Genomic DNA, 144,179 nt, shown 5'->3' on the forward strand with positions numbered 1-144,179 from the left:
TGTGAGAAGTGAAACATTTATGTGTTATAAATTGAGAATGAATATGTAGATTTTTTTAGGTATATATGGAGAGCTGTGATTTGTTAATCATGGTCTCCCCCAAAAAGGCATACTTAAAAAATCTTTCTTCAATTGCTCTCTGTAGTAAACTTCTATAACATCATAGTTTCTATTGATCCTTAAAATAATTTAAAACATTATTAAAATGCTTGCATAGACAGTTTTAAACTTAGAAATTAAGCTTGACCAGGGTGGGGACAAAATGGCAGAGTAGGAAGATCCTGAGCTCACCTCCTCCCATGGGCACACCAAAATTACAACTATTTACAGAGCAACTGTTGATAATGAACTGAAGGTTAGTGGAAAAGATTTTCCAAAACCAAAGATATAAAGAAGAATCCATAATAAGACAGGTAGAAGGGACATACACAAAGTATAATTTAGACACACACCTGGGCATGGGCAACCCACAAATGGGAGGCAAATCACAACTGCAGAGGTTCATCCCAAGGAACGAGGTGTCTGAGCCCCAGATCTGGCTCCCTAGTCCAGGGGCTCTGTATCAGGAAGACAACTCCCAGAACACCTGGCACTGAAGATCAGTGGGGCTTGCATACAGGAGAGCCAGAGGGCTATAGGAAACAGAGACTCCACTCTAAAAGGGTGTGCACAAAATTTCACACACTCCATGACCCAGCACAGAGGCAGTAATTTGAAAGAAGCCTAAATCAGAGATACTTGCTGATCTTGGAGAGCCTCCTGGAGAGGCAGGAGGTAACCGAGACTCCCCCGGGGACATAGATGCTGGCAGCAGTCATTTTTTTGGAACTCATTCTACTACAAGGACACTGGTGCTGGCAAGCACCATTTTTGAGTCCTCCCTCTAGCCTACTAGAGCCAGCACTTGCCAGCACACCAGCCAGTCAGCACCAGTCCTAGCACTCCCCAGGATGAGTATCCAGGTGTGGGGAACCAACCCTGCCCACCAGTGGGCCAGCACCAGCCCTGGGCTGCACAGCCAGCTTTCCTGATACCTGGCCCTGGCATATAGCTCTGATGACCAGTGGGGAAGGTGCTGCTGGGCCCTATATAACCTCCTATATTAGGCCACTTCAGAAAGACTGTGAAAAGTAACTGACCTACTTAACATATAGGAATAAAAACAAAGAATTAGGCAAAATGAGGTGACAGAGGAATATGATTCAAATGAAGGAACAAGAGAAAACCCCAGAAGAAGAACTAAGCAAAGTGGAGATAAGCAATTTATCCTACAAAGAGTTCAAGGTTAAGATCATAATGATGCTCAACAAACTCAAAGAACAGATGAACACAGTGGGAAGTTTAACAAAAAGAAAATGTAAAGAAGAATCAAACAGAGCTGAAGAACATAATAAATGAAATTTAAAAATACTCCAGAGGGAATCAACAGTAGATTAGATGATAAAGAGGAATGGAGCAGCACACTGGAAAACAGAGTAATGGAAATCATCCAAGATGAACAGAAAAAAAGAAAAAAGAATTTTTAAAAAATTGAGTATATTCACAAGCAGGAAGTGGATTGTGGCCATGGAGGATGATGCATAAAGAAGAACTTCCCAGAGACTACAGCCACAGAGAAGAGTGCTCATAAGACCTTCTTCCACCACATTCTCTTTTCCCTTACTTCTTTCAACTCAGCTTTAACCACACAGATGTGGACAGTGTCTTAAGGCTGGTGGAGAAAAAAGATAGAAAAACCTGAGTTCCAGAATGACTACACAGAACAGAGAAGCCAGCTAACTTGGAATGCTGACTTCATGTTATTCATAGGAGAAAAAAATTAATTCTATGTTCATTAAGCCCTACTGATTTTTTTAAATGAGGATAGTTGAAAAGACCTATTGAAAAACATTGAGCATATCAACACTTGCATTATAGAGGGGCCAGAAGAAGAAGAGAGAAAATGGAGCAGATAACTTATTTGAAGAAATAATAGCTAAAAACGTCACTAACCCAGGAAAAGAAATAGACATCCAGGTCCACGAAGCACATAGAGTCCCAAACAAAATGAACCCAATGAGGTCCATGCCTAGACACATTATAATTAAAATGGAAAAATTAAAAATAAAGAAATAATCTTAAAAGCAGTAGACAAAAAAAATAACTAGTTATGTACAAGGGAACTCCCATAAAACTAAGACTGTCAGCTGACTTTTCAGCAGAAACTTTGAAGATGAAAGGGAAATGGCATGATATATTCAAAATGATGAAAGGAAAAAAACTACAACCAAGAATAATTTATCCAGCAAGGCTATCATTCAGATTTGAAGGAGAGGTAAAGAGTTTTAAAGACAATTTACTGTCTGCTAAAAGAGTTCAATGCCACTAAAATAGCTTTACAAGAAATGTTAAAAGAACTTCTCTAAGGAGAAAAGACAAGACCACAATAAGAAATATGAATATTACAAAAGGAAAAATCTCATTGATAAAGACAAACATACAGTAAAGGTAGTAGATCAACCACTTGTAAAGCTAGTAGGAAGTTTAAAAGACAAAAGTAGTAAAATCATCCATACCTACAGTAGGTAAAGGATACACACACACACAAATGATGTAAAATATGCTGTCCATAATATTAAATGTGGTGGGTGGGGGAGTAAAAATACAGGGTAGTTAGAATATATTTAAACTTAAGAGATCATCAACTTAAAATAATCTTTACTTATTTAATTATTTATGTTGTTGTTGTTGTTTTATATATAAACCTCATGGTAACCATAAGCCAAAAATCTCAAATAGGTACACACACAAAAAAAGAGAAAGGAATCGAAACGTAACACTAAAGACAGTCATCAAATCACAAAAGAAGAAATAACAATAGAAGAAATAAACAAAAAAGAACTTCAAAAACAGTTAACAAAATGGCAGTAAGTATACACATATCAATAATCACTTTAAATGTAAATGGAGTAAATGCTCCAATCAAAAGACATAAAGTAGCTAAATGGATAAAAGAAAGCAAGACCCACATATGTACAGCCTACAAGGGACTTATTTCAGATCTAAAGACATACACAGACTGAAAGTGAGGAGATGGAAAAAGGTATTTATGCAAATGGAAATGAAAAGGAAACTGGGGTAGCAATACTTTCATCAGACCAAATAGACCTTAAAACAAAGACCATAAAAGAGACAAAGAAGCACATTACATAATGATCAAGAGATCAATTCAACAAGGAGATATAACAATTAAATACATACATGCACCTTATGTAGATGAACCTAAATACATACAGCAAATATTAATAGACATAAAGGAAGAAACTGATAGTAACACAATAATAGTAGAAAACAATAACAGCCCATTTATATCAATGGACAGATCATCCAGACAGAAAATCAATAATAAAACACTGGCCTTAAATGACACATTAGACAAGATGAACTTAATAGATATATCTAGAACATTCCATCCAGAAGCAGTAGAATACATTCTTTTCACATGAACATGGAACATTCTGTAGGAGAGATCACATGCTAGGCCACAAAATAAGTCTCAGTAAATTTAAGAAGATTGAAGTCATATCAAGCACCTTTTCTGACCGCAGTGCTATGAGACTATAAATCAACTACAAGAAAAAAACTGCAAAAGACACAAACACGTGAAGGCTAAATGATATGCTAGTAAACAACAAATGAGCTACTGAAAAAATCAAAGAAGAAATCAAAAAATACCTGGAGACAAATGAAAGTGGAAACAATGATATAAAACCTATAAAATGCAGCAAAAGCAGTTAAAAGAGGGAAGTTTATAGTGATACAAGCCCACCTCAGGAAACAAGAAAAATCTCAAATAAACAACCTAACCTTGCACATAAAGGAACTACAAAAGAAGGAAAAACAAAGCTCCGAGTTAGTTGAAGGAAAGAACTCTTAAAGATCAGAGCAGAGATAAGCAAAATAGAAACTAAAAAACAATAGAAAAAAGAATCAATGAAACTAAGATCTGATTTTTTGAGAAGATAAAATTGATAAACCTTTAGCCAGTAGCATCAAGAGAAAAAGAGAGGGCTCAAGTAAATCAAATTACAAATGAAAAAGAAAAGTTAAAGCGACACCACAGAAATATAAGGGAGCATAAAGATTACTGCTAACAATTATATACCAATAAAATGGATAACCTAGAAGAAATGGATAATTCCCTAGAAATGTACAATCTCCTAAGACTGAATCAGGAAGAAATAGAAAATATGAACAGACTGAATAACAGTAATAAAATTGAATCAGTAATCAAAAAACTCCCAACAAACAAAAGTCCAGGACCAGATGGCTTCATAAGTGAATGCTACCAAACATTTAAAGTACAGTTAACACTTATCCTTCTCAAGCTATTACAAAACATTGAGAAGGAAGAAACACTTTTGAACTCATTTTATAAGGCCAACATTATCCTGATACCAAAACAAGACAAAGATATCACATAAAAAGGAAACTACAGGCCAATATCACTGATGAACATAGGTACAAAAATACTCAATAAAATATTAGCAAACCTAATCCAATAATACTTTAAAAGGATCATACACCATTATCAAGTGATTTATTCCAGGGATGCAAGGATGGTTCAATATCCACAAATCAATCAATGTGATACACCCCATTAACAAAATGAAGCGTAAAAATCATATGATCATCTCAATAGATGCAGGAAAAGCTTTGGACAAAATTCAGCATCCATTATGATAAAAACTCTCAACAAAGTTAGTATAGAGAGAACATACCTCAGTGTAATAAAGGCCACATATGACACACCCATAACTAACATCATACCCAATGGTAAAAAGCTGAAAGCATTTCCTCTATTATCAGGAACAAGACAAGGATCCCCACTTGTACCACTTTTATTCAACAATTTTATTTTTATAGTATTGAAAGTCCTAGCCACAGCAATTAGAAAAGAAAAAGAAGTAAAAGAATACAAATTAAAAAGGAGAAAAACCATCATTGTTTGCAGACGACATACTATACAGTGAAAATCCTAAAAATGCCACTAAAAAGCCATTAGACCTCGTCAATGAATTCAGTAAAGTTGCAAGATACAAAATTAATATGCAGAAATCTGTTGTGTTTCTATACACTAACAACAAACTATAAGAAAGAAAAATTAAGACAATAATTCCATTTATAATTGCATTAAAAAGAATAAAATACCTAGGAATAAATCTAACCAAGGAGCTAAAAGACCTGTACTTGGAATACTATAGAACACTGATGAAAGAAATTGAAGATGATACAAACAAATGGAAAGATATATCATGCTCATGGATTGGAAAAATTAATATTGTTAAAATGCCATACTTCCCAAGGCAATCTACACATTCAATTCAATCCTTATCAAAATACTAATGGCTAGAACAAAGAATTCTAAAATTTGTATGAAAACACAAAAGACCCTGGATAGCCAGAACAATCTTGAGAAAGAAGAATGAAGTGAGAAGCAACACACTTTCTGATTTCAAAGCATACTAACAAGGCTACAGTAATCAAAACAGTATGGTAGGGCTTCCCTGGTGGCACAGTGGTTAAGAATCCACCTGCCAATGCAGGGGACACGGGTTCGAGCCCTGGTCCGGGAAGATCGCACATGCCATGAAGCAACTAAACCCATGCCCCACAACTACTGAGCCTGCACTCTAGAGCCCATGAGCCACAACTACTGAAGCCTGCATACTAGAGCCCGTGCTCCACAACAAGAGAAGCCACCCCAATGAGAAGTCCACACACCACAATGAAGAGTAGCTCCAGCTTGCCACAACTACAGAAAGCTTGCACACAGCAATGAAGACCCAACACAGCCATAAATAAATAAATTAAATAAATAAATAAAAAGAAAACAAAACTTAAAAAAAACAAAAAACAGTATGGTACTAGTACAAAAGTAGACACATGGATCAGTGGAACACAACAGAGTGCCCAGAAATAAACCTAAGCTTATATGGCCAATTAATGTATAACAAAGAGTGAAGAATATACAATGAGGAAAAGATAGCCTCTTAAAAAATGGTTTGGGAAACCTGAACAGCTTCATGCAAAAGAACCAAACTGGACTACTTTCTCATACCATATACAAAAATAAACTCAAAATTAATTAAAGACTTAAATGTAAGACCTGAAACCATAAAATTCCTAGATGAAAACTTAGTACACCTTTTGACATTGGTTTTTGCAATATTTTTTTTTTAGATCTCTCTCCTCAGGCAAGGGAGACAAAAGCAAGAATAAACAAATGGGACTATGTCAAACTGAAAAGCTTTTGCACAGTGAAGGAAACCATGAACAAAATGAAAAGGCAGCCTACGGAATGGGAGAAAATATTTGCAACCAACATATCTGATAAGAAGTTAATATCCAAAACATACAGAGAATTCATATTACTCAATATCAAAAAAACAACCAGATTAATAAATGGGCAGAGGACCTGAAGAGAAATTTTTCCAAAGAAGACATACAGATGACCAATAGACACATGAATAGATTACTCAACATCACTAATCATCAGGAAAATGCAAATCAAAATGACAATGAGATAAATGAGATATCACCTCACATCTGTCAGAATGGCTGTTATCAAAAAGACAATGAATTGCAAGTGTTGGTGAGGATACGGAAAAAAGGGAACCCTCATGCACTGTTGGTGGGAATGTAAATTGATACAGTCACTATGGAAAACATATGGAGGTTTCCCAAAAAATAAAAATAGAATTATCATACAATGCAATTCCACTTCTAGGTATTTTTCTGCATAAAACAAAAACACTAATTTGAAAATATATCTGCATTCCTATATTCATTGCAGCATTGTTTACAATAGCCAAGATATGGTAGCAACGTAAGTGCCCGTTGACAGCTGAATGGATAAAGACGATGTGGTATATATACACACAAGAGAATATTAGCCATAAAAAAGAATGAAATCTTGACATTTGTGACAACATGGATGGACCCAGATATTATGCTAAATGAAATAATTCAGAAAGAGAAAGACAAATCCCATGTGATTTCATTTATATTTGGAATCTAAAAAGCAAATGAATAAACATCATGAAACAGAAACAGACTCATAGATACAAAAAACATGTAGTTGTTTGCCAGAGAGGAGAGTGTGGAAGATTGAGTGAAATAGGTGAGGGCGATTAAGAGGTACAAACTTCCAGTTATAAAATAAACGAGCCACAGGGATGAAATGTACAGCATAAAGAATATAGTCAATAATATTGTGTTAACTTTGGTGACAGATGGTAACCAGACTTATTGTGGTGATCATTTCGTAATGTATAGAAACATCAAATCACTATGCTGTGCTCCTGGAATTAACATAGTGTTGTAGATTAATTATGCTTTAATTTAAAAAAGAAAGAAAGAAAAGAAATTAAGCTTGGACAAAATACATAAATATAGATAATTTAAATGCTTTAAAGATTTTATTCAACTGTTCTTTGATTCCTCTTATGATTGGAAATGTAGAATTAAAAAATGGATAATTTTTAAAAACTACTATAACTTTTTAAAAATTATGAATAATTTCATTTAGGTTTTCTGGAAGAGGAAAACTAAAACCATATACAGAAAAATAATTACAGTGTTACATGATACACTTCATATAATGTATATATTTTCATGTTTCTTGCTCTTGCACATAAATGTTTGTACATGCCAGCATATGCACCTTGGTAATTTTAGTACAATTGTCCTTCATACAAAAGATTATCCAGTAAATATACATGATGTTGAAATCTACTCCCAGCAATTAGTGTTGTTTTGTGTATTATTAATCTGGGAATTACACCAGCTTCAGTATTCTCTGACAATGATAATATGTTTTGTTTTGGTATTTAATATGTGTCTATTATCCATTTCTATAGTTTAATACATTGTGTTTTGAAATTGAAGGGATTTTTTTTTCCTCTTTCACCTTTTTTATTTTCAGATAAAAACTGTAAAGGATACTTTTATAGATACTCAAACCAGTCAGTTCAAACAGATTTCCTGGAAAAATTTTGATGTGATCATAATTGATGTTGTGTGAACTCCATGGAAAGAAACTTCCATTCTTTCTAAAGTGATCTAACAATACATGTGATAGTGCACTCTGAGCTAGCACTGTGCTTCTGTGTATTAGCAGTTGTCCAACTTTATCTTCTAGAGATATTTTCATTGTGTATTCTTTACTTGTCTAGCATTTTTTTTTAAGTTTCTAATTTCTCCAAATGTGAAAAGAAGACTATGAGACTACGTTGACAGAAATAATGTTAAAAGACCAGAGGAATATGTCTCTATGAATAGATTCCTAGTAATGTGACACATTGCTCTTCATCCTGTGTGAGAGACCAACATAAATCCAACATGACTTATCACAAATATCTTCCTGTTCTTGCATAATTAGAGCCTTATTAGAAAACACAGGTTCTGATAGCAAATATTTACATATCAGTTATCTCTCTGGAAATACAGTGACTCTCAATGAGCTTTTTCTCACAGCAATTGTTTATTCAAATTACTAATGATGAATCTGAAAAGTTAAGGGTGATAGTAAATAAATTACCACAAACTTTGTATTTTAAAGCCACAAAGTTATTATCCTACATTTCTGTATGTATAAGTCTGACACAGGTCTCACTGGCTAAAATCAAGGTGCTATCAGGACTGGAGATTTTAAGAGAGCATCCGTTTCCTTGCTCCTTCAGATTGTTGGCAGATTCAGTCCCTTAAAGTTATAATGTTGAGATCCTTGTTTTTAGAGGTCCCAGTTTTTAGAGGTCACCTGCATTACATGGCTTGTGTCTCCCTCCTTATATCTTCAAAGCCAGCAACTGTGGGTCAAGTTCTTCTCATGCTTCAAATCACTCCTTTTATCTCATCTCTCTGTCTCACTCCTTTGCCCCTCTCTTTTGCTTTTAAGAGCCCATGTAACTAGATTGGGCCCACCAAGATAGTCCAGGATAATCACCCCATCTCAAGGTTTGCAACCTTAATCACATCCGTCAAGTCCCTGCTGCAATGTAAAATAACATATTCCCAGGTTCCAGGCATTAAGATATGAACATCTTTGGGGGAACCATAATTCTGCCTACAACAGTAATAATAATAGTAAACAGTAATACTGTACACAAACACTTTTTAAGTGTTTTACATATATGAACTGATTTAAATCTTACAGCAACTCTATGAAGAAGATATTATTAGAAACTCCATCTTAAGGATGAGGAAAATGAAGCAGAGAGATAACGTAACTTGCCAAAAGTCCCTCAGGTTGAAAGTTAAATAATCTTCCTAGAGTCATACAGTTGTAAATCTAGAATTCAAATCTATGAGTATATAGATAGTCAGATCAGGGTTTTTTGTTTGTTTTTTCCCTGCTCTGTCTTACAGGGAGTCAAGTCATAGCTTTGAGCAGAAACAATTAAGGTAAAAAGTTTAAAGTACTTCTCTAATAATTCATCCTAGGATCTTGTCTGAAATCAATATGGGACTTATTAGCTGAGAATATGTAAACATACTGTCTCCACTTAAAAAAGAAAAAGGATTAGGTTTTTTCCACATCAAGTTTTCAGGCAGATTCGCCCTCTCCATTATTTCCTAAAAACCATCATGCTGTCTCTGTTTGAAACTCCTTCAAAATCAAGATATTTAATCATGTAGGATCCTGAGTGTGGAGACTTGAATATATTTCAACAACTAGATGCCCTCTTGAAGTTGTAGAATCTTCCTAATAAAATGATCATTCTTTTTCAAGAGGCTATAACCACAAAAACAAGACTGGTGGAACAAACAGCATTTGCTGGAATTTTGCAGTCAGAGTGTGTGCCTGCGCATTTGTGGATGCATGTACATGTATGTTAGACCCGTAGAGAATTATAGCTGGCCATCTTTCAGGGAAGAACTTAAGTAGCATAGTCATTATTAAAACACATTAAGAGTATTTTCTTCTATTTCACTAAAAAAAAAAAAAGCCTTTTAAAATAAATCCTGAAATATAGAACTCATTAAATATAAGGACATTAACCTTGAAATATAGAAATTGTTCTCTATGTGTCCTATATGTCTTTGTAAATAAATATAACCACACCACACATACTTAAATAATAGATGGTTAAAACACAATAGCTAAAACTCAATAGTTTTAAGTTTAGCGGTGACATATTGTACCTTTAGCTTCTGTCACTACAGTAAGAAAAACATACCCAAACGTACTTCAACTGTTTAACTGCAAATTGCAATAAAAACTCCATTACATAGAACAGACTATACCCTTATGAAAATCAATGAAGTCAATATGACTTTTAAAAGTAATCTTGTTAAAAAAAATAAATTAATTAAATTAAATTAAAAAATAATAATCTTGTTTGTAAATCCACTTACATTACAGTATATGAATCCTATATTCTCAGTTGTATGTAACTAGATTTTATGTAACTAGCTATTATGTTACCAACAGAATAAAGTAAAGAGTTTACAGATGAATATGCTTACAGCCATGAAATAGTTCATTATTTTCTTAGCTAAAATAATGACTGTTTCTTGATCCCCTTCTTTCATTTATTCTGGAAACATACTGGTAGCAACAAGCATCGTTCTTGAGCAAGTAAAGAACAAAGAGAATAGCAAAGAGGTTGGGTTAAAGGAGGAAGAGAGCAAAAAAGGAAAGTGAATCACAAATATTTTGTTTTAAGAATGGCAGATTGGGGGGGGCTTCCCTGGTGGCGCAGTGGTTGAGAATCTGCCTGCTAATGCAGGGGACACGGGTTCGAGCCCTGGCCTGGGAAGATCCCACATGCCGCGGAGCAGCTAGGCCCGTGAGCCACAACTACTGAGCCTGCACGTCTGGAGCCTGTGCTCCGCAACAAGAGAGGCAGCGATAGTAAGAGGCCCACACACTGCGATGAAGAGTAGCCCCCGCTTGCCACAACTAGAGAAACCCTTCGCACAGAAACGAAGACCCAACACAGCCAAAAATAAATTAATTAATAAATTTTAAAAAAAAAAGAATGGCAGACTGTACATCCTGTTGGCAAATGTTAAGTGTCCATTTCTTTTAAACATACTACCTTCTATTCTGTTTCTCAAAAGGGAACAAAACCATATATTATCAACTATGTTCTATTCCTAAGTAACTCCCTTTCCAGGACTTAGACAAATAATTTAAAGGTTAGGATGATGTATGTGCAAGAAATTATTCATTATTTTAAATTTATTTCATCATGAATTGCTTTGAGGTCTGTAAACATCAGAATCATGTTTGCATAAATAACAACTCTCTTTGTTTCTATTACACTTACTAAGACTACTCCAGACATCTCTACTTTATACCACTATTTCAAAAGCCTGCTTGCTTTTAGTAAGAATTTAATTTTTTTTAATTTGGTCACGATTTGCCTAAAATAAACAGAAAATTCTTTGTAATTCTGTATACAAAAAGAAAAATGGAGGTTATTAGTCTTTCTGCCTGTATACCATGGTAGTTAATTGGCCAGAATTCCTAACTAACAGAAAAATATAAACCTCTTGATATTTTCTTTTTCCTTTTTTTTTCCCCTTTTCTTAAAAAAATCTCACATGTTACTAGTATGAGCCTCACTGAATTGAAAGGTCAAGTTATTAGCAAAAGCTGATCTCTGTAATGTTACTTTGTCTCCGAAGAAAACTGAAATGACTCCTGGTGATACTCTGAGAGGGATATGCTCATCCCAGAGAGTTAAGAAACTGAAATTAAAAGGTCAGAACGTCTTTGGGGATGCTGAAAAAGCAATGTGGTAGAAGGGGTAATCTTCTTCCCATGCTCAGGCCTGTCTATAAATGCAGTTCTCTAAAGGCAAGGCTAATTCATCAGAATTAAAATCAAAAAGAATCTTTTAAAAAATGCTTCATGTCCTGGGTACTAGTTATAAGAATACTTGTTTGGGATTCAAGATAAAAGGGCTAATCCCAATTCTGTCACTGAATTGATGTATGACCATGGACAATTTGCTTTATTCCTAGGCCTCAATTTCTTTATATATTATAAAGTGAGGGTTTGGGATCATTGAGTGAGTAAATACAGACATTTCTACCTTCTATCCTTAGTGTTTAAAATGTAGAATTTTGAATAAGCATTTTCAGAACTTTAATGGAAAACTGATGAATTCATAAAACTGCTAACAAAAGATCAAGATAAAAAAAATTAATTACATGGGACTGAGTGAACTGATGAGGATGATTATAATTTTTGTGACTTTCTGTTTGAATAAAATAAAAAAAAAAATAAAAAAAAAATGTAGAATTTAGGTGGATTACTCAACCAGGGTGTAATTTGTTTAGAAACCCTAAAGCACCTAGCTGATCTCTAAAATCCTTTCTGGTTTTCACATTATGGTGTTAAGCCACATAAATGTCTCCCCATTTAACATCCTCTATGATTATTTTAATTTTCAATAATTGTGAGTCAGATACCTCCTATGTATAAGAGAATTATGCAGCAGAATTGTTAGAAATACAAAGCCATATAAGACATATAACCACCCTTAAGAAGTATAAAGTCTGGCAATTGGAGGAAGATATGTAAATAGGTAAGTGCGATAAAGAATTGCAGGTGTGCTGAGAGAGCTATTAAGTTAGAATTAGGGAACTATGGAAGAAAACCAGTTTTACCTGGGGCATTTTGAGGTGATTAGTCCAGAAAGACTTTATATAAAAAGTGATATTTGATATTTTTGGAAAGACGACAAGAGGTGGGTCAGGTGCTTAAAAGGCACACTCAGACAAAAATAATACAATAGCTAAAGCATAATGACTCCATGAAACAGCTAGCCATGTTTAGAGTAACTATTAACAACTCAATAGGGTTGGGGTGTAGAATTTCAGGGTAGGTACAGCAAGAGAAAATGCTGGAGAGGTAGGCAGAAGTTAAATTTTGTGGACTAGAATTCTTTCTTAAACAGTTTGAGTTATATCCTGAAGACAAAGGGATTTGAAGGAAGCAACAACATGAATAAAGCACCAGATTTGTATTAGAGAAAGCTGTTTAAGGAGTAGAACATTAAGAAGGTATTACTGATTTCATGTACGGATTTACTGCAAAGTATAATTTTCCAAAGGCAAAACTGTGAAACTCATGAAAGCAGAAAATGAATACAAGCAAATATTTTGTTCAGTAAGTATTGTTAATTAGTGAGGAAAACATTAACATTTGAGAAACTAGTTATTTACAAGCAACTTAAACAATGAATGTTAGGTTAAAATTTTTGGATTAATTTTTCGTTAATGCTCAAAAAGGCAATCAACTACAACCTTTGAGTTATTTGTTCCATCAAATGGAAATCATTTGCATTTCTACTGGGCAAAAATCAACAAGCTAACATTTAACTCTACTAAATCTGAGACCTTTAATCAACAGCATACAGTGAATTGAAAAGTATATTTCCCTAAACTTTGGGTGAGTCCATGTTCCTGTATGAAAATACATGCTATCCACCTTCTTGCCCTATTTCCAACTTTTGGATAATTTTTTCTTATTTAGGGAAACTATATTATCAGTATTTTAGTATGTATTATCCCTTCCACTAAGTTTGTGTACCATGTAATTAAACAATTTAAAATATGCATACATAAATGCTACTATACCCTATCATACTGTATAACTCATTTTGAAATTTCAAGCTAAATATACCACTTGAGAAAAATTTCTCTAAGAATATTTATGAACAGCATTAAGTGGTGGACTCTCTTTAACATTTTTGAAAACTGTTTTAGGTATATCTGTTTTGCCCAGCACAGTCATCTATTATACTTTTTAAAAGGTAACTCTTTGTTCTTCCATCATATAACCAATTAGCTCACTATGCGAGTTTTCCTCCGGATAAATTGCAATCCTGGGCTTCTGAGGCCAATGTTCAAAAAGAGAAGCAGGTGGGACTTAGGCACGGCTATTCCATCACTGACATTGTTCTGCTCATCAGTAACTCTTAGATTATACTGAAGGAAACAGAGAGGATTTGTGACTTTTATTGGGTTTCCCTTGAATGTGGACTCTGTGGTCAGGAATCCAGTATGTGCCATGTTGAATAAACATGCTAGTATCCCTGCCTGTGGATGCTCATCCTGAATTTGTTTCAAAAAAACCCAATTCTGTGAAATCAGCATCTTAACAATGTCTTACAGGATAATGACAATATTTTTTACAGGAAAAACTAAACACTTGATACCCTTCATTCACTCCCACATTCCTCAGTAGGAAAGATGAGGATAAGTAACAATTTGCTTTATATACTGATATGGTTTTATTACTACAAATTAGGACTAGGTGCCCTTGGTGCAAAATATGAAAAGTCCATTAAATACCATACGAAGAAAGTCCAGAGATCAACTAGTCTGAACTCTATGTAATTGTATTTTGGGCAAATGTCTTTCAATAGTTAACTGCTTTATATCTAAAGACCTTGTGCAACAAGTCAATAAACTCGTCTTCCTGGTTGTTTATTTTATAACTAATCTGTCTTGGAGAATGGACTTGTGTTACATAGCTGAAAGTTAATTTCATTCACTCATACAACAAATATTTATCGAATTTTTCTAAGTTCCAGGAAACTGACAATCAAAAGCCCATGCTTTCAACCATCTTACATGGAAGTGGGAAAAGTCAGATGATAAGTAAATACATACATGCATAAATAAAAAAGAAAATTTTGGGCTTCCCTGGTGGCACAGTGGTTGGGAGTCTGCCTGCCAATGCAGGGGACACGGGTTCGAGCCCTGGTCTGGGAGGATCCCACATGCTGCGGAGCAACTAGGCCCCTGAGCCACGGCTACTGAGCCTGCGCGTCTGTAGCCTGTGCTCCCAACAAGAGAGGCCGCGACGGTGAGAGGCCCGCGCACCGCGATGAGGAGTGGCCCCCGCTTGCCGCAACTAGAGAAAGCCCTTGCACAGAAACGAAGACCCAGCACAGCCAAAAATAAATAAATAAATAAATAAATTTAAAAAAAAAAAAAGAAAATTTCCTGTAGTGGCAAGTTCTTTGCAGAGAAATAAAAGAGATTTGTATAATACTGATTAAGCAGCTCTCTAGGTTAAGAGCTCAGGCTAAGATTTCTCTAAGGAAGTTACATTTAACATGAAGTTGAGTGACAAAAGAAAGGTCGCCATGAGATGATAAAGAGGAAAAGCACACAAGTCCAAGGGAAGAGAAAAGGAAGAGAGGAGAATAGATGTGCCCATTTTAAAAACTAGAACACCAGTCTGCATGGAACACAGGGGCAAAGGAAAGAGGAGCCTGAGATGCTATGGGTCATAAATGCTCCAGGGAGATTTTGGTTAAGGGCTAAAATGAGCACTCTCTGTCATGCCATTTGAGAACTTAATTTGCCCATTTCTGTTATATTAAGTTCCAAATTTATTCATGAAAAAAATCATGAAGCTGCTTATGATAGTATATTTCTGCAGAGAAGCTGGTTTACCTTTTATCTAAGCAAGTATTATCCAATGACTCCATTTTGGTCAAAGGGACAATAGCACTGCTAGTTCTTGTTGCAAGAGTCATTGAGAGAAATAGTCCTTATAGGAGCTTGCTTGAAGGATGTGGTTTCTATCTATCATTCTACACAAAAAGATGTGATTGGACCCAACCTTTTTTTTCAGAGCTGAGCACCTGATCTTCATCCTACATCTTACCATTTTTCTTCCTATTATCAATTTGTATATGTTTCAATTTCATTGATCCAAAATTGAAGGTCATTATAAAAATACCTCTGGTGGATAACCTGTTGAGAAGTGCTTTACTGTCTTGTTCTTGACAGTGTCAGAGAGACAAGTTAGTGGAGGGAGGACCAAGCTGAGGAAAAACGCCATCCCAGGTCTTGCTATGTGAACCATTTGCCCCACAAAGAAATAAGAAGTTAATCTCCAGAGATGGAGAAAGAAGAGAATTGACCCTTTGAGGGAACAGTTCTGAACTCAGTGAGATGGCTCTCCTGAGACTGGCAGGGGAAAGGAGGGTGGGGCTATGGATTATTCAGTGTTCTGGGCTGCAAGAAACAAACACAACTCTAGTTAATTGAAGCAAGGGGAAACTTTGAAACAACTGTGAGGGCTCACAGCATTTATAAGAAGTTTGCACACCAGGCTTGAGATCAATAGGAAACAAGAAAGATCCAGAAAGACAAGAGGCAAAAAGAAGGGAGTAACAGCGACTGTGCCATAACAGAAACTACGTGTCAGGAGGCAACTGCTGGTCCTCCCGATGTGGCTGGATCTCCTCAGCTGCAATGAGAATGCGTCATGCTTTTGTGTGTGATTCCTGTTATGTGAAGATCACGTGCACTGTGTTGTGCTCAGATGCAAATAATACCAACTGATTTACAAAGGTAGGTAGTGGAAGTCACGTAAGCTCCAAATTGAAAAGAACATCAATAAATATGAATCTATTTGCTGAGATTTCGTGGGCCACAAAGAAAACACTCTTATCTAAAAATACCTATAAGGTAAACTACCTTTACCTACTGTCACCGGCAAAGCCCATTAACAATTCCTGGGAAATAAAAATAGAATCTGGATAATAAAGTCTAACTATTTTTCTCCTTTGTGCTTAGTTTAGTCTCACTTGCTCCCGGGATACCACATACAGAGGCCTTGCCCCCGGCACTGCAGACCAGAGCTCCTAGTGTGAAACTGCCTGACCCTGACTGCAGAAACGCTGCACCCGGCACCTGGATCCGGAGTGCCGGAAGCAGCGCAGGTGCACCCAACCCGCAAGAACTCTGCTCCCCACCCCGCTGACAAGAGCCCTATGAAGCAGCACCCACCCATGGCCTTCTGGGGGGAGCGTGTACTCTGGTGACGGTGGCCAATGAGTCTGGCCTTGACTTCAAGCTATTACAAAAGTCCATTGAGTCACTGGCCGATATGGTCCTGGGTAAGGGAATTGCCCTAGATTATCTGTCAAATGACCAGGGAGGGGCCTGTGTACCGGCCAATACGTCGTGCTGTTTTTATGTTGACGCAAGTAGCCCAACTGAAGAAAGTGCAGACAGACTACTAGAAAAAGCCGCTTGACTGGCGGAAACCAGTCAGCCTCGTTTGGCCAAACAAATGTGGACCGAGCCGAGCAACACAGGCCCTCCCTAGCGTCGCTCAGTTTGCACCTTTCCTGGGCCCCTTAAGGACCATTATTCTCTTGCTAATACTTGAGCCATGCATCCTATATTGTCTGGTGTCCTTTGTCTCCAGCAGGTTAGAATCTATAAAACTCCAAGTGGTGGTCGCTCAGGGACAGGACCATTTAGGGCCAAGCCCTGGTGACGATCAAACATACTTAAAGGCAACTGCTGAGCAGTTTTCTGCTCCTCTTCCCAAGGTTTGGCGCCCAAACTCAACAGGGAGCAGTTCCGGAAGATGGACTGTCACCCCTCAGCACCCCTCAGGAATGAGGAGCGGGACAAGGGACAGGAGGGATGTGTCACCGGCAAAGCCCATTAACAATTCCTGGAGAATAAAAATAGAATCTGGGTAATGAAATAAAGTCTAACCTTTTTATTTCTTTTCCTTTGTGCTTCGTCTAGTTTCACTTGCTCACAGGGGGCCGCGTGCAGAGGCCTCGCATGCCTCGCTTCAGATCGTGAAAAGGCAGCACCGGTACTTCAAGATGGCGGCGGCGGGCCGCCTGCGGAGACGCTGCGTGGGACACGGGCTCTGAGATCCGGAGCGTGACAGCACAGCCCCGCCCCGCAGTCCAGAACCCCGCCCTCTCCCCTCTGAGGAGATCCCTGTGAAGCAGCCCCGCCTACCGCCTTCCAGAGAGAGCGCTCAGACTACAGAGCTGGAACTTGTATCTCTCCGTTCTTTGATGAAAGAATAAAGCTTTCCTTTGCTTCTTTTCTTTTTGTTTAAAATCTTCATTGGAGTATAGTTGATTTACAATGTTGTGTTAATGTCAGGTGTACAGCAAAGTGAATCTGTTTCATTTGCTTCTGAACTGAGCTAGGTCTCATTCCATCGATGCGGGCAACACTGGGCAGAAAAAAACTTGTTGGGGACCATCGACTCGGGAGGGTAGGTAACACTACCTAATATGAGATATTAGATGCATAGTAATTGGCATAGGCCTAGGTAATAATAAACATACATTCTATATTACCGATTATTATTATTAATCATTTTATAAAATTACTGGATACTCATTTTAGACAAACTTCTTTTTGTTTGTTTTATCAGAGTGATGCAAAGATATGTAAGTAATCCAATGGTACAAAAATCTATAATTAAAAACTATAGTCCGAGGCCTTTTTTTTTACATTTTTGTATAAAGAAATAAAACTAATACAGTCTCACACTCATTATAAAGAATGTAAGCAATTCAGAATCCTGGCACTTAAAATGATATCGTTCTGATCATCTTTTTCTTCACGCCTACAGAGAGAAGACAAGATATAGTTCTATACTTTTTTAGAATAAAAAAATTATTAGATATTTTTACATAATAAGGATGAAGAGAAACTGAAGCAACTGCCAATATTTAAATAAATATTTCTTCACCAAAAGATGTATTTCTTAAAAGAGCCTTATAAAATTGAGAAAATTGATTTTGTATTAAGGGGTCTTTAGTTTTTAACTATAAATTTCAATTATAGAAAGTTGTGTTGACTTCCCTATATGAAAAACTGGACAATAGCCTTGTATTTGTTGTCAGTTATACTACAGTTTTGTAGAATCTAAGTTGATAGTATTTGTATATATTGTGCAATAATCAAAATTTCTTCAACGTTCCACAATATTCAGTGGTGTACATAAATCTTTTTAACACAGTATTTCTTTTCTTTCTTGTTAATTGTTATTGTTTTAATTTTTAAATGGTTCCTAGTTTTTTTGGATTTTTCTCTAACCAGGTAATTTCTACTAGTAGTGAGAGGAATGTTTTCTTTATAATCAAACTGTAACCTACCAGCTATGGTAATTGGATCACTCATTGTTTCAGGGTTTAGTAGCTATTATTCTAATGCATCAGGCATTGAATGTTGCTGGGAAGTGTCTCAGGGCAATGTGTTTTGACTTTTTCTCTTGAAAGATTTCCTTTCTCTCCATGGATGCCCAAAATATTCTTTCTTTATGAACAGACTTTAATAAATCAATTAGACTTAACATTTGTGTCACATGTTCTATATGGAATTTTTCTAGAACTAGATATGCTTTTTCATACTGCAGATTAGTCCTTTATTTTAGAGAATGTTGCTCATATTATATTTCTGAAAACTTTTTGATTTTTGATAAATGTGTTATGCTCTCTATTCTAGGGAAATCAATAATGCTTCAACGGGTTCCATTTTGTTTCTTCAATATGATTTTGCTTCTCACTGATAGCATTAATCTCTGTCTTTTTCATATATGTTTGCTGCAGTTATCTGAAATCTTTACTCAATGTTAGTAATTTTAATTTCAGATGTCTATACATTTCTTGTCACTCTAATTTCTTTTCAGCATTTTTGGGGTGTGTCTTGGTCCTAACTTTTTTTTTTCACATCTTTAGTTTGCCCTTACTTCTCTTTCTGTTTTATCAACATATCTATGTATTTGGTTCTATTGTGTTCATATTCATATTGTTGTTTTACAGCACAAAGCATTTCTGGAGAATTTATTTCTATTTCCCATGTTTTTCTTTCTCCAAGCTGGAGTAATTTTTTAACTGTCTTTTACAAAATATAGATTTTTCTCTGATCATTTTAAAAAACCTTCCCATTAAAAAAATTCTTGCTCATGGTATTTCTCTGTGCTCTGACATGGTGAGTGAATTCTTCTTTCCCTTGTCCCAGAATTACAGACTAGGTCTCCCTCACCAAGACAAAGTTTGAGGGCCTGTCATTTTCCCTCTCCTTTCTTTCCCCTCCATTTTCTAAAGACAGTGCCATAGAAGGAGGAAGAGAGCCCAGTCAAGGCAGGCTCTTGCATATCTTTTCTCATCTTGTACCATTACTGTGGAAAGACATTTTTGGATTTCAGATTTTAGAGCTAGGAAACAGTCCTTACACAAGAGAGCAAAATACTGTCCATTTATTTATTTTTTTTTCTGTTTCTGCCCCATAACTCTTTTCACCTCAACTTCATCACAAAAGGTAAAAAAAATAAAAAATAAAAGGAAATATTTGCTCAATTTGCTTCACATATTTATAAAAATAAGAATTATTACTGTTTTGTGAACTTATCAGCATGGCTTCTGAGGGATGTAGGTAGATTTAGGGATATTGCTACCCCTCAAAAATGTTTTTCTTTCTTCAAAATCTATGGACTGGCTCTGTGAATCCTCTGTTAAATGTTTCTGTGGTAAATACCTTGTTAAACAGTGGACAAATGTTTCCCAATGGAAATTAATTGTTAATGAAAAGAAATAAGAAAGGTGACTATGAGACTGGAAAATTGCACAGTACCTTGTTTTACCAAGGGAGCATCTCTTAAAAATCATTTTCCATTGCCAGGATTCAGGGAGTGTTCTTAGTTCATCCCTTTGATTTTAATCTGAACCAGTAGTTCTCAACTCTGCCTGCACATTTGAATTACCTGGGGACCTTTAAAGAAAAGTGTCTCTACTCAGGCCCAAACCTAAACCAAAGGAAAAAAAAAAAATTTCTGTGGTGAGACTCCGGCATTCACATGTGATTCTGATGAACAGTGAGTGTTAGAAGCCACCAGTGCACACCAGCATTAAAGCTGTTGACTTGATTTGTTAAATATACCTTTGAACATTACTTTGTTCTACCCAAACTAATGTTTTATTAAACATTAATAACTTTCCATTACTAGCATGTAAGCTTTTCTTCTAAGAGACGAAAAAATACATATTACGTAAGCTTAGCAGAACTTCTAAGTAAAGTTAATATTATGTGGCAGAACTAACAATTCTTTCATTGACTGAACATGTTCTATTGGACTTCTCATATATAGTTATGCCGTTAGCTATCTAATGTCATATACTATTCAGAATGTTACAACTGGGAGCCACTGGGATTGGTCTCCCATCTCACCAAAATCAAATCAATGTTATGTGAGAATATCCATGAAGCAAACTGTTAAGCGAGATGTTAAAGTCCTTACTCCACCAATTCTTTTTTAAAAAATCTAGTAAATCAATCTGTATTTAATAGATTCCACAAATTTTTTTTTTCTGTTAGACTTTTACTTAATAAAAAAAGAGAAAAACCTTTGATGTGCTTCACAGAGTATCTATCAATGCAATATTTTACTGCACAGTTTAAATCAGAATATTGTGCACTGAAGCAATTTAAAATTTCAGTAGGGAACATATTCTATTTGTTGCTTCTGTTGTATCACTTGGAGCTTGGAAACTGTGTAACAAAATGATCTAATGTAGGTTCACCCCAAGAGACTTACTGATGAACAAGGATGTAGTAATAAGTAATAGAACAAGCTGAACACCGTGGTCAAAAGTTTATGTTTGTCATCTGAAGAGTAATAAATGATTGTATTTGCTGTTTGGATCAATGGCCAGTACATTTCCTATTCTAAGGTATACTTCCAAACATCCCTTTCCAGATAGCCAAATTTAAGGGCTTAAATTTTAAACCAGAGCATTCATAAAACACACGGCTGGGAGTAAACCAGTGAAATATCATAGTTTAGCTCTGTGAGACCGCTCAGAATCACAATTTCAAATTTATTAAGGGATTTTGACAATTATATTTTGTGAATCCTATAGACCTACATACCATTTCTGAAATGGAAAGTAAAGAATTTGCTTCCTGACATTTGTTTCATGAATTCCCTAGATGTTAGTAGCTATTCTAGTATTGAAATCTCTTCCTGAGATTTTATAGCTCTCCAATTACTGGTAAGGTCAGTCTTACCCAGAACTAGATCTTGGATGAGATACTTACTCATAGTTCAATACTGGATAACTTACTTCTTCTTTTGAGCCTCAGTGACCCTATCTGTACAATTATAAAGATTAAAAATACCTTCCTCACAGGTGTGTTTTAGGTACCTATGTTTAAGGTAATGTTTATATGTATGGAAGATATTATCTGTCACATAGCAGTTGCAGAGTACCTTAATAAATTTAAAGTAACAACATTATTATTAATAATAATAATTACAATGATATTGTTCTCAGAAGCCACCAGCCTTAGAGTTCAAGGTCATTCTAATCACTTCCAAATTGGTCTGCTGGAAAAAGAACTTCATAGCTAAAAAGGGAACTTATTTATTTAGAAAGTAGGCATGGTTTTGTGAAATGTTACATTCAAACAAGTGCAGTATTTGGAATTTTGTCTGGTTATACTTCTTGTTGGGATCCTACGTTTATTTCCATTTGCTTTTCACCATTTCATATGGTTGGTTCAGAAAATTCTTACCTTTGTAGATCAAGTTTAGGGAGAAGATAAGCCAATATTTTGATTGTGGTCAATTTTAGTGTGGATTGAGAAATCCATATGGATTCCTTTGCCACCTGCTGTAAGAGTTCCTTAGTAGACTCCATGATTTAAAAATATTGCTGTCATAAAGTCTTCCAAAATATCTGAGTAAAATAAGCCAATATTGATCTTGTTCTGCAGGAATCTAAAGTTTATCTGAACAGAAAATCTCATTAAAGCTCTAGCAGCTGCCCTTTGCTGCTATTGTTATTTTAAAATGTCTTTTATACAATACTTTTCTTCCTGATTAAATGGCCTCAAGTGTGGAGGAATCAATGCAGTTATCTGAGACTTACATTTGGTAAATAAAAATTATTGTGTGGCAGCAAAATGAACCTCATTGCCATACTTTTAGTGACTGGCAGGAAGGAATCTTTAATTTGTACTAAAGCCTCAGAAAATCTATAAAATACAAACTGTACTTAGGTTCTTTTTTTTTTTTCTAAGTGGCAATTTTTCTGTTCTAACTGTATATATATATTTTCTGCTCAATATAGATTCATTTAACGGCCATGAAGCATATTCAAAGTAAAGACAATGAATTTTGATGATTGGAACTTATTTTAAGAAATCATGTAAGCCTAACTTTTTATGCCAAATGTGCTTTTAAGAGATCCATTATTATAAGAAATAGCCAAAGCCCCAAGCAGCTACAGAGGCTTAATTAATTTCTTTCCTTTATGGATATAACTGGAATTATAGTCCTCTATGCATTCAAATACTGTCTTTAACTGTCATCGTTAAGACTATCTAGCTTTTTTTTTTAATTTTTGGGATATAAGGTAGCCCTCGGAATAACTCATTTGAAAGAGAGACCCTATTTGAGAGCCCAAAGGAACAGCTTACCATATGGGGTAGGTTAGGAGGAGGCTTAGGTCTTTCTTGAGCCTGGGGCTGCTGTTAAAAACAAACAAATAAAATCAAACAAACAAACAAACAAAAAGACATTATAACCGTACCTTTCCAGGCAGAGCAACAATTCATCCACACTGAGTAAATACCAGAAAGCATCACCTGGGACCTCACAGAGGCAGCTATGGATATGCCAACACCTGCTGAGTGCCAGGTGGATAGGATGCTCTGCAACCCAGCAGCTCCCATCACTTGGTGCTCTGGAGCTGCACATGCACCAATCACTGTCATGTGATGAGGCACTCAGGAAGTGACAAGGGAATGACTGTCAATGTTTCTGCCTTTCCAGAGTATATGTTCTTTGGATTAGGGATTGCTTATTATAAATATTTATATCCACAGAGCCTGTGTCAGTAGACATATAACTTCATTAATCTATTTAATAACTGAGTATTAAACATGAATGAGAATTTTGTTGCAGGCAAAAATGGACATTTGTGTGTTGTGTGTATGCATGTGTATACATGCATGTGTATGTCTGTATACATGTAGGCTCCTACATAAGACAGACAAAATGACTGACCAAGTGATTGAGAAAATCAAGTTCATACTTGTAGACTTGCTTGTTCTTATTTTGAACCATTCTTTCATATAATTTTCTTCAGAACAATATATAAGACCTTATCAGTGGAAAGTAAATGTGAAAAATGTCACTAAGACATTTTTTTCAACTGTTATAAAGCAGTAGTCTTCAAAATATGGAACCTAAACACCCAAAGATGCACAAAGATTTTCTAGCAGGTATGTGAGCAGGACATAGATAGATTCTAAAAAAAAAATCAATTTCCAGACCCTTAACTTTAACATGTGTCCTTTCCAGAAATCAATCTGCCAGAGAAAATCTGTGATTTGCCAACTTTTTTTTCACTTCCCCTTTCAAAATTACCCTTTACCACTATACAAAGGAAAAGGGCACATCTCAGCCACCCCACATAATGTGGTACATTGCCACAGGATGAAAATTCATGTAGGCACAAAAGGAGTATTCTAGATACACTGCTTTTGTAGGGAGCACCATGAGGGCAAAATAAAGGGAAAGATATTGAAGGAAAGCACCTTATCTCATCCAGGTAACAAAGTAAGGGTATGGCTTTCTATACACTTTATCTAACCTATTTATCTTAGAATTAAGTAGAGATTTCTGTCATGGTAACAAAAAATTGATTATATTTAAATTAAAATTAAAATGATGGCAGATGTTTTCATGGAAATTCAGTCTGATTTTAGCTAAGAACTACCTTTGCCATTTAGGTTATATGATGACTTTTTCCCAAATTTGAAAAGACTAAATCTGAAGCTTTATGGTTTTGATGACAAACAGAGTGAAATCCCACCCTACCATTATAAGTGAAGTTCAAATATTTAAGTTGCACTAAATGCAGGGTTGAATTACTGCAAGCTTAACTAAATGACCAGAGTGAAGCTACTCTGAAGGATGGAAACCAATAGCATTCTCTCTGAGTTGTTGGTAGTGGTGGGTGTCATTGTCTGTTTAAAGGAGGATACAATCAACAAAATGTCAGAACATTTTACAGTGCATGAAATTATGATAATAAATTATTGACAAGTTTAAAATGTGCAAGGGTATACAGAGTTGTTTTCAAAATTCTTTTAGTAGGTATAAAATGAAAAAGTTTGAATATCACAGCATTGTGTGCAGGCTGGTTTCTAACTTTATTCTTAATTTGTATGATAGTCTTGTGAGCAGTTATAATTGCATGGAAATTCTTGATTTAAGTAAAACATGACCTTCACCTCCCCCTTTCCATTCCTCTCCATCTTTTAGAATTCAAGTAAGTAGGGAGTAAGGTAGGGAGATTTAAAAGATGATCTCTAAGTTTCAAAATGTTAGACAGAGCACATCAGTTGACCTACCTACTCCTCTGACTCCATTAATTCATTTACATCCTATATAATTATTTATATAGTAGGGTTTAAGTCTACCATCTTGCTGTTTGCTTTCTAGTTGCCACATTTTTCCCCCTTCCTTTATTCTCCCTTTCATGTCTTCTTTTGAGTTAGTTAAATTTTTTTTCATATACTAATTTAATACCTCTATTGGCATTTTAGCCATACTTCTTTGTGTAACTATTTAAATAGTTGCTTTAGGGTAGGGTTTCTCAACATAAGCACTATTGACATCTAAGACTGGATAATTCTGTATTATGAGGGGCTGTCCTGCATATTGTACTATATTTAGAAGCATCCTTGGCCTCTACCCTCTAGATGTCAGTAGCACCGCTTTTTCAGAGAACAAATAGTATTTCCAGATATTCCTAAAAGTCCTATGAGGGAAAAAATTTACAACTTGTTTAGAACTAGTCCTCTACGGGGTACAAAATGTAATGACAAGTTGTCACCATCAACTCAAAGATAATATTATACCACCTGTATTGACTACATTGATCTCTATAAGAACTCTATGAAATAAATATGATCTTTATCCCCATTCTCAAGATGAGTAAAGCAAGCACTGAGAGGTTCAATAATTTGCCCAAAGTTACAAAGCTAGAATCACTATAAAGTTTTGATTCTTATAAAAATAACATACTTTTATTTTTAAATTTTCTATTCTCTTGAATTTCTTATAATTTAAGAATCTGTGGACTAATTCCCCAACTCCACTTTTTATTGTTTTTACAATTAACACCTTATTAACTGTGGACAGGTGTTTCCCAATGGGGGATTGAGTTCCAACCAGGTGTTAATGAAAAGAAACAAGAAAGTTAGGTTAATAAAACATGGGGAAATTGCCATGTATCTAAAATAGGAATGTAAATTAGCTTGTTCTATCAAGGGAGAGATGTATTTTCTTTCAAAATCACTTCTTGCTTTCTGCCAAATTTCAGGAACCTTTAGAAATTCTTTGATTTTGACTTTAGTTAAGGTAACATAAGATCTGCTGATTTGATTTACATAAACATAGCCTTGATCGTTGATCTTGTATCAAAATGAACGCTTTGTAAACCCTCTTTGAATATACATTGCTAAATAATATATTTTACAATGAAAAAAACCAGAATGGGAGTAACAATGGAGGATGAAGTAACATATATTAATAATGTTTTGTGACAGAACTAACAACTTTTTCACGAGATAAACATGTTCTTTCAATCCTTTGCTATATGCAGTCATAGCATTATGTAATATATTATGACCCTCAGTGAAACCAAGTTCTTATAACATTCAAGATTTTATAAAGAAGTTGTATTGGAATTTGATTTGTCCAAGTACAATTATATATGTTAAGGGAAAATTGTTAGGTGTCTTTTCACAAAGATGGTTACAGCAAGTAGGTAGAATATTTCTCAGAAACCACGTTGATCAATTTAGATATAATGGCCAGAATATCTGATTTAAAATGGAAATAATAGGACATGGAAGCAACCTAAGTGTCCACCGACAGATGAATGGATAAAGAAGATGTGGCACATACATGCAATGGAATATTACTCAGTCATAAAAAGAAACAAAATTGAGTTATTTGTAGTGAGGTGGATGGACCTAGAGTCTGTCATACAGAGTGAAGTAAGTCAGAAAGAGAAAAACAAGTACCGTATGCTAACACACATATATGGAATCTAAAAAAAAAAAAAAAATGGTTCTGAAGAACCTAGGGGCAGGACAGGAATAAAGACGCTGACTTACAGAATGGACTTGAGGACACGAGGAGTGGGAAGGGTAAGCTGGGACGAAGTGAGAGAGTGGCACTGACATATATACACTACCAAATGTAAAATAGATAGCTAGTGGGAAGCAGCCACGTAGCACAGGGAGGTCAGCTCAGTGCTTTGTGACCAGCTAGAGGGGTGGGATAAGGAGGGTGGGAGGGAGAGGCAAGAGGGGGGGAATGTGGGGATATATGTATATGTATAGCTGATTCACTTTGTTATACAGCAGAAACTAACACAACAATGTAAAGCAATTATAGTCCAATGAAGATGTTAAAAAAAATTGGAAATAATAAGATAGCATTTTATGCCTCTATGCTTAATAAACATGAAAAATATCTACCAATTCTAGAGAGGATAAAGTGAGTTGTGTACTTCTATATACATCTGGTGGAAAATAAATTGGTAAAATACACCAAGGGATGTATAGGGTATGATAGTGAAGAAAAGGAAGGGCAGGGTAATGCCTTAATATGTATCAAGAGATAAATAAAATCACACATGGATGTATTTTATACATCCATGAATATATGCTACTAAAGTAATCACAGATGTTACCAAGTTTATATTTTAATGTAAATGGTGGGGTCAGTACTGTAAAAGTGAAGGGGGGGGTATTTGCAATTTAAAGTAGGGTGGTCGTGGTAGATCTCACTGAAAAGATAACATTCAAGTGAAGATGTGAATGAAGTAAATATTTTTTCAGAACGCTCAGACTTTTAATCCATTTGAAATATGAAAAACCAGGAGGTAGGATTCTTTTTCTCTACTCAAAAATGGATAGACAATACTGTTAAACCCCAAATTAAATTTCATCCATTGTGTTGCTATGCCAACATTATCATATACCAAATACCCATATATTCATGAGCCTATTTCTGGGATTCTTTCAAAATGTCATTGATGTATTTTTTTTTATCTATTGCTGACTTAATAACACATGGTTTTAATTATAATATGTAATTTTTAATTTACATGTAAATGTGATTTATAACTTACAGATTTGTATTATAATGTACACTATAATTATATTTTGAGGCCTGATAAGTTGTCTCCTTCTTTATGTGCTTTTGTTTATATATGGCTTGGTTTAGGTTCATACTTCCCTATGCTTATCAGAAATATCTGTGTTAGGAATAACCTGTGTTAGGAATATTCTATAAGCATGGAGATTTTTGTTATACTGAACTTATAGATGATTTGGGGAGAATTGACATCTTATACTTCAAATATATGATATACCACTCCATTTAATCTGATTTTCTTTAATGTTAGTATCTTCATCAAAGTTTTATTCATTTATTTTTAGGTTTATTCTTTGCTAGTTAAAAATTTTTTTGCTATTATAAATGCAATCTTTTCTATTATTTCTTAATTCATTATTGCAGGTTTATTAGTTATGTATACTGACACGTGTCCAGCCATGTTGCTAAAACCTCTTCTTAGTTATAATAATTTGTCAATTAGTTTATTTTCAGTTCTCTGGAGAGACATTTTTATTGCCCGTAAATAATGATAGCTTTCTGTCTTTTCTTTCTTTTGAAATATTGTAGGACTGACTAGAAACTCTATAACCATGGTAGAATTTTGTCCTGTTCTTGATTTGAATGCGAATATTTATACTGTTTAACTGTTATATATGATAATGGCTGTGTTTATAGTTTAATGCTCTTATCACATAAATGCCCATTTATACATGGTTTATTAAGATATTTTACCAAAAATGTGTGTAGAATTTCATCAAATGTTTTCCCTGAAATTGTGTTGATTTTGTAATTTTGATCTGTTAATGTAAAGGAAATGAATAGATTTTTAAAGTGTTGCACAATCTTTTAATTCCTAGTTGGTTGTGATTTCTTTTTATGCAATGCTGGATAAATTTGGTAATACTTACAAAAAACCTTTTTGCTTTCATATTTACAAGATTTTCCCCCTGTTTTTTCCTAGTAGTAAAATACATTAATCTCTTTAAAATGAATTCAGTCATTTTTCAGCTTTTCAATAGTCTATAACTTTATAATTTAAGAAATATCTACTTCTTGAAAGTTCATTATAACTTATCAGTGCAGTTATCCAAGGCTGGTGTCTAATTTTGAAATTAAATATCAATTTTTATATGTATGGTTATTGATAATTTCAGGTTTTCTAATTGGGATGTATTTGCTAATTATAGTTTTTTCTGTAAGTCGATCCAATTTACCTTGTTTTCAAAGGTATTGTGTTAAATATATATATATACATTTTAAATATATATATGTATGTATATATATATATACACATATATGTGTGTGTGTGTATATACATACAGCTGACCCTTGAACAACTCTGGGTTCAGGGACCCAGTTGAAAATCCAAGTATAACTTATAGTCAGCCTTCTGTATGGGCAGTTTATCCATATCCTCAGTTCCTCCATATCTGTGGTTCTGCATCCCTGGATTCAGCCAATCATAGATTGTGTAGTACTACAGTATTTACTATTGAAAAAAATCCACATTTAAGTGGACCCATGCAGTTCAAACCCATGTTGTTCAAGAATCAATTGTATATTCATAAATTTTAATTTCATCTGTATCTCTAATTCAACTCAATTCTCAGATTTGTATGTGGCTTATTTGAGCATTCTAACCTTTGTTTTTTTCCATATTTGCAAAAATGTTGTCTACTTTGATAATATTTTGGTATTTTGGAATAATCAGATTTGTAATTGATCAACTGTATTACTATGTTCACTTTAAAAAATGATGTCTGCTTTATTAACTTCTTTTAGTTATTAGAGAAATTCAAAGAGATGAAAAGAGAGATTCTGGCCAGAGATATAGGATTCAGGTGGTTCACAGAACGAAAAGAAATTGCCTAAGTCTCAAAGGGAGTCATAGGGACCAGACATTCCTATGTCAACTCATGATGAAACATGAGTATAGTGATTAATAAAAGCCAGGATTCATGTTTCATCCAGTAGGCACTGGGGAGTTGGAACCAATGGTTTTTGGCCACTGACCATCCTGTTTGGTCAGTTGTCTCTCATGCCTATGCCAGAAGGATTTGATCGTTATTTGCATTATCACTCCCACTCACAAAACTGACAGTGAAAACTGGGGTATAATAAGGCAGTATAATGAATGTAGGAATTATATTTTTAAATCATAAAAAAAATTAAGTTTAAATATATTCAAATGTATGTCTTGTAACTTTCACTTAATCTGAACACAGGCTTGTGAGTGGGTCTTTGATGTCTCCAGAAAAGTAAACTATGTGAATCCATTATCATATTGAAAATATTTCTCCAAAGTTTTAATTCCCTATCATTTCTCCTCCATTTGTCTGAAGATGCTATTCAGAATTTTAAATAATTCATTTCCATAAGAATCCTTTTCTTAGCTCCAGACAGTGTGAATATTTTTATGCAGATTAAAAGTGTACTCATATGAAAATTTTAGGGGGAAGAAAACCCAGAAAACAACAACAAAAAAAACAATTCCCAGAAACCAAAATCAGATTATAGAACTAATAAGCTGCAGTGAATTCATATGTGCTACAGCTGCTGCAGAAATGTGAAAACATCATCATGTAAAATCCAATTTAGATAAAATGTTCTACTGTCTATGTGTTTATTATTTATATTTATTCTGGGATAGGAATTTAATATTTTACATATCTCACAAAATTATTATGCACTGTATAAAACTTCAAAGATCAGATTGCCCAAAGATCATCATATAAAAATATGGATTATCAAGTATAGAAAAATGCAAGATGATTTCCCTCCTGCCTAATGTTCCACTAGCCAGATATAAGAAAAAAGTATAATGAATTTGAAAACAAGAAGCTAACATATTCTACTCCCTTAAGCACTTTAAATTTTCTAATGAAAGAAACATCTCCTGCAGAGTTTCTTGTCAGAAAATCCAATAAAGTTTTTATTAAAATGAACAGTCACAGAAAAGGAAAGTTTAAAGTAAATTCTCTGTGTGGTTTAATAGACCTTTTCCTCATAAACAGCACTTAAGTCCTTCATTAAAAAGATCAATAAGACACTCAAAGATATAGTTTAGTGCAGCAGCCATTAATTAGGTTTTGAAGAATATTGTATGGCTGGAAGAAATCATCAATATAAAAGCAAAATGAAAACGGATGTCACTTGAGAATAACTTTAAAATGAAGGTTTCATTGTGCACTTAAAGCACATAAGACTTCGGATTGAATATATAGGACCAATAAATTATCAAGCAACCATGTATGAAAGACTCCTTCAGATACTCTTTAGCAAGGAACTATTTTTTCGTTAACTAGTGAAGACTCTTCCACTATGACAAACATTAAGAACCAACACTGATTTTGAACAAACCAAATATTGTTAGTATGAAGCAGAAGGATCATGTCTTCGACTGATGCAATGAATTCAAAGCCCCAACTCACACCATCCTATAGGTAAGAATTTGGAGAACACTTTCACATACTCATTTGAGAAAAACAAAAGAACTCTGTAACTGTACACAAAACTATTAGCAATGATTAGCATTTTGCCTGAAAAATAAATATGAAACAGGTAAACTAGTGATAAACAAACATGCACATTTTACTTCTTTCTTTTATTTATTTTTTATACAGCAGGTACTTCTTTCTTTTATTAATGTTGGGGATTTTTCAGCAAAAAATATAATCTTTCAGTTAATTGTTATTTTGTGTATTATAATTTTAACAATATATAAACATTTTATATGAGGTCTGGGGGAAAGAAGGATGAGTATGCTCTTAATCTTTACACATGACTTACCATATAATTCAATTTTTTAATTTAGGCTTTGGGTTTTGAATTTTAAAAGTCATTTACCAAAAGTAAAATATATACCGCATATACCTGCAATGGGACCATGTCTCACACTTCCCTGTTCCTAAAGTGTTTCATAAAATGTCCTGACATGAGCATTACTGGGTATAGTGATCATACCTTAAACTGATTAAATGTTGACAAGGTCTCTTTTTTGATATAGTTTCCTGTAATCGCTTTCTTAAAACTAAGGGAAGATACACAGATAATATCAACACAATGTGAAGCTCACAGTCACAAAAGGACACAGTGAGAAATCAGTAGCTCTTCCCTTTTCACAGAAGAGAATCAATTATTTTGTCTTAAGAGCTATAAATCTAAGAAATGTTCAGTGCACACCCGGACCACTTCCCATGCTTGCCCCTCCTTCTGCCTTAGCCATGTTTGTATGGCATGATGACTCTCAACTGCAGGCAAAGAACCAAAAAACCCCATATTTTCTTCTCCCTCCTCTACATTAAGAGCCTCCTCTTGGAATTTCCTTTGTTTCTTCTTGGCATAGGACAACTTTTTGACTACAAAGTCCTACTCCTATCATCTTCTCTTTCTTTAGGAAAGTCAAGGTGAATTTCTTGTTTGATTTAACATACCTGAGCAGAACAGAGTTGAGATTCAACCCTCTGATAAATTGATTGGAAAAACTTGGACATTAATTGCTGGGAGGAACAGTAGACATTCTCAATCCAGATTCCTTCATTTGTCAAGGAAGAATTCCAAAGTTCAACATTGTTAGAAGGTCTCACAGCTCTTCAGGGCAGAAAGGACTTAGGATCTAGGTGGGATATGAAACTCAGAGCTTTTTACACAGTGCAATTTTATAAAGCAAGTAAAGGATTAATGAGGGCTTCCCTGGTGGCGCAGTGGTTGAGAGTCTGCCTGCCAATGCAGGGGACACGGGTTCGAGCCCTTGTCTGGGAGGATCCCACGTGCCGCGGAGCAACTGGGCCTGTGAGCCACAGTTGCTGGGCCTGCGCGTCTGGAGCTTGTGCTCCGCAGCAGGAGAGGCCGCGATGGTGGGAGGCCAGCGCACCGTGATGAAGGGTGGCCCCCACTTGCCGTAACTAGAGAAAGCCCTCGCACAGAAACGAAGACCCAACACAGCCAAAAATAAAAATAAATAAATAAATAAATAAATGGATCATCACATTTAAAAAAAAAAAAAAAAAAAAAAGGATTAATGAAAGCACATATTTATAGAAAATTTTAAAGTCTCTATAACAAATAGGGTCCATGTTTTTGTTTTTGTTTATATTAAATCATTTATTGGTAGATAAAATTCATCCTCAGAGAATTTGATGACTTGGCAAATCTACCCACTTTTCTTCACACCATTTTGGAATTCTCCATGCCACCAATCATAAATTTGAACTCATTTTATTTCAATTCTATTGTGTAAAAAGAAATGTCAAAATTCTGAGTCTTGGCTGGGTGAAGATTAAAAGTAAAGGTAGTGAAGCCAAAAGATTAGGCTACTGATGAACACACAGCACAAGACAAAAGGAGCATGTGCTGGAAAACCACCAACTCCCTGTCCTCAGCATTGTGGCTAACAAATACTTAATGATTAAATTAAAAGGAAGACAAATCCCCTTGCTACTAGGAAGACAAGCATTGCTATCACATCTGTATCCTCAGTAAGTTTTAAAGATTTTATGATGAAAGATTATAACCTGACATGTTTAAATGGATCAAAATGTAATTGCATTTAGATTGAAATGAATATTTTTTTTTTCTGTTCTACACAATTGTATTCTTAAAGCTGTTAGCTTTCTAATGAAATCAGTTTGGTAATTAAAATAGAATACTTCTATCATGTTATGGACTGAATGCTTGTGTCCTGCCAAAATTTATATGTTGAAGCTCTAACCTCCAATGTAATGGTTATTGGAGATGGGGTATTTGAGAAGTAATTAGGGTTACATGAGGTCATGAAGGTGGGACCGTCATAAGAAGAAAGGTGGGGCCCTTATAAGCGACACCAGAGAACTCCCTCTCTCTCCCTGTATACACACAAAGAAATCAGTGAGTACACAGTGGAATGGTAGCCACCCACAAGCCAAGAGAAGAGGCCTCATAATGAAACCTACCTTACAGGCACTTTGATTTTGAGCTTCCCAGCCTCCAGAATCCTGAGAAATAAATTTCTGTTGTTTAAGCCACCCAGTCTATGATATTTTGTTATGGCAACCCAAGCTGACTAACACATATTATAGCATCAATTGCCAAGCATATGTAAAATGTGACTATTCTTGGTTTGCTTCCAGAGAAAACAATTTAAAAAGTAAATTAGCAAGCTTTAGGGTTTTTTTAATCTATATTAAGTTTTCCATGTTTAATTTTTCTATTAATTCTGTACTTATATTCACAGTTACAGGTTCTTTAACTTTCCCCTCTCGTGTCTTTAGTGAGTCCATATTCAATATTTTCATTATTACGTTGCATAAATTATAATAATTTAAATGGGTAGAGAATTCTGCTGTTCTTTACAATTTCATTTACTCTTTCAATTGTAAACACATCCCATGTATTATAATTTTTCCATTGTGATCTTACATCATGCATTTGGGGTAATTTCACAAGTGTTTTCTATTTAAAACAAACAAGGAAACAGATAGATAAAAAATAGGGAAATAAATAGACTTACTGGAAAGATGATGCCATTTTTTTACACCTGATAGATTTACATGTACTTTATCTTCTGCTATTTATATGCATATATACTTTAAAATACAGACTAAAGTTTAACACAGTCAACTTTTTTGGAGGGGGAGGGAATACGCACTAAAAGGAATATTAATTCACTGGTTTCATAGAGATTGGTTCCAAAATTTTAAATGGAACAAGCTATCGATTTCTTCTCATCTGTGTCAACAGAAGGTGAATTTGGAAATTTTCATCAATAGTCACTTTTACTTTTCTTTCCACAATTAATATATCTAAATATTTAGAGAAATTCAATAAATTCTAATCCTAAATTTCAGATTTTCTGAGTCTTTTACATAAAAAAAAAAAACTCACAAAACCTTGAGGTCAATTATTGCATTTACACTTTCTTTTCATTATATAGTGTCCCAGGACAAGAACAGAGTTGTGTTAATCAGTATGGATCTTTCTCCACTTACCATGGGGTTACATTCTGATAAACCCATTTTAAGTTGAAAATATTCTAAGTCAAAAATGCATTTAAATACACCCAACCTCCTGAACATCATAGCTTACTAAGCCTAACTTAACTTAAACATGTTCTGAACAGTTACATCATCCTACAGTTGGGCAAAATCATCTAACACAAAGCCTTTTCTATAATAAAGTATTGAATATCTCATGTAATTTATTGACTACTGTACTGAAGGTGAAAAACATAATGGTTTCTGGGTACAGAATGGTTGTAAGTGTATCAGTTGTTCACCCTTGTGATTGTGTGACTGACTGGGAGCTGCGGCTGCTGCCCTGCCCAGCATCACGAGAGAGTTCCTACCGCGTATGGCTAGCCCAGGAAAAGATCAAAATTCAAAACTTAATGTACAGTTTCTACTGAACATGTATCACTTTCACACCATCACAAAGTCAAAAAATCTTAAATTGAAACATCGTATACAGAGGAAAGTCATTGTGTTCTGCCTGTTTTAAGTTATACAACAGTATTCTCTATATATGTTATACAACAGTATTCTCTACAACAGTTAGAAATGTACATAACAAAGAATAAATAAAATTAGTATTGATTTAGCCTTATAATAGAGCTTTGTCTTTTTCATGCAGTAAGTAGCTCATAGTAAGTATTGGTTTGGTGTAGCAAAAACATCAAAACCTAGGGATCTGTGATTCTTTAGACCTTCTTTAGTAGATACAGGATGGCTGACTCAGTTTCAAAGATCACAAATAATGTCCTGGCAGGAGGAAATAAAAAGGTGAACACAAAGAAAGGTACCAGCTGAGTTCGTCCTCTTTCCTAGGGGCTTTCATGTAAATAATACTACCTAAGTTCTAACTGTAGTAAATTTACCAGAACTGTGTCTAATACTAGTCATCTCTTGGCATTAACGGAGGTCGAGAAAAATAGTTTTGTAGCTGGGGACTTTGCTGTTACCAATAAAATTGAGATTCTGTCAGTAAAGGAGAAGAGTAGATTGGCAGTTGGAGAGGCAACTCATATCAAGTCTTTTTTCCAACAACGGTGGTATGAAACTAGAAATCTATAACAGGAAGAAAACTGAAAACTATGACTATGTGGAAATTAAACAACACATTCCTGAACAACTAATGGGTCAAAAAAAATCAAAATGGAAATCAAAAAAATAGATTCAGATAAATGTAATGGAAACACAACATACCAAAACTTACAAGATGCAGAAGAAGCAGTTCTAAGAGGAAAGTTTATAGCAATAAACACTTACATTAAGAAAAAGGAAAGATCTCTAAAAAGCAACCTAACCTAACATTTTAATGAACTAAATGTAAATGAGCAAACTATACCTGACGTTAGCAGAAGAAAGGGAATAATTAAGATCAGAGTAGAAATACATGAAATACAGACAAGAAAAACAATAAAAAATATCAATGAAACTAAGAGTTGGTTTTTGAAAAGATTTTAAAAAAATTGACAAACCCACAGTTAGGTTAACTAATTCAAAAAAAAGAAGACTGAAATAAATAAAATACAAAAAGGATTATAAGAAACAATTATGAACACTCATATGCCAACAAATTGGCTAAGCTAGAAGAAATGGATAAATCCCTAGAAATATATACAGCCATTCTAACAGGTGTAAGGAGGAATTTCCCGTTTATATGCTATTTTTCCAGAATTTGTTATAATTTCCTTACCACTTTTCCAGCTTCTTCAAGGTAATGCTACATGTTCAAGGTTTTTGTTATGGCAGCCTTCTCACTCTGTGGATCAATTTCTGTATCAGATTTTTCTGCATAACAGACCATCCCATAATTTAGTGGCTTATGACAACAGCCATTTATTTGGCTCATGATTTTGTGGACCTGCCATTTGGTCTGGACTCAGCAATTCTTCTGCTAGTATCATCCATATATCTGTAGTCTGCTGTCAATCACCTAAAAGACTCTCCTTTGGAGGGTTTGGATGGGTATCAGCTAAGCCGCTGGATGATTCTTCTGGCCTGGAGAAGACTAGTCTCAACTAGGTTCACCAATCCATCGGCTATCAAGTTGGCTGTGACTAGCTGACTTATGATGGCTTTGCCTGGGACAGGGGATTTACTCTGTGTAGTATCTTTTACACCAGACGTGTCTATATGGCAATTATGAAGTACCCAAACCAACAAGAGTGGAAGCTACAGGATCTTTTTTATGAATAAGCTTGAAACAGTCACAACGGCACTTCTGCTAAGTCCCATTAGTCAAAACAGGTTAGAAAGCTAGCCTAGAGTCAAGGATTTGGAAAACAGATTCCACGTCTTAAAAAAAGGAAATGAAAAGCAATTTCCTTGGTCATTTTGGAAAGTCAAATGGTCTAAAAAGAAAATAGTTGACTTAGCCTGAATTTTTTCCAAAATGCAGAGCCTAAGGAAAGGGTTTTGCTGCAGACAGTTTTTTCTCAAAATGTTCATAAGAAATAGTAATTTGAAAGATTTTATGAGGGGAAAACAGAAAGCTAATTCAATGGTGCATTAGCAAACTGGTCACTGCTGGGTATCTAGTGCTAACTCTTGGGTAAGTTTACAACAATGTGCCATCATCTGCCATGGCCAATCTGAATTTTCCAGGGGCTACACAGGTAAAGTCAAAGGAGATGTGGATACCACAACTTTTGTATCCTGTAAGTTTCAGAAGTGTGCTGTGAATCTCTCTAATCCCTCTGAGATGCACATTTTCTTCCAATTTACTATTTGGAATTTGTGGGAGATTCACTTGGACATTTCTATAATAATGGCTCTGACACTCCTGACGGGGGAACCAATGTGAGACTTATGGCAATTGTACTTGCCAATCAGGGAAATCACCCCAGAGTGAGTCTCGGAACCCACTGAACTCATTGGCTGGGACTCCGTGTTTCACATGGCCTCCAAAAACCTCTACTTTTACTAGGACCATAATGGCATATGGGGTTCCCTGGGAATAACATCAACTCATATCCCCTATTCAACAGCTCTAGAAAAGTCTGAGTATCCCCCTTTTCCCCAATGTACAGTTAGACTGGCAATTGGCCATTGATCACTTTGGGAACAGATTAGGGTAATAATTGTCTTATGTATATATCTTATATATCTACTGCAGGGTTCTTCCTTAAGGGGGTCATTATCAAAGTTAAATTGATGTATTTGAGAATGAGAATTGGGTAAAATCTGGAGATTGAAGAAAGAATGGAACATTTTCTATTGTAATGGCTGCCATCAGCCTTCTGCTAGCCAGTTCCTTTTCTGGTTATACAGTTAAATAGCCTAGCCTGGCATCTTATTTCTGAGAATACAGTGATACATTAGCCATGATACAGACCCCTGCATGTTAAAGAAACTTGGTTGCAACACTGACTTGGCTACCCACTAGTACAACTATAACCTCCTTGTCACTGATATTTAAGTAATTCCACTTGGCTTCTAATAGTCTGGAATTCCAACATTCTCACTGGTGCTAAGGAGCCTAGTTACTCTCAACACTGGTCTATAGAGCACCACCTTCATGAACCTTCTTAAAAATGTAGTTCATTTTTTATTGCCTTATTGAATGGAATTTATTCTGAGTTCTTCTGGGGAACCCATCCGGGGTGTGGATTCTCTGGTCTGAAATAAGAAACCTATTATAACATCTCTGCCTCCATGAATCTATAGACTTCTTCTCAATTCTGGATCAGGGCAATCCTGGCATCTCTTCTATAGGCTATTGACATGTCCAAGCTTCAAGGAGTTATCCCAGCAGCATGTTAGGGCTTGTTCCAAGAGTCCTTGCAAGGACTTTAAACTTTGACTCATGAGAGAGTGCTCCCATATAAAAAATTTTTTTTTCACTTTTAGCCTCGTAGTAAGGTCTCCCTGATCTAATACCCACAAGAACCACTCCCACTTGTATTCCCAGGTTATTAGCATACCTGCAGTGAGGTCCTATAATTCTCTCTGGGTATAAGCTGTTTACTTCTTGGGTAGAGACTACATTTCCCTTGCTCAAGTTGCGCTGTAACTTCTCTCTGGTTATTCGTTTGGAGGCAATGAGGGGTGAGAGGCACCCCCTTTGAAGAGGAAAAGCATAACTTTATGAGACACTTTCTTGAGATGAAGGTTCTGTAGTGTCTCTGGTCAAGAGGGAACTTCTCTTCTCTCGCTGGGGGAGGAAGATGTTCCTATTGGCCTGGAGTGTTCAGGAATTGGAGATTCTCAAACTTGTCCACTCAGAGGCCCAGAAGGACTTAGGGTGTCACTCTTTCTCTGTCAGATCCATAATTTTGGAATAGGGAACCCACAGAGGTAGTTCATAAGTCTCTTTTGTGACTATAGTTAATAACACTGCATTGCATTTTTGAAAGTTGCTAAGAGAGTAGATCTTCAAAGTTCTTATCACAAGAAAAAAATGTAACTATGTATAGAGACGAATGTTAACTAGATTTTTGTGATCATTTTGCAATATGTACAAATATTGAATCATTTTGTTGTACACCTGAAACTAATGTAATGCTATATGTCAATTATGCCTCAACAAAAACAAACATTGATTTAACCAGTGATTCAAACATTTAATTTCCATTTATCCATTCTCAGGAAGATGCTGTAGAACATGTTTCACAAAATGAAAAAGTTAAAAAAAAAAAAATTCCATGAGATCCTGGAAATGGGAGAACCAACATGGATGAGAGAGGAAGAGAGCTCTTTAAAGTGATGGTAAAGGGGCTCTGCAGCAGGCCAAGAAGCCAAGTCCAGTTTGAGGAAGGATGGAGGTTTCTGTTTGATCAGATTAGTTTGATCGGACATATTAATAGTGCCAAACAATTGGAGGACCATATGTAATGGGTAGGGTTATATATAAAATTAACAAAATATTAGCAACTATTGACTGCAAGAAAACAAACACTGTTACTAGAAATGAAACTCAATTATAGTACACAGGTGACTGAATTGTGAACAATATTTACCTAGTTACACTAATGCAAACACTGAATATTTATAAAGGCAAAAATTATGTCATAACTATGTTGGGAATATAGAGGACAAGTGTATGTGTTTGAGGTGATCACTGAGGAGAGTCAAGTTCTCACATTTTTCCATAGGAAATCAATAAACAATATTGAAAATTAAAAATAAAATGTAAGTAGTAGAATAATCATGTTATTTAGAAATATGTAAGTAAATACCAGAAGTACTAAGACTATATATAGTGAAAGAATCATTAAAAGGAGTTTAAATGTTCCACTAGAAAATAGTTAATTAATGCAAAATAAAGGAGTAAAGGAGGACAGAAGAATGAAAAAAACATTTTTTTAAATAATAAAAAAAAAGAAGTATCAGCTAACAATAAAAATATATTTACCTCTGAAAGGCAGGAATCTGATGAGGAAGCTTGAGGCAAGGGACTGCTCTTTACATTTGTTATAAGACATACAGAAATATTATGAAGTTATGCACATTATTATTGTGATAAATTAAAATTATTTAAAAATCAAAAAAGAAATAACAAGAGGAAAAGGTAAGGGAAGAGCACATCTTTTGATACAGTATGGCTACAGTTCAGAGAACAACTCTTCTATAATTAACAAGATTGCCAAAATAACATGTGTCTTGGTCATGGAACCCATAAAAAATGGTAGTGTAGAAGAATCAGTGTCCCATCTATGAAATACAACATGGGTTTTATTCTCAACTATGACACTTAGTAGCTGTGTGGCCTTGGATGAGTTACCTAGACTCACAAAACCCAGTTTCCTCACCTATAAAAAGGGTCACAGAACTGGTGTGAGGGTTTAATCAAATAATCTATTTAAAACATCCTCCATTCTTCCTGACACTTAATAGCTACCTGAGAAAATATAGCTGGTTATTATTCTCTAGGAATCCGTTTTTTAAATTGTCAAAATAATATAATCTATTAGTGAAGTTTCTATGCTCATTGTATTAATGGAATTATAGTTAATTTAAAAAATCACACATAAATGAACCCATCTATAAAACAGAAATAGAGTCACAGATATAGAAAACAAACTTATGGTTAATAAGGGGGAAGTGGCGGGGGGAGGGATAAATTGGGAGACAGGGATTGACACATACACATTACTATATGTAAAATAGATAACTAATAAGAACCTACTGTATAGCACAGGGAACTTTATTCAATACTCTGTAATGACCTATATGGGAATACAATCTAAAAAAGAGTGGATATATGTATATGTATAACTGATTCACTTGGCTGTACAGCAGAAACTAATGCAACACTGTAGATCAACTATGCTCCAATAAAAATTAATTAAAAAATCACACATACAAATAATTACATTGAAATTTTCTGTTCTCATGATTTCTCAAACTGACATCAATCACTGCATTAGTCATTTTGATACTTTTAATTAAGTAAGGCATTCCCCATACATGAGACTAACAATAACAAATGCAATTATTTGGGGGTAATTCTTCTAAATATAATGAAAAACCTAGTAAAATCCTTCAATTCATAGAAGAGACAGAATATCTAAAGATTTCCCTAAACAAATTGACGTTTCCTTTGTGCCTCATTGTCACTCTATATGGGTATCATATGTCAATGTTCAGCACGTGTCAAATAGAAATGTAGTCTTGTGCTTTGGACTTCTTCAGTGCGAGCAGGATAAGCAGGAAAAATGCATTCAATGTCAGTGCTCCAATGTAAGTTAGAAACTAGAAACATAAAAACTAGTGGGAAATGTAATATATGGAAATTGGTTTGTCTAAACCTACTTTCTGACAGAGAATGATGGCTCCCCTCTATTTATCTATTTGATATCATAAACTGCTTATCTCAGCTGCAGGGCTGTTACCGCTTTCCATGAAGCAGATGGTGAATCACAGCTAAATCAAAAACTGCAACTGTTTTAAATGTAGGGAAGCGCAGTTTGTTTGTCCCCCAATGAGGACACTCCAGCAAACATGAATTTTCCTTTCCAGTAACATCTGAGTGAAGATATTTTAAAATGCGTCTAGTCAAGGACAGATTTTCATTATTTCTTCATCAAAGTGTTTTCTATTACTCAATTCAAAGAGAAAAATGGATCTCAGCTATACAAAGCAAATAATTGGCCATTTATACTTTGCATCTATCAAATATGCCAATTTTATAAGCCTAATGGGTATGTTTTAATAGTGTTTTTATTGATAGCTCTTTAAAGGAATACACAGTGTTTTGAGAAAAGCTATTTCTCTTGTTATATATCTTCTAAATAATTTTTCCAACATTATAAATATCATCTTGAGAGATATTACAGGATTAAGAAGAGTACTGTAAACAATGATTTTTAGTTTAGAACATTTATTATTTTAAAGAATGGATACAGTAAATACTTGGTCAAGTAAAATAAATTACTGCAAGTCAATGAGAAGCAAGATTTTTAGTAGGTGATATAAGCAATATAAATGAATACTGAAGAAATCAAAGTGAGAAGATGACAACCATCAGGTAGAATTAGCTAGTTCTTAAAAGGAAGTTGTTCAACAGGGCAATAGATGGGCTGAGTATATTCAAATGTATTTTTCCATATATTTATTTATGAAGAGATTAAAAATCACTAAGAATGTGGCACTATTAGTGCAAAATTTTTTTTCTAAATTTGAATCACAAGTCCATCACTGACAATCTGTTTGTATGGGTCACGTATTTACTATATTACTTGTAAAATATTAATGATTTAACTCATAGTCATAGACTTGTTTAGTTATAAAAGACCTAATTTATTTAAGTAAAAATGTGACAAATCTTACACAAAGCAGAAACTCAACAATCATATTTTGCTTATTTTCTGCACTTTTATCATCTTCTCAATTGCCTTCAGAAAGTGGCATATTCTGACTCTATGTGTAAAGATGTTTTAAAGATATTTTATATACGAGAAAGGAACCCTATGCTAGCAAACAGGTCTATAAATGTTAGCCTTCTGTCTATGTCCATGAATGGTTCTCCACTCAGGGAGGTTTATCCCAGGGAAATTTGGAAATTATTGGAGGCAGTTTTGGTTAACACAACTGTGGAGGTGACCTAGTAAGTAGAGGATAGCAATCATGCTAAACATCCCAAAAGACACCAAATACATAGGAGAGCCCTCTCGCACAAAGAATTATGGAGCTCAAAAAGTCAACAATGTTGAGGTTGAGAAACCCTGGTCTATGTAATGAGAATGGTCCCTCAGGTTTAATCAAATGTTTTAAATGAGTGTAGAAATAATCCAGTTTTCTTTCAGAATTAGAGTTGCCTGGTAAATTTTAGGACAGAAGAAGATGAGAATGGCAGAAATACAGCATGAGGGAATAAAAAAAGAGCTCAGATTTTTCCAACTGAGAGACAGATTTACATAACTAATTCCAGTGAGTTCAATCTATGACGAAAGTGAACATGTTATCTCAATGTCCCAGAGCTTCCATTTCCTCAGCTAAAAAACAGGGATAATGATACCTTCCTTTTATATCTGTAAAAATTGAATGGAAAACATATATAAAATTTCTATTAGAATGTATGACAAAAATAGATTCTCAAAGAATAAAGACTCATTATATAGAGATAAGGCCAAGAATTAACTATACTCTAGAATAAATTCTTACTCTTGACCAAAATGATTTGATTTTAAATCATTGTAGAAGCTTGCATTCTGACCTCAGAAACTAAGTGATTGAACATTTTTATGATAGGTCAAAGGGCAATGCAATCATATTGCTACACACTCTGAATCTCTCCTTGTCAATCACCCAACAGTGCTGGCATTTTTCTATGACTATTTTTAGTTCCTGTAACCAACCTTCAAATCTTTAAGATTAATGCTGTGTAAAAATTTTAGCATTATTGACTTTCTTCATTCTGACTTTCAGTTACTATATTCATCTAAAATAAACTGTCTCTTTTTAATTGATATACTGATTTAAAAGAGCCGACAAGGAGAATAGGAGAATTCACTAGGGAACACCAATCCACAGTAAAGAAAATTGCTAAAACCTCAACTTCCAACAAACAAGAGCTGATTACAAGAAGCTCAGGCCATCTTTTCTTCTAAAGAAATCTAATGCGAAAATTAAAATCTGTGAAGTATTTCAGTGCCTTTAAAGTTTCAAATTGTTCCCATAGTATATGAGCCAGAGAAATGTAATCAATCCAAAGAATGCAATGTAATTGGGGGCCCTATGGTATATTACAGGGAATTTTCAATGATAGCTGATCACTAATAAATACGAAATATGGACAATTGCTATTTCAGAATACAAATAGTAGTCAAAATCCTGTATTATTATTATGTTTTCTTATATTAATAATGTATTATATGCCCAGTAATGGACACATTATAAAACATTAAAAATCTACTTAAGCAACATAGAATAAAATTGGAATTTTTTCCCCCTGTGTCTTGGTTGTAACTTTAGAAATTATATTTAAAATGAATACACAATCATATCTAGTTATTGGGAGCCTACTGGCATATATGAATGTGTATAGAGTGGAATACACTTTTTGAAAATGCCTTAAAATTGGCCTTTAAATAAATGAAACCTCAGTGAAATTGTGAGGTACAAATAACATGGAATTCTTATAATCCTTGCAACAATAAAAATAAGACTTACGTCTACCTTAAAAACAGCTATAACCTAGAGTGAAAAATGTAACACGTGTCAATACCTAATATTGCTTTAATAAAATATTGCTTTGATAAGTACTGAATGCTATAGAAGTTCTAAAAAGAGGAAAACATCTCTACTAGATAAACTAAGTAGAAATATTCTTTAAATTTTAAATTTTGGTCTCATAAATGAGACTAGGGGCAGACAATGATTTACTCTTCTATCTGACAATACCATTCATAGATAATCCAGAAAAGATGGGTTCAAATTTTTGCAGAGTTTAGCAATTGAAAATTGAAAATTCCAAAGAAGTGAAAAATACAGTCATGAGATTTTTTTTTTTTTAAGGGAATCAGAAATATCAAACTTTGCTATCTTCAAGTATACATGTTGCTGGTAAACAGTGCAGTATATAAAGTTCTGAGAGATTGTTCTGCATGTAAAATTACTTACTCTGACAAAGCATCAATTTCATTTAAAAGCAAATAAATAGCATCAATTACATTTAAAAGCAAATAAATACTGGCTTATAAGTTCAAGAACTCAGAAAATTCAATTCCCAGACGTTCTTTCAGGGAAAAAAAATATTTGAGGGTATATTGTAGCAAAGCAAAAATACCAAAAATAATTGAATCTGAAAAAGAAGATGTGAGATAAAAGAAATAGAGATAAAGAAAAAATAAATATTGATGATTTGAATTTCCTAAACTTTGAATTAAAGATTAATGATTATTTCACATAGAGCACAACAAATGTTACATCACAGCATGATGCAAGACAAAACAAAATAAAACCAACAAATAAAAATAGGCAACAAAAAATAACCCTCCAAAGTCCATTGGATATATGATTTATCATCAGTACAAAAGAGATGGGGCTTCTAGCTTCTGCCTAACAATATGGGGAGCTAGAAGGAGTACTGCTCCCCACCTTATAATGAAAAAGAGCTGAGTTAATTTCAAATGTAAAACTTGTTTATACAAATTGCTGAGGTCAAATTGCTGAGGTCACAGAACAACCAATTTGCACCAAATCTCAGAAGAGATAATGCATGCAGGGAAGGACACATAAGGACTCAGACAGCACTGACCTTGGATTGATGGAACTGGACACTGGTAAACAGAGTTCAGCTAGAATAGGTGGCATTCGTTAAGACTGAGTGCAGACTGGGAGGCAAGAAACTGGGGAGTCCACACCTTTTCATAGGCTCTTATTCCTTTAAGGGCATAAAGTGCTCCCAGAAAAGACTGGAAACAGACCCAAGAAGTTAGGCACCCCTGATGGAAGAGAAGAACAGCAACGTGAAAGGGCAAACAATTCCTCAACGACTCGTCTCCTCTGTATTAGTTTGCTAGGACTGTCATAGTAAAGCAGCAAACACTAGAAGGCTTAAATGACAGTTTTTTTTTTTTTAACATCTTTATTGGAGTATAATTGCTTTACAATGGTGTGTTAGTTTCTGCTCTATAACAAAGTTAATCAGCTATACATATACATATATCGGCATATCTCCTCCCTCTTGCATCTCCTTCCCACCCTCCCTAACGCACCTCTCTAGGTGAACACAAAGCACTGAGCTGATCTCCCCGTGCTATGCGGCTGCTTCCCACTAGCTATTTTACATTTGGTAGTGTATATATGTCCATGCCAATCTCTCACTTCATCCCAGTTTAGCCTTCCCCCTCCCCGTGTCCTCAAGTCCATTCTCGACCTCTGCGTCTTTATTCCTGTCCTGCCCCTGGGTTCTTCAGAACCAATTTTTTTATTTTTAGATTCCATATATATCTGTTAGTATACTGTATTTGTTTTTCTCTTTCTGAATTACTTCATTTACTTCTCTAGGTCCACCTACCTCACTACAAATAACTCACTTTCGTTTCTTTTTATGGCTGAGTAATATTCCATTGTATATATGTGCCATATCTTCTTTATCCATTCATCTGTCGATGGACACTTAGGTTGCTTCCATGTCCTGGCTATTTTAAATACAGCTGCAATGAACATTGTGGTACATGACTCTTTTTGAATAATGGTTTTCTCAGGGTATATGCCCAGTAGTGGGATTGCTGGGTTATATGGTAGTTCTATTTTTAGCTTTTTAAGGAACATCCATACTGTTCTCCATAGTGGCTGTATCAATGTACATTCCTACCAACAGGGCAAGAGGGTTCCCTTTTCTCCACACCCTCTCCAGCATTTACTGTTTCTAGGTTTTTTGATGATGGCCATTCTGACTGATGTGAGGTGATACCTCATAGTAGTTTTCATTTGCATTTCTCTAATGATTAGTGATGTTGAGCATCCTTTCCTTTTGCTTGTTGGTAATCTGTATATCTTCTTTGGAGAAATGTCTATTTAGATCTTCTGCCCATTTGTAGATTGGGTTGTTTGTTTTTTTGATATTGAGCTGCATGAGCTGCTTGTATATTTTGGAGATTAATCCTTTGTCAGTTGCTTCATTTGCAAATATTTTCTCCCATTCTGAGGGTTGTCTTTTCATCTTGTTTATAGTTTCCTTTGCTGTGCAAAGGCTTTGAAGTTTCATTAGGTCCCATTTGTTTTTTTTGGTTTTATTTCCATTTCTCCAGGAGGTGGGTCAAAAAAGATCTTGCTGTGATTTGTCATAGAGTGTTCTGCCTATGTTTTCCTCTAAGTGTTTTATAGTGTCTGGCCTTACATTTAGATCTTTAATCCATTTTGAGTTTATTTTTGTATATGGTGTTAGAGAGGGTTCTATTATCATTCTTTGACATGTAGCTGTCCAGTTTATTGAAGAGGCTGTCTTTTCTCCATTGTATATTCTTGCCTCCTTTATCAAAGATAAGGTGACCATATGTGTGTGGGTTTATCTCTGGGCTTTCTATCCTGTTCTATTGATCTATATTTCTGTTTTTGTGCCAGGACCATACTGTCTTGATTACTGTAGCTTTGTAGTATAGTCTGAGGCCAGGGAGCCTGATTCCTCCAGTTCCGTTTTTCTTTCTCAAGATTGCTTTGGCTATTCGGTGTCTTTCGTGTTTCCAAACAAATCGTGAAATTCTTGTTCTAGTTCTGTTTAAAATGCCATTGGTAGTTTGATAGGAATTGCATTGAATCTGTAGATTGCTTTGGGTAATATAGTCATTTTCACAATGTTCCTTCTTCCAATCCAAAAACATGGTATTTCTCTCCATCTTCTTGTATCATCTTTAATTTCTTTCTTCAGTGTCTTATAGTTTTCTGCATACAGGTCTTTTGTCTCGTTAGGTAGGTTTATTCCTAGGTATTTTATTCTTTTTTTTCAGGGTTAAATGGGAGTGTTTCCTTAATTTCTCTTTCAGATTTTTCATCATTAGTGTATAGGAAGACAAGAGATTTCTGCACATTAACTTTGTATCCTGCTACTTTACCAAATTCACTGATTAGTCCTAGTAGTTTTCTGGAAGAATCTTTAGGATTCTCGATGTATAGTATCATGTCATCTGCAAACAGTGAGAGTTTTACTTCTTCTTTTCCAATCTGGATTCCTTTTATTGCTTTTTCTTCTCTGATTGCTGTGCAAAACTATGTTGAATAACAGTAGTGAGAGTGGGCAACCTTGTCTTTTTCCTGATCTTAGTGGAAAAGATTTTAGATTTCCACCATTGAGAACGATGTTGGCTGTGGGTTTGTCATATATGGCCTTTATTATGTTGAGGAAAGTTCCCTCTATAACTACTTTCTGGAGAGTTTTTATCATAAATGGGTGTTGAATTTTGTCAAAAGCTTTTTCTGCATCTATTGAGATGACCATATGGTTTTTCTCCTTCAGTTTGTTAATATGGTATATCACATTGATGTGCATATATTGAAGAATCCTTACATTCCTGGGATAAACCCCACTTGATCATGGTGTATGATCCTTTTAATGTGCTGTTGGATTCTGTTTGTTACTATTTTGTTGAGGATTTTTGCATCTATGTTCATCAGTGATGCTTGTCTGTAGTTTTTTTTTTTTTGTGACATCTTTGGTTTTGGTATCAGGATGATGGTGGCCTCGTAGAATGAGTTTGGGAGTGTTCCTCTCTCTGCTATATTTTGGAAGAGTTTGAGAAGGATAGGTGTTAGCTCTTCTCTAAAGGTTTGATAGAATTCACCTGTGAAGACATCTGGTCCTTGGCTTTTGTTGTTGGAAGAATTTTAATCACAGTTTCAATTTCAGTGCTTGTGATTGGCCGGTTTATATTTTCTCTCTGCCTGGCTCAGTCTCAGAAGGTTGTGCTTTTCTACGAATTTATCCATTTCTTCCAAGTTTTCCATTTTATTGACATACAGTTGCTTGTAGTAATTTCTCATGATCATTTGTATTTCTACAGTGTCAGTTGTTACTTCTCCTTTTTTATTTCTAATTCTATGGATTTGAGACTTCTCTCTTTTTTTCTTGATGAGTCTGGCTAATGGTTTATCAATTTTTTTTATCTTCTCAAAGAACCAGCTTTTAGTTTTATGATCTTTGCTATCATTTCCTTCATTTCTTTTTCATTTATTTCTGATCTGATCTTTATGATTTCTTTCCTTCTGCTAACTTTGGGATTTTTTTGTTCTTCTTTCTCTAATCGCTTTAGGTGTAAGGTTAGGTTGTTTATTTGAGATGTTTCTTGTTTCTTGAGGTACGATTGTACTGCTATGAACTTGCCTCTTAGAACTGCTTTTGCTGCATCCCATAGTTTTGGGTTGTTGTGTTTTCATTGTCATTTGTTTCTTGGTATTTTTTTATTTCCTCTGTGATTTCTTCAGTGATAACTTGGTTATTTAGTAGTGTATTGTTTAGCCTCTATGTGTTTGTATTTTTTACAGATTTTTTTCCTGTAATTGATATCTAGTCTCACAGTGTTGTGGTCGGAAAAGATACTTGATACGATTTCAATCTTTTAAATTTACCAAGTCTTGATTTGTGACACAAGATATGATCTATCCTGGAGAATGTTCCATGAGCACTTGAGAAGAAAGTGCATTCTGTTGTTTTTGGATGGAATGTCCTATAAATATCAATTAAGTCCATCTTGTTTAATGTATCATTTAAAGCTTGAGTTTCCTTATTTATTTTCATTTTGGATGATCTGTCCATTGAGGAAAGTGGTGTGTTAAAGTCTCATATTTTTATTGTGTTACTGTTGATTTCCCCTTTTATGGCTGTTAGCATTTGCCTTATGTATTGATGTGCTCCTATGTTGGGTTCATCAATATTAACAACTGTTATATCTTCTTCTTGGATTGATCCCTTGATCATTATGTAACATCCTTCTTTGTCTCTTGTAATAGTCTTTATTTTAAAGTCTATTTTGTCTGATATGAGAATTGCTACTCCAGCTTTCTTTTGGTTTCCATTTGCATGGAATATCTTTTACATCCCCTCACTTTCAGTCTGTATGTGTCCCTAGGTCTGAAGTGGGTCTCTTGTAGACAGCATATATATGGGTCTTGTTTTTGTATCCATTCAGCCAGTCTATGTCTTTTGGTTGGAGCATTTAATCCATTTACATTTAAGGTAATTATCAACCTGTATATTCCTATTACCATTTTCTTAATTGTTTTGGGTTTGTTGTTGTGTGTCTTTTCCTTCTCTGGTGTTTCCTGCCTAGAGAGGTTCCTTTAGCATTTGTTGTAAAGCTGCTTTGGTGGTGCTGAATTCTCTTAACTTTTGCTTGTTTGTAAAGGTTTTATTCTCTCCATTGAATCTGAATGTGATCCTTGTTGGGTAGAGTAATCTTGGTGTTGGTTTTTCCCTGTCATCACTTTAAATATGTCCTGCCACACCCTTCTGGCTTGCAGAATTTCTGATGAAAGATCAGCTCTTAACCTTATGGGGATTCCCTTGTATGCTATTTGTTGCTTTTCCCTTGCTGTTTTTAATATTTTTTCTTTGTATCTAATTTTTGATAGTTTGATTAATATGTGTCTTGGCATGTTTCTCCTTGGATTTATCCTGTATGGGACTCTGTGCTTCCTGGACTTGATTGACCATTTCCTTTTCCATATTAGAGAATTTTCAACTATAATCTCTTCAAATATTTTCTCAGTCCTTTTCTTTTTTTCTTCTTCTTCTGGGACCCTTATAATTCGAATGTTGGTGTGTTTAATGTTGTCCCAGAGGTCTCTGAGACTGCCCTCAATTCTTTTCATTCTTTTGTCTTTATTCTGCTCTGTGGTAGTTATTTCCACTATTTTATCTTCCACATCACTTTTCTGTTCTTCTGCCTCAGTTGTTCTGCTATTGATTCCTTCTAGAGAATTTTTAATTTCATTTATTTTGTTGTTCATCTTTGTTTGTTTGCTCTTTAGTTCTTCTAGGTCCTTGTTACACTTTTCTTGTATTTTCTCCATTCTATTTCTAAGATTTTGGATCACCTTTACTATCATTACTCTGAATTCTTTTTCAGGTAGACTGCCTATTTCCTCTTCATTTGTTTGGTCTGGTGGGGTTTTACCTTGCTCCTTCATCTGCTGTGTATTTCTCTGTCTTCTCATTTTCCTTAACTTACTGTGTTTGGGGTCTCCTTTTTGCAAGCTGCAGTTTTGTAGTTCCCATGGTTTTGGGTGTCTTCCCCCAGTGGGTAAGGTTGGTTCAGTGGGTTATGTAGGTTTCCTGGTGGAGGGGACTGGTGCCTGTGTTCTGGTGAATGAGGCTGGAGCTTGTCTTTCTGGCGGGCAGGACCACATCCGTTGGTGTGTTTTGGGGTGTCTGTGAACTTATTATGATTTTAGGCAGCCTCTCTGGTAATGGGTGGGGTTGTGTTCCTGTCTTGCTAGTTGTTTGGCATGGGGCGTCCAGCACTGGAGCTTGCTGGTCGTTGAGTGGAACTGGGTCTTAGCGTTGAAATGGAGATCTGTGGGAGAGCTCTTGCTGATTGATATTACTTGGGTCCGGGAGGTCTCTGGTGGTCCAATGTCCTGAACTCAGCTCTCCCACCTCAGAGGCTCAGGCCTGACACCCGGCTGGAACACCAAGACCCTGTCAGCCACACAGCTCAGAAGAAAAGGGAGATATAAAAAGAAAGAAAGAAAGAAAAAATAAATAAAATGAAAAAAAAATTAAAATAAAAATATTAAAATAAAAAAATTAAAAAGTAATAAAAAAAAGGAAAGAAGAGAGCAACCAAACCAATAAACAAATCCACCAATGATAACAAACACTAAAAACCATACTAAAAACAAAACAAAAAATGGACAGACAGAACCCTAGGACAAATGGTAAAAGCAAACCTATACAGACAAAATCACACAAAGAAGCATTCACATACACACTCACAAAAAGAGAAAAAGGAAAAAAAAATTATATATATATATTTAAAAAAAGGAAGAGAGCAACCAAATCAATAAACAAATCTATCAATGATAATAATCTCTAAATACTAAACTAAGATAAACCTAAAACCAGAAACCAATTGGATGCAGAATGCAAACCCGAAGTCTACCGATGCACCCAATGTCCACCACCTCAATTTTGGTATGATTCCTTGTCTATTGAGGTATTCCACAGATGCAGGGTACATTAAGTTGATTGTGGAGATTTGATCCTCTGCTCCTGAGGCTGCTGGGAGAAATTTCCCTTTCTCTTCTTTGTTCGCACAGCTCCCTTGGGTTCAGCTTTGGATTTGGACCCGCCTCTGCGTGTAGGTCGCCTGAGGGCATCTGTTCTTTGCTCAGACAGGACGGGGTTAAAGGAGCAGCTGCTTCCGGGGCTCTGGCTCACTCAGGCTGGGGGGAGGGAGGGGTACAGATGCGGGGTGAGCCTGCAGCGGCAGAGGCCAGCGTGATGTTCCAACAGCCTGAGGCGCTCCGTGCGTTCTCCTGGGGAAGTTGTCCCTGGATCAAGGGACCCTGGCAGTGGCGGGCTGCACAGGCTCCCAGGAAGGGAGGTCTGGAGAGTGATCTGTGCTTACACACAGGCTTCTTGGTGGCTGCAGTAGCAGGCTTAGCGTTTCATGCCCATCTCTGGGGTCCATGCTGATAGCCATGGCTCGCGCCCATCTCTGAAGCTTGTTTAAGCAGTGTTCTGAATCCCCTCTCCTTGTGCACCCCGAAACAATGGTCTCTTGCCTCTTAGGCAGGTCCAGACTTTTTCCCGGACTCCCTCCCCGCTAGCCGTGGTGCACTAGCCCCTTCAGGCTGTGTTCATGCTGAAAACCCCAGTCTTCTCCCTGTGATCCGACCTCCGAAGCCCGAGCCTCAGCTCCCAGCCCCCGCCCGCCCCGGCGGGTGAGCAGACAAGCCTCTCGGGCTGGTGAGTGCTGCTCGGCACGGATCCTCCGTGCGGGAATCTCTGGGCTTTGCCCTCCGCACCCCTGTTGCTGCGCTCTCCTCCGTGGCTCCGAAGCTTCCCCCTCTGCCACCCGCAGTCTCCGCCCGCGAAGGGGCTTCCTAGTGTGTGGAAACCTTTCCTCCTTCACAGCTCCCTTCCAGAGGTGCAGGTCCCGTCCCTATTCTTTTGTCTCTGTTTTTTCTTTTTTCTTTTGCCCTACCCAGGTACGTGGGGAGTTTCTTGCCTTTTGGGGGGTCTGAGGTCTTCTGTCAGCGTTCAGTGGGTGTTCTGTAGGAGTTGTTCCACGTGTAGATTTATTTCTGATGTATTTGTGGGGAGGAAGGTGATCTCCGCGTCTTACTCCTCCACCATCTTGAAGCTCCCCCACAATAGAAGTTTTTTCTCACAGTTCTGGAGGCTAGAAGTCTAAGATCTAAGTATCAGTAAGGTTGGTGCCTTCTGCTGACTGTGAGGGAGAATACCTTTATGCCTCTCGTTTAGCTTCTAGTGGTTTGCTGGCAACTTTGGCTTAGGAACGCCAAAGTTGTAGCTACGACAGATACAACACCTCACTCTCTGTCTTCATGTTCACATGGGGTTCTCCCTTTGTGAATCTTGGTTTTTGTGTCTAAAGTTTTTCCTTTTTAAAAGGACGTGAGTCATATTGAATTAGGGCATGCTCAGATAACCCCATTTTAACTTTTTTACCTCAGTAAGATCCTATGTCCAAACAAGGTCACATTCTGACCTACGGAAGTTAGGACTCCAGCATATATTTTCTGAGGGACAAAATTCAACGCACAGCATTCTCTATCTGCAGTATAGAACACAGCCTTGATGGGTGGGAATGGCAAGAATTGCAGTCCTTAGGTCACTAGTAAAAATTCATTACAGATGGGAAAGGGAACAGGAAAAAAATCCTACTCTGAATGAGAGATAGTATTATAGGCTGAATCCACAACTGTAGCTGAGAGAGGGGCAAGAGAACTGAAAATGTCACACCTCTTAGACACAGTGACACAGAGCATGCCCAAATCTGAGGCTTAGTCAGAAAAATAATGAACGCACCCTCCCACTGCAAGCTAACAAGCTACAAATAACAAGTAGAAGCAGAATATTGCTGAAAGGGGAGCAGGAGAGGAATAAGAATTTGTACAGAGACTCTAAGGCACAGCACAAACAGAAGATCTAAACCTCAGAATCAGGCATTTCTTTGGTAAACCATCCTCCACCCTACATACACGCTATCTCTATAGAAATTTGAAATCTAATGTGAAATCTGAAGGTAACCATAGCAACAACAATATCAAACCTAACCCAGGTCCTAAGTCTATTAAATGAAATCCTGCTATAAAGATGTAGCAGAAGGAAAAGTGTACACATATCCTGACATGAAAACTATCTCAGTCTCTGCTGCCCCACATAAAATGTCTGCCTCTCATCAAAATATTCTGAAGCATAGAAAAAACAAGACAAAACAGAGTCTGAAGAGACAAAATGATCATAAGAATGAGACTCAGATATGACACAGATGTAAAAGAATCGGTAGGAAATGAAATTTCTAATAATTATGGTTAATAAGTTTAAGGCACTAATGGAAAAGGTAGACAATATACCATTTGGTATGCAAAGTGTCATAAAAATTAAATGGTGCTTCTGTATACTAGCAATGAACAACTGGAAATTAAATCTTTTAAAGAAAACAATACCATTTACAATAGCACCAAAGAAAAAAAGAAAGGAAGGCAAGCAGGCAGGCAGGCAGGCAGGAAGTTTTCCTGGCTGAATTGCGTCACTCTAAAAATCCATATGTTGCCGGCCTAACTCCCAGCTCCTCAGAATGTGACTGTACTTGGAGAAAGGGCCTTTTAAAGAGGTTACTAAGTTAAAATGAGGTTCTTAGGTTGGGCCCTAATCCAAGCTGACTGGTGTCCTTATAAAAAGAGGAGATGAGGATACAGGGATAGACACCAGGGATGCAAGCTCACAGAGAAAAGACCATGTGAGGATACAGCCAGGGGGCAGCCATCTGCAAGCCAAGGAGAGAAGCCTCAGAAGAAACCAAACCTGCTGATAGTTTGATTTTGGACTTCTAGCCTCCAGAACTATGAATGAATAAATTTATGTTATTTTAAGCCATCTAGTTTGTGGTATTTTTTTTTTTAATGGCAGCCCTAAAAACTAACACAAAGAGAAGGAAGAAAAGTGAAAACAAAAGAAATGCTGAGATATAACTCCAAAAAATTATCTATAAAATATGTGTGCTAAAAATGACAAAACATTAAGGAATAAATTAAAGAATACGTAAATTTATGGAGAAAGATATTGTGTTCATGGAATAGGAGGCTCAGTATTATCAAGAGGCCAATTCTACCCGATGTGATTTATAGATTCAACATAATCCCAATCAAAATTCCAAGGGGCAGAGAAAAATTCCCTCACTGAATGAGTTGAAAAGTTCAGTGGAGATGAAAATATATTTTATTATTAATCCTGTCAGGAGTGCTTGTTTAAATAATCAGTTATTTAGTCATTTAGTATTTATATTGATACAAATATTATTTATGAAATCCAAACAAAGAAAAAATAAATAATAGCCACTACCTGTAATAGAAAATTAAAAATAATAATTTAAATGAATTCCATCAAAAACATAGGATTTTTAAAAAATATGTTAAATGGAAAATTCTATAGCAATGAAAATTAAGTTTAATTTAAAATACCCCTAAAACTGGCTAGACACATAATAGAAGTTGATTAAGACATTGCTCATTAAGTGAGCGTGCTGCTTTCAGAAATACGAGGAGTCAAAGAAATCCTCAGAAAGGTAACCTGCCTCTACCTAGGAAATATTACTTTGGTTCCCTCCTTTGTACCCCTTGTGTAACTCGTAAGAAGGAAGATTCTACTTGGTAGAGAAAAGAGTGAAGTTCCAGGACAAGGTAACAGTTCTCTAAGGATGAAGCACATAAACACATGTTTGGGGAATGGAAAATAATCCAGTAAATTAGGGCTTGGGGTTTAGGAAGTGAAGTAAAAAGAGTTGATCTTCAAAAAGCGGGCTATTTGAAAAGACATGGGGGCTAAAAGAATTATATCTATCTAGAACGCAACTGAATACTAAGGGCATATTGAATTAGAGTGAAAATAGGGACTGAATTCTAGTCAAGGTTAATAAGCTGTCAAATTTTCCAAAGTGATACAATCATGAAGAAAAGCAAAATCTACAGATAAAAAAATGAAAATGTGGATTTGAGGTTCAGGTTAAAGAACTTAGGCTAGGAAAGTAGGTATCAGTTATAACTGAAGCAATAAAAATAGCTGTCATCTGCCAGCACATTTTATAGATGTAAAAGGAGAGGCACATAAAGCAGACCTTTGGGACATACCAGCATATGAATTACTGTCAGGAAAAGGGAAGACAGAGAGAAAGATTAAGAAAGGGAACTAAAAAAAAAGCAGTCAGCACAAGCCAAATGTCAGAATAGCACAAGCCAAATGTGAGAATGTCAAAGAAGGTCAGATTCAAGCAGAGGGAAGATAGAACAGGTCATTGAACTTGGGAATTCAAAGCTTAAGCATAATTATAAAGGGAACATTTTCAGGGACATAATTTCCTCAATTTAAACACTGGGACTAGTTGAACTTTAATGTTCCTTCCAGCAATAACAATTCTGTTATTTTGGATCTAGATTCTGAATCTGGAGTGTCTTAATTATATTGTTTTCCTTCAGTTGCAGAAGTGATTTATTTGAATATTCTTTCATTATAACTACAATAATTGGCCATATATGCATGTCTATATGTATGTACCCTCAAAAAGTTTAGCTTATATAAAATTATTTGGGGGAGTCTTGAAGGTAAAGAAAATCACATCATCACTGTTTTTATTAAAAAGATCTCATTCAATAATCTACTTAGAATTCACTATTTGTCTTTTTTTTTTTGAAAACAGAGATTGGTAAGGGATAAGAAATATGGTTAGTTTTACTTAAGATAATCTTTAGTAACTTTTTATAAAGTTCTTCCTTCCTAATAATATCTGATTGTAGAGAAAAAACTTCATCTAAAAAAAAAATTCACTTTATTTCCCAAATTATATCTATGTGGTTATCATGATTTTGAAGACACTGAAACTATTTATTATTTAAGCAGTAATTCACTCCGTTGTGTCAGGAATAGGTTATGCCATTCTGTATTAATAATCTGATGCTTTCTATTCAATTCATTTCAACAATAAATAGTCATTTTCCATTATGAACAGCTAACTATAATTAGTTATTAGTTCCCTTTGTTACTCTCATAAACATATTTGTGATACTCTGTATAGCCATTTAGCATATTTAGCAAATGCAAGATGAATTTTAAATATTCTACATAGAAAAACTCCGAGAATTGGAAGGTCTCTTTATTCTTGGAATGATTTATTATAGAGTTTACTCTGGTGGAATTTCTTTTGGCATTTTCTAATACATTGCTTTTTCATATGTGTAGATTTTTAATAGGTTATCCTACTATAAATAAATAAATGTTTTAACAAATTATAAAACCTAATGGATGTATGAGAACTATGGTTTTATCTCCTGTTGTCATCACAATTGAAGGATTAAGAAATTCACAGTATTTTTCTAACTTCTTTGAAGTATGGCAGATTTTCATAATTGTATCTCTAATAAGTATAGTGCCTTGCTAAGGCTTAATATAGAAAAATCCCTTGCAACATTTTAGCTAAAATTATTATGGACATATCAATTTCTTGGAAAACAAGATTAAAATGGAAATTTAGTTTACTGAGATAACAGAAGTAAACATGTAATGGTTCTTCAAACACAAGTACAAACAAAGAATAAAGGTTTAAAAATAAGTTTTGAAATTTCATCTAAACCAACAGTATCACTTAATAGCCCTGATTTTCAAGAAATAATATATTCCTAGATGTAACATGATACATCCCTCTTTTATATTCAAGTTTGATCTACAAAAATCTGTTAAAATTGTACAAATAAACCCCAAAGGTAAAGGTTTGCTACTAAAATATGATCAGTTTTTAGCACTAAGGCTATTTTTCCTTTAGTTTAAATTTTAAATCAGTTGAGTTCTTTTGTACATCTGAAGATAAAGCTTTTAAATATTATTTTAATGTGTTTACACATAGACAAACATTGAAGAGTTTTAGAACATATTTGAGGCTCTGTTGTTTGCTGGAAAGAATGTAAGATTGGTTTGAAGAACTTCTGCCTCTACAGCTAAATGACTGTGTGATCTCTAGGAATGTACTCACACTGTCTGAAAGTTTCTGTGTTATTAAATAAAGTGTGGATAACATAAAAGGATCAAAATGAGATAGTATTTAAACATGCTTCACAAAGTACAAAGTGCCATATAAGTACTAATAATTTTTATTATCCCAGCCTCACTTTTAATCCAAGTCCAGCATGAGATCTTTTAAATAAATAAATAAATAAATGTAACTGATAATTTGGAATTTTCAGGATTATATAGCTATAAATTGGTGAGTTAACAGGAACCTATTCAGGAGTCAGACCAATAATTAAACAAACAAAAAAATACTTCAGAATGAAAGGATTGCACTTAATTATGGATACTTAATTTTTATATGGTAAGATGTAGTTGTCTTTAGGCTTCATCAAAAATTGATGAGGAAAAATAGTATAGGAAGCCATCTACAATCCTCACTCAGTAATCAAGATAAAACAACCTGGGAAATGTATGTCCATGAACAGTCATAATCAAGAACATTTCAAACAAAGCCTAATGGCTATGCCTAGATTCAAAACGGGATCAGACCTTGATTCTGTATTGTCTGTCAAGGAAGAGGTAGAATTTGACTAGTGGCCATTTTTTTAACCCACACTGTGTTTTTAAAATGTTTTAATTGGCAACATGAAAAAACTGACACCTTTCATACAAACATGTCAGTTCATAATTTATCTGAAAAATCGTAAGGTCTGGTGTGGCCACACTGAGGCTACTCTCCTGGCAGCTGGAGTTGAGAAGTCAGTGGTCTCAAGTTCAAAGATACCCACCTAGCCCAATCTGTTTATTTTACCCATGTAAACTGCCCAGTGTAGACATTTAAGTTTTACGTTTGTAAACGTTGGTCAAAATTTGTTTACATTTACTTTCAATCCAGCTTTATCCTTGAAAATTTACTTTTATTTTAACTTGAGTGACAATTTGTAGTTTAAAAGTCTCTGAGACAATATATAAGTCTAATATATGCTGCTACATGTAAATTTTACCCTTCTTACAAACCCTGTAATAAATGTGTCTTCCTTTGTTTCAGGAGATGTCCCTGAGTTCTTCTGGTGTGCAGTTTGTTTTTTCTTTTTTTTGCTGCCTCATTTTAATAGATCTATATTTAGTTTGCTTTCAAAGGTATTCATTATGAACCTACTGAACAAGTGCATGATGAAGTGTTGGAAGAACATTACTGGGCTGTAATCAAGTCAAATAATTTTACTGTTAGAGTATATCAACATATGGAGAAAAAAGTGCTTGAAGACAGCAGCAAAAGAAACAGATTCTATTCATATATTAAAATTTTCTGCAGTGCAACAGTATTTAATCTATTCGCCAGTTCCTATCTATAGCTTATAGGTTGGTGAAAAAGTTCCATTTGAAATTTTCATAAAGCATTCTGCTGCAATGCCAGCATAAAAACTAAATAATCATCACCATAATAATAAATTTCCAGTTGTTGAAGAGTTTCTTACATTATCTTAAAGTTTTACTACAAATCTTAATTTCCTGTGATTCAATGGACACATGTATTTAAAGGGTTTCAATCAAAGTCGGCATATCTCCCAGGGGGGCATTTGGAAATGTATAGAACATTTAGGAATGCTGCTGAGTGAGCAAGTGACACAGAGACATAATACATGCAATGAATAGGACAGTGCCCTAAAGAAAGAACTATCACACTCAAATGCCAAAATGCTTGCCTATATAAAACACTGAACTGACAAGGCGTGGGTTTAGCTTCGGATACCAGCTTTGCAACTTGGCAAGTCACTTTCTCTCTGAGTCTTAGCTTTCTTATGTGTTCCAAGGAGACTGGAGTTAAGAGAATCATCTCTAAGACTTCTTCCTGCTCTTACATTCCTTGGTTGGTTTATCTAGCAAATACTGATCTCCTCCCTTTCTAAAGGCCTATAACAGAGTTGTAGCAACACAGTTTAGCATTCATATATATATATATACACACACATATACATATATAATATTTTGTGCTATATTTTCTTTTCCATAAGTTATAAATCCCAAATTAGATTTTCAACTTCTTGTAGACATAAACTTGGGTATATAGATATAGATAGCCATATATATATACATATATATATATATATATATATATTTTTTTTTTTTTTTTTTAAATAATACCTTAGGGGCAAAAATTGTTGGCAATTACTAAGTCCATAAATACTCAAGTAATCTTCTATTTATACATTCTCATACTTCATGTCATATGAGTACAGTCTGTTCTTTCAATGGAGAAAATCTTATAATTTTATACAACGTCACATTTTCATTATTTCCTCATAGTTTTTCTATATGTTAAAATAATTATTACTTGGAAAATGATCTATGTTTACAAATCTATGATTTCCATAAAATGATAATGTATTGATAATGGGAATTCATTGTTCCAAAATTGGTAAGAAAAAACAATTTTCATAATGTATAATTAATTATTATTTTACTGAAGTAAAGTTTTGAAAATTATTTTAGTCCATGAATCATATAAATACAAAATCCATTTAGTTAATCTTTGAAACCAACTATATCATTATGGTATTCTCATTTTGTAAAGACACCCCAATATCCTAAGAGATTAGGTCAGTTGATATAAGCGTCTTCTAAACTTCTACCATCTGATTAAATTCCACTTGAAATTTTCTCTTTTCGTAACTCAGACATACTCAACTTATATAAACTACATTAATTTTAGATATCTGTGAGAAAGTGGGAATAAAATATAGCTTAGATGTGTTAATATTTTTAAAAAATACCTTTTTTGGCAAACTCCTAACATTGATTCTTATTCATTTCTTTGGGGTTTTTTGTTTGGTTTCATTTGGTTTGGTTTGGCTTGTTTTTTGTTTGCTTTTTGTCCGTTAGGATCTTCTAGTCCTAAAGATTAACAGCATTCTCAAACTATTCTAGACTGTTCCTAATGAACCTATTAAAATATCTCTTCATCCAAGAAGCACTAAACAATTATTACCCAGTCATTTTGTTTTTGACTTCTTATTCAGAAGAATGTTAAAGCTGTTTAAAATAACATTTGTTTGAGTTATCATTTAGCCTTCTACTAAATTTGAGCAATGAACTGTGTAACAACACTGTAGGAATAAATAGAGAACAAATATATAATTTCTGATAAAGCCTATTTCGACACATCCTTTAATTGTCAATTGGACTTTCCTGGGCAACATGGATAATTATGTCATTATTACTTTTTTTCCTTTTCATAGCATGCCATCTTTCTTGAATGACCTGCCTGAGAGAACATACTATTCAAGACAAGGAAAGAGAAGTGTAGAGATTAGGGGTGGCTGCAATATTGAATTATGAATCATTTCAAGAGCATTAAGAGGTACCGAATGCAGAGGTCCCTCTAGAAGCAACTCACCAATGATTAACCTGGAGGAAAATGCCTTTAGTGGAATTTTTTTTTTCCTTAAGAAATAAGTTTAAAAGAAGAAAATCCTGGAAGTATTACTTTAACTGAATTGTTGGTACAATAAAAATTCACTTCAGATAGACCACCATGTAGGCAAAGTAATTACTATTCTTTTAGCTAGTACACAGTAAATAGAAAAGAAAATACTTCATTAACACCTATGTCTTTAAAGTATGCCATTTTACCTTGAAGTGTAAATCCAGGGGTAAAAACAGGACTGAGAGTAAAGACCTTCATATTAGAAACACAATAGAAGTTTTCATTTCAATTTTATTGCAACATCCTGTTATATCTGATACATTTGATAAAGCCCATCTTGATAAAGCACACCAGGCCCTAACCTGTAAGATCTTATAATGTTAAGCTAATATGTACTGAAGTTGTTCTAAATGCCAAGGAGCTCATTGTAGACTGACAACAACCATGAAATAGACACTGTTCCTACTTTATAAGTGAGAAGGCCATATCACAGACTATGTGATATTAATTAAACCAACCAAGCATTTCTTGTTGTTGAATTGACGTTCATTTGCTTTGTGAAGGCAGGCACAGCTGAACTGGCCAGTAAGGTGAGCAAAACTGCCTATCACTGTACATTAGTGCAGTGCAAATTGGCTGTCTAATCTCCAGGTTTGGGTTTACAAATGGTGCCTTACTCAGGTGAACTAAACGACTAAACGGTGACATATCCTTACTGAAGTCTAATGACTCAAACAATATTCTACTTTAATATCCAATTATACAGTTGTCCATGAAGTGAAGAATTATAAGGAAAAATGTTAAGGATGAACTTCTTAAAATTTGAGGAGTAAAAACTTGAATTTGTGATTATAAAAATCACTCATGTTGGAAATTTAGTATTTAACAGGACATTCTTTGCACATCTTATAATTTTACATGACACCAGAATAATAATCAGAAGACAAATGGGATAATTTAATATCACTCTGAAGTGTCTTGATAATGAACTAATAACAGATTTTTACAGTCCATTGAGAATTGCATTACTAGATTTATTTCACAAAGTCTGCTATGGGTAACTTATTCAACAACTCTAATCAGTCTAGATGGAACTGGATTAATCTGCATTTTCAGAAGCAAAAGGAAAAAATGGGAGAAAAAGTATCAAGAACCAGCTAAAGCTTCAACCCAAGCACATTGAGAAGATGTCATCATTAAACACCCCCAAAATATGCAATCATTAAACACCCCCAAAATATGCAATCATGTGCAAATGTTTAGCATTATGCTCTGGTTTGTGAAAATCTCTCCCTCAGGGAAAGCACTTTAATTTTCTAAGGTTCAAATACAAGAAGGAATAAACAAGAATTAAAGCATTATTATAAAACTCAACAACAAAATGGAGAAAGCTTTATGTATTATTTATCCCCATTTCCCTCTCTTTTCTCTGTCCTCCATAAATTATTTTTTTAAAGATTATTTAACATTATTTATTGAGAGTAATATTTTCTTCTTTGGTACTTTTACCGACTACTGCTCCCTCCTTCTTTATACAAGTTTAAAGCATCTCAAATTTTCATTGTCTATTGAAAGTATTTAATTTTGCTTTTGATGAATCATCTACTATGTTAGGCAACATTGCATAAGTTGTCACAAAGTGGCAATGTGCTCGGCTAGTTCAGGAGTAGAATGTAAGCCCATGGTATAGGAATTTTGTTCTGTTTACCTCTGTATAACATCTAGAAAAATGCCTAACACATAACATGAGTTCAATGAGTATTTGTGGGTTAGGTAAATGGTGAGAAAGGAGGTAAATGGTGCTGGAGATTAGGGAAACAAGGAGAGTTATATAATTGCAGAAAATTGGGTAGGGTACAGTCATGGGAAGCTACATAGATCATGATAAAAAATTTGGATTTTATTAAAAATTCACTGGTAGATTGTGGGAAAACAATGACAGCCAGACTGGCCAAAAACAAATAGCAAGAGGGAGGTTGAAATTAAACAAGAAAATAAAATTTTATGATGTTCAAATTGGCCAATATTTTTAATGCTAACACAATTGGCAAGTATATGTGGTTACAAGCTTATTTGTAAAGTTCTGATGCACTTAAAAAAAAAAAAAACTTATTTCCAACTCTGCGACATTCAGGAAAAGTCAAAACTACAGAGACAGTAAAAAGATCAGTGGTTGCCAGAGGCTTTCAGGGAAGGAGAGGTGAATACGTGAAGCACACTGGATGGACTTTTAGCTCAGTGAAATTATTCTGTATGATACTATAATGGTAGTTCCATAACATTACATATTTGCCAAAACTCATAGAAAGTTCCACACCAAGAGGGAACCCTAATGGAAACTATGCACTTTGGGTGATAGTGATGTGTTAATGTTAGTTCATTGATTGTAACAAATGTACCACTTTGGTGGGAGATTCGCTGGTGGGAAAGCTGTACCTGTGTGTGGGGAGGAGTATATGGGAACTCTGTGTACCTTTTGCTCATTTTTGTTGTGAACCCAAAACTCTTCTAAAAAAAAAGCCTCTACAAAATGAAATTGTTGTAACATTTTTATTGTTGCCAATTTGGCATTAGGTATCTAAAGCCATTAAAGTATTCATACATTTTTATTTGGGAAATTTACTTCTACATTACCCTCCCACAAAATAGTCAAAGATGTACACAGAGTTTTTGTTAAAAGTTTTTATCTTATAACATTTTATAATAAAGAGACTCTGGAAATATCCGCAGTTTCCTGTACTAACAGAATGGGGAAACTAATTATAGAGTATCTATATATATTTTGCCATCATTATAATGTTTTAAAGAATGCTTGATAATTAAGGATATACTTATTAAAAAAGTCAAATAAAATACTGCTACAGTGTAACATATACAAAACAAAATTAATGATGAAAAGTGCAAGATAGATACATATACCTAGGAGAGTGAGGGGAATAATGGAAAGACATCAAAATGCTGTAGTCATGGTCTCTAGTGGGTGGGATTTCTAATAAATTGTTTTCTTTATAAATAGCTGTGCTTTCAGAAATAATAAGTCAAAGATTAAAATTTAAAAAGTTTTTGCTAAACATTTTATTTTATTAAGTAAACAAAATAATTTAATTGTCGGGGTAGGTAATGAGGTCGAGAATTGAGAAAGGAGCAAGTTACAACAGTTTTGTGTACTTGCCTGAGGAGCATTTATTTATACATTAGCATTTACCAAAGTGTGTTTTCTGCAGACTCAAGCCTATGAAATTCTCACCGGGAGGCAAAAAAAAAAAAAAAAGGAAAAAGTAGATATTATTTCACCTTCTTTGAGGTTAGCAACATATGTATTATGGTTAAGGCTCTAAGAAGCCCTGCATTTAAGAAACTTGTTTAACTTTATTTAACCAATGTTTCCCAAATGTATTTGGCTTGAAGCATTTTAAATGCAATTGGAATCAACGTCCTGAGGAATATACTTTAGGAAATGCTACTGTAGGCAATCTGAACAATCAACAGTTTGATTTAAATCAATTATTCATTTTTTTACATTGCAATATCCCCAAAGTAAAAGCCCAAAAGAAAAGTTGCAAATATAATGACAAATAATTATTTTCTAAATAATTTGGGAGTAAATTGCCAACCTCATGTCCTGCTTTCCAGGATAACTCCTGAGAACATTAGTGCTTATGTTCGACAAACAAGGACATTCTTCAACAAAACTATAATAGCAACATCAAAATCAGTAAACTAGCATGGATACAATACTTCAATACAGTTTTCAGATCCCTTTGAAGTTTTGCCTTTTAGCCTAATAATGTCCTTTGTAGCTGTGGTTTTCAGCTAAGAATTGTGTGTTTCATTTAGTCATCTGTAGTCTGGAACAATTACCTGGACATTCACGATCTTGACACATTTGAAGATTACGGGCCAGGTATTTTGTAGAATATCCTTCAGTTTGGGCTTGTCTGATGACTCCTCATGATTAAACTCAGATTATATATTTTTGTCAGGAAAATATTATAGAAGTGATACTGTGTTCTTTTCACTGTATTCTACAAAGTGTCACACAATTTCAGTTTATTGCATTACAAGTTAATTTGATCAATGGAGCTTGTGCCAGACTTCTCTCACTGTAATGTTATTCATTTTTTCTCTTTTTAATTAAGAAGTTATTTGTGGGATGACACTTTGAGCTATGTAAATATTCTGTTCCTCACTATGGCAAACACTCCCTAAGGATTCCCACCTTTTGATATGCGTGCCCTTGTACAATCTCCTCTATAGGCAGGAACTAGGACTTTCTTCTAACCAGTAGAATATGACAAAGGCAATGGAATGTCATTCCCCAGATCATGTTTTGTTATATATAAGAGTTTGTCTTGCTGGCTGACTCATTCTAGAATCATGCTCTCCATGGCTGACCTCAAGGAAAACTAAGCCAACATGGGTTTTACAGCCATCAGGAAATGGATTCTTCCAACCACCTGAGTGACTTTAGAAGCAAAATCTTCCCCAGTCAAACCTCCAGATGAGAACCCAGCCCTGGCCAACTCTGATTGCTGTCTTACAGAGGACCCTGGATAACTCTGTGATTGTAGCCTCACAGAGAACTCAGTCATTCTGTGCGGAACTCTGGATCCACAAAAACTGTGAGATAATAATTCAGGTTGTTTAAAAGCTGTTATGTTTGTGGTAATTTGTTACACAGCATAGAAAAGTAATATACTTGCCAAACTTTCCATTAATTAATTAATCGGTTAATTCCAGTATAGACTCATAGATTTTATTTATTCCTAATTTATTCAATGAGTTATAGTCTAATACTATCAATATTGATTTTGATGCTCAAATGGTGATAGATTTGGCCAGTGGCATTCACTGCCACTTTAATATATCCCCATTCATCTTTGAGAACTTCCTTACTTTCTGGTAGAGCATCATATTCTAGACTTAGCTTGTATGATCTTGCCCCAGCCCTAGGAATGAGCCATTTTCCCACTGAGCACTGATTTATTTTAGTGGAGAATATTTAGAAAACAAGATCTATTTTCTAGATGTGATTATTGCTATAGGGTGTCCCCACTACAAAGCATAGCTAGGGACACACATACATACCTTCATAAAATATGCACATATATATTTTTTTATTCATATACATAAATATATGTATGCTTATTTCATTCTATATCTATTGAAAGGCATGACTTTGCTCACATGCTTCCAATTCAGTCCAACACCACAGAGTTCATGCTAATTTAATCCCTTTTTACATTTCTAGTTCCCTTCTTAGACAATTAGAAAACTAGTGCCCATTATTCTTCATGTGTTTACTTATTTGTTCAATTTCCTGGAAGAGAAGAATGTCCAGTCTCTATTAAACTCCTCCTCCTTCAGACAGGTGCCCTCTTCCTCTATTTTGGGCTAAGAAATTTCACGACAAGTCACTGTCATTACCCCACCATTCAAGGGACCCTCTCCTCATCTTGCTCAGCCTTCAGTACCCCGTGCCAGGCAGCTCTCCCATGCAGACACTCTCCTCTTTCTGCTGGGGCTCTGACACTACACACTGCTGGGCTTCCTATAAAGACCCCTGTTCAATCCTCTTGGAATTGACACCACATGGTGAATGACCCCCATCATAGACATCCTCTTCAACCTGCTTGAGCTCTGCTGTCCTGCACTGAGCTGTATTTCCAGGGGGACATCCATCTTATTCCACTCTGGCTCTCCTGTGAGGGATGCCTTTCAGTGTGGTTACCTTCTTGACCACACTCAGGCCCTGACACCCCCATGCTGGTCTGCATACAGTCTCTAAATCTCAAGGCAATGTAGCCCGCTATTCAAACTGAATTATACTAGCTCTACCCTTCTGAAATAAATAAGAGACAGAGAGACTAAAAGAGACAGAGAGACAGAAAAAAAAAAGAAAAAAAGAAAACACACACTAACATTTCTTAAATGTACTGATGGAAATCAGTACATTGTACAGTACAATGTACAGGAGGAAAAATGATCATAGCTTCAAAATGTAAAGTCACATAACTTGCCTTAGCAAAGTAATGATTTTTAATGCAGCATGTTGTAAATTTTCTGTTGTCATATCTTTCACATTTGTAATTATAACATTTTATATGTATGTGTGTATATATAAAGAGATATACATGCTCAGTTCTCCCCATGTTAACAGCTTAAACTCTTGATTAAATATTAAATGATTAATTACTTAAATATTAAATTTAAATTTATTTTTTGCTGACTAGGGTTTAAGAATGTACACTTGACTGACATTCTAAAGAGAAAAACCAACCAAAAGGCACATGTGCACAACAATCATTTTATGTAAAAGAAGGTAGCTGTGCATAAGGTTACAAATATGAGCAGAGCCTTTTTAGAAAGCATATCATAACTTCAAACAACATGTGGTCTTACTCTGTTATGCTAATATATATATTAATTTGGTAAATACTTATAAATTTGTGCTTTATAAGTGTAAATTACGTATTTAAATCATTAAGAAAACCAAAAAATACATTTTAAGTAATTTTAAAGCTGCAGATGAGCTTACAATTCACTAATATGTGTGACAGAAAGATAAATAAGTTAAGACCGTGCTCTCCAGGAATTCACATTTTGCTCAGTGAGGCAGAAAGTAAACAGTAGATCATTACAGAACAACACAAGACTTTGAAAAATTGTGATAAAATAAGGTGTTGAGAAGAAAATACGAAAGGAATAGTCATGACTTCGGAAACAATCTTTCAGTGAATCTAAGGATGAGAAAATCTAAATGACTTCCCCATAATCCCAAATATTCAATGCTAGACCTGAGACTGGAATAAATTATTTCCTCATATGTCCTGGGTTCTTTTTCCTTACTTTCCAATATATCATAGGAAGTTTAATAGCAGACACTTTTAGGTATGAAATATCTTGGAACATAGTTATGTTTATACTAGATTAAAGCACTTCACAAACAAAATCATCAAATGTTCAGTAAATCATTCCATACCTAATAGTTTTATTATTTTTATTGTGGCTCATGTAAACTATGGAGATATAAACTACGTGGATATGTGTAAAACTTTTTATATAGCGCACACACACACAGAAACACACACACACACAGACTGAGGACAATGAAGAACAGGTTTGCAGCGAAGCATTTAATAATAAAGGAGTATAACTTCTGCACAGTCAGCATATCCACATCTGAGATGCTAATGATGTGGAAAATTAAAAGAAATAACAGCACATGGGTCTTGCCATGTTTTCTAACCCCTTTAGTCCTTTGGTGCTTTCTTTCTCAGATTTTTGCTTGACAATGTTTACTGTGGTGTTGATATAAACATTTATCATTGTGCAAGTGAGAAAGTATAAAGTCCTACTGATTCCTTGACTCAACTGATACCCACCTGGGAAGATTAATAGAGATTGATTTTTCCTTTTTCTTTTTATAAATGTCTTTTATTTGAGATTTCAAATCTGATAAAAAACTCTAATAACCTTCTATAAGTTTTTAAATTAATTAAAGTGTTTATTTTTCTTTGCCTCCAGTGAGTACTGTATCAGCTTTTAGCTCAATGTCAACTAGATAAAGAAAAATGGGGCAAGAAAGAAGCCAAATTGAGAACAAAGAAATGTTGATAAATGGGGTTAGAGGACTTAAGTATTTTCTACTAAATTCAGCCTTTCTAAAACAACTATGTTGCAATAAATTCCAAGGCCAAGTTCAAAAGTGAAGCACTGTAAGTGGTTAGATTTAACAAATAGAAACATAAATATCTGCTGCAAAGCTATGGTTACTGACCACTATATTGAGCAGAGGATGATGACGCATATAGATTAGCATCATTCAGAATCAGATTTTAGATTTATTAAAGCAAGTGCTATGTTTTTATTGCTTAGTTGGCTACCTTTTCAACATCGCAATTGCCTAAGTAGTGCATGTAACCTAAAAGAGGCAATCATAAAAATATAAGTCAAATAGAGTAGCAACATTCGAAGGATAAATAAGGTTTCCTTCAAACAACAAAAACAGAAAAAGATTAATTTTCTTTAAAATTTTAACAGTTTGTTTCTTAATTTCCATTGCAGAGTGAAATAAGAAAACAGAAACTACATATTTTCAATTTAATGTATGACTCCAGATCCCACACACACTAAACAGTAAAGTATTATACATAATAGCCAATGTTTTTTATGAAGAGTGTGCACACAGCGCCCTGAGTATGAGTGTATGGATAATATGTAAGTGTATGAAAAATATGTAACTGTATCTATAATTTGTGATGGTGTGGATAACATATATAAGTTGGCTATAAATCTAGGAAAACTAAAGTTGACCATTTTGTTGTTGTTGTTGTTTAATTTACTGCTGATTTTGAAATGGTCTTAAGCTAAAATGGTATTTATTTCTCCCTTCATTCCTCACTTGGAACTCAGGGAGGTTAATCATGTTCTTTTTTTATGATACACTCTCATTCCTACAGGACAATCATCCCATCTCCCTACCTTCCCTGCCCAAGATGATCATTATCCCAAATTCTGTTTTTATTGTTTTCTGTATTCCTTTTTATATAGTACATATTTCAATATTTTTTTGGTAATCTTATTTATTTTTTATTTTACAAAATGAGTATTATGCTATATGTTATCTTTTAGGACTTAACTTTTGTCACTTAAACACATATTACTGATGAGAAATGCTCTGTAATGGCAAAATAAGGACCTCTGAAAACTGACTCTTCCATAAAAGCAACGAGAACACTAAAATTTGTCCAAAATTATTATTTTCAGAATTCTGGAACTCAACCAAAAAGGTTTGCAATAATCCACGAAGTGTTTATTCAAGGAAAGAAACTGAATGTTTGTAAAAACAGTGAAGTCCCTGGCATTTTTAACTAGTCTTGTTCCCATTGCCCTCACCCCAACTTTTCAGCAGCCTTGAAAACAACCTTATAACCATGGTAGCTATGGGCAAAAGCAGCCTAGTAACATTGGAGGGGGAATAATGGGTTTGGAGCTCCCCAAAACCCAATCCTCACAGAATTGTCATTATTATACCTGTCTGGCAGCTCCCTGGAAAAAAAATCTCATTCACAGAGCATGTCTTTATTTCTTTTGCTTCAGAGCACACTTGGTGAAAAGTGACCAGTCCCTAAGGCATTTGCCAAAGCAATCAGCAGCAATTGTTTGCCATCACAGATACAATACCAGAGGAGGCAAACAAGAGGCTGGCCTAAAAATTTAAAAATACCTCTGGGAAATAAGATGTCTTTAGAGGACTTCCAGTTTCTGGTCTGGCATGTAAGAAGCTTGGAAGTTGCCGCTCCATCCTAATAACAAGTAAAAAGTTGAACAAACTGAAAAGTCAACAACTTTTTTTAGATCTGTCAGAGACGTGAGGTTACAGAACAAACTACTGACCCCCAAACTGGAGAAACCAACAGGCAAATACAGAGAATCACAACTCTTCAGAGCAGAAACTCTCTGGCTGAAACCTCCGTGAGAACCAGTGCCGGGGTAGGGAAACCTGAATTGTAATTGATGAACTGCTGGAGACAAGACTTGTCTCGGCCTGAGACAAGTTTGAGAGATAAAAAACTCAGGGGGACTCAGTCATTAGGAAGCCCCACACTTTTGTGAGTTTTACTTCCTGGAGCTCTAGCTGGTTTTCACAATGAATGTCTAAAAAAAAAAAAAAAAAAATCCTCTTGCCTCCAGGAGGGAGAAAGGCAAAAGAACAATTCTGAAATACACTGGAGCATTTTGTTTTTCTTAACAAGGTCTGACCTCCAGCCTAACATATTGGGATTTTATTAGAGCCTAAGTGACCTAAGGGAAGGGAAATACCCCCCTCAAGCCCACTCTATCCATCCTGTCTCACCTGAGTGAAAGAGAAGATGGGAACGAGAAATACATGTGAAGTTCACAGTCCGGGGGTATAAAAACTCACTAAAAGACTGAGACTTACAGAAAGAGAAAAAGAAATACAGTATGCTAACACATATATATGGAATCTAAGGAAAAAAAAAAAAAAAAGGTCATGAAGAACCTAGTGGCAAGACGGGAATAAAGACACAGACCTACTAGAGAATGCACTTGAGGATATGGGGAGGGGGAGGGGTGAGATGTGACAGGGTGAGAGAGTGTCATGGACATATATACACTACCAAATGTAAAATAGATAGCTAGTGGGAAGCAGCAGCATAGCACAGGGAGATCAGCTCGGTGCTTTGTGACCACTTAGAGGGGTGGGATAGGGAGGGTGGGAGGGAGGGAGATGCAAGAGGGAAGAGATATGGGAACATATGTATATGTATAACTGATTCACTTTGTTATAAAGCAGAAACTAACGCACCATTGTAAAGCAACTATACTTCAATAAAGATGTTTAAAAAAAAAAAAAAGACTGAGACTTAAACATAAGACTAGAGAATGTTTGCCGTTCCCCCACACCTTACCACCACATTACTAATGGCCTATTTATAGCAGTTTCTTTTACCTAGTACATCATGTCTGACTATCAATGAAGAATTACAAGGCATAATAAAAGGCAAACAGCACAGTTTGAAGAGACAGAACAAATATCAGAATCAGACTCACATATGGCAGCGATGTTAGAATTTTTTATTTTTTTAATTTTTTTAATTTTTTTAATTTTTTTTGTTTTTTTTTTTAGAATTTTTTAAAATGATGCTGATATGATAAGGGCTCTAATGGATAAAGCTGACAATATGCAAGAACAGATGGAGAATGTAAGCAAAAAGATGGAAATTCTTAGAAAGAACCAATAAGAAATAATAAAGATCAAAATACTTCAACAGAAAGGAAAAATGTTTTTGAGGGGCTTATTAGAACACTAGACAGGACTGAGGAAAGAAATCTCTAAGCTTGAGGATATCTCAGTAGAAACCTCCAAAACTGAAAAACAAACAAAAAATAGAAAAATAGAGCCAAATATCCAAGATCTGTGAGACAACTACAAAAAGTGTATCATATATGTAATGGGAATATCAGAAAGAGAAGAAAAATAGTAATAGAAAATATATTTGAAATGATCATGACCAAATTAATGCCATACACCAAATCACAAATCCAAGAAGCTCAGATAACACCAAGCAGAATTCCAAATAAAGCCACTACACCATGGCATATCATTTTCAAACTATAAAAAAATCAAAGATAAAGATAAATTATGAAAGAAGCCACAGGGAGAGGGAGGAAAACATCTCTATTGAGGAGTAAAGATGAGAATTACATCTGACTTCTCTGAAGAAAACACATAAGCAAGATGAGAGTGGAATGGAGTGAAATATTTAAAGTGTGAAAAGGGGGAAAAAAACCCCACCAACCTAGAACCTGTAACCTGGAAATTATCCTTCAAAAGTAAAGAAGAAATAAAGATTTTCTCAGACCAAAAAAAAAAAAAAAAAATTGAGGAATTTGTTGCTAGTATACCTGTTTTGCAAGAATGTTAAAACAAGTTGTTTAGAGATAAGAAAAATGACATAGATCAGAAATTTGAATCTACATAATGAAAAGAAGAACATAGAAGAAGGAACATAAAGATAAATTTTTTTTATTTTTCTTATTCTTAATTGATCTAACGAAAGAGTCTCTTCAAATAATAATAGCAATAATGTATTTGATTATATATTCTTATGTGTAATTGAAATGAACATCAGCAGTGTTACAACTGACAGAAGAGAGGAATTTGTATTATTGTCTGATTATAAGGTACTTGCAATACCTGTGAAGTGGTGTAGTGTTATTTGAAAGTGCATTTGGATTGGTTCAAATGTATATTGCAAACTCTAGGTCAACCATTAAAAAAAGTAAAAAGTATAATTGATGTTTAGAAAGGAGAGAAATGGAATAATACACTCAATTAAAACCAAAAACAAAGATAAAATAAGAATGAAAGATAAAAATAGGAACAAAGAGAATTAGCAACAAATAAAAAAACAGTAACAAACATGGTAGATATTAATCCAACATTATCAATAATAACTTTGCATGTCAATAATTTAAAAGTATCAATTAAAACAGAAATTATTAGAGTGGATCAAAAAACAAGATCCAATGATATGTGGTCTATAAGAAACCCACTTTATATATAAAGACACATATAGATTAAAAGTAAATGGATGGAGAAAGATATACCATGATAACACAAATCAAAAGAGAGTGTGAGTAGCTATATTAATTTTGGACAGGGTAGACTTGAGAGCTACCTGGAGCCCATGCTCACTGTGCCACTAAGCCTGTTCTTGTGAAGACTTAGTTGCCTAAGAAAGAATTTAGGAGCTCACATTCACTGGATGCTGCTGTTTTCTCAACTGCCACCAGGATGCTGTCACAGTTACTATTACCACCACTGTTTCTATTACTATGCTATTAATAATGCTATTGCCATGTCTTGTTAGCACCCTGCCAGAGGGGAAGGCAGCAATCATTAAAAAGTGGCATTTTCCTTTTATTCTTGCCTTCCATTGGCCAAACTGAGCAGGAAGTCAGCTGGCAAGGGTATCTGGGAAATGTAGTTTGTAGAACTCCTACATGGCGGGAGAGAGGAAGACACATAAAAGCAGATGTAGATGTGAGAGGTGATAGATGCTTTCCAGCATATTGCAAACTCTCCAACACTTGGCATACTTACACATCTTTCTATCCATATCTACTCTTTTCTGTAACAACAGTAAAAACTACATCATGCTTTTGTATAACAGAGCAAGTAGTCTTTATACAAAGATGCACTCTCCCAAAACTGGCCCAAGTGTCCATGTTTCATCTCTCAAAATGCTAATTCATTTACTAATGCAGTCACAATCATATCTAAATAGTCTGCAACATAAAAACAAAAGTGTAAATTAGCCACTAGCAACTTAATTTAAAATAATAGGGAAAGGGGAGAGAAATAAAATGCCTAATATGCAAAAAAATATGTATATAGTATGCAAAGAAGGAAATATCTATAGCTACTAAAGTCCTTGTTTCTGTAACTGGTCACAAGGACACAGTTTTTATTTAACACTTCCATCTTTTAATCCCTATTTTAGAAAGTGTCAGTAAAGTAATATATGGATCCATGAAAGTCTCGCTGGCACGTAAAATCTAAAATTCAGGATATGCTTCTTTTCAATTTTTCATTGCAAACAACAGAAATTAGAAAATTGAACATATGAGACATTTCCACTGAAGTCATTTGCATCAAAAAGCCTGGCAGATAAAGTAAGAATAATGATCCTATTTCTATTTTCTCCTTTGAACCATTATGATCACAGTGGAAGTGACACTAAAAGACATTTCCATTGAATTCATGCCTATTGAGCTAGAGCCTTAATGGTACTAGGGCTTTTCTACCTTTTGACATTTGAGTATATTATTAAAAGTCAGTGAAGTTCACTAAATTTTGCACTGTTACCCTCTTCACAATAAGCCATTCATTCTTGATGTGCTTTCATATATAAGACAGGGATTCATAAAGCTGTCATTAAAAAAGCATACTGCAAAGATGCCAAATGAAACAAGTTGGAAGGACAAAGTGCAAAACTGCTTGCTTCCTACAAAATGCCTTGGACAAATAAATGTAATGATTGAATATAAATTATATAATTGTGTCAAAATAGATAAAGAATGTAAATAATAAATTATCAAGTAAATTTTGCGAGATTGGTTCAAGATGGCAGAGTAGGAGGATGGGTGCTCACTGCCTGTTGCGAGAGCACTGAAATCACAACTGCTGAAAAATCATTGACAGGAAGACACTGGAACTCAACAAAAAAGATACCCCACATCCAAAGACAAAGGAGAAGGTGCAATTAGATGGTAGGAAGGGCACAATCACAATAAAATCAAATCCCATCACTGCTGGGTGGGTGACTCACAAACTGGAGAACAATTATACCACAGAATTCCACCCACTAGAGTGAAGGTTCTGAGCCCCACGTAAGGCTTCCTAAGCTGGAGGTCCGGCAATGGGAGGAGGAATTCCCAGAGAATGAGACTTTGAAGGCTAGTGGGATTTGATTGCAGGACTTCAACAGGACTGGGGGAAACAGAGACTCCACTCTTAGGGGGCACACAAAAGGTAGTGTGTGCATCAGGACCCAGGGGAAGGAGCAGTGACCCCATGGGAGACTGAACCAGACATACCTGCTAGTGTTGGAGGGTCTCCTGCAGAGGCAGGGGGTGGCTGTGGCTCACTGGAGGGACAAAGACACCAGCAGCATAAGTTCTGGGAAGTAATCCTTGGGTGAGCCTTCCCGGAGTCCACCATTAGCCACACCAAAGAGCCTGTAGGCTCCAGTGCTGAATCGCCTCAGGCCGTAAAACCAACAGGGAGGGAATTCAGCCCCACCTACAAGCAGACAAGTGGATTAAAGTTTTACTGAGCTCGGCCCACCAGAGCAACACCCAGCTCTACCCACCACCAGTCCCTCCCATCATGAAGCTTGCACAAGCCTCTTAGATAGCCTCATCCACCAGAGGGCAGACAGCAGAAGCAAGAAGAACTACAATCCTGCAGCCTGTGGAACAAAAACCACATTCACAGAAAGACAGACAAAATGAAAAGGCAGAGGGGTATGTCCCAGATGAAGGAACAAGATAAAACCCCAGAAAAACAACTAAATGAAGTGGAGATAGGCAATCTTCCAGAAAAAGTATTCAGAATAATGATAGCGATGATGATCCAGGACCTGGAAAAAGAATGGAGGCAAAGATCGAGAAGATGCAAGAAATGTTTAACACAGACCTAGAAGAATTAAAGAACAGAGATGAACAACACAATAACTGAAATGAAAAATACACTAGAAGAAATCAATAGCAGATAACTGAGGCAGAAGAACAGATAAGTGACCTGGAAGACAGAATGGTGGAAATCACTGCCGTGGAACAGAATAAAGAAAAAAGAATTAAAAGAAATGACGACAGCCTAAGAGACCTCTGGGACAACATTAAATGCACCAATATTTGCATTATAGGGGTCCCAAAAGGAGAAGAGAGAGAGAAAGGACCCAAGAAAATATTTGAAGAGATTATAGTCAAAAATTTCCCTGACATGGGAAAGGAAATAGCCACCCAAGTCCAGGAAGTTCAGAGATTCCTAGGCAGGATACACCCAAGGAGAAACACGCCGAGACACATAGTAATCAAATTGGCAAAAATTAAAGACAAAGAAAAATTATTAAAAGCAACAAGGGAAAAATGACAACAGACAAGGGAACTCCCATAAGGTTAACAGCTGATTTCTCAGCAGAAACACTACAAGCCAGAAGGGAGTGGTGTGATATACTTAAAGTGATGAAAGGAAAGAAGCTACAACCAAGATTACTCTACCCAGCAAGGATTTCATTCAGATTCGATGGAGAAATCAAAAGCTTTACAGACAAGCAAAAACTAAGAATTCAATGCCACCAAACCAGCTCTACAACAAATGCTAAAGGAAATTCTCTAAGTGGGAAACACAAGGGAAGAAAAGGACCTACAAAAACAAACTCAAAACAATTGAGAAAATGGTAATTGGAACACACATATCAATAATTACCTTAAATGTGAATGGATTAAATGCTCCAACCAAAAGACACAGGCTCGCTGAATGGATACATAAACAAGACCCCTATATATGCTGTCTACAAGAGATCCATTACAGACCTAGGGAAACATACAGACTGAAAGTGAGGGGATGGAAAAAGATATTCCATGCAAATGGAAATCAAAAGAAAGCTGGAGTAGCAATTCTCATATGAGAAAAAAATAGACTTTAAAATAAAGAATGTTACAAGAGACAAGTAAGGAAACTATATAATGATCAAAGGATCAATCCAAGAAGAAGATACAACAATTATAAATATATATGCACCCAACATGGGAGCACCTCAATACATAAGGCAAATGCTAATAGCTATAAAAGAGGAAATCGACAGTAACACGATAATAGTGGGGTAATTTAACACCTCACTTATACCAATGGACAGATCATCCAGAGAGAAAATTAATAAGGAACCACAAGATTTAAATGACACAATAGACCAGATAGATTTAATTGATATTTATAGGACATTCCATCCAAAAACAGCAGATTACACTTTCTTCTCAAGTGCACATGGAACATTCTCCAGGATAGATCACATCTTGGGGCACAAGTCAAGCCTTGGTAAATTTAAGAAAATTGAAATTATGTCAAGCATCTTTTCTGACCACAACGCTATGAGATTAGAAATCAATTACAAGGAAAAAACGTAAAAAACACAAACACATGGAAGTTAAACAATACGTTACTAAATAATCAAGAGATCACTGAGGAAATAAAAAAATACCTAGAGACAAATGACAATGAAAACACAATGATCCCTTGGGCTTCCCTGGTGGTGCAGTGGTTACGAATCTGCCTGCCAATGCAGGGGACACGGGTTCGAGCCCTGGTCTGGGAAGATCCCACATGCAGTGGAGCAACGTGGCCCATGAGCCACAACTGCTGAGCCTGCGTGATTGGAACCTGTGCTCAGCAACATGAGAGGCCACGATAGTGAGAGGCCCACGCACCGCGATGAAGAGTGGCCCCCACTTGCCACAACTAGAGAAAGCCCTCGCACAGAAACGAAGACCCAACACAGCCAAAAATAAATAAATAAATAAATAAAAATTGTATTTAAAAAAACAGTAGCCAACACACCCTATGGCCCAAAATCGAAGGAAAAAAAACCAAAAAGAAAAACACACAATGATCCAAAACCTATGGGATGCAGAAAAGCAGTTCTAAGAGGGAAGTTTATAGCAATACAACCTTACCTCAAGAAACAAGATAAATCTCAAATAAACAATCTTACCTTACACTTAATGGAGCTAGAGAAAGAAGAACAAACAAAGCCTAATGTTATTAGAAGGAAAGAAATCATGAAGATCATAGCAGAAATAAATGAAATGAAAACAATAACAAAGATCAATAAAACTAAAAGCTGGTTCTTTCAGAAGATAAACAAAATTGATAAAACTTTAGCCAGACCTATCAAGAAAAAGAGGGAGAGGACTCAAATCAATAAAATTAGAAATGAAAAAGACGAAGTTACAACAGACACCACAGAAATAAAAAGCATCATAAGAGACTACTACAAGCAACTCTATGCCAATAAAATGGGCAGCCTGGAAGAAATGGAAAAATTCTTAGAAAGGTATAACCTTCCAAGACTGAACTAGGAAGAAATAGAAAATATGAACAGACCAATTACAAGTAATGAAATTGAAGCTGAGATTAAAAGTCTTCCAAAAAACAAAAGTCCAGGACCAGATGGCTTCACTGGTAAATTCTATTAAACATTTAGAGAAGAATTAACACCCATCCTTCTCAAACTCTTCCCAAAAATTGCAGAGGAAGGAACACTCCCAAACTCATTCTATAAGCCACCATCACCCTGATTCCAAAACCAGGCAAAGACACTACAAAAAAAAAAAAAAAATTAAAGACCACTATCACTGATAAATACAGATGCAAAAATCATCAACAAAAAACTAACAAACAGAAGCCAACAACACATTAAAAGGATCATACCCCATGAACAAGTCAGATTTATCCCAGGGATGCAAGGATTCTTCAATATATGCAAATCAATCAATGTGATACACCATATTAACAAATTGAAGGATAAAAACCATATGATCATCTCAGTAGATGCAGAAAAAGCTTTTGACAAAATTCAATGCCCATTTACGATAAAAACTCTCCAGAAAGTGGGCATAGAGGGAACCTACCTCAACATAATAAAGGCCATATACAACAAACCCACAGGAAACATCATTCTCAATGGTGAAAAACTGAAAGCCTTTCCTCTAAGATCAGGAGCAAGAGAAGGATGTCCACTCTCACCACTACTATTCAACATAATTTTGGAAGTCCTAGCCATTGCAATCAGAGAAGAAAAGAAATAAAAGGAATATAAATTGGAAAAGAAGAAGTAAAACAGTCACTGTTTGCAGATGACATGATACTATACATAGAGAATCCTAAAGATGCCACCAGAAAACTACTAGAGATAATCAGTGAATCTGGTAAAGTTGCAGGATACAAAATTAATGCACAGAAATCTCTTGCATTCCTATACACTAACAACGAAAGATTGGAAAGAGAAATTAAGGAAACAATCCCACTCACCCTTGCAACAAAAAGAATAAAATACCTAGGAATAAACCTACCTAAGGAGGTAAAAGACTTGTACTCAGAAAACTATAAGACACTGATGAAAGAAATCAAAGATGACAAACAGATGGAGAGATATACCATGTTCTTGGATTGGAAGAATGAACATTGTGAAAATGACTATACTACCCAAAGCAATCTACAGATTCAATGCAATCCCTATCAAATTACCAATGGCGTTTTTTACAGAAGTAGACCAAAAATCTTAAAATTTGTATGGAGACACAAAAGACTCCGAATAGCCAAAGCATTCTTGAGGGAAAAAAACGGAGCTGGAGGCATCAGACTCCCTGATTTCAGACTATACCACAAATCTACAGTAAACAAGACAATATGGTACTGGCACAGAAACAGAATTATAGATCAATGGAACAGGATAGAAAGCCCAGAGATAAACCCACACATCTATGGTCAAATAATCTATGACAAAGGAGGCAAGGATATACAATGGAAAAGACGGTCTCTTCAATAAGTGGTGCTGGGAAAACTGGACAGCTACATGTAAAAGAATGAAATTAGAACACTGTCTAACACCATACACAAAAATAAACTCAAAATGGATTAAAGACCTAAATGTAAGACTGGACACTATAAAAAAACTCTTATATGAAAACATAGGAAGAACAAACTTAGACATAAATCACAGCAAGACCTTTTTTGACCCGCCTCCTAGAGAAATGGAAATAAAAACAAAAATAAACAAATGGGACCTAATGAAACTTCAAAGCTTTTGCACAACAAAGGAAACCATAAACAAGACAAAAAGACAACCCTCAGAATGGGAGAAAATATTTGCAAATGAAGCAACTGACAAAGGATTAATCTCCAAAATTTACCAGCAGCTCATGAAGCTCAATATCAAAAAAACAAACAACACAAACCAAAAATGGGCAGAAGACCTAAATCGACATTTCTCCAAAGAAGATATACAGATTGCCAACAAACTCATGAAAGAATGCTCAACATCATTAATCATTAGAGAAATGCAAATCAAAACTACAATGAGATATCATCTCACACCAGTCAGAATGGCCATCATCAAAAAATCTACAAACAATAAATGCTGGAGAGGGTGTGGAGAAAAGGGAACACTCTTGAACTGTTGGTGGGAATGTAAATTGATACAGCCACTATGGAGAACAGTATGGAGGTTCCTTTAAATACTAAAAATAGAATTACTGTATGACCCAGCAATCTCACTACTGGATATATACCCAGAGAAAACCACAATTCAGAAAGACACATGCACCCCATGTTCATTGCAGCACTATTTACAATAGCCAGGTCATGGAAGCAACCTAAATGCCCATCGACAGACGAATGAATAAAGAAGATGTGGTACATATATAGAATGGAATGTTACTCAGCCATAAAAAGGAATGAAACTGGGTTATTTGTAGAGACGTGAATGGACCTAGAGACTGTCATACAGAGTGAAGTAAGTCAGAAAGAGAAAAACAAATATCGTATATTAATGCATATATGTGGAATCTAGAAAAAATGGTACAGATGAACCGGTGTGCAAGACAGAAATAGAGACACAGATGTAGAGAACAAACGTATGGACACCAAGGGGGGAAAGCAGGGGGGACGAGTGGTGGTGGTGGGATGAATTGGGAGATTGGGATTGACATATATACACTAATATGTATAAAATAGATAACTAATAAAAAAATAAAAAGAGGATTAGCAAAAATGAAAAAAAACGTATAAATTTTGCTATGTGGTAATTCAATGGTTAGGCAGAGAGGGTGGCGAAAGAGATGTGGACTGACCCTGAAAAGAGAAAGCCAGTGTCCCAAAACAACCCCTCCCTAGAATATGAAGTTGGAAGACTCTTCATTACTTAAAAAATTTAAGTAACACTTAAAGGATATTTCAGAATGGGAAAGAAGAAAGAAAATGACAGCAGACACGAACAACTGTCCAAAAAAAGGGAAGTTAAAAGAAAGAGTTTAAAGCAATAATAACAAGTATTTCCATGAATATATGGTACAGAGTAAAACTAAACACTAATTTTACTCTTTGCCATTTTGGCTCTTTGCCAGAAAAAAAATAGTTAATTACATGTAAAATAGTTTTAACATAATATCTACTACATTGTAAGAGCTTAATAATTTCAGTAATTATTTGAAAGAAAGCATCTGATTGAAGTTTCTTAAAATTTCAACCAGTAGATCTGCAAACCTAATCTGTCATCTTCCTTCCTTTCAAATAAATGAAATGTAACAATGGTGGTGCCTTCCCTCCTGTCTTGTAACGGAAGAGTTACTTCATTCCTTCATTCCCCAGCCCTAACCTTAACCCAAGTTCAAACCCTAGTTCTTTTCCTTCATAATCAATCACTCATGCACTACTGGATTTTTGGCATCGTGTGAGACATGCTCTTCTAATCTCCCATCTTATAATTTAGCCTTTAAAACTCACACCTCTAGATACCAACAAGTCAGAAAACTTGTCCAACCACTTTCTTATTACCACTCAACTTCAAACTAAATCAAAATTTGCTTCTCTTTCCATGTTCCATTGAAACTGATCTTACGTGTTTCTAAATCAACTGGGTAATTTTTCACATATTAGCCTTTCAAATGATTGCAATTTCCTCATCATAGAGTTGTCTGATGTCAGACCACTTCTGCAGCACGGTTTTTATCATTATTCCTGAAGTCAAGCCTCCAGCCTACTTCTCCAGAACTCCCAACAATTCTCCTTGGAGAAGAATGGTCTAAAGTGAGAACAGGGACCTAGGTCTCCAAAGAGAATTCACAGATCCTTTAGCTGGGATGGTTAAATCAAGAATGAAGGGGAGGGCTTCCCTGGTGGTGCAGTGGTTAAGAATCCGCCTGCCAATGCAGGGGACATGGGTTCGAGCCCTGGTCCAGGAAGACCCCACATGCCGCGGAGCAACTAAGCCCTTGCGCCACAACTACTGAGCCCGCGCACCTAGAGCTGATACTTCGCAACAAGAGAAGCCACTGCAATGAGAAGCCTGCACACCACAAAGAAGAGTAGCCCCCGCTTGCCACAACTAGAGAAAGCCTGCACGCAGCAACGAAAGACCCAACACAGCCAAAATTTTTTTAAAAAATTTAGAAATTAAAAAAAAAAGAATGAAGGGGATCCTGAGGACTCCTGGGGCCTAGTACAAACTGGAAGACTGACTCTGTAGGTGTAAATAGATTATAGGCAAAGTTTTAAGATGTGGTAAGGTAGCTGATAAATTTTGGAACTCTCACATAGTAGCTTCCTCAGGAAAAAAAATTAGTATTTCACAAGGAAAAAAAGATAAAGTTTTTTATTTTTAACAGTTAATAACTCTTCTCCAACATGAGAAAATTAATCTTTGTTCTTACAGACCTCTCTTTAGAAAAGGAGTTGTTACCTTGGAGATTTATGATTTCTGCAAGACAACTGAGTGAAAAAAATATGATGCTTAGAGGACAAGAGCATAGAAATTATTTTCTACGTGGAATAATCACCCTGGAAGTACAAAAGGTAAAAATGCTAAAGTGAAATTTCCATTGGTAAAAATATTAAAAGGAAATTTCGTTTTGAAACCTCCTTTTTGTAGCAGATTTACTGAAGTATAATTTACATAATATAAAATGTAGCTATTGTAAATGCACACCATACAATGAATTTCAGTAGATTAATAGTGTTGTGCATTGATCACCATTGTTCAGCTTTAGAATAGTTTTATTATCCCCAAAACGTTTCTGAATGCCATAGGTTATGGTCAAGCAATGATTGGGCAAAAATTGTACTCAATCACTAGAGCCCATAATGCTTCCCGCTGGAGACATCTGTATGTGTGTTGGGGAGATTGGGGAGCATATCCAAAGTTCAGGAAATTTTAATGTGTCTGCTTCAGATTTTACTTTCTGTCTGGCTTCTCTGGTCCCCCATCACACATTTACAGTTTCCCAGTCAGCCAGGGATGCATGGAGACCTTGTCGAGCCCTTATATGAATCCTTCATTTCTAGGATTTCCATATTAAATTTCCATCTGGTCCTCCACTTGCCTCAAATCGCAACCTCAAACTAGTTGAGCTATAGTTCTCCCCATTTGTTTTCTACCAAAGTTATCACTCTTAATGAAAATTTTACTAGATGGATGTTTGCCCTCTACTCCATAGCACGTCAGTTCCCTTTGAAAGCAAGTCCACTGGAATTCACGGTCAGCTCTGCCTTGATTAAATCCCCTCACCCACAGAGCTGCGAAACTGATCCGAGCAAGATGACTGCCACTCCTGTTGTTCTTACCTGGAGTTTATGAATAAGCACTTCTCAATTTGTTAGCCTTTGGTCAACTTCCAAAACCCTGAAATGGTCGTTTGTAACAATTTTGTCCAGTCTTACGCTTGTTTGTTTGGGAGAGGTCTGCCAACCTCTTAATTCCTCCATAAATTCCCCAAATTTCTCCTTTTAAGAAATTGAGATTACATATGTGATCTTACCTAAAGAATAAATGTATAATCTAAAATCTAAAAAGGTATGAATATGAATAATTCCAGAATAACAAAGCGTTTGTGCATTCTATGCTGAAATGATCACAACAATTTTAGAACAATATTAATCAATTTCTATATTGTAGACATGTTGTTAGGGAAGAGATGTTCATGCTGGACTGGAGCCAACAGGGATAAAGAGAAAGGAAAAACACTTTATTTTTCCTAATTTAAAAATCTTCTGAAAAAATATATTTTCCCTGTAGCGTTACTTTAGGGAATGAATAATGAGACCTTACTGAATAGTGAGACTCAGCCGACGTCCCACAGCTTAGCTCTAAATAAGTGCAACCAATCTTCTATTCCCCAGGCTAAAGTTTGGAGGATACTCTACAGGGAAACTGAGCAGCCTCAAATAAACATCCTATAGATTCTGACATTTCGGTGTCCCCATGAAGTTGTCAAGTCATCTGTAGAATAGTTCAGTTAAGAAAAAAAAAAAACTTCCCATCAGCATCTTAACATTTCAGTCTTAAATATTCAGCTTTAAATACTGCATGAAATAAACAAATGGAGAAAAAGAATAGTAGATTATTTAAGTCTCTAAGCATACAATTTTAAAAACAAAATGAGAAACTAAAAAACCCACACACACAAAAAAAACAACTAAAAAAATAATTGGGAACATGTGGGCACATTACGTTGAAAGCAGAAGAAAACTTGAAAAATCAATAATTATGATTAATAGCTTCAGAGAGATGAAAAAGAAAACATTGTGTCCATGTAACTAGAAAGAAAGTTCTATAAAAGGAGAGAAAAAAAAACCTCTTGGAAATACAAAAGTATGATAGAATAAATTAACAATTCAATAGACCAGCTGAAAGATAAAGCTAAGAAACATCCTGGCAGGAGAAAAAAAGGAGACAGAAAACATGAGAGCAAAGATAAGAAGTCTAGAGAATTAATACAGATGATTCAATATCCAACTATAAACAAAATTCCAGAGAGAAAAAAATATATATATATATATAAAATTGTCAAGAATATCAAGGATTGAGGGTGGGAGGGAGCAATAGGCAATGAAAGAATGGGGTGGGGAAACATTCCAGGCAAAAGAGGAGAGAAGTATGTGGGAAGGGAAATGACATGTGACATGGTACCTAGAGAAAGTGGCAAATAGTTTGTAGGACTGAAATAAAGGCTGTGCTTCAGAAGGAGCAGGAGATAAGGCTGAAGGTTTTCAGGAAAACAAGCGGAATGAACCTTGTTTGCTAACGAAGGAGTTTGAAATTTACTCCAAAGTACCTGTGAGTTGTGGTTTGGATGAAGTTAGAAGACTAGCCGTTCGCTTTTTATAAAAGTTTCCTCCCTTTTCATAAAGTTACAAAGTTACTCTTTCTATCAAGGAGAAACTCTCAACATACCAGCTGACCATGGGTTCACACCTGCCTTACGAAGGTGGACTGAGGCTTGAGGCAGAGGTGGTAGCAGCAGGTAAGAGGCAGGTGAGGATGAAACGACTCCAGAGAAGAGCAGGAAACTGAGTCCTCGCAGGAAACGTCAGAAACCTCCAAACCTCTGATTTCACAAACTTCAGCAGTGGGAGTTTCCTCAGATTAGGTGAAAGGACTAGGAGACGTGGGGAACGACTCTAACTTGCTGAACACATATGAAGTTGAGTTACACTTTCTGTTTAAATGTATATTTCTAGTTACTAGAAATAAATTGGAAATAAATTTAACTCATGCAATGAATTGTTTGTAACTGAATTGTGAAATATAGAGGAAAGGCATTGGGGCTTCAAATAGTGGCACCAGTAATTGGATGAGAAAGGTGTTGGCCTTGACTGCATCCATGAGCTGGTGCTCCCGTAGGGCTTTTTGTGGATGCCCATCTGACACCTAGTTGTTCTGTAGAAGCCTCCACAGGCCTTTTCAAGCGGGATCATTACCGAGACCAAGCTAACTCTTGCTAATCTGAAGGCTGTGTGAAAACAAGATATGCTATTAGTCTGTGCTAGTGGGTGACTCATTATGTTTCTTCAATCCGCCCCCCTTGGTTCCAGCTCTTAGGAGGCTCTATCATTTTTTTTCCTCATAGTTATTGCCTTTCACTTTTTTCTTCTGTTCTGCTGTGTTTTGAAGTTATTTTAGTCAAGAGGAAAATGCAAGTTAATATTACTAGAATCAAAGGGACGGTCTCCTTAGTACTAATATACCTCTCACTAAACTACATACAATCTGAGGTTTAGAGGAGATCGTTTTGTTGTCGTTTTGTTGTAAGCTTTACCTATGAACACAAATCAAAATAGGTCAGTACGATGTGCTGGCCTACTTTGTTGAGATGTCACCATTAAGTTTTTGAGCTATGTTATGCCTTAATATACTATACTTATATATACATACTGTATCTTAAAAGTTTGTAGTAATATACAAAAAATTTCTTGAGTTCTCCATGCAACAAAACATCCTGTTGCATCTACAATATTGCCAATCACAGAATAGTTAATAATATAGGAACTAGGAAACATTTCAAAAAAAGTTGATATAATTTAAACTGTAAGTCTAAAACAGAATGGTAATAACCAAAAAGTAGATACTACTTTTTAGTTTAGAATTTGTTTTCAAACATATTAAATGAAAAATATCAATGAATGTCATCTCAACAAGTATAAAACCTAATTATGATAGATATTATTATTCTTATCTGAAAAATTAAGAAACTAGATGCCAAAAGTTTGAGTAAAGCACCAATGTATGTACAATTGAAATTAGCAGATATGAGACAATCCAGGTTTTCTAAAGTCAATTATGTATTTTTTCTACTGCAAGACATTATTTCCCCATTTGGGTCCACATTATAAAATTACAACAATGCCATATTCATACAAACACACAATGCTGGATAAACAAAACTCCAGCTATATTGGGAAATGAATTTTCATGTGTTCAACAATTTCATATGTTCATTAGAGACTAATGTTAACTCAAAGCAGTAGCAGAAAAGATACTTTTCTCTCAGTCTCTTAGCTGATAACATTCATTAATATTGAGACTTCAACACATCACACCGCACTCACCAATGCAGTGAAATATCTGCTTTCAGTATTCCGATGCATAAAGCATGTTAAATGCTACTGGGTTTAAAGTTTACCTACAGTTACATATATTAAAATGTTTTACAATGTAGTTGAATGTTGCGGAAAGTGTAATTATTTTACTATTTACTTCATCTCATAAGGGTTTTTCTTACTATGAATTCATTATAAATAAGCGAAAGTCCTGTTACCAAGACAACTTGAGAGATGCTCACAATTTATACTGAGAGCTCAGCTTTTAGTCTAACTCGGCTGTGCTCTATTTCTGTAACTGCAGCAATACACAATGTGATATAGCCCTAATGCCCTGTTTACTTCCGACTTTCTTTCCTTCCTTCCTTCCTTCACTCCCTCCTTTTCTTTCTTTTCCTTTCTTTCTTTCTTCCTTTCTACAATTTCTTATTGAGACCTTCCTTGAATCTTTACTTTCCTTATAATTAACCTTGACACCTTTTCCTCACTCCCCCTAAATGGATTCCTCAAATATCAACGCAGATAACTGTGTGTAGCACAGAATTAGTAAGAAGAGGAGATTTAAGCTTTTCAGTCCATCTCAGTGTAATCTTTGATACTTCAGCATAGCGTTACCCATTATACTCCTGTACTTCTAGGTAAAAATAGCACAGTCATGATTACACCAGTGTTCTAATTCCACTTACCACTGAACACAGCATTCATACGTGGCTACAGACCAGTGGTCATAGCACTCTGTAACAAAAGGAAATTTTCTAATCCTTTGTAGCTTGTTATTTATATATTTTTCTTATTGCTTTTTCCTGAAGCAATAAGCTTCAGGCCTATTGCTTGGTTATTATTCAGTTTTCAAATCTAAATATCACATTGTGGTCAAAGACTGACAATTCTTAGATACTTCATCATTGCCTTCTTTGGCTGACTTTAAAGAGCAGATCATGGAAAGTCTCAGAATATACTTTTTAAACTAATTCAAATAGACTGTCAGCAAATGGCTGCTTTGGTACTTAACTTTATCAATAACATCTTAGCAAAAAATTGCTTGCTGAAAGGAAGCATGCATTTGGACGTTGCTTTTCAGTTACATTAACATCGTTTAAACTCTTCAAATTTTTTCTTGCCAATAAACAACTTTAAATCTAAGTGCCTTTTTCTTCTAGTTTATGTCTTTCTTTTAAATTTTTTTTCTTTAATGGGACTCTAGTACAGTGTGTGTGTGTGTGTGTGTGTGTGTGTGTTTGAGACCTTTCCAAAATTCTTCAGAAGACTGTGGTTCAAATTGTTTGTTGGCATTGTTTCTTTTAGAAATCAAGATAAAGGAATCAGAAGGACCAAGACTCTGAACACTTGTTAAGAAATCTTCTTCATTTTCTTAAATTGGAAATCCATTTGGGATTTCATACAAACACATTATTTATGTAAAAAATACACTAGGGAACATAGAAAATATGTAGTAATAAAATTGCCTATCATTTTAGAATCAAATTAATAACAGCATTTCTGGAACTCAAATAATACTTTGATTTCTAGCTTCAAGATTTCTGTCATTGAAACAAAATTTGTAGAGATTTAGGAAAAGAAATGTTAGGACCTGAAAGATCTGTATTTTATGACATTATTGTATTTGGCTAGAGAAGACAAATGCCTTCAGAGTGAAACTATTCTTAAGAGAGAGCAAAAAAGACTATAAATTCAGAATAAAAACAAATGTTGGTGACAATAAGTCAGATATTATAATGATATATTATTGAATGAAAACTTTTCAATGCTTCTTCCTAAATTCCTAAAAGTTTTAGACATGAAATAGAAATTCCGGGAAAAACAGTTGTCTAGTTAAATCACAATGAGTTTTGTATTTTACTTTCTTTACATGTTAAGATATCTTTCAACATATCTTTCTAGTATTCATCCTCGGATTTTTATTCAAAATATAAAGTTTATAAAAATGGCTTCAAATCCATCCTCTTCCTGAGTTCAGAATTTTGTACCTAAAGGCAACAGCATAGGAGCATTTTTTTAACAAGATTCCTTATTGGTTTTGTACCTGTCTTTTGAAGCGAAGGGACAAGGAAACTTCTGCCGTCAAAGAAAGGCCATGTTGCCACACAGGCCCTTGGTTGAGGGCAAAGTAAAGAGTGAGTGAATAACTAAAAAGTGGGTAAAGAGCATTGGATAATTGGGCTTTGGGTCAAATACCAGGCTTCAAATCCTAACATCCTTAGATACTGGTGTTGGAAATGTTAACTCTTCTGGACTCGTTTACTTATAGTAAAGAGAGATAATGCTAACAGAGTATTGTGACAAATAAAATGACTATGTAAAATATTTAACCTATATTTTTAATTCTATTGTAGTACACGAAGACTAGAAATCAGGTAGCAAAAATCACTGTACTGTATTTCTCCTGAGATTTTAGTTTATTTCATTACATTAAATACGGAAGAATGAATGATCTGGGGAAGACATTAGATAGAATGCTCTCTATATTGGCTTAGCACACAGCCACTGGAGTCAAACATCTCAGTTTTACCATATATTGCCTGAATTTGGACAAAAGATACATTGTCTAAGCTTCAGTTTCCCATTTGTAAAATAAGAATAATAATAGCCTCTGCATTATGGTGATTTATAGATTAAGGATGATCATCTATATCTGACATGTACTTACTTGGGATCTGCATGTACAGAGCATCCTATAGGTGCTAAAGATGATACCTGCCATCAAGGATGCTCCATTTCATTCCCATATGGAAACAACAGATTTATAAGTAAAACAAGGGTTTGTAAGAGGCAATGGAGAGGGCTAAGTGGAAGACAGGGGAAATGTAGGGAATGGAGAAAGTCAATTTAAATTGTGCCCAAACAGGATATCTGATGACAGGACAGGAGGACAGCCTCGATGGAGCTGCCATGCAGAAGTCATGTTCTGCTGTAGCCACAGCCTCACCTTTCTTGTGTCTCTAGCTCAAAGGCCTGGCAGCATTTGGGCTGGTTCTAACTCACAGATTTCTTTCCCCACACTTCCACAAAATTTTATAAATTAGTCACCTCACTTAAACATTCTGATTTGTGGCTTCTATTGAAAAATAAGAAGATCTGGCATCTCTGGGCTTATATTTCAACATGGCGACCACCATTTGAAGTTGCATGATTGTGATACCTTTAGACTGTGTTTTTGTGCTGTTTTTGATCACAGCCCCCTCTACTCCCCACTCTAACCCAAGAGAGGGAATCTGTTGGGAGCTGGTGTCTCTGAAAATTGGAGTGAACTTGAGTGGGGCATGTGGAACCTTGTGCTGGTCCCCAAATCTCAAGTTATCACAAAGCGCTGCTCCAGCCACACCTGGGAGTCTAGGGAAAAAACCCCAAAAGCTTGTTCAAATCTATTTGGGAATGAAGAGGTAAGTTTTGCAAGGTCTGTAATTTTCTAGGGGTTCAGGAAGGCATTTGTTTTGTTGTGTTATGTTTTGTTTTTTTTAACCTAAGCTCACTTATGAGGACCTCATTAATTTTCACCTTGTAAAATTATCTGAGAAAAAGTATTTTCAGACTCTTGCAGTAGCTTGAGTAATTATCATAAAACACTATCTGGCATCTCCTTTCTAACAATTTTGCCAGCTGCCATGCTTCAGAGCTCCATTTTCACCTACAACTGAAACAGCCTCTTGCTTCTTTCCCTGCTCTTCTCATTCAATCTGTCCTACACACCAGTGCCAGAGCTACATCCTCAAACAGATCAGGGTGAGGCAGGAGCTGGTGGGCCGTTTGATTCCTCTATGTTTTGCCTGTGTTTGGAGACAGCAGGAAAGAATTTAATATGGACTTGCATGGATATTTGCTTATGAGACTTTTAAGTCAAGATGTTACAAGTAATTTCAGAATAGGACCTCCAAAACTTCACGTTTTAAATATTGGATTGCTTAATTTTTTTAGTTCCCAATCTCTGTTCCAATTTACAGCGATGTGTTCAAACCAGTTTGCATGATCATATCACCTGGGGAAATTTGCAAAAATACAATGCATGGGTCCTATTCTAGATTGATTAAGCCTTTCAAGAGTTGAGGCCCTAAAATCAATTTTTCTAAAATGATACCAAGGTGATTGTAATGTGAAGAAAGGGCTGAAAACCACTGGTGTAGAAAAAGATTTTATTACTGTATTTGGTAAAAATTATTTAATTTGCTTTAAAATGCACTATGGTAACAAGTTGGTGAACCAGGATGTGCCATAAAAAAGGAAGGGGCAGGGGGCTTGGGATGGCCAATCAGCATGGAAAGTGATAAAGTAACCATTGCTTTCTGCCTTTCAAAACATTTAAGAAAAGCTTTGTGTTTTTTCTGTTTTTTTTCCACTCCTAGCCACCCCTTAGTCTGACTGCAGGAAGAGGGATAAGTTATTTCATTGTGAATTTTGGAAATGGTTCACTATGTATATGTGGCCTAAGCTCTTTTGGGCTCTTTCTTTCAGAGATGCCCTCAAATTGAGCACCTTCTCCTCTCTCTCCTGAGTCAATATGATAAAGGTACCCAACTCAAGGCCCAAGACAGTAATAGAGGCTACCAAATACATCCCAGGGCCTCTGCACTGGAGTTCAAGCCAGAGTGTGAGGCTTCCTGGAAATCTCCTTGAAGCTGTGTGGAGACCATGCGTGTCAGCTGGCTCCTCTCTCTTCAGTGCATCCGAAGGATGTGACATGGGATGGAGGAGACAATTATAAAAACCTTAGATTATTCTCTATTTCACTGCTAATATTTTTATTTCTTTTTTTAAATAAATTTATTTATTCTATGTATTTATTTTTGGCTGCACTGGGTCTTCGTTGCGGAGAGCGGGGGCTACTCTTCGTTGCAGTGCGCGTGCTTCTCACTGTGGTGGCTTCTCTTGTTGCAGAACAAGGGGTCTAGGCACACGGGCTGCAGTAGTTGTGGCACACAGGCTCAGTAGTTGTGGCTCGCGGGCTCTAGAACACAGGCTCAGAAGTTGTGGTGCACGGGCTTAGCTGCTCTGCGGCATGTGGGATCTTCCCGGACCAGGGATCGAACCCGTGTCCCCTGCATTGGCAGGTGGATTCTCAACCACTGAACCACCAGGGAAGCCCCAATATTTTTATTTCTATCGGATTCCTGTGTCCAATTCATCGCAGACAAATAAAAAGTTTTATTACCTTTTGAAATTCCAGTAAAAATATTCTTCCAGGTAAGGAAAAGAAAGGAATTGGAAGAAAATGAAGGAGGGAGAGTTGAAGGGAAGGAAGGAGCAAAGGAAGGAAAGAATATAAGCCCTTTGGCTGTGGGAGTCACCCCTTTATCACTCTCCTCCTCCATAGGATTCAATAATCCTTAACGAACTGCATATGAGTAAGTATGCAACACATGGTTTAAATTATCATTAAACCCTCAACTAGTTTAAAAAATAAGAATGGAAGCACCTATCACAAAGCCATTATTATTTTTCCCCTGGAGTTTAAACATAGTGGATTTTTAAAAAATCAGATGAGTTCCCCAACTATAAATGGATTCCCTTTTCCAAAAAATGTTCCTAATGTAAAAACTTTCTTAACTGTGACGGTCTTTTATCCAAGGTCTCCAAAGCTTTTAACCAGGACCTAGGTTAAAATTTAGAAATATCAACCTCCCTTCTTAACCTATATGTCCAAATGAAATTGATGCCATGGTAAACAGATTTCTTCCTCGTTTATTACGCATTGTATAATTAAAAATAAAACAGGGAGTTCCCTGGCAGTCCAGTTCTTAGGACGCTATGCTTCCACTGCAGGGGGCCCGGGTTCCATCCCTCATCAGGGAACTAGGATTCCATAAGCCACATGGCACAGCCAAAAACATAAAATAAAATAAAAAAATAAAACAAATCCTTGTAATGGTGAATATGGAGAATTGACCTGTGTGCATGCCTACACACACATACAAATACACACACACACACCACACACACTTTACTTGTATGAACTGTTGACAATAATTCAAATACTCTGCTAGTAACAAGATGTGTTTAGATCCATGTCCTGAATTTAATAAGTATAATCTATCATTTGCTCTTCATTTTAATTCTGCCTGCCACTGCCTTCATAGATGACCCTGGGAAAAAGCATTTAACCTCCTCTCACCTTAGTTTTCCTTATATTTAAAATAAGGTTCATAGACTTTGCTGACACCACGGAGACATTTCCATTTCATTCAAGAAGTAGTTTAGTCTTAATGAAAATTTCTCTGCTCTGAATTTTCCTTTTGACTACAATAAAAACGTAGAGAGAACTTACCACAGTTCCCTATCACAATGGATTTTAAAATAATAATCAGTGAAAATAATTGAAAACAATTCAATATTATCCAATTCATTTATAAGTATGCTTTATTTTTGATGGAGAATTAAGTCTTTTTTGTCTGTAAAATATGTTTCTCCAGAGTCTCCACATTTCACTGGGGTTCACCATATATTATGCCAGCTTGAAATTTTTACTAGTCAGCATTCTGTTTTGACATAATGGACTAAATCACAGATGAAATTTATTGTGCACTTTGAGACCCTCTGATTGTGTACCAGTTCCTTAAAATTGGTCATAGCCTTCTAAATTTCTTGTGAAATAGACAAGTACAAATATTAATGTAGAACCTGACTACTTGTCATCAAATCCCTTACACTTCTCAAAGCTGCCTATTTTATCTACTGGGATAAAGGAATCTGTCCTGTGATTTCCTCATTACCCATTGCTGGAGTAATTCTCATAGGTATTCCTTCAATTAAAGTCAACAGGGGCACTGGTCCACCAGTAGTGTATTGGGAATCTCAAAATTTGCTATGATTCCTCTAGGTGTGAGGTTTTCCTCATTTAGCTATACTCAGGAATTTTGGTAGCAGTACATACTTTTGCATCTCAAAACTTTGGGAAAATGGTAACTACTTTTTCCAGAAATGCAGCTGCTATTGAATATCCACCTGGTTAGCCTGGTAACCTTTCACCACTTTGACACTTTTTCCCCAAATGAATGGTAATATTTTTCTACTCTGATCAGAAAGAAGTGAAATGCATCCCTAAATCCTTACCCACACCATATTTTTTCCCAAAAGAAAGTTAGAGAATATAATAATACCGCAGTATATCTCAAACAATCCAACCCATGTTTTATAAAATTTCCACTAAACATATCTTTAGAATTTTTACTTACAAACACTAAATTATTGTTGAACATAAACTTTTGCAGAAAACACTAATTTTTAAATATTTCAAATGGTTTTATAACATTAAGAACAGTAAGGACAATGTTATTAAGACCTTTGAAAGTAAAATAATTTTCTACACAATGTAGCTCTAGCATTGGAAATATAAGTAAAAATAACTTCTTTAACAATAAGAGAAATATATTGCACTTTTGTAACATTACAAATCTGATCAAGTTCATTTGTGAAAATGAGTTACAATTTACCATTGGCTTCAAATGGAAAAAGAGACTGGAGGATTTCAAATGTACGTTTAATTTATTACAAGAAGTATGAGTTTGTTCAAGATTTTTAAGCCTAGTTGCATGGTCAGTTTATTCTTTATTAATCAAGATTATAACAGCATTCTTCCTCTTTCTATTTATGACTTCTATCTTAGGGCTTGGACAGCTGTTCTGAAATATAGGCTAAATGAAATTGTGACTTTTCATAAAATATTCTTTACATAAAACCTTCTCTGATTTATGTAAGGCAACTTATCATCTACTTTTACATTAATTTTGGAGCAATGTGTTCATTTATGGAAAAGGAGAGAAATATATAAAAACTGATAACTTACGAAAAGATGTCATAAATAACCAGACTATAAATAAATCAGAAGACAACTAGGGTAGTGAAACAGTTTTACAATATAAAATATTACTTTATAATAAAGGAAAAAGGGTAACTTATGACTTTGAAAAATTCCCCTTTACAAGCAAGGTGGCAAAATCAGTAATATTGATCTGAAAAGTTGCTTTTATTTAGTGAATGAAAGACATATCAAAAGTACTTCAAATCATATACAAAAAACATCCTGAGAAGCTTAAAAACATATGTGCAATATAAAAAATTTAGGCAACTTACTGCTAGCCAAATGTTATCAAATTCTTAACTCCCATTGGAAAATGACAGCACATATAAACCTCTTTTCTATGTCTTCTTGAAAATCTTCCTCAGAATTAGCACTAAAATATGTTGTTATGATGACTGTTTCATAGTCAGTCTTACCTATGAGCTGGCTTAGTCTTACAAACAGTGTAGAAGCCTTAAAGATCACTTTTTAGTCATTACTGAATTATCTTAGATATGAAAACAGAATTTGGTGTTTTTCAAAAGTATGAATCAACTATACAGTGTATACAACATAGCTATTTGTAATTATATGATGAATCAAAGCACAGAAACTAGTTTAAGTGGGAAAAGGTGGAGAATTTTAAAACTAATTCAGAAAAAAATAGATCAACGATATTCGAAGTGGTTTTTAGATGGGGATCCTCCCTCTGCACAGCCTAATTCACTTGCTAAAGAGTTCTTTCAGATCTGCTCTGGAGACTGAGTGTGAGTTCCTCTGAGGATGTGGATGGTACCTCACCATCACCATAGTCCTCACCTTCTCACCATCACGATCAAAAGTCACATTATTAAGAACTTAGTCTGTGCCTGACACAAGGGTAAGCATTTTATATGCATTGTTTCATTGTTAATGAAAGGCAGATACTCACTATGACTGGTATTCTCTCTGTTTTATAACTTCAGAAACCGAGGCCATAAATGGTTGAGTAAGTTGTCTAAGGTCAGAAGCTGGTTGAGTGAAAAAACAAAACCTGAACCAGACTGAGATGCTAAAACATGGTGCTATTTCGTTAGAGCAATGTAAGACCCACATTACCTTCTGTTGTCATTACTGCTCTTCTCAGTTTATGAGATGCTCTCATGCGCAGGTATGTATGTTAGTCATTATTTCAAAAGGGCAATGAGATTCAGAAGACTAGGTGACTTGCCAAGGGTTGTCTAACTGGCAAGTACTGCCCTTTAACTATGGCTCAGGGCTCCTTCACAGAGCTTCACTGTTCAGACACTTGTGACTTCCTCTCCAGACCGTGGTTCTCCTTCACTGTCACGACTGGCAAAAGTGTTCAGCCTGAGATGTCACCCAATTTAATATCTCAAGCCCCTAGCACATGACTCACTGCTAGTTCCCTTAATAATGGTAAGGTAAAGAACAGTACACTGTGTAATAGAATCATAAAACTTGCAGACACAGAAAAACAATCCCATGCATATTATCTATTATTGTTAAACAAGGATAATGCTACTTACTAGGATGAGATAAAATATTTTTTTAACATCTTTATTGGAGTATAATTGCTTTACAATGTCGTGTTAGTTTCTGCTGTATAACAAAGTGAATCAGCTATACGTATACATATATCCCCATATCCCCTCCCTATTGTGTCTCCCTCCCACCCTCCCTATCCCACCCCTCTAGGTGGTCACAAAGCACCGAGCTGATCTCCCTGTGCTATGCGGCTCCTTCCCACTAGCTATCTATTTTACATTTGGTAGCGTATATATGTCCATGCCACTCTCTCACTTCATCCCAGCTTACCCTTTCCCCTTCCTGTGTCCTCAAATTCATTCTCTACGTCTGCGTCTTTATTCCTGTCCTGCCCCTAGGTTCTTCAGAACCTTTTTTTTTTTTAGATTCCATATATATGTGTTAGCATAAGGTATTTGTTTCTCTTTCTGACTTACTTCACTCTGTATGACAGACTCTAGGTCCATCCACCTCACTACAAATAGTTCAATTTCTTTTTATGGCCGAGTAATATTCCATTGTATATATGTGCCACATCTTCTTTATCCATTCATCTGTCAATGGACACTTAGGTTGCTTCCATGTCCTGGCTAGTGTAAATAGTGCTGCAATGAACATTGTGGTACATGACTCTTTTTGAATTATGGTTTTCTCAGGGTATATGCCCAGTAGTGGGATTGCTGGGTCATATGGTAGTTCTATTTTTAGTTTTTAAAGGAACCTCCATACTGTTCTCCATAGTAGCTGTATCAATTTACATTCCCACCAACAGTGCAAGAGGTTTCCCTTTTCTCCACACCCTCTCCAACATTTGTTATTTGTAGATTTTCTTATGATGCCCATTCTAACTGGTGTGAGGTGATACCTCATTGTAGTTTTGATTTACATTTCTCTAATGATTAGTGATGTTGAACATAAGATGAGATAAAATCTTCAAGGAACCATTTTTGTTTTCAGAATATCTTCTATTTATTATGTTGTGTGTTTCTGTGCTTAAATGAATCATTCTACTTCAGAGAGCATCCCTTCCATAATAAGCACAATTTTTCTTCTTCCATTTTTGCCATTGAATTTGAAATATGGAGAGGTAAATTGTATTAACACCCACCGCATGATGCAAAATTTAAAATTATACGCAGAAAAATGCTAAATGCATATATGTCGGAAATTTTCACGATGTGTATGCATTTAACAAAGTTCTCTCTGCTGTTAAACAAGTTTATGTGTCAACTACTTTTGATATTTTTAAAGCTTATTTGTCTGTTTACTTAGAAAATAAAGTAAGTCTCTTCTTTTCCTCTTGAAGGAATCTTTCTCTTTGTATTTTAATTTGTTCTCATGTGACTTCATACATGAGCAATGTGATAACCCAAACTACCCAGAGTGGCTCGAGAATTTTAATGATAGCTCATCAATTTTTAAACTGTTTTTAAAATTATCTTTCCACTTTTCTTATTTCTGTTGACTCTGTCTCTCTCGGAATAAGTCATAGCCCTAGGTCTATTACCTTCTAAGTTGTTAACTTCATTTTTTTAAAAATCAATTTCCTGACACACATTGCCCCACTAAATGCACCCAAGCAGTCATCTTTACAATTCTGCTGTGTCTCAAGAGGGCATGGCAAATGTGTGACTGTATCAGCTAAACACATTAATATCCTTAGGGGTTGTTGAATTACAGTATATTTTTGTATAGTACAAATAGATCTTTTCAAACATACTTTTGTATTCCACTCTCCTCCCTCCAGTTCTCTGTACCTTTAATGTATTATAATATACTTATATCATTCTTTATCTGCAATTCTAAAACCAAAAGCTCTGGAAAAAATTTTGTTTTTGTTAAGTATGTCACAAACTCACTTGGCAGCAAAACCTAATTTGATGTGAAGCTATTTATCCCAGCTAAAATGGACATTTTTTTTGCTACAGAAATTATTTATTTGATCATGGAGTTCTGCTTTAAGCATCTCTGAGATGATCCATAATATAGAGTATATGCAAAAATCAACATTCTAAAATATAAAATAGTTTGAATTATCAAACCCAAGAGCTTTCCATAAGGGATTCTAGACCCTGTATAAGATTTTTAAGAAGTCTAGAGAAACTTTGATATGTGTATTTTGTTAGGTGGATGAACATTTAAAATCTCTACCACCTTGCGTTCTCAGAGTTTAAATCTTCTCTTCAAAATAAATTCAGCAAACAATACACAACTAACATGAGCTCAATATTATGATAGGTACTGAAGATACAAACGTGATTTGCACTTGATTCTTGCCTTCAGTTGTACTCATGCTAATGTTTCTGAGTCCTCTTGATCCTTTGAAAACATGATATCTCTAAATTAGGAGGGTCTATTTCAAGGCTTCAACTATAAAACAAAATAAAGAATTCTGTATACACTTGACACTAAATTAATTATCAAAAAATGGTAATCACTGTATAATTCCCTAAATTTCTAAAATGTTTCTGTTTCTGTAAGAAGAAAACCAAATTCTTGAAATGGTTTTCCCTTGCCTTTTTTGAAAGTGAGTACACATTTGTCAACTTCCCTCTATACCCATAAAAACAAGGCACTGAATGGAAGACCTTATGAAATATGCTGGTATTATCACTCTGCTTATTTGAGTTCCATGCACTCTTTATATGTTCAAGGCTAAAATAAAAACTAAGCATTTGATTAAAGTAATTTTCAAACTTGAAAATTGAAAACACAATCTTGTACTTTTCAATTGCCCAGATGAAATATTCTTTTCCAAAAAAGGGGGGAAAAAAAAAAGAACTCTTCAGAAATTGAACTATTGTGTGACTACGGCTATTTTCTTTTCTGTCATGATTTACTTTTCTACCTCTGCATGAATGCCGGTTATTTTTCTTTGTAAATCCAAATGCCTCATTTGGAATCTACTCCCTTTATAGCTTCTACAAAAATTGCTTCTATTCTAATTAAAGCAATTTGCAAACGTTGGACATCATTTCAGAAGCATAACATCAATTAGAATGTCAGGATCATATATATTAAAGCCAGAAAAAAAAATCTTTGAAATTCTGTAATCCAACACTTTAATTTTACAAATGAGGAAACAAAGGTTTTAAAGAATCTTCAGAGAAGGTTTAGATCCTTTTAACCTCTGGCAAAGTCCAGAGTAGATACCCATCTCCTACCCCAGAACCCAGTGTTCTCCACATTCCACACTGTCACCCCATTATTCTTTGCCTTACTATGTAAAATGCCCGCATTTCCTTATATAATATATGTATATAATACTTCAGTTATTATTACTTTCATAAGTACCTTAAGTCACATCTTAGGTCAAATGCCTTCACTTTACCCTCCACATACAAAATAAAGAATGTGAGAAACTATAACTCCAAATCTGCAAGAAATTAATTTTTTATATTGAAAACTTAAAATTTATAAAACATTTTGACAGCTGAAATTTTCCCAAAGTGTTGCTAAATAATAATGAGCACATGGACAAATATCCATAACATTGGTAACAAAAAGAGACAAGGAAGTCCTATGGTGACTCAAAAGTCAACTTAAATAGTCAGAAAGAATTTCAGTTAAAATGGCAAAGTGAGCCCATACTTTAATGTGAATCAAGCACACATCAAGAGATAAGATGAAAAATAGAAAACCCAAACAAAATTGCCATGCATAAAAATAAAACAAACATCTCCAATACTCCAGAATTGGAATAGAAATGTTGAACAATGATTAAGGCTATGACTTTGGAGACAAAGAATCCAGAAGTCATTATAATATCTGATTCTGGACAAAGGCCCTGAGTAGATACAGATGGAGGCAACTCAAAAAGATGGGTAATCAAATAAATTAGAGAAAAAAATAAATGAATAAATGAATAAATAAACCAATTGCAATGAGCTAGCCAACACAAATTATAAATCACATGGAATAAGTAAGGCTAAAAAAGATACTCAACCTATATTAACTGCATCTGGAATATACTTATTTCAGATGCAGTTAATTTTATAGAACAAGTGACAAATTATTTTACACAAATACTTGTAAAATGAATGAATAGTGAAAACCTAAAGCATGAAATTTTGTAACAAAATTAGCAAAAATGAAATAAGAACAGGTGGTATGAAAATAACTAATTAGAAATCTTAGAAATGAAAAATGTACTAATTTAATAAAATGTCATTAGAATAGCCACAGTCTCTTGGAAAACTGCTGAACTGGAAGATACTGATAATTCACAGTGCAGTAATAATTTAAAGAACCTCTATCATATATCTTCAAATAGGCTTTGCAGAAGTCAATTGAGCAATGGTTGAGTTTTCGGTTTGAAAGTATATTCCTAGCCCTAAGCAGGATAAAGATAAACTCACATCTAGACGCAACACAGTGAACTGTACAACATCAAGAAGGAAGAGGAAATTATTTTTAAAAATCAACAAAAATAAAAATATCTTTACAAAAAATAATTATGATGAGCGCATAAGTTCATCAGCAAAAGTGATGAACAATGATAAAAAATAATAAAGAAGTATTTTCCCATTGATTAGGAAAAGTAACTGTCAACCCAAAATATTATAACCTGTCAAACTACCATTCAAGTGTGATGACAAAGTAAAGATACTATTTTCTAACATCTCAAGAGATAGTGATATTATCACACATGAATTCTCATGAAAAAAATTCCTAATGGGCATATTTCTTCTAGATGAAATAAGAAAACAGAAAGAAAGTATAGGACAAAAGGGAAATTAATAAAATATGTTGATAAATATATTTGGCTATTGACTACAAAACAACTGTGTTTTATGTTTAAAAAACTCACTAAATTTCTAAGCAATGATGGCAAGATGCTATGAGATGATATGCAGTGGATGGTTAGAGTACAATAAGAGATTTGTCATGCTTAGGATGAGATAGTCATGAAGAATAAATTTAGATTTAATGGAAAATTAACATTACTTATATGGGTAAAATTTAAACTATTACAAAATAAGTTACACATAGTTTGTAGCTTCTAAATTATCAGAACAAAATGGAAGAGAGGAAGAAAAGAAGAAAGGAAAGAAAGGAAGAAAAAAATGAAGGAAGTAATAGAAATCCTAAACAATCTCATAGAAGTTATAAAAGGATGGTAAAGAATATAAGAAAAATGATGGTACTCAATAAACAATGAAAAATACGATTTAGAAATAAGTCCAAATATTTCAGCAATATAGATGAATGCCCTTAACAAATGACACCAGTATTTAGATTGTATTTTTTTAAATCAAGCTATACACTGCTTTCAAAAGACACATCTAAAAGAAAACCATATATTTAGATAAAAAATAAAGTAGTACAAACAGATATGGCACAAAGCTATGACAATATTATCAACCAAAATAAAATTAAGACAAAAAAGCAATAAACATAAAGCAGGACACTACATAATATACTATGTAATATAACAATAATATAATAATACAAATAAATGTTTTTAATATAAATATTTACAATATAAAATAATAAATATCTAATTTATACAAATATAGAAAATATAATAAAATAATTACAAAAATAATGAAGAATATAATAATTATCTACCAAGAACACATAAAAATGACATATAATAACAATAATGAATTTGTAAAGAGCTAAAATAATAACACAAATAACTAAAGAAAATTACACAAAGAAATAAGCAAATTGTGAACTTGATGATTTTCATATGCATACTTCTATCACATGAGGTTAAATCAAGTAGGGCAAGAAATTTAGTTAAGAGTAAGAAAACTTTAAATATATATACACATGTATGTTACACACACACACATTGCACCAATCATAGAAAGAATATATTTTTCTAGTACATATGTTACATTTACCAAAAAAAAAAGAAAGAAAATGAGCATGTACAGAGATTCAAAGTCTCATCAGATTTCAAAGAATTGCTATCCCACTAACAAAAAGCTTGAACCAAAATAAAATTCAATGTCATCAACAATAAAATTATAGCTAAAACTCACAGCCCATTTACAAATATGCTGTAAAAACTCTATGCTTAGAAATTTAACATGTAATCTTAAATAATTTGTGGATTAAAGAGGAAAGCGCTAGAGAAATTATATACTAAACAAGAATGAAAAAATCACATGTCAAAACTTACAAAATGGCACTTCCCTGGCTGTCCAGTGGTTAAGACGTCTCCTTCCAATGCAGGGGGTGCAGGTTTGATCCCTGGTCGGGGAGCTGAGATCCCACATGCCTCAGAGCCAAAAAACTAAAAAACATAAAACAGAAGCAATATTGTAACAAATTCAATAAAGAATTTAAAAATGGTCCACATCAAAAAAATTAAAAAAAAAAACAACTTACAAAATGCAGTTAGAATAATGCCTAGAAGTAAATTTTTCCACTTGAGAGAAATTTTTAAAAGCAAGAAAGACCGAAACTAGATGAAAAGAAGCTGGAAAAACGAGAAAGGGAGAGAGGGAGGTGGAGAAAGAGAGGGAGGGGGAAATGGAGAAGGGGAAAATTAGACAAACATTACTAAAATATGAATATGTAATCAAAATCTCTCCTTCAAAAATCCACCAGTTCTAATCAGTGGTTTTATCAAACTAAGAAATGGATTTTTGTATCTTTTCTAAATTATTCCAGGGAATAGAAGAATAGGTTTAGTTAATTAATTCACTTCATAACACTAATAATAATTTTATATCAAAAACCAAATGATATATACAAATATTCTAAGTTGTTAAAAAATAGAGAGAAACTAGCATATTAATGACAGCAGAGAATAAAAAGAAAGTGCACCATGGCTAAGTATGGTTCTTGAAAGCAAGTCAAAGCTATTTCAACATTAGAAAATTTATTAAAATATACACCACAGTGACAGCTTAAAGGGGAAACTATATGATCATCACAATAGATTCAGGAATATATTTAAGAAAAATCACTGACTACAAAATAAATCACACTAAGAAAACTTTCTTAACCTGATAAACAATCACAGTATCACTTTAATGGGGAAACCTTAGACACATGCCTTTCAAAAGTAATAACCAGATTCTCCCATCTCCAGGTTTACCAACTTTATACAGTTTATCACAGCCAAGGCAGTATGACAAGCAAAATAAAGTTATAAGAAATGGAAGAAACATAATAAAAATTTCTCTTTATTGGCAGATACTATGAATGTCTCCAAAGAAAATCTAAAATGTTATAGAAATGTATAGGGCCACTAGAGATTTAAGCAAAAATCTTTGCTAGAAAATGATCATCTAAAACTTGATATAATTCTGTATATGCATAATAATTAAAGAGAAATGATTATCAGATTCAGAGAAACAAAATAGAACAGTATATAAATTCTCTGATTGTGCCTAATAATATTTACCGGAATTTTAAAAAAATTAACATCTCTGAAGGACAAAAATAATATATGAATAAATGAAGAGATGTATCACATTCATGAATTGGAAAACTTAGTTTTGTCTGAAGGTCATTTTGTTTCAAATTATTTCATAAATTAAAGACATTTCATTAAAATTTCAAATGGTTCATTAATGGAGACTGTCAAGCTGGTTTTATAATTCATATAAAAAGACAAAGGGCCAAGAGCAGTTAAAATAATTTGAAGAGCAAATGTAAGAATTGTCTTATCAGATATTTAAATTTTACAAGAAAATGTAGTTTTTATGTCAGAGTAGGAAAGATTTCTTAAACATCCCATAAATAAATATTTCATAAACAAGAAACTGCAGCTCATCAAAAGTTACTAAAACAAAGGAGATTGACAAACCACCAACAGGGATAAAATATTTTTATATCGTATAATTCATAAAAGACTAGTATGTATAATTTTTAAGAACTCCAACATATAAATCAGAAAAAGACAAACAACTCATTAGAAAACAGGCAAAACATATAAACTGAAAACTAATAAAAGTGGAAACCCAAGAGACCAAGAAACATGAATAGATATTCAATCTCAATATTAATCAAGGAAAGGCAAAAATAATAATAATCCATGAGATACATTTTCATGTACATCAGTTTGTAAATAATTCAAATCTGACTATCTAAATATTGCTAAGGAGAAGAAATGGAAAATCTCATGCACAGATAGTGAAAGGTAATGAGTACAGTCTTTTGGAGAAGAATTGGAGATATCTAGTAAAGGTAAAATCTGCCTTCCTTTTGCTCCACAATCCCCTGACTTCTTTCTACATACTGAGAAATAAAGGAAGAAAAAGAAAGAAAGAAAGAAAGAAAGAAAGAAAGAAAGAAAGAAAGAAAGAAAGAAAGAAAGAAAGAAAGAAAGAAAGGAAAGAGAGAAAGAAAGAAAGAAAGAAAGAGAAAGAAAGAAAGAGAAAGAAAGAAAGAAAGAAAAGAGGAAGGAAGGAAGAAAGAAAGAAAGGAAGGAAGAGAGGAGAGAGAGAGAAAGAAAGAAAGAAAAGAAGGAAGGAAGGAAGAACAGAAGAAAGAAAGGAAGGAAGGAAGAAAGAAAGAAAGAAAGGAAGGAAGAGAGGAGAGAGAGAGAAAGAAAGAAAGAAAGGAAGGAAGGAAGGAAGAGAGAGAGAAAGAAAGAAAGGAAGAAAGAAAGAAAGAAAAGAAGGAAGGAAGGAAGAACAGAAGAAAGAAAGGAAGGAAGAAAGAAAGAAAGGAAGGAAGGAAGGAAGGAAGAGAGAGAGAGAAAGAAAGAAAGAGAAAGAGAGAAAGAAAGGAAGGAAGAAAGAGAGGGAGGGAGAGAGAAAGGAAAGCAGAAAGAAAGAGAGAGAGGGAGGGAGGGAGAGAGAAAGGAAGGAAGGAAGGAGGAAGGAAGAGAGAGAGAGAAAGAAAGAAAGAAAGAAAAGAAGGAAGGGAGAGAGAAAGGAAGAAAGAAAGAAAGAAAGAAAGAAAGAAAGAAAGAGAAAGAAAGAGGAGGAGAGAAAGAGAGGAGGAGAGACAGTAAGGAGGAGAGAAAGAAAGAAAAACTTCTGAAAAAGGTAATGTCTACAGTAATGGTCACTGTGGCATGACTTGCAATAGTGAAAACTTGACTATCTAAATGTTCTTCAATAGAAGTAGATAGATGATATATGATACATTCAAACAGTGAAATACAGAATGGCCATTAAAATGAAGTATATATATACACACACACACACACATATGATGTTATATGTCATATGAATTTTATATATTTATAAAGCATCATATTATATATCATAATGAGCAAAATAAGCAAGCAAGCAAGATGCAGAATAATACATACAATATCACATTGACAATATAGTTTAAATATATTCAAAACAATGCTACCTATTATTTACAAATACTATAGTAATATTACAAGTATTTTCATAGAAATGATAATCACATAATTTAGGCTTTACCAAGAAAGGAGAATGGAAGATGGAATTTTAAAAGTATACTCAAATATCTGTATTGTACAATTTACTTTAAAAGTCTGAAACGGATATGCCAAAATGGTAAGATCTGATAAGGCTGGATAATGAATACGTCAGTTTTGTTATATTTCTCTTTATATGCTATTTTGTATTTGAAATATTTCATAGGAAAAAGCAATTGCACAGCAGTATCTGAAAGATCAGTCACTTGAACACAATGAAAATAATGCCTTACCATTAGTAGAGGAGAAGAGGCTTAATGAAATGGGACAGCTGGCACAATTCCAGTCGTTGCAGACAAAAGAATTTCTCACTGAAAAAAGCAGTATTTGTCCAGCATGCCATGTGGACAGGTTAATTGCACATTGTCCAAGAATAGCTATTTTCAGGTTACACAGTATTCCCATTTAAGAGTTGCGTTTACATTTCTTCGAGGCTTTGCAGCCTTTTCATTATTTAATTTTTCGTAGTATCAGAACTTTCACTGATATTACATCTCCCTAGACTGTTAGTTCCAAGAACAAAAAAATGATATCTGTATTTTCACTGTGCTTACTTTAGCACCTATTAGACTTCTTGGAACATAGCAAGAATGTTTTGAAAAATAAATAACAAGAAGGAAGGAAAAGAAGAAAAGGAGAGAAGAAGGGAGGGAAGGAGGGAAGGGGGAAGGAAAGAAGGAAGAAAGGAAAGAAGGAAAGGATGGAAAAGTTTAAGTTTATAAAAGAGCAGGAAAAACAGTATTATCCTGATTTGATACATATGAATGTTAAGAGAAAGTAAAGACATTAAGCCCAGGGTTTTAACTCAGGTCCAGTGACTCATGGCACAATGTTCATTCTACTACAATTTACCAGAGAGCCAAAATGTTTTATTCTCTTGAAGGAAGTTTTACATGTCTTATACATTTTTCCAAAAGTTAGTATTAGAATTACCTTCTCTGCTTTTGTACTTAGAGTCACATATTAAAATTTGTTTTTATGTAGTTATTTTTGTGAAATTACTGCTAATCAAATAGTTAATTACTGGATTGCTCTAGAGGTGGAAAGGGCTAGTTGAATCATTGCAAATTATTTGCAGTATTCTGACTACTTTTGCACAGTGTAGAATAAAGATGTGATTCTTCAATAAATCACCAGTGTAAGCCAGTTATATGCTTTATACTCTACATGAATTGTCTCATTTACTATACAAAATCTAGAGGAAAGGGCTGCTGTTTTTGTCATTTAGTAAACAAAGAAATTGAAACAAAAACTGTTAAATATTTTGTTTAGTTAGGAAATCACACAGTTAGCATGAACACCCAGGTGATCTAACATTGGAGCCCACATTCTACAATATATGCTTTCAATAAGAGATTTTAAAGTGACAAAACAAACCCCAAAGTTTGCAGACTGACTCTATTTTAAACAGATTCTTGATGTATTATTCTATTTTTTATTATCACTTTAAAATTATAAAATATTTTTCTCTAACTTATCATAGATTTGTTTTCTTTTATTCATTCATTCATTCATGTGTTTAAAACATCCCTGCTATATTACAGGAAATATGATAGGCACTGACCAACCAATACAAAGACAAAGTCAACCAACACAATGAAAGATAAATGTTAAAAAATAATTACAGTAATGCAGTAATGTTTTATCACAGGAAATATAATGATTGGTAATTTTATTTTAAAATGTAATTTTCCTAGAAATATATATTGGAAATAAATTATTAGTTTTGGGCAAAATTTTTCTTCTCTAATATTCTTGGCAGCATAAATTTCTTAATTAAAAAAATTTTTATTTGTCACTCCTCAAGATGAGGAACTGGAACCTGGAGTTAAAGCCATCAATAAGCTGATACTGCCCTAGTCCTTATGGAAATTATGATTCTCATTACCTTATTCATTCATTAACCCATAAACTTGTGAAATATTTGTTAATAACTATTGAGTGAAGACCAGGAAGGACTGGGCAGTAGGTTTAGTGGCCCTTGCCTCCAGGAAGCTTATGTTCTAGTAAAAGTGATCAGACATATATGTCATTAATTCACCACACATGATAATTTGTTTTAAATGACATAAGATGGTTTGCAATGGCATGAGTTGTCAGAAAGGTCATTTTATAATAGGGTGATCCTGCAAAGTTATAGAACTGCAATTGAAGACTCTATTATAAAGGATGAAGGGAAAGAGGTGACAGAGAAAAGGGGGAAGGCAGTGTCATATTCCAGGGAGAGAGGAAAATAGACTATTATATAAGCAAAGCATGGCACTGAAGCTGTAGTAGGCAATATGAGAGAAAAAAGACAATAGTGCACAATGTTTGCTAAACTATGTTAAGAAGAATGCTTTCATGAGTATTTGACAGTTTTTCTACCAGCTATTTTAAAAATTCACATTTTAATAGTGGTCAAAAACTGTATGATTTTAGAAATCATGGAAAAGAATGAAAAAAAATTTCTATATTCCATGAACATAGTGGTAGATTTGCAACATGGCAAAGTTGACTAAGGCTGTATGATTCTTTCTCCTGGTTCCCACCATTGCCCATATCTTCAAGAGTGGGAAATTCTCTATGCTGCACATGCATGAGCTCTACCTGCCTAAGATGCTGTTCTGTGATAGCCTTTTGTCATCAGTGTGTGAGCATATGAAGGGTATGATTTCTAGAATATTTCATTTCCACTAGTAAGAATATTTTATATTAATTCATTTTTAAGAAAAAGATGATAAATGAGAGTAAAAATATGGCTAGTAAGTGATTCAGAAAAATTAAACATTTCTACTTTTTCACAATGTGGCAAATATTTTTGAGAAAAAGTAAAAGAACCATGGTATTTAAAAATATCTTCTCAACCATCATTAACTTAAACACAAAAATGATTGCCTGACATGGTGATATTTGATTAAAATTTTTGTCAAATTTTATATATATATTCTTTTTCAGATTCTTTTCCATTATAGGTTATTACAAGGTATTGAATATAGTTCCCTGTGTTATACACTAGGTCTTTGTTGTTTATCTATTTTATATATAGAAGTGTGTATCTGTTAATCCCAAATTACCAATTTATCCCTTTCCCTTTTGGTAGCCATAAGTTTGTTCTGTATGACTGTGAGTCTACTGACTTTTTTTTTAGCACTATGTACTAATAGTATATATTAGCTGTCAAATTATTTAAGTCCAGAATGTTCTCATTGTTGTAAAACTGATTAAATCAATTTATTTTTTTATTTCTCATAGATGCTTTAAGGCATTTTTTCTGCCCTTCAGAACATTTAATAACATTTCTTTGTTTAGTGTTAAAATAATTAAATAAAAAACAAACAACAACAATAAAAAAACAAAAACTCATGGGCTGCCACTGAGATGAATACACAAAATAATAGACAAAAGATATAAAGATGATGTTATAATCTACAATCTTATTTGTATATATCTTTCAGCAAACCTTTCAACATATTTGAACACTTTATAGGCATTTTCCTTTGTAATCTTTACAATTCTATTAGTAATTACTGTTTGTGTGTTATTTATACCAAAGAAAGCAAAGCGTGGAAGAATTTGTATAAGATCAAACAACCAGTAAGTGGCATGATCAGAATTTCAACTCAGGAAAAATTTAACACTGTTACATAGTCCCTCTGTTCGCCAGGTATCTGAATTTAGCTTGGAAATCTATGCTGTTTCAGAATGCCTTCTTCAGTTCAGACTTTGAGGACCAGCATAATCTATGTCCTCCTGTCACTAAGGATGTTTAGGGGAACATTGCAGAAAGGATTCCCTCCACTCTATTTTCTTTTTATTTTATTTTTTATACAGAAGGTTCTTATTAGTTATCTATTTTATACATATTAGTGTATATATGCCAATCCCAATCTCCCAAACATCCCACCACCGTCACACCCTGCCCCCCGCTTTCCCCGTTTGCTGTCCATACGTTTGTTCTCTACATCTGTTTTTCTATTTCTGCCTTGCAAACCAGTTCATCTGTACCATTTTTCTAGATTCCACATATATGCGTTAATATACGATATTTGTTTTTCTTTTCTGACTTACTTCACTCTGTATGACAGTCTCTAAGTCTATCCGCGTCTCTACAAATGACCCAGTTTCTTTCTTTTATGCCTGAGTAATATTCCACTGTGTATATGCACCACATCTTCTTTATCCATTTGTCTGTCAATGGGCATTTAGGTTGCTTCCATGACCTGGCTATTGTAAATAGTACTGCAATGAACATTGGGGGCATATGTCTTTTTGAATTATGGTTTTCTCTGGGTATATGCCCAGTAGTGGGATTGCTGGGTCATAAAGTAATTCTATTTTTAGTTTTTTAAGGGACCTCCATACTGTTCTCCATAGTGGCTGTATCAATTTACATTCCTACCAACAGTGCAAGAGGGTTCCCTTTTCTCCACACCCTCTCCAGCACTTGTTGTTTGTAGATTTTCTGATGATGCCCATTCTAACTGGTGTGAGGTGATACCTCATTGTAGTTTTGATTTGCATTTCTCTACTAATTAGTGATGTTGAGCAGATTTTCATGTGCCTCTTGGCCATCTGAATATCATTGGAGAAATGTCTATTGAGGTCTTCTGCCCATTTTCAGATTGGGGTGTTTGTGTTTTTGATATTGAGCTGCATGAGCTGCTTGTATATTTTGGAGATTAATCCTTTGTCTTTTGATTCGTTTGCAAATATTTTCTTCCATTCTGAGGGTGTCTTTTCATCTTGTTTACAGTTTCCTTTGCTGTGCAAAAGTTTTTAAGTTTCATTAGGTTCCATTGCTTTTTGTTTGTCTGTTTTTATTTCCTTTACTCTAGGAGGTGGGTCAAAAAAGATCTTGCTGTGATTTACGTCAAAGTGTGTTCTTCCTAGGTTTTCCTCTAAGAGTTTTATACTGTCCGGTCTTACATTTAGGTCTTTAATCAATTTTGAGTTTATTTTTCTGTATGGTATTAGGAAGTGTTTTAATTTCATTCTTTTACATGTAGCTGTCCAGTTTTCCCAGGACCGCTTATTGAAGAGACTGTCTTTTCTCCATTGTATATCCTCTTTTGTCATAGATTAGTTGACCATATGTGTGTGGGTTTATCTCTGGGCTTTCTACCCTGTTCCATTGATCTACATTTCTGTTTTTGTGCCAGTATCATATTGTCTTGATTACTGTAGCTTTGTAGTATAGTCTGAAGTCAGGGAGTCTGATTCCTCCAACTCCGTTTTTCTTTCTCAAGATTGCTTTGGCTATTCAGAGTCTTTTGTGTTTCCATACAAATTGTAAAATTTTTTGTTCTAATTCTGTGAAGAATGTCATTGGTAGTTTGATAGGGATTGCATTGAATCTGTAGATTGCTTTGGGTAGTACAGTCATTTTCACAATATTGAGTCTTCCAATCCAAGAACATGGTATATCTCTCCATCTGTTTGTGTCATCTTTGATTTCTTTCATCAGTGTCTTATAGTTTGCTGAGTATAGGTCTTTTACCTCCTTAGGTAGATTTATTCCTAGGTATTTTACTCTTTTTGTGGCAATGGTGAATGGGATTGTTTCCTTAATTTCTCTTTCTGATCTTTCATTGTTAGTGTATAGGAATGCAAGAGATTTCTGTGCATTAATTTTGTATCCTGCAAATTTACCAGATTCATTGATTAACTCTAGTAGTTTTCTGGTGGCATCTCTAGGGTTCTCTATGTATAGTAACATGTCATCTGCAAACAGTGACAGTTCTACTTCTTCTTTTCCATTGTATTCCTTTTATTTCTTTTTCTTCTCTGATTGCTGTGGCTAGGACTTCCAAAACTATGTTGAATAATAGTGGCAAGAGTGGACATCCTTGTCTTACTCCTGATCTTACAGTGAAGGCTTTCAGTTTTTCACCATTGAGAATGATCTTTGCTGTGGGTTTGTCATATATGGCCTTTATTATGTTGAGGTAGGTTCCCTCTATGCCCACTTTCTGGGGACTTTTTTCATAAATGTGTGCTGAATTTTCCCAAAGATTTTTCTCATCTATTGAGATGATCATATGGTTTTTATTCTTCAATTTGTTAATATGGTGTATCACATTCATTGATTTGCGTATATTGAAGAATCCTTGCATCCCTGGGATAAATTCCACTTGATCGTGGTGTATGACCCTTTAAAGTGTTGTTGGATTCTGTTAGCTAGTATTTTGTTGAGGATTTTTGCATCTATATTCATCAGTGATATTGGTCTGTAATTTTCTGTTTCTGTAGTGTCTTTTTCTGGTTTTGGTATCAGGGTCATGGTGCCCTCATAGAATGAGTTTGGGAGTGTTCCTTCCTCTGCAATTTTTGGAAGATTTTGAGAGGATGGGTGTTAGCTCTTCTCTAAATGTTTGATAGAATTCACCGGTTGAAGCCATCTGGTCCTGGACTTTTGTTTGTTGGAAGATTTTTACTCACAGTTTCAATTTCATTACTTGTGATTGGTCTGTTCATATTTTCTGTTTCTTCCTGGTTCAGTCTTGGAAGGTTATACCTTTCTAAGAATTTTTCCATTTCTTCCAGGCTGGCCATTTTATTGGCATAGAGTTGCTTGTAGTAGCCTCTTAGGATGCTTTGTATTTCTGTGGTGTCTGTTGTAACTTCTCCTTTTTCATTTCTAATTTTATTGATTTGAGTCCTCTCCCCCTATTTCTTGATGAGTCTGGCTAATGGTTTATCAATTTTGTTTATCTTCTCAAAGAACCAACTTTTAATTTTATTGATCCTTGCTATTGTTTTCTTTGTTTCTATTTCATTTATTTCTGCTATGATATTTATGATTTCTTTCCTTCTATTAACTTTGTGTTTTGTTTGTTCTTCTTTCTCTGGTTCCTTTAGGTGTAAGGTTAGATTGTTTATTTGAGATTTTTCTTGTTTCTTGAGGTAGGATTGTATTGCTATAAACTTCCCTCTTAGAGCTGCTTTTCTGCATCCCATAGGTTTTGGATCGTCATATTTTCGTTGCCATTTATCTCTAGGTTTTTAAAAATTTCCTCTTTGATTTTTTCAGTGATCTCTTGGTCATTTAGTAACGTATTGTGTAGCCTGCATGTGTTTCTGTTTTTCACGTTTTTTTCCCTGTAATTGATTTCTAATCTCATAACGTTGTGGTGGGAAAAAATGTTTGACATGATTTCAATTTTCTTTTCTTTTTGTATTTTTAACATCTTTATTGGAGTATAATTGCTTTACAATGGTGTGTTCGCTTCTTCTGTATAACAAAATGAATCAGCTATACGTGTATATGTATCCCCATATCCCCTCCATCTTGCATCTCCCTCCCATGCTCCCTATCCCACCCCTCTAGGTGGTCACGAAGCACCAAGCTGATCTCCCTGTGCTATGCGGCTTCTTCCCACTAGCTATCTATTTTACATTTGGCAGTGTATATATGTCCATGCTACTCTCTCACTTAATCCCAGCTTACCCTTCTCCCCTCTGTGTCCAAAAGTCCTTTCTCTACGTCTGCATCTTTATTCCTGTCCTGCCCTTAGGTTCTTCAGAACCGTTTGTTTTTTTTTTTAGATTCCATATATATGTGTTAGCATACAGTATTTGTTTTTCTCTTTCTGACTTACTTCATTCTGTATGACAGACTCTAGGTCCATCCACCTCACTACAAATAACTCAATTTCGTTTCTTTTTATGGCTGAGTAATATTCCTTTGTATATATGTACCACATCTTCTTTATCCATTCTTCTGTTGATGGACATGTAGATTCCTTCCATGTCCTGGCTATTGTAAATAGTGCAGCAATGAACAATGTGGTACATGACTCTTTTTGAATTATGGTTTTCTCCAGGTATATGGCCAGTAGTGGAATTGCTGGGTCATATGATAGGTCTATTTTTAGTTTTTAAAGGAACCTCCATACTGTTCTCCATAGTGACTGTATCAATTTACATTCCCTCCTACATTGCAAGAGGGTTCCCTTTTCTCCATGCCCTCTGCAGCATTTATTGTTTGTAGACTTTTTATGATGGCCATCCTGAATGGTATGAGGTGATACCTCATTGCAGTTTTGATTTGCATTTCTCTAATGATCAGTGATGTTGAGCATTCTTTCATGTGTTTGTTGGCAATCTGTATATCTTCTTTGGAGAAATGTCTATTTAAGTCTTCTGCCCATTTTTGGATTGGGTTGTTTGTTTTTTTGATATTGAGCTGCATGAGTTGCTTGTATATTTTGTAGATTAATCCTTTGTCAGTTGCTTCATTTGCAACTAATTTCTCCCATTCTGAGTGTTGCCTTTTAGTCTCGTTTATGGTTTCCTTTGCTGTGCAAAAGCTTTTAAGTTTCATTAGGTCTCATTTGTTTATTTTTGGTTTTATTTCCATTTTGCTAGTAGGTGGGTCAAAAAGGATCTTGCTGTGATTTATGTCATAGAGTGTTCTGCCTTTCTTTTCCTCTTAGAGTTTTATAGTGTCTGGCCTTACATTTAGGTCTTTAATCCATTTGAGTTTATTTTTGTGTACAGTGTTAGGGAGTGTTCTAATTTCATTCTTTTATGTGTAGCTGTCCAGTTTTCCCAGCACCACTTATTGAAGAGGCTGTCTTTTCTCTATTGTATATTCTTGCCTCCTTATCAAAGATAAGGTGATCTTATGTGTGTGGGTTTATCTCTGGGCTTTCTATCCTGTTCCATTGAGCTATATTTCTGTTTCTGTGCCAGTACCATACTGTCTTGATTACTGTAGCTTTGTAGTATAGTCTGAAGTCAGGGAGTCTGATTCCTCCAGCTCCGCTTTTTTTTTTTTTCCTCAAGTTTGCTCTGGCTATTCGGGATCTTTTGTGTTTCCATACAAATTGTGAATTTTTAAATTCTAGTTCTGTTTAAAATGCCATTGGTAGTTTGATATGGATTGTATTGAATCTGTAGATTGCTTTAGGTAATATAATCATTTTCACAATATTGATTCTTCCAATCCAAGAACCTGGTATATCTCTCCATCGCTTTGTATCATCTTTAATTTCTTTCAGCAGTGTCTTATAGTTTTGTGCATACAGGTCTTTTGTCTCCTTAGGTAGGTTTATTCCTAGGTATTGTATTCTTTTTGTTGCAATGGTAAATGGGAGTGTTTCCTTAATTTCTCTTTCAGATTTTTCATCATTAGTATATAGGAATGCAAGAGATTTCTGTGCATTAATTTTGTGTCCTGTTGTCTTACCAAATTCATTGATTAGCTCTAATAGTTTTCTGGTAGCATCTTTAGGATTCTCTATGTATAGTATCATGTCATCTGCAAACAGTGACTGTTCTACTTCTTCTTTTCCAATTTGTATTCCTTTTATTTCTTTCTCTTCTCTGATTGCTGTGTCTTAAACTTCCAAAACTATGTTGAATAATAGTGGTGAGGGTGGATAACCTTTTCTTGTTCCTGATCTTAGTGGAAATAGTTTCATTTTTTCACCATTGACAACAATGTTGGCTGTGGCTTTGTCATATATGACCTATATTATGGTGAGGTAAGTTCCCTCTATGCCTACTTTCTGGAGGGTTTTTATCATAAATGGGTGTTGAATTTTGTCAAAAGCTTTTTCTGCATCTATTGAGATGATCATATGGTTTTTATTCTTCAATTTGTTAATATGGTGTATCACACTGATTGATTTGCATATATTGAAGAATCCTTGCATTCCTGGGATAAACCCCACTTAATCATGGTGTATCATCCTTTTAATGTGTTGTTGGATTCTGTTTGCTAGTATTTTGTTGAGGATTTTTGCATCTATGTTCATTAGTGATATTGGCCTGTAGTTTTCTTTTTTTTATGACATCTTTATCTGCGTTTGGTATCAGGGTGATGGTGGCCTCATGGAATGAGTTTGGGAGTGTTCCTACCTCTGCTATGTTTTGGAAGAGTTTGAGAAAGGTAGGTTTTAGCTCTTCTCTACATGTTTGATAGAATTCACCTTTGAAGCCCTCTGGTCCTGGGCTTTAGTTTGTTAGAAGATTTTTAATCACAGTTTCAATTTCAGTGCTTGGGAATGGTCTGTTTATATTTTCTATTTCTTCCTGCTTCAGTCTCACAAAGTTATGCTTTTCTATGAATTTGTCCATTTCTTCCAAGTTGTCCATTTTATTGGCCTATAGTTGCTTGTAGTAATCTCTCATGATCCTTTGTATTTCTACAGTGTCAGTTTTTACTTCTCCTTTTTCATTTCTAATTCTGTTGATTTGAGTCTTCTCTCTTTTTTCTTGACGTGTATGGCTAATTGTTTATCAATTTTGTTTATCTTCTCAGAGAACCAGGTTTTAGTTTTATTGATCTTTGCTATTGTTTCCTTCATTTCTTTTTCATTTATTTCTGATCTGATCTTTGTGACTTCTTTCCTTCTGCTTACTTTGGGTTTTTCTTTGTTCTTCTTTCTCTAATTGCTTAGGTGTAATGTTAGGTTGTTTATTTGAGATGTTTCTTTTTCTTGATGTAGGATTGTATTGCTATCAACTTCCCTCTTAGAACTGCTTCACTGCATTCCATAGTTTTTGGATTGTTGTGTTTTCGTTGCATTGGTCTCTAGGTATTTTGTGATTTCCTCTTTGATTTCTTCAGTCATCTCTTGGTTATTTTGTAACATATTGTTTAGCCTCCATGTGTCTGTGTTTTTTACCTTTTTTCCCTGTAATTGATTTCTAATCTCATACTGTTGTGGTCAGAAAAGATGCTTGATATGATTTCAATTTTCTTAGATTTACCAAGGCTTGATTTATGACCCAAGATGTGATCTATCCTGGAGAATGTTCCATTTGCACTTGAGAAGAATGTGTAATCTGCTGTTTTTGGATGGAATGTCTTATAAATATCAATTTTAATCTATCTGATCTATTGTGTCATATAAAGCTTTTTTTTTTCCTCCTTAATTTTCTGCCTGGATGATCTGTCCATTGGTGTAAGTGAGGTGTTAAAGTTCCCTATTATTATTGTGTTACTGTCAATGTCCTCTTTTATAGCTCTTAGCCTTTGTCTTATGTATTGAGGTGCTCCTATGTTGGGTGCATATATATTTATAATTGTTATATCTTCTTCTTGGATTGATCCCTTGATCATTATGTAGTGTTATTCCTTGTCTCCTAACATTCTTTATTTTAAAGTCTATTTTACCTGATACTAGTATTGTTACCCAGCTTTCTTTTGATTTCCATTTGCATGGAATATCTTTTTCCACCCCCTCACTTTCGGTCTGTATGTGTCCCTAGGTCTGAAGTGGGTCTCTTGTAGACAACATATAGATGGGTCTTGTTTTTGTATCCATTCAGCAAGCCTGTGTCTGTTGGTTGGAGCTTTTAATCCATTTACATTTAAGGTAATTATTGATATGTATGTTCCTATGACTATATTTTTAATTGTTTTGGGTTTGTTTTTGTAGGTCCTTTTCTTCTCTTGTGTTTCCCACTTACACAAGTTCCTTTAGCATTTGTTGTAGAGCTGGTTTGGTGATGCTGAATTCTCTTAGCTTTTGCTTGTCTATAAAGCTTTTGATTTCTCTGTCGAATCTGAATGAGATCCTTGCTGGGTAGAGTAATCTTGGTTGTAGTTTCTTCCCTTTCATCTCTTTAAATATATCATGCCACTCCCTTCTGGCTTGTAGAGTTTCTGCTGAGCAATCAGCTGTTAACCTTATGGGAGTTCCCTTGTATGTTATTTGCCATTTTCCCCTTTTTGCTTTTAATCATTTTTCTTTGTCTTTAATTTTTGTCAATTTGATTACTATGTGTCTTGGCGTGTTTCTCCTTGGGTTTATCCTGTATGGGACTCTCTGAGCGTCCTGGACTTGGGTGGCTATTTCCTTTCCTGTGTTAGGGAAGTTTTCAACTATAATCTCTTCAAATATTTTCTTGGGTCCTTTCTCTCTTCTCCTTCTGGGACCCCTATAATATTGTTTGTGTGTTTAATGTTGTCCCAGAGGTCTCTTAGGCTGTCTTCATTTCTTTTTATTATTTTCTCTTTATTCTGTTCTTCAGCTGTGAATGCCACCATTCTGTCTTCTAGTTCACTTATCCATTCTTCTGCCTCAGTTATTCTGCTATTAATTCCTTCTAGTGTATTTTTCATTTCAGTTATTGTATTGTTCATCTCTGTTTGTTCTTTGATTCTTCTAAGTGTTTGTTCTTTAATTCTTCTACGTCTTTGTTAAACATTTCTTGCATCTTCTCATCTTTGCCTCCATTCTTTTACTGAGGTCCTTGATCAACTTCACTATCTTTATTCTGAATTCTTTTTCTGGAAGGTTGCCTATCTCCACTTCATTTAGGTGGTCTTCTAGGGTTTTATCTTGTTCCTTCGTCTGGTACATAGCCCTCTGCCTTTTCATTTTGTCTGTCTTTCTGTGAATGTGGTTTTCATTCCACAGGCTGCAGGTTTGTAGTTCTTTCTGCTTCTGCTGTTTGCCCTCTGGTGGATGAGGCTAGAAGAAGATGCTTCTTAAAGTGCTTTGGGCTGGGAACTGCTAAAGACCTGTGTAGCTTCAGCTGCATGCTTTTTCTTCTCTGGGCCTTGATTTTCCCATAGTCCTCTCATCGCACTGTCCAGAAGCCGCTGCAGTCACTGGAGATGCAGCTCCTACTGCTCCGGGGCTTAGAGCGTCAGTCCTTCTTTCTTGAGAGTAATTTGTCCTGGGATTATTTAATGACCCAGATATCTTTGAGCAAGACTGTCTGTTTAGCCAAATCATTCTATATAAAATCCAGCAGTGATTATACATTTCCTCACTCAAAGTATTTCAGGAATTCCCCAGTGCCTAAAGAAATATTATCCAAAGTTTATTGTGTTTAAATTCAATAGAGATTATTTTATACATGCTCATTTGCAAGTCCTATACCCCCAAACCAAGATTTGGTAACTCTTAATGAGGTTCTCAGGAATTCTATATATTTGACAAGTAGGCCATGAAATCTGATGCATGTGATTCTCAGTCACACTTTGAGAATCAATTTGTGTGAACAATAAAATTCAAATTTCTTACCCATATTTCTTATTTCATAGTTTTCCCACCACATGCTATTTTTGGAAGTTTGTTTGATCATCAAGCACTACAATCACCTGATTGTTCTCATCCATACATATTTGTCTTTATTCAGGGTGCCATCATCCTCCATTGTCAGGTATCCATTCAAAACTTGAATGAAAAAGCTTTGCTCTCTTGATGTTCCTAGAGAGATTTGATTTCACTTTCTAAATTCCTCTGGTACTTAGATGACCTTTCTCAGATACTGCCTTGATTTTAGTCATTTGTATTCAAGTTCTGTTTCTCATATTTACTAATAAAGTTTTGGAGGTCAAGAACCAAGTTTTATTCAGTGTTTGATTACAGATAATGAGAGGCAGGGCAACTTTCACATAGAAGGTTCTTACTAAACCCTTTACAAATGAATGAATAGTCTCCTTTCCATGCCTAGTGCCACTGCTGATCCCATTCTCTATCACATGTCTTTGTAACTATGATGGCTATAATCAATTGGACTTTTCATTTTTGTTATCTACTGTGACTTTGGTGAGAGTATTGGTTGTGTTGGGAACATAAAGGAAAGGATAGAGCTACATTCAACTACATTCTTGGATACTGCGCTAATAACAGTGGCATATAACACAAGTATAATAGTGTCTGTAGAGGGTAATGACACCAAAACCACCAGTATACTCACCTCCTTCTTTGGCCAAGTATGAGCACAGAAACCTGTAAATTCTAGGATAAAGGAGAGAAACTCATCTCCACTTCCAGAAGATCCCCTTGCCAATGCTAAAGGGAAATGGAGCTTGATATATCTCAGTTGCTTCTCTATCACGCACATATCATGTATAAAGGTTAAGTGTACTTTTTTCCTTTATTACAACTGTTTTATAATGAGCACATCAGATTTTTGTTAGAAGAGAAAGCAGGAAATCTAAAAGGCACAGATAGAACATTGATACCCAAAACCTCTCATAGTTACTTTAGTTAGTGGTGTAGCAGTCATGCACATAGTTTCCCAGTCACATGTGGCACAGCTGAAAAATGTAATTTATAACCTCAGAATTTAACAATGCACAAACTTCCTGAGTAGAAACAAATAGTAGAAACAAATACAGTGTAAAGAAATTCATTAATTCTTCATTATGATAAGTAACGTTTAATTTTAAAAAAATCAAGCAAGCAAAAAACTAAGGAAATATTTACTCTCTAGCCAAAATATCACATAATTTATAGCAAATTTATTATAATCAAAAATTATAGCCACTACTTGAACCTTCTAGTCCATGAAGAATCACAAATCATTCATTCCTTATCTGATAGGAATGAAAGATTTACAATCTAGAATTAATTCAGCTGATATAAAAGAAAGGGTTTTTTGCCCCAACTTTTTATTTTTAATGTTATCAAACCTACAGAAAAAATGGTTCAATAAACACCCATTTATTGCGGCTTTATCTTTACCATAATTTGCCAACTGTTTACATTTTGCCATGTTTGCTTTATCTCTTTCTACACATATATCTTTTTTTTCTCTGAACCATTTGAAAGTAAGTTGCAGACACAATGACTCTCCCTCAGCATATGTCTACTAAAAATAAAGACATTCTCTTATGTAAATTCAATCCCAAAAACATATCTAAGAAAAGTACAATAATTCTACGCTGTTATCTAACATCCTATCTATATTCAGATTTCCTAAATTGTCCCCAAATGTATTTTACACCTTTTTATTTAAATTTTCTATCCAACCTAGATTCATACATTGCATTTGATTATTATGGCTCTCACTCTCTTTCTCTTTTTTAAATAAGCCAAGTCTTTTGTCTTACAAAATTTCAACATTCTAGATTTATCTAATTTTTTCATGTGGCATTGCTTAAGTTTTTGCTTTTATTTCCTGAATCTTGTAAATAGGAAGTAAGTTTTGAAAGCTTTATTAGATTCAGGTTAGGCATTATTGGAAATAATATTTCAAGGCTGATGCTCTGTATTCCACATTGCATCATATTAAAAGGCTTATAATATCAAGTTGCTGCAGTACAAGTGATGCTAAGTTTGGTCCTAGTGTTAAGGTAGTTGCAGTGATGACTGTCAGTTTTCCCCACTGTATTTTCCTTTTTGTGATTAGTTAGTGGATATATTTGGTTAAGCAATCTATGGGGTTATATCTGGCACTGTATGAAATCCTGTTCTGTAACAACCTTTCCTCCAACAATTTTATCATTCACGTATGATTCATGCCTGATTATATTGCATCAAAGGTTGAAAAAAAGTTATTTTTTGTAATTCTATCATTCCTTTAGGTATATTATCTAGCATTCTTCTGCAAGGAAGAGCTTTCTTTTTTTCAATCCAGAAAGGGTTTCTTTTGTGTCATATGTTAAATTTGTCTGAATGTTTCCTTCAAAAAAACTTTAAAGTTTGGATTCCTTCTCCGTGTTAGATGATTAAATGATGTGGTCCAGTGCAGAGGCAGGTGAATGGCTAAATGACTTTGGCTATCACTCTATAATTTAAGATCTAACATCAGCCTGAAAAATCTACCCTTAAGTGAAATCTTAAGTTTAACTGATTTGGTGTCTAAGTATTAAGCCAGCTATTGGTGATGTTACACCTGATGTGACCCCAGGCTTTTGTGCTATAATTTGTAATATTCCTTGAGCTCTAAGGGTTTTATAACATAAATTTACAATCACATTTGAAAGAATTTAGAAAACCTGAAAGTTTCTGGCTTTTTCACCAGGCAGATTACATATTTTCTTTCATTTTGGCATCAATAGAACCAAATCCATTTTAAGAGGAAGTGGAACCATGATTCCAATTTAAGATCCAAATTAATTATTTAAATATATCTTATGAAAGTGTTATACATTATCAATGTACTTTTCATTGTTAATTAAGATTAAGTTACTATATGCTTTCAAACACATATGTATCACATAAAATGAAGCATTATCACAATATTTAGGAGAGAATATGTAGCTTCGTGTTCTCTCACGAAAGTTCTACCTTCCTAACTAGTTTAGCTGAAGTACAGTGTTGAAATAAGATTTATGTCTCGTAATAATTTTATTTTATTATTCAAGGGCAACTAATCAAAATGTTCTTTGTTGTAATATTACAAAATGTATCTCTTAAATGATCTATTCTTAATAACTAAAACTAAGATTTGAATTCTGTGATTATAAACTTTTTGAGGTTTAAGAATAGGTCTTTATAGACTATTTATTACATTGAAAGCTCTTTGATTTTGCCCAAGGCTTCATAGAGGTACGCAGGCCCATAATTCTTTTAAAAAAATACAAAGGATTTTTTGAGAAAGACACTGCATTATTTATGTCCTTATTAGTAAAAACAATATGTGGATTTGGTAGTTTAGAAAGAAAATGCATAATGGAGTTATCCCTTCATTCATTTATTCAATAATTTTTACCCAATAGTGGAGACATATTATACTATTAGATAGACATATACCATTAGATAGGTCATCTTTCAAATTTTCTATCTTGCATTTCAATCATCAGTCCAGTTTCTCAACAAGGCAAAGTCTCTACTCTTTAAATTACATCATTTCACTCTAAATACTGCATCATGTCTCTTAACAAATATACTAACTTGTTCCTTATGTTTTTTTTCTCTTTTTAGAGAAATAAATGAGTTTACAATTATGTGGGTTGTATTTCTTTTACTTAAAAAACTATCATTTTTTCCAGTTGTTACTTTTTCTTTTGCAAATTATATCTCTACTTCCACATTTCTTACCTTCAAGCAATTTATTTGTGATTTACTCTTTCTTTCATATGCAGTCAAGCTTCAAGCAAACCAAATCAGTGAAACAGTGTTTATGGAATATTGCACATTAATAAACAGTCTGTCTGCTCAAATTATATGCCACTCATTTCTTCCACTCTGTTCTGCTTTATCCTCAACTTCACAAATAAGTTTCATACTTTCATTTAAAAACCTAGTCATTTATCCCTTAATTTTCCTCAAAAAAGCACTCTGTGGCTATGAGAGAGAAGAACTCTAAAAGCACTATTCTTATTCCTTTCTTCTAAACTGAAAGGTAAAGGGAAAATCTATTGAATACTTCCACTTTCCTTCACTTTGTAGTTTTTACCTAAGTACCAGGGTTTTCATCCTCACACTTCAAGAGTAGAAACAGCATAGAATTTGAAGTCACGCAAAATTGGTTTGGAATCTCTATTTTGCAGTAAATGGATGTTATGGGTTGAATTGTGAATCCCACAAAAAAAAGATATGTTGAAATCCTATCCCCTAGTACCTCAGAATATGACCTTATTTGGAAACATGGTAGTCTCATATATAATTAGTTAAGGTGAGGTCATATCTGAGTAAGGTGGGCTCCTAATCCAAAATGAATGACATCTTTGCAAGAGGATAGCCATGTGAAGACAGAGGTACACATTGGAATGAAGTGAGTGCAAGCCAAGAAAGACTAAGGATTGCCAGCTATAACAGAGTCTTGGAACAGATTCTCCCTTAGAGCCTTTAGAAGGAAACTAACTCTGCCAACACCTTAGTTTTGGACTTCTAGCCCCTAGAACTGTGAAAGAATATATTTCTGTTGTTTTAAACCACCCACTTTATGGTAGTTTGCTATGGAATCCCTAGAAAACAAATACACTGGGCAAGTCACTAATTTTATCTGTTATTAAATTCCTCCATCTCTAAACTCAAGATAAGAAAACCTATCTTCCCGGATTGGAATATTAAAATTATTAACAGTACTCAATGCATGCTATGTGTATACATAGCATACACTCGCATCAATATTTACTATTAATAATAATCTAAAAATTTGCTAAATATTTGATTTTAAGTAAAATATAGATGGTAAGAATTGTAAACTTATTGTAATAGGATAATGATAAGAGCTTTTCTTAACTGTCTTTTAATGTTCAGAAGCAAAGAAACAGATGTCCAGAGACACCCTTTGACTTTTTGGGTCTAAGGAGTCTTGAGGGGAACAAACACATAATATCATCCTAAAAGAACCTGTGTTTCCTGAGAAGAAAAAAACTATGGGAAGAGAATAGGCCTATGCAGAAGTATGAAAATCTTACTTCTTTGCCCAAGTTGGAATACACTTGAATGTGTATTTCATATTCCAGGACAAACCTGCAAGATTAAGCTAAGGCTGGGACTGACTGACCAGGCTAAGGTCTTAGGTACTCCCTTTTCCCTATTCTACTTCTTCTACTCCCTGACCACTTCTCCCTGCAAGATTTTCCCTAATAAAGCCTTCCTCTCAGGATCTGCTTCATGGGAATCTGGCCCAAAACAGTTATTTAGGTTGCATTAAAAATACAACCCTTTTCTGTAGATCATAAATTGGCCCTTACTGCAATTCCCTAACAGGAGTCCTGGCAACATCTGAGTAAGAAGAGTAGTTTCTGGCTTCCCAGGTAGACCACACTCATTTCAGTAAGAAAGAGGTAAAAAGTGGTTGAGAGATTGGACCCTGAAGTCAGATAGCTGAGTTCAATTTCAGTTTGTCAACTAACTAATGTTAAGATTTTGGACAAGTACCTTATTCCATTGAGGCTTTAGTTTTTTCATCTGTTACAAGGAGATAATAAGAGCACTCACCTTGAGTTTACCTCAGGAGTAATAAGATCATCACAGAAAGAGTTTAACACAGGGTTCAGCACATGGTAAACATTCAACAAATGTATTCATTATTAATATTTTAAGTTTAAGATCATATGTGATAGCTAGCTAAATATTTCATAATCATGTTACCCACAAGAAACATATATAAATCTGAAATCAATCAAATTTTATATGTTGAGATTTTACAAGTTGTGTGTTTTCAACAGTAATCCATCTTCTATAGATTGCCTTTAATTTTAAAGTTGTAAACTTATAACTTGGGAATGCTGTCTCTCATTCATCAGTACTTTATAGTTTTCAAAGTGCAGTCACATAATTTCCCCATTTTGTGATTTCCATTATACTTCAATTCTGTGAAGTAAGTGGTGTCTGTATTTTATATATTAAATTGATCCACACAAAGCCAAATTATTACACATCATTTCAGAAAAATTTTTATATAAGTTTCAATGAACTGCTTTAACTTTCTCAAACTTATAAAGCCATTGTTATATCTGGTGACTCCAACTGTACAATGTTGGCAGTTGTTTACAAATCAGAATATTTCCAAATGTATGAAATAGACCAAAATGTATTTTGCCAAGATTGTTTTCTCTTGATTTTTAAAACTATGTGTATATGTTTATGTAGAAAGAAACTCTATCCATAGTAATGGATATTCAGGATACACTACATTTGGGTTAATAGCATTTCATGTAAGTAACATTTGGTAGTGAAAACCTTATGTTACATACGTGAAAGGTACAACTAATTTAATAAACTCATTATCCCAGATGGCCCAGACCAATATATAATCTAACAGGGGTAGTCTTACATGTATATTTTTAAATAATCAATTACAAGGGAACAGAATTGGAAAAATATGTTTTTGGCAATACATCATCCAGAAAAAAAAATTCTAGTACTTTAATAAATCCTAAAATTAACACCACTGTGTGTGATAAAACGACAAAGCAATTTTAAGTAGAATTTGAGAAAGTATAGTATTGTGACCATAAAGAGTTCTCTTAAACTCATATCTACACAAAGCAATATGTGTGTGTGTATATATATATATATATATATATATATATATATATATATATACATATAATTTTTTCACTATTGTGGTTTTATTATATTAGAAAACTGGTTTTATTGAACAGAAAATTGACTTACCTAGAGCAGTTTCTTCAAATCAGGCTTGATTTAGGAGATCACTGAGGTCTCCAAGGACCCACTTTTTTTCCCTTCTCCTCTGTGTGAGCTCCACACTGTGGGTCATAAGGCTACATACTTCTGTGTTCATAAAGTTACATACTTCTCTGTTCCTAAAGAATCTTTGTATGAGAGCAAGCACAGTGCATGAGAAATAGTATACCTTGGTGAACTCTAGAGGAGATTCCCTGTGTTAAAAACCTGGTTCTACCACTTCCTAACAGTGTGACCATAGACATTATTTAATTTTCTTGTGCCTTGTTTTTCTCATACATGAGTGGAGATAATAATAGTACCCAAATCATAGGTTTGGTAAGAGGATTAAATGTGTTAATACTTATAAGATACTTAGAACAAATCCTAGAATGTAAAAATTAATATGTAAATGTTTGTTAAATAAAAATAAATGTTCCCCAAAATCTAACCCAGTATCTAATAAATAGTAGCTATCGAATACATGGATAATAATGGAATAAAAAAGAGACTCAGGAAAACCAAGCATAACCATGGGATGATGGCCATGATCACCAAGGGTGTAGAAACTATACCATATGGAGAAAGTTTGAATGAGGATATTCAAGCTAGGCAAGAAATCAACCACTGTGTTCACAACAGCAAATCCCTTTCATAGGAAAGAAAGAGTAAATTTGTTCTGTTTCTCTAAAGGTCAGGACCAGGACCAATCCACAGAAGATAATTGGGTAATTCTGGTAATTATGTTTATTTAATGGCATGGAATAGGCTGAGGTCAAGCAGCAATCCTTGTACTAGAAACGTTCAAGCAGAACATATTAGAAAGAATCACTGAAATGTGAAGTCGTTTAGAAAAAAATGACTAGAAAAATACATTTAATCCTTAAATAGAATGTACCTACATACTTGGTAGTGTGGATTAAAGCATAGAATAGTTTTGCAAAACCCTGGATCTCCTTTATCTCTGCCTAGACTCCTGAATGTCATTCTGACATTGTTTTTGTAATATAAAAATTAATGAAGAGAATTACTAGATATTGAGAATGACCAATAGACCAATGTAAGTGTCAATGTATGTAGGGCAATTACAGGTGAGATAGAATAAACATGTTTTAAGAACAGTGGGCAGAAAGTCCTGGAAAATTGATTTATTTCAAAAACAAAATTAAAGGGTAGGAAAGAGATTTTGGCAATATAATGATTATGGCAAACATACAGTTGTATGGTCAGGGTCTCAGGTGTTGTTGAAATGTACATTGCCAACCTTTCCTCCAACAGAAGGAGTGAATTTCTATACTTTTGGAGGGAACCTAGTAATGGAGTAAGTGGAGGTCAGCCTGGAGTAGAAAAGGGGTTGGAAGCGCTATTCTACAATTTATGAAAACTCCTTAATGAAATTCAATGTGTCCTATGGTTCTAGAGTCTCTATATTCTCCTTTGGGACCCAATTCTATTTGCTACATTCACACACTTCTCAGATACAGTTGTCTCCAACACTTGCATAGTCATGTCATATACATGCAAAATTCAGTTGCAGAAGAAAGCTAAACTACTAAGGAAATGTAAACAAAACTCACAAGTCTCCCCTCCCATGACTACTCCCCATTGTCTGGAAAATCTGTATATAGCTTTATTTTTAACCTGACTTCCAAAAACTGTCATTGAAAATCTGCTATACACTAATCAATCCACCATTTCGTTTTTCAAGTTCAGGAAGAAATGGGAAAACACGAAAAACCAGCTTTGAATTCAACTTCCAAATGAAAGCACCAAAAGGATAATTTTCATTAGTTAACATATGTTGGTTTGCTCTCACTTTTGTGCACTTCCTTTTGGGAGATTGTTAATCATTTGTAAATTACCTCATAAAATTGCTTTCTATGTTTAAATCTTGATTTTTTTTCTATAAATGTGCAGGTATTAAGCACATTTGAAAGCAGCTTAAAATGATGACTTGATCAACTAAAAAAATTTAATGCGTAGAAAAATGCGACAAAACATCCCACCACTCACAAGTTGACATACTTGTTGTTTATGTTCAATTTCTTTTTATATGATTTGGCTATATCTGCCCAGAAAATTGGGGGAAAAAAAGATTTAAGTATTATCCAATTAATCTAGAAAGTTGGTTTAGAAAACAAAATCAAAAATATATTTTTACCATAATCTTATTTTGCAAGTGAAATCCAGATATTTACTTAACTGTCTATGTACAGCTATGGCTATTTTTCTTTAAAAGAGTTGTTTTATTCAAGATGAATTTTCTATTTTAAAGCACTATAGAAATTTGAAGTTCCCGATGCATACATATATCAATGGGCCTGAACGTGGCAATGATAATAAAAGGAAAATTTATTAAGTAAATATTATCCAGCAGACCACTGGGGTTTGCAAATACCTTGTCCAAACAGCTCAGGTGCTCTGAGATTTGTTCTTCAATCTCAAATACAGACAAGCTTCTATCTAAAAGTTTCACTATAAACAAGTTGTCCAAAAATAAAAGCAGTTGTATTATTCTTTATAACCACACATTTTCATAGAAATTCTAATTAAAAATATCCTCAAGGGAAAAGAAAACTCTCAGCCAGTTGAATGTCCTCCAGTGATGGAATAATAGTATAATTTGACTTCTATCCATACTATGGACAATTATGCTGCAATTAGAAAGAATGAGCTAAATTTTTTTCCAGCTGATTTAGTGAGATTTCATGATCCATTGCTAAGTATAACAAATAAAATAAAAATAATAGATACAAAAAGTCCATATTCACAAAACAATTAATGACATGTACGTATGTAAATATGTAAATGATTCAATGAGGATAAAGAAGCATTCAGAATAATACATCAGGTGATTGACATTAGTTTCTTAGGGGTGAGGGAGAGAAGAGGAGAGCAAAAACCAAGTATTTAGTGTTGCAACTCCAGGTACCATGGCCTTATTCCAGACAACAATGCAAAAACTAAAAAGTGTGTATTAGCTGAGTGTGTCTTTTTCCCCCATAAAAATAATATTTCCAGAAACTCAACCGGAAGAGTATCCTAGGCCTCTTACGTGTCATAACAGGGTCATATGGCCACCCTTATAGAAAGGTAAGTATTTTTAAATGGGCACATTGCCATCAGATCCTAAATTATGTTCATATTAGTTTTTAAAAATGAAATAAAAATTAAGTAAACGTCTAGCAAGGTCTAGCATGTAAGTAAACACATATACCTAACTAAATAATAAGTATTATACTATAAGAAGCTTTAAATAGCTGATCTGAGTTTAATGTGGCAAGGATAAAAGATAACTACAAATTAATTTCATAGTCTAAGTGCTCATAAATGCATACAATATTCATAAAGTAACTACCCAACCAGCACCTCTCAGGGTTACCATTTATAAATTAATTGGTATGGTTTTCCCATGATCATCAAATGTTTTTGAGCTGGTGGCAGAAATCATGGTGATTATTCATGTTAGTTCACTTTGATTTGGGGAAAACACATGTAACTAATATCTATGCACAAAGACCCATTCACACAAACACACACACATATTTATGTATACATATATACACATATATATATTTAGTCTGGTATTGTGTTTACTTATACTGCTAGACATTGCTAGATGGTTTACTTAATTTTTATTCCGTTTTTAAAAACTAATATGAACCTAATTTTGGATGTAATGCCATATGTCCATTTTAAAATACTTACCTTTCCACAAGCTAAGGGTGGCCATGTGACCCTGTTCTGACATATATATTGTAATACATTCAGCCTCTGAATAAAACATGTAAATAATTTATTAAAATTTAAAAACATTAAAAAGAATATACCTAACCAATATCCCTGTTCTCTAACATCATGTTTGTATCACCTAAAAATATCTACATTGGCATATGTATTGTTAAATTCTGACATGGGTAAAAACACACTTATTGGGAAATGAGTGATTTAAATGCAAAACATTTTTGCTCTCAGAATTTACATTATAGTGTAGGGAGAAAAAGGAATAAAATAAAATAAGCCTAGACTAACTAGCTGTTAAGAGCCAGAAAAAAGAAATAAAGCACCTTCTGAAAGAGGGTGGCTATCTCCGTGCGGTTCTTGAGCAGAGGCCTAACACAGGAGGGAGATGCAGTGCAGGTATCTGGGGACAGAGCTCCAGACAAAGGAAAAACCCTGCAAAGGCCCTGTGGTAAAGCGCTCAGGATACAAGCAATAAGACATTGAGGCTGGAGCATAACCTGGGGTTAGTGGGGAGGGTGAGACCAAAGAGGTAGTGTGCTTAATTATTATAGGGCCATTAGCCATGATGAGGAAGTTTGATTTTATTCTCAGTGCAACGAGAAGTCACTGGAAGACTGAGCAGAGCCAAGATCTGACTTGTGTCTTCAAAGGATGATTCTGGATGCTGAGCTGAAAATAGATTACAGTGGAGCAAGAGTCGACTTGGGGACCAGTTAGGAGGAATGGTAGTCATCCAAGCAGGAGCTATCCGTTTGCCCTAGAGTGGCAGCCATAAATGTAGCAAGAAATAATGACCATCTGTATATATTTTATAGGTAACAGGAGATGGCGTTTATGGGTCTTCATGAGGAAAAATAATTCAAAGATGACCACACTGTTAGATGCTGTGATAGACGCCCATGTGAAACTCAGAACAGTGGGTGCAAAAAGGAAGTTTACTCTCAAGATCCTCCCCAGATATATCACTCGACTCTGAAAGTTTCACAGAAAGACTAAATGAAGAGAGGTCAGGGCCATTTAACGAACTGATAAGGGATGCTGAGGCAACCAGAAACTAGCAACAGCAGCAAGCTGTTACCAGATCTGGGCCTGAGGAAGGAGAAGAAAGAGTGTTACCAAAGAAAGTAGAAGTGAGAGCAGAAGCCACAGAGGAGGGTCCCCATCCCCTTTCCCTGTTGCACAGGAGCTGCCATCATAGTGGCATGTGGCTACTGCAAAAAGTGCAGCTGAGGAAGGGAGAAGTCAAGGGAAGAAAGACCACCACTTTTCCATCCTGCCACCTTCCAATTGCATCCCTATGGTCCCAATTGCCAAACTCAATAGGAAGTCAATTAGTCAGGAAGCCTAGGTTAGCAGCACAGAGAAGAGGAGGAATGGAGGATAACAAGTAAAGGGGATGTAATAAGCTTTACCTTGGGAGAGGAGTTTTGGAATAAGGCATCACAAAGGTAGGAATATTGGCAATTTCTTAAAAAGTGAGTAAATATTTCTCAAGTGGTAATAAATTAGGGTCAGAGGGAAGTAAAGAAAATGGTCATGGTTAGCCAGCTCCACCTGATTTGAAGAGAACAGATCATCTCTCTCCCATTGACATGTAACAACACTTTATTCCATCAGAGCCTGGCCCAAGCATGTGGCTGACTTAGCACATCTTCTTTCTAACATTTTATTAATTTTTAATATCATATAGCATTCATGAATACATTCTCAACTGAAAAGATTCAAACATAGAAAAAGCTAAAACCCTCATTGACCAAACCCCAAATTCAAATCCTCCAGATGCAACTATTTTTATAAGCATGAGAATGTGTACTTTCAGCTTGTGTGCTGAATGAATATATATCTAAATAAATATACTATATGCAAAGTCAAAAATTATATCTATATCTATGTATTTACCTAGCTACCCAGCCCTAACATCTCTCCTAACTCTAACTGGAGATTTCTGTATCTCATTAACTAGTAAACATCTTTACTTGGGTATCTAATATATTCCAACTTTCGACCAGCCTTGATTCTTTTGATTTCTTTCTTTCTTTCTTTTTATAACTCACTGAGAAAGTGAGCAAAAAGTTCAAGTCTTTAAAAAATTAACATTCATCAAAAGTATTTTTCATTAACGTCCTTTGATTTTCTATCCAAGGTAGAGTTAGGTATCAGGTATGACCCACACTGGTTTCTCAGCACCCTGCTCGGGAAATCTCTGTATCCATTCTTGCAGAGGTCCAAATAGAGACTTGAGAAATTCCTCCATCATTCTCTAACCTGGAAGAGGTGACAAAGAGGCCTGTCTAAAAAAAGTTCTAACACTAGTAAGCATGGGGGAATGAATACTAAAAAACACTCCACCCTCTTCTTTCCATATTCTTGTTCTATTTTCTTATCAAAACTTAAATAAATAATCTTATGAGGATGAAGTAAGTTTAGGTAGTGCAGATATAGACAGAACCTGCAGGCATGGCCTTGCTCATTTGAGCTGGAATGTTTCAAGAACGCCCAGAGGTGGTGCTCAGATATTCACTGATATAAGAAAAGTATTGTCCCATGGAAAGTATAGAGAAATGCTCTCTTCCTGCCTCCATAAATTTGTTCAAGAGTTCGTGGCACAAGACTACTAGAGCTGAAAAGATAGATCCAGGAACAAAATACTGTCAAAGCAAACCCTACGGTATGCAAGAATTTAATACATGCTATGATGCAAATTGTTTGCATTCTGGGAAATCTAAGACAATACATTGTGTTTTGTATTGCTTTAAAACATTTAATTATAAGACTGTTGACACATTTTAATGAGATAATACAAATAAACCACTTATTATTCTGAGTGGCATATGAATAGAGCCTAGTTATTTCCATCATTAATAATTTGAAAATTAATTTAGATAATTACTTTACATATCATACTTCCTGTAAAAAAATAAAATTCTAAGCATGTAATTAATAGTTATCATTGTCCTTTTAAAACATTAGATGTCCTCTTCAGCATAATAATGAACAAGCTTTTTGCCTTTTCTCAATACTAATTAAGAGTCACGTTACAAGGATTCAGATTACACTTGAGTTTTATTTGAGGTGACATTGAATGTCCTCAAAGTGCATTTTTAAAGATGTAACATAAAAATGCCAACAAATTAAGAGTAAAGCCTAATTACTATTGACTAACCTAGGAAATGTTCCTATTAAGAATATTTCCAAATTTCATGCTGAAGATGTAAAACTACAAAGAACCAAGGATTGCTTTAGTTAACTCAGAATACCAACAGTTCTCATAGATAGAAAAAGCACAAATTGTATTTTTAAACTGAAGTCAAGGGAGAAGTGTTAAGATTTTTAAAAGAAACTGTGCAACAAGCCAAGCCATGAAAGTGTGGGACGGCAGCCTGCTATAAATGTCTCTGGCAGTTATGTCTGTAACCCTAAATCCGAGTTACTGAAACCCTGTAAGACAATAATAACAAAAGCAAAGCAGCGTAAGCACAGGCCTGTCAGATTCGTGGTGAGCTGGTGTCTTCCATGAAAAGAACACGCCAAATGAAATTAGTGGACAGGGGATTAATAGAATTTCATCAGTTTCTAACACGGAGTCTCTAAGCTGCCTCATAAATTTCCTATGTTCTGAAAGGCAATGGCTTGAGCCCTTTTGAAACCAAGCACAAAAATGACCACCGCAAGTGACCTTGGCTGTTGTGAGGTAAAGTTTTGCTGGGGGGCCTTAACTGAACAAGGGTAGGGGAGCAAGTTTCAAATACAGCACTGGTGCCCTACTCACAGGGGCAGTATACAATGGTGGTTACAAACTTGCACTCCAGGGCCAGATTGCTAGGGTTTGAATTCTGGCTCCACCACCTGCTGACTCAATGATCTTGGGCAAGTTTCTCGGCATCTCTGTACCTCATTTCTAGAATGGGTGTAATAACAGTATCAAGCTGAGAAAGTTGTGAGGAGGATTCATACTGTACATACATACATGCAAATTGCTAGAACTGGGCCATAGAATTTAGCTGACATTACTAGCTATTACTCTCCCATACACTCTAGTCACTGTCTGAATGGCTGTGTTGATGAAGAAGTAAAAATAAAAAGCAGTTTTATTAATACAACCTTTAATTTAATATAATAATTTAATATTTAATAAAATTTAATAATTTAAGGACTTGTTCTTACTCCAGACTGGCTCTGGTTCCAGACTCATGTAAGGAAGGTCAAAGAAGGGAGACATTGGTGTCTCCTGTAAGAGAGTGTGGCTTCAGGAAGTTCTGAGTTTCCTGCAATTTGGATTCAAGCAAAGGTTAGATGACTTTTTATAGGGATGGTATGAGCATTAGAAGTTGGCCTGTTTTGTTCCCTTCAAAGCCGAGAGTTATACAAATATAAACATAAAAAGAGGGGAGTTGGGGATTAAGGGTCATTTAAGAGTCAATCCCTCTAACAGAAAATTCCAACTCCTCTGACCCACTTAACATTTATTTATTTTATCTTATTTAGTAAACACTACCCTGCCTTCAGAGGCATGGGATCTGCTGCTTCTGGTTTTGTTTGTCTTAATTTAGGATTATTCAAATTCATTATCTATAAAAATTTTATAGCTAACTTAAGGTAATTAGAAAACCCCAGAGATTTTGATCACAACATCATATATTTGCATATCTTTGGTCTAAAACTACCTACAGTCAAAATGGATGTGATTTTGGTGATGTTTCTGCATCAAGAGAAGAAAAAGATGCTGAGTATACCTTTTCCCAAGCAAAGGAGCGGAGGGCAGAGAGTAGAAATGGATAAAGACATAAGATAAAATAGTTGAAAACAAATTAACAGCACTATGAAAATCTACCACAGACATCACCTCTTGAGAGCCATACTGTCTTGGGCTATTCCTATCTCTCAAATAAGATCAAGGTCATTCAAGGGCATTGATGGTATGTCATATTTCCTCTGAGCCTCACTCAGTGCCTAGCATAGAGCTGCACTTCTCTTCACTCCCTAATGATCACAGCCAGTCCCGTCTTTAAATACCACTGACTTAACACATCTATCTTTATTCCTGACCTCTCTCCTAATGCTTATATATCCAGCTCTCTACTCATTTGACTTGATCTAATATGCCTCAGTGCCTGCTCAAGTGAACTCTTGACTGTAAGCTCTGATGTCCACTGTCCTTGGTGCTCCACCCAGAGCTCCTGAGATTCCTCTTACTTGTCTTCACATAAGACCTGCCCCCCAGCTTCAGCATGCTTTGACTTGTACCTGTAATCATCTGCCTTAGTCTACCGGGGCTGCTATAACAAAGTACCAAGAGTCTGGGTGGCTTAAACAACAGAAATTTATTTTCTCACAGTTCTAGAGGCTGGAAAGACCGAGATCAAGATGCCATCTGATTTGTTTCCTGTTGAAGACCCTCTTTCTAGCTTGCAGATGGCTGCCTTCTTGCTGTGTCCTCACATAGTGGAGAGAAAGATCTCTTTCTCTTCCTTTCCTTATAAAGCCACTAACCCCATCATGAGGGCCCTACTCTGATGAACTCATCAGCCTTGATCATTTCCCAAAAGCCCCATCTCCAAATACCATCCCATTAGGGATTAGAGAGTCAGCATATGAATTTGGGAGGACACAATTCAGTCCATAGCACCTTCTTAAAGGATAGCCCTTGGGCTACTGGAGCTGCTTAGAACCATAGGGAATGTGAAGTGCCTGGGAGTTTCTGTTCCTCTTCCCTGGCCCCAGCAGCCCATCCCAAATTGCCTTAAGGCAGGACAAGCTCTGAGATGTGATTTATACTCCAGATCTCCTTTTGGATCAGGCGCAGCTGGGGACTTAGCCTGCCATGGCACCCCTTGCTCAGCTTTCTCCCCTTCATTTTCCTGCTTCCTCTTACTCCCTTATCCATCTCTCTTGGAAGTATGTTCTTCAAATTCTAGTCTCAGGAATTGCTTCTAAACTAAGACACTCCCAAAACCTTTTTCTCTCCAAAGAGCTCCTCTGCTAGCAGTTCTCACTCAATAAGACCACCATTAAATCACGTTTCTCATCCATCATTCTTGACTTCTTTTTCTCTCCATCTTACACCTAATCTATCAGAAAGTCTTGCTAGCTCTACCTTCAAAATATACCCTGACACTGGCCACCTCACAGGACCTTCACTGTCACTCTCATAGGTAGGTGACCATATAATACACTGTCTTTGAGAGTGAATACGAGTGCTACTAATAGTTATGTGGGGACAACGGTTACAAATGAGGACTACGGTGTATGGTTCCCCAAATCTTAGTCTCACCTATGATCTCTCCTATTTGGACAATTTTTGTCCATTATCTTACATCTTGAACTACATCTATTCTCTACTGAGTAGCAAAAGTGATATTTTTTATGTACGTTGGGTCATGCCACTCCCCTGTTCAGAAAACCTCCAATACCTTCACATCCCACCAGAATAAAATCCTAATTCTTCACCAATGCTGAAAATGCCCTACATGGTTGGCATCTAACTACTTTGCTGAGCTCCAGCCACACTGAACTCTGATGTTCTTTCCATACCCTAGGCACATTCTCAACTCAGGACCTCTGTACTTGCTGTTCCCTCTGCCTGAAAGAGTCTGCCCCAAATTGTCCCATGTCTCATTCACTTATTTCATTCAGATCTCTACTAGCCTGTGTAAGATACAACCACCCTCCCACCCTCTTCTCTGCTCTCGATTCCTTTGTAGCAATTATAACAACATGACATATTACTTTTCTTTGTTTATTCTTATTAGTGTCATTCCATCTCACTAGATTGAGAGTCCAGTTCCACGACCTGTCCCTGGTTCCAGGAGGCTGGCACAGAGCTGGCACTCAAAAATATTTGTTCAGTTCTTGTAAGTCCCCATGGAGTTCTAAACTCTCCTTTAAGACTCATTTGTGCATGTGTGTGTGTGTGTGTATGCATTGCTTTAGCTAACGTTCTTTTTCATTTTCTAAAAAAATTAAATTCTAAAATGTACTTCCACCCTCTAATCCCTTTTCATTTTAGACTTAATTATTGAATTTAGTTTGTTAAGGATTTGGTGGTTCATTTTAGAGACATAGTAAATTATTCACATTTAGATGAATACTAAGAATTAATATTTGAGAAAGAGGGTTTAAATATGTACACTATTTAATGGCAACACATTATCTGTAATTTCTCAAAAACAAAATAGAAACATATTCTCTACCTTTGAAAATCTCTACATCTTGTCTTCATTTTTATCACAATCTGAATGCTAGGTTCTTTTATTTGTAATAAGCATGATTATAACTACTAATACCTTTTAAATATTAGGTTCTGGAGTGTAATTTGGACATGTAAAATTCTGGGAAATGAGTTCTGGAAAGGTAACCCAAAGCATTCCCTGACAAAATCCTGAATATTTAGAGAAAATGTGGAGAATGGCTTTTATGCATTCCCTCCCCCATTTAGTCAACCCTTCTTAGCTCTTTAGTAGCTCCCTGCCACAATTACAAATCTATTTCCCTTAAATTTCAGCTTTAAGCATATCAAGGTGACATCATCATATTAAAAAAAAACTTTTTTCTACTCAGGATAATGCTTTTAGACACTAACTTATCTTTTGTATTATTATTTAAAAGATTGAAGTGTAATCCTTGATATTTATTAGACACTGAGGTGGGTACACCCATCTCGTAGTTTCAATGCTACATTCTAATAAGTTGGGCCAAGATGTAATTTATTGTTGAACGCCCATCCCCATCTTGATTTTTTTTCTTCTATTTTAAGCAATACATAAATAAAATGAACATAAATACAATATATTCTCACATTAGTGAAAACTATCTTGCTACATATGAAGTAAAATATGTAGCATTATGTCCAAAACCTCCAAGCTCTCTAAGGAAGAAGTCACTGTGAATAGTTTCGTGTATATCCGTGTTGTCTCTTTCTTACATATTTGTGTGTGTGTGTATGTGTACGTGTGTTTGTGTGCATACACATACACATTTGTTTATTTAAATGACCCCATACCATATTGTTTACCTATGACTGTCTATGCTGGAATAGGTTTCCCCTTTTATTAAAATGGCTGGCTATATTCCACAGCATATATACATATTATAATTTTCCCTATCTCTTTTTGATTGGCTTTATTTAATTTCCAATTTATAACTATTGTAGAAAAAATTTTTTCAAAGTGTATCCATAAATCTTTGCTCACCTGTGTCCAGAGGCTTGTAGATAGGATTCATAAAAAAATAAGTTCTGGGTGGAGAAGAAGATGGCAGAAGAGTAAGACGCGGAGATCACCTTCCTTCCCACAGATACATTAGAAATACATCTACACGTGGAACTGCTCCTACAGAACACCCACTGAACGCTGGCAGAAAACGTCAGACCTCCCAAAAGGCAAGAAACTCCCCACGTACTTGGGTAGGGCAAAAGAAAAAAGAAATAACAGAGACAAAAGAATAGGGACGGGACCTGCACCTGTGGGAGGGAGCTGTGAAGGAGGAAAGGTTTCCACACACTAGGAAGCCCCTTCGCAGGCAGAGACTGCGGGTGGCAGAGGGGGGAAGCTTCGGAGCCACGGAGGAGAGCGCAGCCACAGGGGTGCGGAGGGCAAAGCGGAGAGATTCCCGCACAGAGGATCGGCGCCGAGCAGCACTCACCAGCCCGAGAGGCTTGTCTGCTCACCCGCCGGGGCAGGCGGGGGCTGGGAGCTGAGGCTCGGGCTTCGGTCGGATCACAGGGAGAGGACTGGGGTTGGCGGCGTGAACACAGCCTGAAGGGGTTAGTGTACCACAGCTAGCCAGGAGGGAGTCTGGGAAAAAGTCTGCAGCTGCCGAAGAGGCAAGAGACTTTTTCTTCCCTTTTTGTTTCCTGGTGCGGGGGGAGAGGGGATTCAGAGCGCCGCCTAAACGAGCTCCAGAGACGGGTGCGAGCCGCGGCTATCAGCGTGGACCCCAGAAACGGGCATGAGACGCTAAGGCTGCTGCTGCCGCCACCAAAAAGCCTGTGTGCGAGCACAGGTCACTCTCCACACCGCCCCTCCTGGGAGCCGGTGCAGCCCGCCACGGCCAGGCTCCCTCGATCCGGGGACAACTTCCCTGGGAAAACGCACGGCGCGCCTCGGGCTGGTGCAACGTCACGCCGGCCTCTGCCGCCTCAGGCTCGCCCCGCCTCCTCCGTACCGCTCCCTCCCCCCGGCCTGACTGAGCCAGAGCCCCCGAAGCAGCTGCTCCTTTAACCCCGTTCTGTCTGGGCGGGGAACAGATGCCCTCAGGCGACCTACATGCAGAGGCGGGTCCAAATCCAAAGCTGAACCCCGGGAGCTGTGCGAACAAAGAAGAGAAAGGGAAATCTCTCCCAGCAGCCTCAGAAGCAGCGGATTAAAACTCCACAAACAACTTGATGTGCCTGCATCTGTGGAACACCTGAATAGACAACGAATCATCCCAAATTCAGGAGGTGGACTTTGGGAGCAAGATATATTAATTTTTCCCCTTTTCCTTTTTTTGTGAGTGTATACGTATATGCTTCTGGGTGAGATTTTGTCTGTATAGCTTTGCTTTATAATAGCTTTATTTTACTTCACTATATTTTATCCTCTTTCGTTCTTTCTTTCTATTTTTTCTCCCTTTTACTCTGAGCCGTGTGGATGAAAGGCTCTTGGTGCTCCAGCCAGGCATCAGGGCTGTGTCTCTGAGGTGGGAGAGCCAACTTCAGGACACTTGTCCACAAGAGACCTCCCAGCTCCACGTAACACCAAACGGCGAAAATCTCTCAGAGATCTCCATCTAAACATCAAGACCCAGCTTCACTCAACGACCAGCAAGCTACAGTGCTGGACACCCTATGCCAAACAACTAGCAAAACAGGAACACAGCCCCATCCATTAGCAGAGAGGTTGCCTAAAATCATAATAAGGCCACAGACACCCCAAAATACACCACCAGATGTGGACGTGCCCACCAGAAAGACAAGATCCAGCCTCATCCACCAGAACACAGGCACTAGTTCCCTCCACCAGGAGGCCTACACAACCCACTGAACCAACCTTAGACACTGGGGACAGATACCAAAAACAACAGGAACTACGAACCTGCAGCCTGTGAAAAGGAGACCCCAAACACAGTAAGATAAGCAAAATGAGAAGACAAAAAACCACACAGCAGGCGAAGGAGCAGGGTCAAAACACACCAGACCTAACAAATGAAGAGGAAATAGGCAGTCTACCTGAAAAAGAATTCAGAATAATGATAGTAAGGATGATCCAAAATCTTGGAAATAGAATAGACAAAATGCAAGAAACATTTAACAAGGACGTAGAAGAACTAAAGAGGAACCAAGCAATGATGAAAAGCACAATAAATGAAATTAAAAATACTCTAGATGGGATCAATAGCAGAATAACTGAGGCAGAAAAACAGATAAGTGACCTGGAAGATAAAATGGTGGAAATAACTACTGCAGAGAAGGATAAAGAAAAAAGAATGAAAAGAACTGAGGACAGTCTCAGAGACCTCTGGGACAACATTAAACGCACCAACATTCGAATTATAGGGGTCCCAGAAGAAGAAGAGAAAAAGAAAGGGACTGAGAAAATATTTGAAGAGATTATAGTTGAAAACTTCCCTAATATGGGAAAGGAAATAGTTAATCAAGTCCTGGAAGCACAGAGTCCCATACAGGATAAATCCAAGGAGAAACACGCCAAGACACATATTAATCAAACTGTCAAAAATTAAATATAAAGAAAACATATTAAAAGCAGCAAGGGAAAAACAACAAATAACACACAAGGGAATCCCCATAAGGTTAACATCTGATCTTTCAGCAGAAACTCTGCAAGCCAGAAGGAAGTGGCAGGATATACTTAAAGTGATGAAGGAGAAAAACCTACAACCAAGATTAATCTACCCAGCAAGGATCTCATTCAGATTTGATGGAGAAATTAAAAGCTTTACAGACAAGCAAAAGCTGAGAGAGTTCAGCACCACCAAACCAGCTTTACAACAAATGCGAAAGGAACTTCTCTAGGCAAGAAACACAAGAGAAGGAAAACACCTACAATAACAAACCCAAAACATTTAAGAAAATGGGAATAGGAACATACATATCGATAATTACCTTAAATGTAAATGGATTAAATGCTCCCACCAAAAGACACAGACTGGCTGAATGGATACAAAAACAAGACCCAGATATATGCTGTCTACAAGAGACCCACTTCAGACCTAGAGACACATACAGACTGAAAGTGAGGGGATGGAAAAAGATATTCCATGCAAATGGAAATCAAAAGAAAGCTGGAGTAGCAATTCTCATATCAGACAAAATAGACTTTAAAATAAAGGCTATTACAAGAGACAAAGAAGGACACTATATAATGATCAAGGGATCAATCCAAGAGGAAGGTATAACAATTGTAAATATTTATGCACCCAACATAGGAACACCTCAATACATAAGGCAAATACTAACAGCCGTAAAAGGGGAAATCGACAGCAACACAATCATAGTAGGGGACTTTAACACCCCACTTTCACCAATGGACAGATCATCCAAAATGAAAATAAAGAAGGAAACACAAGCTTTAAATGATACATTAAACAAGATGGACTTAATTGATATTTAAAGGACATTCCACCCAAAAACAACAGAATACACATTTTTCTCAAGTGCTCATGGAACATTCTCCAGGATAGATCATATCTTGGGTCACAAATCAAGCCTTGGTAAATTTAAGAAAATTGAAATAGTATCAAGTATCTTTTCCGACCACAACGCTATGAGACTAGATATCAATTACAGGAAAAGATCTTTAAAAAATACAAACACATGGAGGCTACACAATACACTACTTAATAACGAAGTGATCACTGAAGAAATCAAAGGGGAAATCAAAAAATACCTAGAAACAAATGACAGTGGAGACACGACGACCCAAAACCTATGGGATGCAGCAAAAGCAGTGCTAAGAGGGAAGTTTATAGCAATACAAGCCTACCTCAAGAAACAGGAAACATCTCGAATAAACAACCTAACCTTGCACCTAAAGCAATTAGAGAAAGAAGAACAAAAAAACCCCAAAGCTAGCAGAAGGAAAGAAATCATAAAGATCAGGTCAGAAATAAATGAAAAAGAAATGAAGGAGACAATAGCAAAAATCAATGAAACTAAAAGCTGGTTCTTTGAGAAGATAAAAAAAATTGATAAACCATTAGCCAGACTCATCAAGAGAAAAAGGGAGAAGACTCAAATCAATAGAATTAGAAATGAAAAAGGAGAAGTAACCACTGACACTGCAGAAATACAAACGATCATGAGAGATTACTACAAGCAACTCTATGCCAATAAAATGGACAACCTGGAAGAAATGGACAGATTCTTAGAAATGCACAACCTGCCGAGACTGAACCAGGAAGAAATAGAAAATATGAACAGACCAATCACAAGCACTGAAATTGAAACTGTGATTAAAAATCTTCCAACAAACAAAAGCCCAGGACCAGATGGCTTCACAGGCGAATTCTATCAAACATTTAGAGAAGAGCTAACACCTATCCTTCTCAAACTCTTCCAAAATATTGCAGAGGGAGGAACACTCCCCGACGCATTCTACGAGGCCACCATCACCCTGATACCAAAACCAGACAAAGATGTCACAAAGAAAGAAAACTACAGGCCAATATCACTGATGAACATAGATGCAAAAATCCTCAACAAAATACTAGCAAACAGAATCCAACAGCACATTAAAAGGATTATACACCATGATCAAGTGGGGTTTATCCCAGGAATGCAAGGATTCTTCAATATACGCAAATCAATCAACGTGATACACCATATTAACAAATTGAAGGAGAAAAACCATATGATCATCTCAATAGATGCAGAGAAAGCTTTCGACAAAATTCAACACCCATTTATGATAAAAGCCCTGCAGAAAGTAGGCATAGAGGGAACTTTCCTCAACATAATAAAGGCCATATATGATAAACCCACAGCCAACATTGTCCTCAATGGTGAAAAACTGAAACCATTTCCACTAAGATCAGGAACAAGACAAGGTTGCCCACTCTCACCACTATTATTCAACATAGTTTTGGAAGTGTTAGCCACAGCAATCAGAGAAGAAAAAGAAATAAAAGGAATCCAAATAGGAAAAGAAGAAGTAAAGCTGTCACTGTTTGCAGATGACATGATACTATACATCGAGAATCCTAAAGATGCTACCAGAAAACTACTAGAGCTAATCAATGAATTTGGTAAAGTAGCAGGATACAAAATTAATGCACAGAAATCTCTTGCATTCCTGTATACTAATGATGAAAAATCTGAAAGTGAAATTAAGAAAACACTCCCGTTTACCATTGCAACAAAAAGAATAAAATATCTAGGAATAAACCTACCTAAGGAGACAAAAGACCTGTATGCAGAAAATTATAAGACACTGATGAAAGAAATTAAAGATGATACAAATAGATGGAGAGATATACCATGTTCTTGGATTGGAAGAATCAACATTGTCAAAATGACTCTACTACCCAAAGCAATCTACACAGTCAATGCAATCCCTATCAAACTACCACTGGCATTTTTCACAGAACTAGAACACAAAATTTCACAATTTGTATGGAAACACAAAAGACTCCGAATAGCCAAAGCAATCTTGAGAACGAAAAATGGAGCTGGAGGAATAAGGCTCCCTGACCTCAGACTATATTACAAAGCTACAGTAATCAAGACAGTTTGGTACTGGCACAAAAACAGAAATATAGATCAATGGAACAGGATAGAAAGCCCAGAGATAAACCCACGCACATATGGTCACCTTATCTTTGATAAAGGAGGCAAGCATATACAGTGGAGAAAAGACAGCCTCTTCAATAAGTGGTGCTGGGAAAATTGGACAGATACATGTAAAAGTATGAAATTAGAACACTCCCTGACACCATATACAAAAATAAACTCAAAATGGATTAAAGACCTAAGTGTAAGGCCAGACACTATCAAACTCTTAGAGGAAAACATAGGCAGAACACTCTATGACATAAATCACAGCAAGATCCTTTCTGACCCAGCTCCTAGAGAAATGGAAATAAAAACACAAATAAACAAATGGGACCTAATGAAACTTAAAAGCTTTTGCACAGCAAAGGAAACCATAAACAAAACCAAAAGACAACCCTCAGAATGGGAGAAAATATTTGCAAATGAAGCAACTGACAAAGGATTAATCTCCAAGATTTACAAGCAGCTCATGCAGCTCAATAACAAAAAAACGAACAACCCAATCCAAAAATGGGCAGAAGACCTAAATAGACATTTCTCCGAAGAAGATATACAGATTGCCAACAGACACATGAAAGAATGCTCAACATCATTAATCATTAGAGAAATGCAAATCAAAACTACAATGAGATATCATCTCACACCAGTCAGATTGGCCATCATCAAAAAATCTAGAAACAATAAATGCTGGAGAGGGTGTGGAGGAAAGGGAACACTCTTGCACTGTTGGTGGGAATGTAAATTGATACAGCCACTATGGAGAACAGTATGGAGGTTCCTTAAAAAACTAAAAATAGAACTACCATACGACCCAGCAATCCCACTACTGGGCATATACCCTGAGAAAACCATAATTCAGAAAGAGTCATGTACCAAAATATTCACTGCAGCTCTGTTTACAATAGCCAGGACATGGAAGCAACCTAAATGCCCGTCGACAGATGAATGGATAAAGAAGATGTGGCACATATATACAATGGAATATTACTCAGCCATAAAAAGAAATGAAATGGA

The sequence above is a fragment of the Eubalaena glacialis genome, chromosome 6 (genome assembly GCF_028564815.1).
Source record: "Eubalaena glacialis isolate mEubGla1 chromosome 6, mEubGla1.1.hap2.+ XY, whole genome shotgun sequence".
In the NCBI taxonomy this organism is placed as follows: Eukaryota; Metazoa; Chordata; class Mammalia; order Artiodactyla; family Balaenidae; genus Eubalaena; species Eubalaena glacialis.